General features: G+C 48.0%; 3 protein-coding genes, 2 long non-coding RNA genes and 1 pseudogene across 7 annotated transcripts; 3 read left to right on the forward strand and 3 right to left on the reverse strand.

The window, feature by feature from the left end:
- Nucleotides 1-43,519: 43,519 nt before the first annotated feature.
- Nucleotides 43,520-52,820, forward strand: LOC311603833. The gene is made up of 2 exons (XR_014781285.1): nt 43,520-43,562; nt 51,416-52,820. It is a non-coding gene; the product is annotated as an uncharacterized lncRNA (long non-coding RNA).
- On the reverse strand, nt 47,155-78,856 carry HS1BP3 (HCLS1 binding protein 3). 2 transcript variants are annotated; one of them, XM_084793033.1, is made up of 7 exons: nt 78,759-78,856; nt 74,265-74,430; nt 70,242-70,449; nt 67,445-67,667; nt 54,490-54,644; nt 53,272-53,407; nt 47,155-49,261 (listed from the first exon to the last, which is right to left on the reverse strand). In XM_084793033.1, exons 1-7 carry the CDS (start codon nt 78,788-78,790, stop codon nt 49,006-49,008), a joined length of 1,176 nt encoding a protein of 391 aa, XP_084649159.1. In that variant the 5' UTR covers nt 78,791-78,856; the 3' UTR covers nt 47,155-49,005. The 2 variants fall into 2 exon arrangements, with proteins under 2 accessions (XP_084649159.1, XP_084649160.1); XM_084793034.1 differs by lacking the exon at nt 78,759-78,856 and adding an exon at nt 78,194-78,325.
- On the forward strand, nt 54,962-59,563 carry LOC311603831. The gene is made up of 3 exons (XR_014781283.1): nt 54,962-56,345; nt 57,332-57,607; nt 59,346-59,563. It is a non-coding gene; the product is annotated as an uncharacterized lncRNA (long non-coding RNA).
- A 7,208-nt stretch (nt 78,857-86,064) lies between the features above and the next one.
- LOC311604130 (uncharacterized protein) lies at nt 86,065-99,024 on the reverse strand (the record flags this gene model as incomplete). Its single annotated transcript, XM_084793650.1, is given in 8 exon segments — nt 86,065-86,175; nt 89,985-90,032; nt 90,034-90,134; nt 91,117-91,234; nt 91,739-91,866; nt 92,461-92,758; nt 93,173-93,582; nt 99,018-99,024. Coding segments are annotated over 8 exon segments (1,221 nt in total).
- A 29-nt stretch (nt 99,025-99,053) lies between these two features.
- On the reverse strand, nt 99,054-103,075 carry LOC311604131 (glucokinase regulatory protein-like; the record flags this gene model as incomplete). Its single annotated transcript, XM_084793651.1, is given in 8 exon segments — nt 99,054-99,124; nt 99,297-99,367; nt 99,864-99,937; nt 100,292-100,351; nt 100,354-100,362; nt 101,222-101,290; nt 101,684-101,839; nt 103,028-103,075. Coding segments are annotated over 8 exon segments (558 nt in total).
- A 186-nt stretch (nt 103,076-103,261) lies between these two features.
- Nucleotides 103,262-115,742, forward strand: LOC311604132 (fibronectin type III domain-containing protein 4-like; annotated as a pseudogene). The gene is made up of 7 exons (XR_014783657.1): nt 103,262-103,409; nt 105,110-105,235; nt 105,325-105,441; nt 105,614-105,818; nt 106,232-106,321; nt 106,617-106,723; nt 115,320-115,742. The product of XR_014783657.1 is annotated as a fibronectin type III domain-containing protein 4-like (transcript).
- The last annotated feature ends 6,154 nt before the right edge of the window (nt 115,743-121,896 follow it).

Raw genomic sequence — 121,896 nt, forward strand, 5'->3', positions numbered from 1 at the left:
TCAGCACCTCACAGGCAGTGAAGCCCGTAATTATATGACATGCACTAAGGTTCTAGACAGTCTGATTCTGTGAAATAATCCATCCACAGGAGGGTGGAAAGTGGTGTGGGTCCTGGGTGGGCTGTGGAGGAAAACAAGGTGGCTGAGATCTGAGCTTGGCCTTGGAGACAGCGAGGCTTGGTGGGCCCAGCAGAGTGGGAGGAGAAATTCAGCAAGTGAGAAAGAAAGGTCAAGCTGGAGACCCAGGTGATGGAAGAACGGGAGCTGCCAAGAAGTCAGTGAGGGTGGGTGACAGGGAGGTCACAAGGGCCTTCCGTGGTGGCCAGTGGGCATGTCTGCCTTGGTCTCGGAAGCTGAAAGACGTCACAAGAAACGCTAGGCTGAGGGAACCATTTGTCTGGCTACTCCAGGACTGGCTAGAGGGTAGGCTGTAGGAAGGCCTGTACAGAATGGATGGGAAGGTGGTCTTGGGCCATGAGGCTATGGAGGATGGAGGTATGTGGGCCTGCTGCCTGACCTGCAGTGTAGAGGAATATATAGAGATGGAACAAAGGGACCACTGAGGCACAAGACAGGCACGGGTATGTTGGACAATGGACATGGCTGTTCGAGAGAAGGGAGGACTCTGCCACACACATGGAACAGTCATATACATATATATGCATGTATATATATGTATATACATATACATATACATATATATATTTCTGTAAAGTTTTCAAAAAATCAGATTGATTTGTTTGTTTTATTTCATGGGTGAGTATTTTTGCCTGCATGTATGTAACTACTTGTGTGCCTGATGCCCAGGAAGGTTAGAAAAGTGCATCAGACCCCTGTGGAATGGGAGTTATAGGTAAGTTGTGAACCACCATGTGGGTGCTGGGAGTCGAGCCTGTGCCCTTAACTACCACACCATCTCTTCAGCCCAATGTAACGTATTTCTTTCGCATCCATCCTCGAGACGGAGAGGAAGCCATGAACTGTGTAGTATCTATGACTGGCTGAGGGATTGGTATCAGTATCCTATGTTCAGCAAACACTACTTCTATAGCGTCTGTTTCCCAGCGATGGAATCAGTGTTTATTTAGTGCTCACTTTGTGCTGGATTTCTCAGGGAAAGAGCTGCTAGAACTGTGTGGACAGGAAGAACAGGGCCTGGATTGACACATGGGGCAGCCCAGGACAGGCCAAACACATGAGACTCCAAGGAGATCAAGAACTGGGGACATCACAAATTGAGGCTTGTGTAGTAATGATTCAGCATTTAAGTATGAGAAGGCCCTGAGAGTTGAGTAAGAAGAGGGTAGGGAAAGAAGACCTTCACCATTGCCTAGAGTGGTTCAGTGCCAGCCCCAAACTCAGCCCCAAAGAGAGACCAACGTCTCTGGGCCCAGCGCCTAGGAAGCTGCCCAGCCATTGGTCAGGGCTGGGCACAATCCTAGGGTTTCAGCCAAGATCTCAAGTTGATTGTTTTTCTGAGGAGAAAAGAGGGAGAAGGCATGTCTTCTAAGTGAGGCATGGAGGCCAGAGAAACAGGGAAAAAGCCCAGAGAGTCAGAGAACATGTTTCAGAGTGCCAAGTGGAGGATCTAAGTCGAGAGGGTATCCAATTCTAAGCTATTGTGTCTCAGGACAAAGCTTTGCGCCAGGGACACATGGTTAGAAACAGAAATAGAGATAACTTATTAGAAGGGGAAAGGCAAGAATGGGTTAGTGAGCTGAGGAGAGACCCCCACGGCCCAGAACCCTTTATACAATATTTCCGTAACACCCACTTTGCTCCTCTGTATTCCACTGGCTTTTCCCACAGATGCTCTGGTCCCCAGAGGAAGCCTATGTGGGGGAAGGATTTCTAGTCTTCCTCAGCAAACTGGCCTCTTGTGTGTTAACCTTATGTTTCAGTCTTGTGTCCCTACGCTGCTATACTTGGACACTTGAACTTCAGGTAGATCAAGATCCTAGAGAAACAACTCTTCCTGGTAGACTGAACACTGTAGTGTGAGGGGCTTTGTCCAAGTAAGACTCCACTCCCAGTCCTGGGCCAGGCTGACTGTGTCATAAAGCTTCCTAAGAGAGACACTGGTGTATTAGCGAAGGCAGGCAAAGACCTGTCTAGCTTTGTCCCAGGATGGCCTCTTCCCTCAGATTTCTCCACTGTGACTCTGTAACTTCCTTCACAGCTGGGCTGGGCTGTAGCCAGGAGCAATCATGGCTTTGCAGAGGCCAATAGAGTACGAAGGTGCCTGGTGTCTCATGATGACCCAGCAGGAAAGCTCTGGAAAGCTCAGCGTAGAACACTCAGAACCGTGTCACTTCCCCCCAGGTAACTTTCTGTGCCCCGGTTGTGGACCAGTGTGTAGGCAGTTCAAAGTTCCGGTACAGAGCTTCAGAACTGGGCCTCAGGAGGGTGGCTTGGTGCAGACGTGGGAACGTGTGGGAGCCAAGCTGGTCCAGCTCGAAGTTGTGTGGAACAGATGTTATCTCTCTTGCTGTGCCTTGCCCTAGGTGACGCCATATCTTAACAAAGCAGTGGTAGGCTCCAATTTAAATGCAAACAGAGGCACAGTGGTTCTGCGCCTTTGTGCACATGGACAACACTACACATACAAAATTAACCATGAAGGATAGACTGAAAACTTAGCTACACATGTAAAAGAAAACCACCTTGGAGCTTGCTGGAGTAGATCAGGGAACATATGGGTATATGGTTGTACTGAAACCATGAAAGAAAACCTAAAGCCAGGCCTGTGAACTTACTACACACAGCAGATCACTGAAAGACACAACTTTTTCTGGAAAAAAAAAAAAAGCAAAGTGATGCCAGTGGTGCCACCAAACAGTCATCCTACCATTTTGAACATGTGTCAGGAGGCTGGTGGACGGAAAACTCTCAGCTGTCTCTAAGGCTTAACTTACACAGTCTCCTGTCTGTCCGTTCATCTCATTGTCCATCCAGACCCAGGCTTGTACCTTCCTTGCTTTGAGGGCTGAATGTCATCTGTGTGGCCCTGTGGCTCAGGCTCAGCTCTGTGAGCCTCCACCTGGTTCATTCATATCCAAGCCGTGCAGTGACTCCCTTTGTCTTTATATCCGTTCTCTACCTCAGCCTCTTTGAACCCTATGGCCTATTCAACCATTTTGTAACCATGTTGTAACACACACACACACACACACACACACACACGCACACACACACACACACACACACACACACACACACACACACACACCCTTCGTGTGAAGTATAATATGTAGTCTGAGAGTTAAAACTGATTAAAACTAGAATAAAAGGATTTTTGATTGCCAATGGCCATGCTATCAAGTAAAACCAAGACTTCTCAGTAAATGGTAACTGTTGAAACCAACATAGCTTGTGGATTCATTTATTCTTCAATAGATTCTGACATTGTGGAGGGATACAAACAAATCCATCTATATTTCTGACAAGCACATTCGTGACATAATGGCTTCTCTTGACCATTACATGGTGCTCTACCTATTCTGAGAGGTAAGACAGGATATAACTATTAGAAGGCCCCTCACTTCTGTGGGTTACAAGGCAAAGGCTCACAACCTATTACTCGGAATCCAAAGTCTAGACTTTGCACACCTACTGAAAAAGCTCTCTGGAATGAGATCTTGTTGTTGAGTTTGTTGTTGTTGTTGTTGTTTTGTTTTTCTGTTGTTGCTTTTTGTTTTTATTTTTTGAGACAGGGTTTCTCTGTGTAGCCTTGGCTGTCCTAGACCCACTTTGTAGACCAGGCTGGCCTCGAACTCACATCAATCCTCCTGCCTCTGCCTCCCGAGTGCTGGGATTAAAGGCGTGCGCCACCACACCTGGCAAGATCTCCTGATAAGGATAGTTGCTAACAAATCAGAACCCCAGCTAGGACAGCTGTGGCACAATGCTTGACACACAGACAGCTAGGCCAGTTCAGAACTCTGCAGGTGTCCCCACTCACTACCTGTGTCCTGAGGAAACAGGATATTTCCAAAGAATGTGTCCAGGAGGTGAAAGAGCCCTGAAGTACAACAGAAGAGCCTCAGCGAAGATGTGGGGCATGAAAGGGAGAAGTTGACTCTGGCTCACTGAGGGCAGGCCATAAGCCACGTGCCTGGCCTATCCCATCCTCTGAAAGAAACTGAGGCTCAGGGAGGGAAAGTAAAGTTGCTCATGGCCACAAGTCATAGGTGGCCCTGCTCCATGCTGACCAGTGGGAGAACACTCAAGGACAAACAAAAGCAGTGTCCAAGTCAAAGAACTCAAGTTAAGTGCCCAGTCATATGGACAGTTGGGCCCTGTTCCCTCCCAAGCTGTCCAGACAAAGTCATGCAGGAGGCTACCCCAGCCCTCGGTTTCCTGCCCCTCACAGGGACATTCCTAACTGCACTGGGGTGGGGGGTTTGTAGTCCGGGTTTGCGGTGGTGATGACAGCTTTACTTGGGTGCAGGAAACTCCACAGGACACAGCTGAAGCTGGGTGGCCACCAGATACAGCCTGTGTCCAGAGAGAGCAAAGGGGACTTTCCCTGGCGTTCACAAACACAAGCCTTTGCCTCCTGGTACAGCACAAGCTGAAGCTCCTAGGGAGCGCCCGCACCACCCCCACCCCCCTACCCCTCCACCTCCCCTGTGTCCATCCACCACCTCCAGGAACTCTCCCAAGGCCAGGATCAACCTCTGAGCTGAATGTATGAGGAGAGTTTCCCTGAGGCTGAAGAGACAGGGCTTCCCCAGCCCCTGAGGATGAGGTCATCTTTTGTTTCAGGCTGGACTGAAAGATCCACCGGCATAATAAAGCTGAGCCAGGAGATAGCCTGCATGACTCATCCGTAGGCCAAGCACTGGGGGCTTCCGGCCCTCAGAAGACACAGACACAGAGGGTATTGTTCGCTCCGGAAGCCCGCATAGCACAGCAAGCTCAATGGGGTCATTTGTGTTTTCTCCCTAGTTCGCAATCAGTCAGAGTTCTCTCTAAGCTGCCCTGACCCAGGGGAGGAGAATCAATGTTCTTCCACTCCCCAGGGAATCTACTCCTCCCACATTGGCAAACCGAGGCCTGGCCTGAGAGGCAGAAGCTTGGCTCTTAGCCACAGGCTTAAGACTCCAAGACTCTAGGGGGCTGAGGAGAGGGATTAGAGGATAAAGGGTTTGCCAAGCAAGCAGGAGGGCCTGGGTTTGGATCCCCCAGCACCCATGGGTGCTAGGTCTGGTGGCATGCTTCCGTAATCCCAACATTGGTAGGGAGTGGGAAAACAGGAGGCTTCTGGAGGCTGCCTGGCTAGCCATTCCAGCCAGAACGGTGAGCTCCAGGCCCCTGTCTCAAAATACAAGGCAGACAGCAATAAGGGAAAATATCCAGTGTGGAACCCGGGCCTGCACAGGTGTGCATGCATGCACCTGCACCCACGCTCCTATCCACAATCTCAAGTGTCTTCGTCTTTCCAATAGCGATGACTATACGGATGGTGGATCGGAGGCAGAGAAGAACAGACAGTGACCAGCTCAGGTGCTGAAGCCTCGATGACGTCATACTACTCTTCTCACCTCCCAACCTCCAGGCAAAAAAAAGAGAAGAAAAGGGAAAAAAAAGGAATAACCCTCAGGGCAACAGAGGAAGCAGCTGATCCACTTCTCTCCAATGTACAGACTGTTACCCCGGGGCTGAAACACTCTGAACTCACACATACTGCTTACCCCAGAACTGGGCCACCCTGCAGGACACAGTACCAAGGGGACAAAGGTCAATGGTTGGAGCTGAGCACAGACATGGGCATTAGGCAGGGTGACTGAGGAGCTGGCCCATACTTTAGACAAGTTAGAGGCTGGTCTTGGGAGAGGAGGGAGAAGAAACAACAACACATTGTTTTTGTTTTTTTGTTTTTGTTTTGTTTGTTTGTTTCTCTGTGTAGCCTTGGCTGTCCTGGAACTAACTATGTACACAAGGCTGGCATTTAAACTCAGAGATCCACCTGCCTCTGCTTCCCAAGTGCTGGGATTAAAGGTGTGCACCCCCATCACCTGGCTGCTTACAACTTAAAGAGTTAAAAGAAGGGGTTGGGAGACCTGTTCAGTAGGTAAAGTGATTTGTTGTACAATCAAGAAGACCCGAGTTAAAATTCCCAGAGCCTATATAAAATACTAGGTGTGGCCTTGTGTGCTTTACCCCAGTGCTTACGCGTTGAGAGTGGGAGACAGGAGAAAATCGTAGGGGCTTGCTGGCCATTAGCGAATCTCCAGCTTCAGTGGGAGCCTCTGTCTTAAGGGAGTAAGGACAGTGCAGAGCAGGACACAATGGGTCTTCCTCGGGCCCCCTCGCATGCTCACCACACACGCAAAATGATAGCAAAAAAATTAAACAGAAATCCAAGTGACTAACAAGTTCCCAAATGGGTGGCTGACCTAACTGACTATTGGAGAAACACAAATTGAAACAATGGAATGCTATTTTAAACAAAACAAAAACAAAAACCAAACCAAACCACCCAAACAAAAAACACCTCTAAGATAATAAAACATGCAAAGTTATGGGGGGGGGAACACCATTGGGGGATGGTGTTGGGAGGATCTACCCAGGCAGACAGGAGATGGGCAAACTGGCACTTTTCATTAAAGATCAATATGTAGCTGGGCATGGTGCCGCATGCTTTTAGTTCCAGTACTTGGAAGGCAGAGGCAGGTAGATCTCTGTGTGTTCAAGGATAGGCTGGTTTACAGAGCGGAATTCCAGGGCAGTCAGGAATATACAAAGAAACCCTGTCATGAAAACAAACAAACAAACAAACAAACAGGGCCTGGAGGGATGGCTCAGAGGTTAAGAGCACTGGCTGCTCTTCCAAAGGTCCTCCTGAGTTCAATTCCTAGCAACCACATGGTGACTCACAACGATCTATAATGAGATCTGGTGTCCTCTTCTGGAGTGCAAGAGTACATGCGGATAGAACACTATATACATAATAAATAAATCTTAAAAAAAAAAAAAGAAAGAAAACAAACAAATCAACATGCGTATTCAGATGTGCAGATGTTGTGAATGGGAATTCTAGGCCACTCCAAGGATATAGATGTTTCTACCGAGGCCAAGAGCCATAGATAAGTAAGTGTCCCACACGGATGCCAGCAACAGTCTGGTGTACCACTCCTGTCCGTACCATTTCTAGCCTTCAGGTTCTCGTCACCCAGTCTAGAAACAGCCCCAGGGAAGGCACCAGAAACCAGAGTCTGCTCACTGTCCAGCTTTGGGCCAAGGCCCAAGCCCTGGACAAGACAAGCTGTTTCAAGCTCTCAAGCTCCAATCTGACCTTGGGAAGCCTTCCGCCTCCCTGCCTGTACTAGTGTTATACTATGTGACAAATGACTGCAAACTTAGCAGCTCAGGACAACACCTCTTTGTTTTCTCACACTTCCGGAGGGCTGGGAATATGGACAGAGATCATCTGGATTCTTTTGTCCAGTGTCACATGAAACTGAAGTGATTTGCTGGGCTATGATCTGGTCTGGAGGCTCACGTGGGAAAGAACGTATGGCCACACTCAGGAATTCCTCTGCAGTTATGTGATGGAAAGGGGGTTGGTTTGGGGGTGAAGTCCAGCTGGAAACTGCCTTGTAGGGGGGCTTCCCAGATTCAGCCTGTAGCTCTTCTTCAAGATGGCTTCTACTGTGCCATGCCTTCATGGAGTGGCTCCCCGTTTAGGAAGGGTCAGCTGCTCTTGCAAGGTTTCTTCCGTGTTGGGGCCAGATTCATGCAGAAGGATGTGCATTGATGACTTAATTACACAGGCAAAAATCCCTTCACCTGGCTAGAAACCTGCCCTAGGTCCTCCACTCAAGAGGATATTAATGTTGTACATATCAGGGTGAGATGTCACAAGCCATCCAACTGCCTGATGCTCTCCTGAAGGCCCAGGGCTTCATTCTACTGAGGAAGGCATGTCCTCAAGAGATAGCTTCCTCCAGGATGTGTGGGGAAGTGTGGGTGGGGATGCAGTTGGATGCTAGGCCACCAAGATGTACAGGGGCGAGAGCGGAGGAATGCAGGGAAGGCAGGTCCTGGAGGGAGGGTTGGCTGTTTCCACAGGTTAGATAAGTGAGAAGCAGAGAGAGAGAGCGCTGGCCCTGTGGACGCCTGGGAGGGCCCCTGAGGTGACACCAGAGGAGCACCTTAGCCTTCATCCTGTAGCCCTTCTCCCCTCCCTCTGTAGCATCACCCTCTCTTCATGAGGGTTTCAAAGGCCATTAAGGGTCAGCTAAGGGGTAATGGGACATACTGTACATCCTGAGGGTCAGTGGGAAGATCGTCACCGGCACACGTGATCTCAGCACGTCAGGCTTCCTACTCCACAGCTCTTCTGTGTGTGGTAGGAACAAGCAACAGCCCCTGACCCAGGCCTCCTCCACCCATGGAACTCAGGCCTGACAATGGACCTTCATGCCGGGTCAAAACTTCCAGGGCCCACAAAACTGTTCTGACCAGGGCTACTCCCAGGCCTTGGGCCCTGGACTTTCTCCACAATCTCTTCACATGAGCCACCACCACCAGGGCATCCAAGCCAGCTGCTGCAGGCAGGGAATACAGAGCAAGTACATGCCAGCTATGTGGTGGGGGCGGCGGGGTGAGGTGGGGCGGGTAGAGCAGGCCCTGACTCCCACATTGTCTCTCACAGAGGAGGAGGTGGGCTTTCCTTCCTCAGTTACAGGAAGTGTGTTCAGACACTGGGGCTCGACCTTCAGGCTAGCACCCATCATAACACCTCAGAACTGTTAGTGTTCAACCTCCACATTGTGAGGAACACAGTCTCCCTGGCAGATCTGAGGGCACCTAGTGGACAGCTCACTGCTGGGTCCTGGCCAGCCAGGCCCACATACTGCCTGTACATGTTGATAGTGAAGGAGAGGGCTTGTCCAGTCTGGCCACTCTCCCAAGTCAAGCCAGGTTGGTCCCTGTGTGGGTCTGGCATATCCATTCCTGTCGGTCCCTTGGAGTTTCTGATTTCTAGATTCAGTACCTGCCTCACAGACCTGGTCATATGGCCACTTCCTGAGCTATCAGATGAGGGGATCTCTTTTGTGATGGTATGAGATTTGCTATTAAGTTTCTTCCTACAATCCAAACCGGACAAAGCTATGTCCCCCAGAGAACCATTGGCTTAGTGTCCGGCATGGGAGTTACAGCCCTGCCGTGGCTGGCCCTTTGTTACTGGAGGGGGCTTTGGGGTAGCCCATGATGAAGTGTCCAGGTACTTTGTATCTGAACAAAGAATTGAGGGGGACACAAGTTACCAGGGAATTGGGGTTCCCTTGTACAGGATTTTAGTCTTGTCGATAAGATGATCTTTGGGGGGGGGGGGTGAAGTTCAAGACAGGGTTTCTCTGTATAGCCCTGGCTGTCCTGGATTCACTTGGTAGACCAGGCTGGCCTCAAATTCACAGTGATCCACCTGCCTCTGCTTCCCGAGTGCTGGGATTAAAGGTGTTCGGCACCACTGTCCGGCTATGATAAGATGATTTTAATATGGACTCAGAAGTGAACTTTAGCATCATTTTATCTGAATTTGAGAGAAAAACAACACTGCAGCCATGCTGTGAATCTCAGCACATTCTGGGTAGAGGGAGATGGAGAAAGGGAAGAGAGAAGGCCATGTCTTTTGAGTCAGAGTCAGCGGCGAAGGCCTACAAGCAGCTATGTGGACAGGAGGAGAGGGCGTCTTCTGAGAATAAGAGAGAAATTCCAGAGTGTCGGGGCAGGTGTTACTAGGACTCTGGTCCTTTTGCAAAGACGTGATAGAAAGAGGCAAAGAAAAAGGGCCTCTGAGCTAGAACTCAGGAGAGTGGGCAGGCTCAGTGATGACGCTCTGTCAGTAATTACCTGCAGGGAGGGGCTCCTCGGGTAAATAAGTACATTATTTCATTAAAGGATAATTATTCTTCCCATCTCAACACATCATCAGGGGTGGTCCCTCGGGCAGTTGATTGACAGGCATAGTTAGAGTAACTCTTCAGAGAGTGGATAATAGTGGGTAATACTGTAATCTCTAGAGTAGAATTGAGTGTCATGACTCCAACCCAGGGCTAGAGGAGACACTCAGCTTCTGTTCAACAAAGCCCTGGTACTTCGACATTTTCATATGGTATTTTACTTATTTATGCATTAATTTTTTTTTCTTGAGACACAGCTTACTTTGTGTAGCCCTGGCTGTGCTCTGTAGACCAGGCTGACCTTGAACTCAGAGACCTACCTGCCTCCAGAGTGCTGGGGTTAAAGGTGTGTGCCACTATGCCTGGCTTCACGTAGTATTTTAAATCTTGAGGAAGCGATGTCGTGACGCTTCCTTTCCTGCTATTAGAGTATTGCTGTGGAAATGAAGCTGGTGATCAAACCTTAGCGGCCTTCATGCCAGCTAATGCAGGTTTAGCTACCTAACACCTTGAAGGCAACCAACACATCTCAGAGACTGGGGCCTCAGAAGGTCAGGATGGTCTGACCCAGGCAAGCTTATGGGAGAGAAAGTGCTCTGAGTTCTGGATCTAGGGGCACACACCACACCCCCACTGTCTGTGCTGGACTGGCCAGGGAAGGCCTGGACTAACCATCCAATCCCTCAACTAGTTGCCACTTTGCTTTGGCCTCTGCAGACTCAGCTTGCCTGCTCCATCCACTGAGCTTGATTTTAGGACTCCTTCATCTCTGCCTCCCCTACGCCCTGCACACAGAGACTTGAGGGCTGTGTGGGGCAAAGAACAGAGCCAGGAAACAGCAATGGCACAAGGTTGTGTCCCCCCAGGAACCTGGCCAAGGCCAATCAGTGTGGTTTACAGAAGCATTGGCCCTCCCTTCTTGAGCTTCTTGCTTAGGCCAGCTGTGAGCTCACCTGTGAGTGAGGAATTCACCCCTGGGAAGGGGAATCTCCTGATTACACATTCCTGAGGCCTGAGTCACGCCTGGCTGGGTATCAAGCTCCAGGAATGTGTTTGGGTCACTGAGCTTCAGGGAAAGCAAGGACTTCTGCTTATTCTGCATCAGGTTCACCCCAAGGCCAAAGACTGAGGGCTCCTTCCAGGGAGGAGAGGCCCAGGCTGCTGTGACGCTGAAGCCACTAGGACAGTGGTTCTCAACCTGTGGGTGGTTGCATATCAGATATTTACATTAAAATTCATAATAGCAGCAAAATTACAGTTATGAAGTAGCGATGAAAATAATTCTATGGTGGGGGAGGGTCACCACACGTGAGGAACTGGACTAAAAAGTTGCAGCATTAGGAAGGCTGAGACCCGCTGTAGTAGGCTATTGACCGGCCAAAGGAGGACCAGTCCCAAGCTGCTACAGAGTTTCGGTCTTGTTTACAGCTGGCTTTAATTGCTCTCATGGTACAAGGCTGAAGAGGGAACAGGCCAAGCACGGCCTTTCCTACAGCGGCCCTGGAAAAGGAGCCATTTCCTCACTCTCTCCCGTCACAGGCTTCTGGAGGTCATGGGTTGGTGAGGCTCTGGCGGGTCCAGCTCTCCTTGGGACATGGCTGTTAAGTCTTTTTGCCCTGGCTCTATCCAGGAATCTGTTGAATGAGCCATGTTTTTCAATCTATGTCCAGTATGGGCCACTACTGTTGGGGGAACACACTACCCAATGGCTGTTATCACTGAGGACTTGTGAAAGGGCTAAGTGCCGTGCTAGGTTTTTCATAGAGTGGTGGCCACATGCTCTGGTCTGCTGGGATAGTTCTGGGAAATGAAGGTCTGAGGAAAAAGACATAGCTCTCCCTGTAAAGGAATGCGATTATTTATTCTCTGACAAACATGAGTGACCATGGCCCAGAAACGTAGATTCGGGTTGCCCCAAAGAGTGTATTCCATAGTAGAAAGCAGTTAAGTGAGCATTTATAGTCACAGAAGGAGAATAGAGCTGATGGAAAGTGTTTCCCAAATACAGTTATGAGGACTGCAGACAGGTGAGGTCACAGGAAAGTGGGGAAATCTGCACACTAGGGGTTTCCGATATCAATCTATGACATTCTTAGCTTTTGGGCTAGTGGAAGGCAGGCATCTGTTAAATTAACACGTAGCAAAGGTTTCAGCTGGTAGGTAAAAGGATGTTGGATGAGACCAGAAGTAGGCAATGACTGGTTACTGAAAGAACTTACAGGTAGTCGGAGCTTAATGCCAACCCCTAACATTCTAGCTCTGGCCAGCCAGCCCTACAGTCTTTTACACAGGTGTGGCTTTATTCTGGGAACTTCAGTGCACAGATGATTTTTCAAAGTGTCCCAGCTGGAAGGGAACCATATACCTGCCTGTGCTTTCTGGGAAGTCTTTACATTATTATGTATTCAAGCCCCAAAGCGCCTAACAAGAAGGATGTGGGTAATCTTTCCATTTTACCATGAGGGAACTGAGGCTATGTGAAGGGACTTGCCCAAGACCACCCAGTCAACCAGGGCACATCTGGAAGTGGCTGGGAACTCAGCTCTTGACTTCATAGCTCTTTGGATAAGCAGCCAAGCAAACTTCCTAAGATTCTTCACCTGATGCTTTGGAGGACCTAGAGCAGGTATCTCAAAATGCTAGAAAGATAGGGTCTTGTAGTTAGTTATCTCTCTTCCCAGTCTCGCTCCTTGGCACTTGGTTTTTGATGTTGTTGTTGTTGTTTGTTTGTTTTTGTTTTTTTGAGACAGGGTTTCTTTGTATAGCTTTGGCTGTCCTGGAACTCTGTAAATCAGGTTGGTCTCAAATTCACAGAGATCCACAGAGGCCTCTCGAGTGCTGGGACTAAAGGTGTGTGCCGCCGTCACCCACCCAGCCTGGTGCTTGTTTTTTGTTTTGCTTTTGTTTCCTTTCCTGGAAAGGCAGTCTAGGCAATAGGTACTTTGCACAGCAGCAGCGGCATGACACAAGAAACATCACCATGCCTACCATGTGGCAGGTGTTGCACAGGGTCCCATTGCTGGAGCTCCACAGCAACCCTGCCACCTGAATGTTAGGAAACTCTTGGAAGGAGATGCCTGGTACCCAGGGATACCTCTCTGTCTGGAGGTATGGAGTGCTGGATGCACTGTAGAGCTTGCCAATGGAGTCCTGTCTTGGCCCTGAAGGGTGGGGGCTCCTCTGTTCCCACAGCCGTGACATAAACGGCTTCACATGCACGAACATGTATGAACCCCCAGCCTTCTCCTATCAGGGAGCAAGGCCCACTATCCTTTGACCTGATCTTCACAACACACACTCTTCATGAAAAAGAGGCTTGGGTAGAGTTCACATGTCTTGGTTAGGAGAGCTTGGGCATCTTTTAGAGCAGAGCACAGACATCTCCAAGCAACTGTGGAAAGAGCAACTTCTGAGATGCATCCCCTGCAGTGCCCGCCCCCCACTCCTCCCCCCACCTCAACATGCTGGCCTCCAGGGAGGAGGGATTAAAGCAAGCACATTCCAGATGTTCCCGGGGAAAACATATTTAGGAAAAGGATGTTTTCTCAAAAGTTACCAAAAATAGAGAAACAAAGAAGAAGAAAAGGCAGCCTATGACCCACTTAAAAGACCCAGTAAGGACTTTCTAAGTCACACATGTGGCAGAAAAGGAAAAGGCCAATAGCTTTGGCACACCAAAAACCATGGAAAGCAAAATGAAGGTAACACACTAGTAAACCACCAATATAGGGGCTAATAAGATGCCTCAGTGGAAGCCGGGTGGTGGAGGCAGAAGCAAGTGGATCTCTGTGAGTTCAAGGTTAGCCTGGTCTGCAAGGTGAGTCCAGGACAGCCAAGGCTACACAGAGAAACCCTTGAAAAGAAAAGAAAAAAATCTGAGCTGGGCTTGGTGGCACAGGGCTGTATTCCCAGTACTCAGGAAGACAGAGGCAGGTGGATCCTGATCTACAAAGTGATTTCAGGACAGCCAGGGCTGCTACACAGAGAAACCCTGTCTCAAAACAAACAAACAAACAAACAAGTAAATAGAAATTTTAAAGAAAGAGCACTGGGGAGGTAGAGTCAGGCCAATGAGAGATCCTGCCTTAAAAAATGAGGTGGACGGCTACAGAGGAACAACAGTGAGATTGGGCCCTGACCTCCACACTTGCATGTACACACATGAACCCATACCTACATACCTAAAGCCACGTTGGACAAACAAGTAAGGTATAACATCCACACATCCTCCATACTCCTGCAGGACTAGTTCTGAGCCTGTGGCCTTAAGTATGTGAGGCAGCTGGGGGGGGGGGGAGGCGCACGCCTTTAATCCCAGTACTTGGGAGGCAGAGGTAGGTGGATTGCCATGAGTTCAAGGCCAGCCTGCTGTACAAAGTGAGTCCAGGACAGGGAAGGCTACACAGAGAAACCCTGTCTCAAAACAAAACAAAACAAAACAAAACAAAACAAAAAACCCCAAAAGCATGTGAGGCAAGCACTCTACCACACACTACAGCCCCAGACCTGAAACATGGTAAGGAAAGAAGATACTTGTTTAAAAATTGTGATTTAGTAATTATGTTTTTATTGTTGTTGCTAGTCACATGAATTAACATTCTAAGTTAACATTATTTGCCTTTCAGATATGATTTTTCTTTACTGATATTACCCTAAGTTGGAGCAGACAAGAGTCCCCTCAAAGGGAGGTACACAAGCCAGGGGCAGCCCTTCTGGAAACCATCTGAGAAACACATCAAGGAAATTTAACAACAACAAAAAAATCTTGGAATTTTCTCTGAGGAAATAACTTAGACTTTCAGACAAAAATTTATGTACAGATATGATCAATAAAAAGGATGTTGAATACCAAAAAAGTGGAAACCCAGATGTCCTAAAATACATAATTACATGTATTATAATACATCTGTGGGATTACATAGTCATTTCAAAGTATTTTTGAGGAATATTGATGGAAAGAGAAGAGAATATAAAATGTTAATTTAAAAGTAGGCTATGATTCCAACTTAGAATATGTGTATATATTATATATACGTATATATCTCACACTCATACATATATGTTTTTATAAACACAAACTCACGTGCATGCATGCACACCCCCACATGTGTGTGAGCAATTTGTTCATGTAGAAATCTGGCCCCATAGCAGAGCATAGTGGCACATACCTTTAATCCTAGCAATTGGGAGGCAGAGTCAGGCAGATAGATGTCTGTGAGTTCGAGGCCAGCCTGGTCTACATAGTGAGTTCCAAGACATCCAGAGCAATATAGTAAGACCCTGTTTCAGAAAAAACAAACAGAAAGAAAGAAAGAAAGAAAGAAAGAAAGAAAGAAAGAAAAAAGAAATTTGGCTCCATTAATCATGCCTATCTATACCGGGAAAGGAAGCAGTGTTACTTTCCTCTCTGATGTCGCTTCTTACACTGTGGGAACTCTGCCACCCCCACTCTTCTGAGGATAGTGGGGTGTCTGCAGATTCTTCAATGTTTCTGAGGTTAGACTGGAGACTGGAGGTAAAAAAAACAGCGTTAAGGAAAGGCTGTGGGCAACCAGTCCAGATAGTGGGCTGCGTGGGTCTTTCAAGATTGTGGTGGTCTCATGGCAGATCGGTAGCCCAGAGAGTATCAGGGCCAGTGTTGTGAAATAGCTCTACCATGAGGGGTACAATCCTAGGGCTCAAGGGCTGTGGAGTCTGGCCAGTGAGCTCAGTGCCTTGGCTGGGGGTGGTGGTGGTGGTGATGGTGGTGGTGGTGGTAGGCTACTGTGCCTTGAGAACAGACACTAAGCCCTGCTGACATGGCCTCTCCTGTATCCAGTGACGCAAGCCATGGGATACATCAGAGCAGGTATGGGAGGTGCTTTTAATGCTAGTTCTTGGTGCCTGAACTACAAACACGAAGGTACCCCATGCTGGTTACTGATTGAAATATCAGAACGAGCTAACGGCAAGATGGAGTTATATTATATAACTGCAGGTTTATTGGAAGCAGTTTTTGGCTGCCATGCCGAGGGAGGGAGAGAGGGAGGGAGGGAGACAAGAGAGAGAAAGGGGAGGGAGGGAGAGAGGGAGAGGGAGAAGGAGGGAGGGAGAGAAGGAGGGGGGGCATTGGATGCCCTGGAACTGGAGTTACAGATGGCTCTATGATGCCACCTATGCCTTCTCTCCTAGGAGTTGCCATGCAAATTCTTTCTTTCTTTCTTCCTTTCTTTCGATTTATTCGTTATTGTACATACATTGCTCTGTCTACACATACACCTGCAGGCCAGAAGAGGGCATCAGATCACATTATAGATGGTTGTGAGCTACCATGTGACTGCTGGGAATTGAACTCAGGACCTCTGGAAGAACAGTCAGTGCTCTTAACCTCTGAGCCATTTTTCCAGCCCCTGTGAAGAGAGCTCTTTGTCATCTCCCTGGGGAAGAGCAACACTCAAGCCAGACACTCCAAGCCCCTCCCTTGTGAGACCAGCACAAATCTTTCTTGGTATTGCTTTATCATCAGGCTACAAAAAGCCTTGCCTTCTGCTAGGACCCACCACTACCCAGAATCTGGGATCTTTAGGAGTTGGGAGCTGCCATGGTACAAAGCTGACACGTTTATTGTCAAGACTCTGTACCCATGCTACGTGCTGCCTGTCACCTCTGTCTCTTTAGATCCCCATAAAATCATTTATGAGCAGTGAACATAGTTACAAGCAGCTGTGTTGCAGGGAACACATTTCCCATCACGTCCTTGAATAGTCAAAGGGCACGGGGATCAGAAATTAACGATGAAGGAAGCTGGCTTCCCTTCTCCTACTCTGCTTACTGGAGGGTGTGCAGGTTTGCAAGGGAGCCCATGCTGTCCCAGGGTAACCCTGCCATCACAATGTCAGATCTCTCAGTTCCCTTGGAGTTCCCAGGGAGTTGTTCTGCTGAACTCAAGCCTAGAATGGGTCTCTAGGGCAGGCACGGGAAGAATGCACGCAGGCCGGGGACGTTGTAGCACTAACTATGAGGAGACAACTCTCCCTTCCCTTGCTTAATAACCCTAAAGGAAACTATTTTTAGAAGACGTAAGATCAGGGTGATCACAGCATCCCAGGCCTGAAGATAGAAGAGATGCTGCTGATGGCCACCTACTTACAAACCTTTTCCTAGTGCTGTTCTCCATGTACACTGTATCTAAGCCGGGGCAACCCATTACATCAGGGCTAGCTAAAATAAGTCCCATCTTATATATAGACTCATTTGGCCTTATTGTAGCTGCCTAGAGCACTGAGTTGATAAGAATCCTGCCAAGGTTCAATACACTTGTAATAAGAAAGACATGCAGTGGTCTATTAATGATGTCTGCTATGGGTGCAGGCAGAGAGGTGAGGGCTTGAGTGTGCTAAGGAGGGTGAGTGATGTGTGAGGAGTCTCTGGGGATATAAACTGTGGCAGTCTAGGGAAGGATTGACGGCAGAAAAGAAAGACCACAGAGGAAGTGAGAAGGCCCTAAATGAGCATCAAAAGTCCTTATTAAGTTTAGGAGACTCATAGCCGAGTGTGGTGGCACATGCCTGTAATCCCAGCACTCAGGGAGTCAGAGGAAGGCCAATCTCTGTGAGTTCCAGGCCAGCCTGATCTACAAAGCAAGTCCAGGACAGGCAAAGCTACACAGAGAAAGCCTGTCTCAAAAAACAAAACAAAACAAAAGTTTAGGAGACTCTGAGACCATGAGTGTGGGCTCTTGTCTAGAAAAACCTTCATAACTTGGGAACCTGCTTTTTCCTTAAACCTAGACTGAGGTCTCAGGACAGCTAATATTCTTGTCTTGAATTTTGTTTCCTGTGTGATTGGTGGTGGGGCCTTTGGCTTAGATCAAGAAGGCCATGTTAGCTGAGGCAGTGAGGCCGACCAAGCATCTGCTAATGCTGCCTGGGACTGAGATGTCCTGTCTTAATCCCTTCAGGTTTTCCTAACCAAGTACTAGACATGGGGAGCTATCAGCAACTGAGATTTATTTCCCATAGTTCTGCAGGCAGGGAAGTACAAGATCAAGGTACTGTTGGACCAGATTTGGTGGAGGGCCTACTCTCTGGGTCACAGCTATGACTCCAGGAGGTCAGACGTTCTCCCTGTCCTTGATAAGTGCACTAATCCCAGTTGTGACCACGGGCTGAGGCCAGTTGACCGGTTCTCACCATCTAGGAGCCTTGGGATAAGGATTTCAGTATATGAATGGGAGTGAGGTACAAGCACTGAGACTGAGGACCTCTTCAGGTCAGACACAAAGCCCCTGCCTCCCCACACCTCTTCCATAAATAGAGGAGACACTCATGAAACAGGTGCCTTGGCAGGCAGGAGAGGAGAACCCCAATTCTACCTCTTTTCCCAACTGGAAGTGTAGGTCACAGTAGCCAGCCATCTACTTTTCAGGAGGTAGCAGGGGCCTGCAGAAAGACCGCGATCCCAGGGCTGCGTGCTCCCGAGGACAGGTTCTTCTGTGTCTACACATCTGTTTCCTCCTAGACACATTTAGTTTCTTTGGCACAAGAGAGTGTTAGCACTGTCCTTAAGAGATGACTAGGGTGCAAAGCTGCCGCCCCACAAGTGATGTTTTGCTTATTTATGTTTTATTGAAAATAAAGTATTTTGCCGGTTGTGGTGGTGCATGCCTGTAATCCCAGCACTCGGGAGGCAGAGGCATGGAGATTCCTGTGAGTTTGAGGCCAGCCTGGTCTACAAAGTGAGTTTAGGACAGCCAGGGCTACACAGAGAAACCCTAGTTCAAAAACCAAAGGAGCATGCAATCAGAAACCATTATATAGAAGCAAAAGACCAGTAAGCTTAAAAAAAAAAAAAAACTTCAAAAATACCACTGAGTTTGTTTTGTGTTGGTTTGGGTCTCTGGAGGCCTATGCATACTGGAACGGCTGCTTTATGAAAGGGTGAGTCTGCCCTCGATGCCCTGTCCTGGCTCAGCTTTTCCATGTGATGATCAGAAAGGAAGTCCTCATTAGAGGCAGCCCAGAGATTCTGGACTTGGCAACAGCTGGAACAGTGGTTCTTAACCTTCCTAACTCTGCTTCCCTTTCATACAGTTCCTCATGCTGTGGTGAACCCCAACTATAAAATTATTATTTGTGGGGAGGAGGTTGAGATAGAGTTTCTCTGTGTAGCCTTGGCTGCCCTGGACTTGCTTTGTAGACCAGGCTGCCCTTAAACTCACATCGATCCACCTGCCTCTGCCTTCTGAGTGCTGGGATTATAGGTGTGGTCCGGCTTAGGCCATGTGTTTAAATCTATGTCCAGCATAGGCCATTGCTGTTGAGGAAACACTACCCCATAGCTGTCATCACTGAGGACTTGTGAAAGGGCTAAGTGGTGTGTGCCACCACGCCTGGCTCCATAAAATTATTTTGTTGCTACTTCATAACTTTAATTTTGCTACCACTATAAGTCATAATGTAAATATATGATATGCGACTCCTTTAGGGTCATGACCCCCACAGGTTGAGAACCATGGCTCTACCCAGCTTTGGGGACTCTGCCACAGCAGTCTAACCAGGATTTGTCAACAGTGACAGAGACCGTCACAGATCTGACGTCATCCACGGCACCCTGAGGAGTTACCTTCATCTTTTAGGGACCTCCACTCAGTTAAAGCAAGATTCTTGGCCTCAAATGTAGGAAATAATTTTAGTACTAGCCAGTGTGAAGCAGGGCAGGGGCTTAGTAAAGGCATTTTAAGTAGAATGCAAGCCCAGGGGCTAGGACAATGAGAGACTTTCCAGACTAAACCAGCCACACCTGAGAGCACGGGTGTGACCTGTTCTAAGAGTCACAGGTTGCATAGTATTGTCAATATAGATTTTCTGTTTGTTTGTTTTTTTGAGACAGGGTTTTTCTGTGTAGCCTTGGCTGTCCTAGACTTGCTTTATAGACCAGGCTGGCCTCAAACTTAGAGATCTGCCTGCCTCTGCCTCCCAAGTGCTGGGATTAAAGGCATGTACCACCAGGCCTGGCTGTCAATATAGTTGTTTTGTGGGTTTTCTTTTTTTGTTTGCTTGTTTGTTTTGTTTTATTGAGACAGGATTTTCCTGTGTAGTCTTGGCTGTCCTGGAACTCACTCTGTAGACCAGGCTGGCTTGAACTCAGAGGTCCACCTGTCTCTGCCTCCTGAGTGCTGGAATTAAAGGTGTGTACCACCAGGCCTGGCTTTTGTCAATATAGATTTTCAAACACAGGGGTTGAAAGAAAGAAAGGAGCCTGGGGAAAGAATAAGACAAGCCCTAGTGTGGGTATGATCTTCCTAAGGATAGTCACAAACTGCCTTAGCAGCAAACATAAATACCATTTTGGCGGCTCTCCAATTACATCTGAAAGGGTTGCTAAGAAACGCCCTCTGACTTTCTGATAAACTAGATTATGGGGCGGTTCAGGAGGTGTGTTGAATGGGATTGCAATCCGATGAGGTAAAACCAGAAGCCAACAAGGTCGCACAAGGTGTTTAGGATGTGTCCTTTTAGGGTATTTTCTGGTGAGATTCCTAAAAAATTGCAGGTATTTATAGTTAGGAAAGGAGAAAGGCCTTAACTGTTGATTGTGACTGAATTTGTGACTATCAGCAGGCAAAAGGCTTTAGCCATACTTGGTGTGAGGGACTTCTTTCTTTCTTTCTTTCTTTCTTTCTTTCTTTCTTTCTTCTTCTTCTTCTTTCTTCTTCTTCTTCTTCTTCTTCTTCTTCTTCTTCTTCTTCTTCTTCTTCTTCTTCTTCTTCTCTCTCTCTCTCTCTCTCTCTCTCTCTCTCTCTCTCTCTCTCTCTCTTTCTTGTTTAAGGCAGGGTTTCTCTGTGTAGCCTTGGCTGTTCTTGAACTAGCTCTGTAGACCTCGTTAACCTCGAACTCACAGAGATCCACTTGCCTCTGCCTCCTGGACTCTGGGATTAAAGATGTGTGTGCCACCACAGCCTGGTTCCCCCCCCCCCCCCCATGCCCTTGTAATCTTCCTCATCTTTCTCTCCTGCCTCAGCACCTCTGTCTAATTCACACAGAAATTCCCCATGTATCCCTGGCTCCTCCTCACAGCCATCATTCCTCTTTTCCTCCCCTCTTCCTCCTCCCTGCCATGGTCACTGTAGAGTCGGTTATGCACAGAAGAAGGAACAAAGTGGGAGAAGAAAGGCTTAAGCTGTGCCTGCCGCAGCCATTGACTCTGTGCCTGGTCCTCAGCTGCCTGCTGGGCTTCTCTCCCTAGGGGTGTGTAGGCCTTCCTCTGTGCCTGTACTCCATCCTCCACCTGTGCTTTAGAATCTCTGACTGCTCTGCGACATACATGCAGATGAGACAATACACTACTTCAAAGACGATGCTGGCTGACTATTCTCCAAGTCCCCTGCTGGGCAGAGGAGTGACTTTATGAGCTATGGCGCTCCTTTCAGGCTTGGCCAGGTGAGGAAACCTGTGACTCAGATACTTCCAAGTGGCAAGGAGCTGTCATTGCCTGGCTAAGGTGTAGGCACTAACATGGCACACTTATGTCTGCTTTTCCCAGGATGTACTTAATACCACTGTTCTGGAGGGTTCCTATGGTGAGCCTGGAATATGAAGCCCAGCATTCCTTTCCTTTCCTCTGGGGTCTTGAAACACTTCTACCAACCCTACACCTACTTACTGAGCTGGATCAGCTGCTAATGGTACTGAGAGCCATAACCTGAGTTCAGTTCAATCCTGGAGTCTATAGGGCAGGAAGGAGAGAACTGACTCCTGCGTTTTGTCCTCTGACCTCCTCATCCTCCTCCGCTACCCCTTCCTCCACCGCTGCTACCACCACCGTCACTACTACCAACATGCACACGTGTGCGCACACATATACATACCACACACACACACACATGACATCACACACATGACAACACACACACACACACACACACACACACACACACACACACACACCACACCCAGCTTCTGCCTGACTTTTGCATTTTGGTACTACCTACTCTGTCATCCTGAATTTGTCCCTTTCTCATGGAAAACACTTACGTCATCTCCTAAGATTCTACATAAAATCTTACTTCTTCTGGGAAGCTTCTACAATGGCCTAAATCTTTGTGTTCCCTGAATTTATATGCCTGAAGTTGGGAGGGGATTCATGTCTTTATTCAGAGGCTCCAGAGACCTCCTTGCCCCTCTCACAGTAAACAGACCCAGGAAGAAGACTCCGTCTATGGCCCAACGGTAGGCCCAGGTGTCTCGTGATGCTGTAAACATGGACTCCAGCTTTCAGAACTGCAAAGAACAAATTTCTGCTCCACACAGCCATCTGCTCTATAGCATATTTTTATCATAGTCTGGAAGGACTGAGGTGTTTATCCCCATGGAGTGGTGGTGACAGAAAGGTCACTTCTTCCCCTTCCTGCACTCTCTTTACCTCCCTAGCCTTTTTCTTTTGCACAACTTTGGTCTTCTTTCGGGTCGCAGCATCTTTTTATGTTGGCAATGCCTGTGCTGGATCTTCATGGCTTCTCCTCATGGGACCTTTGGTGGGATTTGAATCACATGGGTATGTTTTAGGACCCAGCTCAGGGCTTCCTTGAAGGCCATACAAAGAGGCTTCAGCTGGAGTCACCTGTAAACCTGGTCAGACTTGGGCTATGAGATTGAAAGTGCCCATCTCTACCCCAGACTGTTACCATAGGCTCCTGAATGTTTATGACTGGGCCTTGAATATGGAGTTTACAGTCAGCAGCAGGGCGAGGCTGTTGGCTACTGCCCGGCAAAACATAGGCATCCATCCCATGACTATGGAGCCAAAGGGTACTTCCTGGGTCCCTGTGACCCAGTGCTCAGCAGCCCACAAGGAACATGTCCTTAGCTGCTTTAGTTTTGCCCAACTTTACAGTTTCTGTTTTGGGGGCTAAGGAAGGTCTTGTGTAGATGTAGTGGCCTGGATGGATTTCCATGGGGACCGGATCCACCATTGACTTGCTTGGGCATCACAGTGCCACTAACCTCTTTTCACGGCTGCAAATGATGGAAGTTAATTTGAAAGAGAGAGAGGGTGAGAACCGAGTTGAGGGAACCTTCAGGATCCCATTGATTGCCAAGAGGGTCCCTCACCCAGGGAAGCCCTCTGGTTGCTTTTACAGGTCACAGACGTTAGGAATGTAGGTAAGAACTGAAGTAGAGGAGACAAACATTGATTAACCCAACCAAGCAGCTCCTTCAAGCCTGCTGGATATGATTTCTCTGATTCAGGACTCTAGAGGATGTACTGACACGGCAATCTATCCTAAGATTAGGAGTTGGGGGCATTTGAGGGCTGCCCAGCTTTCCCTTTCCTAGAAGGCGAATCGTTTCCTGTGTCTTCAGGATTCTCCTGGTCTTTCTATGACCATATGCTGGCCAGAGGGCTGGGTGGGGAGCAGGCTGTGTCTTTAGGTAGCTTAATGCCTAGTGCCAGGCCCAGCCTGGGAGCGGGGCAATGACCTAGCCAGGAAGTTAAGCAGCTCAGAGTCATGGGTGTGGCACTCACTTGCTGTGCCAGGAAAAACTCCATCTGTGACCTGTCTTTAAAGTCAAGAGTTCATATCGTTTGGATTCATTTCTCTGACCACCACACACTCTTTGCATTCTTAGAAATGTTGCTCTTTTTCTTTCAGGGGTATGAAGCTGGCCATCTGAATTTCTCTCTGGTAGAGAGACAGAAGGAGCAGGATGGAAGAGTCAGATGCTAGGAAAACAGGGTGGGGAAAGAGTGACCATAATGACACAGTGGGCTGTTGTGGAACTAGATATTGAGTCTGGAACCAAAGGTCTCATCACTGTTCCAAGACTTTTTGTTTGTTGGTTTGTTTGTTTGTTTGTTTGTTTGTTCCAGGGATTTCTAAGGCTTGCCGAAGGGACTGCTAAACCTAGTGAAGGGCGTCTCTGTTCATCTGTCTAAAGTCCTGGCCTCCAGTCCAGTGCAGGGCTGTTGGCATTTTGAAACCACAACTAGGGCAAGAAGATGGAAGACCTGTCAGGGCTCCAGGCTGAGTGAGGACATAGCACAGGAGCCCTACATGTCCCCGGGGCAGGGAAGGACATCCCTTGCTGGCAGTGCTGCCGACCTCAGGCAGCCAAATGGACGCCGCCCACAGCCCAATGAGCTGCCTGGACTCAGGCCCAGCTGGGGACACAGATTTGCGTCACCCCAATGATCCAGGCCACTTGAGTCAAGCAAATGAGATTTAGATGATTTAAAATAAGATTTGGACACGTTCCAAACCAGGCTTCTGTCTAGAGAGGGAGGGTGCTGGGACTGACAACAGAGGCCAACAAGTTTAGCCTTGTCTGCTTTTTCTCCCTGCCCCCCAGGAAAATGTACTTATGGACAGCTTATGCAACACACACACACACACACACACACACACACACACACACACACACACACACACAGAGAGAGAGAGAGAGAGAGAGAGAGAGAGAGAGAGAGAGAAACACACAAACACACACACACTTTTTCCCTTTAAAGATCACACTTAAGGAACTTCCAGTAAAAAACTAACTGCTTCTAAACAGATTCTAAACAAGGTCCTTTCCAGAAGTGTTAGGGGAGGGAGGGAGAGGAGAGGGAGGAAGGGGGAGGGGAGGGAGGAAGGGAAAGGGGGCATGGGGGATGGGGGTTGGGTCTTCTGGATTCAGACTATGCTTCTTAACTGCTGGTTGGTTTGGAATCAGCTAGTTTCCTGAGTCTCAGTTTCCCCATCTATACTCTCTCACTGGGAGATGACAACAAAGAGCTCCTTGTACACAGCAATGAGTAGCCTGTCTGCCCAGGTTCCCTGTGAACACCCACTGTGGGCATGAAAGAGCATTTCAGATATAGTGTCCTCTCAAATGCTTGCAGGGTATTGGACCACCAGTGTCTGGTGTGGGTATAGCTCCAGGGCTGTGGGCGATGGTGACGTCACAGCCCTTTGTACTCTCCAGACAAGTCAGCTAAGCTTCTTTTGTGGAACCAGTTACACCAGGCCCCAGAGGGCTTCCGGGTGTCCCAGCCTCAGTGCTGTCAGCCCCCATGCCGCCCTTACTGCTTGGTTTGTCACACCAGCTGCTGAGCAGCTATGGTCTGAGCCTGTCATTAAGACAGAGTTGGTCTGGTTAGGGATATTGGCCTAGTGACCCTACCCCCACCCTGCACCAATCACTATGACAACAGCCCAAATGGGCCCCAAGGGCTTAGGAATCCCACTTCCACAGAGGGCAAGGTTGGCTGAGGTCAGACAAAGAGGGATTAATAGAGCCTTGTTCTCATTAAGCCACAAAGTGCCATTATGACAAGCTACAAGGGCTCTACCAGGAGATATAGCGTGCTTTCAAGTCACAGAGAACCCAGCAAACTAAAGAGAACGTTCCCAGCATAGTCCCCAAAGTCACCATGGTGCCTAGAATCACAGAAGGATAAAAACAAATAGAAATAACCCAAATACCAAATGAATGGCCATCTTCTGAGGCCTGGTACAGCTGTCAAAGGCATAGGCTTCAAATGACAGTGTTGATTACATTCATTAAACTCTTCATGATGCACGAAAACAAGTTCATGTATCATGATGACAGTTTTGTAAAAAGTGACATATACAATAAAGTCCAAAGATCCTTTAAATTTGTTAGCAGTAGCTGAGTCTGAAAACAGAGGTGATGTATAATACCATTCTTTGTCTATATTTTCTATAATGAACATGTGCTTCTCTTGGTTTGCTCTTGTGTGTGTTTGTATGCAGGTGGAGGCCAGGTTGAAATGGGGATCTTCCTGAATTACCCCCTACCTTAGCTGTCAGATTTGTTTTATTTTTAATTCTGTGTATGTATATACGAGTATGTGTGTGTGTGTGTGTGTGTGTGTGTGTGTGTGTGTGTGGTGGTTATGTGCATGTGAGTGCAGGTGCCTGAGATCAGTGGCTTTGGATAACCCTGAAGCTGGAATTACAGCAGCTGTGAGCTGCCTGCTGGTGCTAGGAACTCAATTCTGGTCTTCTGAACGAGTAATAAACCCTCTCAACTGCTGAATCACCACTCTAGCCCCGTCCTACCTTGGTTTTTACCGGAGTCTCTCAATGAACCTAGAGCTCAGAATTTGGCTAGAGTGCCTGGTCAACACGATCCTTTTGTTCCTGTCTCCCCAGGGCCTGGGGATCACAGGAGTTTCTGGCCTTTCCCACAAGTGTTCTGGGGATTGAACCTGAGTTCTCATGCCTACTCTATAAGCATTTACGGGCTGAGCTATGTTTTTGTGTTATATTTTTTGCTTGCTTATTTATTATGTATTTATGTACTTATTTATTTTGAAGCACTGGTTGTTCTTCCAGAGGACCTGAGTTCGGTGCCCACACTTACATGGCAACTCACGGCTGTTTATAACTCGCAGGGGGTTCTAACACCCTCTTCTGCATTCAGCAGGCATCCAGGCATACATGTGGTGCACAGACGTACAAACAAAACACCCACATACAAACCAACCAACCAACAAACAAAACAACAACAACAAACGTAAATTAACTAAGAAAATAAAGTTTCAGTCTCCTGCAAAACAGACTGACAGTCTCAATATTCCACCTGTTGCTGTTCTTTTCCACTTTTTTTTTTTTTTTTTTTTTAATACATTTTTATTAATTTATACATATTACATCTCAGTTGTTAGCCCATCCCATGTATCCTCCCATCCCTCCCTTCCTCCCACTTCCCCCCCCTACTCCCCTCCCCTATGTCTGTGTCTGAGGGGGATCTCCTCCCCCTGAATATGCTCATACGGTATCAAGTCTCTCCTTGGTGACCTATTATCTTTCCTCTGAGTGCCACCAGGCATCTCCATCCAAGGGACATGATCAAATATGGGGCACCAGAGTTTGTGTGAGAGTTAGATCTTCTTCTCCACTCAACAGTGGAGAATGTCCATCGGCTAGTCCGGGTAGGGGTTCAAGGTTTTTACTGCCTATTTTTTCCTTGGCTGTTGCCACAGTTTGCGGAGGACCCCAGGGCCCAGACTCGCCTGTAGTTTTCCAGGACCCACTGGATCCTTCCATTTCCTCTTTCTCCCAGGCTTCTCACACCTAAAGATTCAATAGGATGTCCTCCCCTCTTACCCATTATTCTGGTAGGTACAGTTTTTCATGGGGACGTACACCTTGGGCTAGTGTCTCGATATAAGTGAGTATATACCATTTAGCTCTTTTTGCTTCTGTGTGAACTCACTCATTATGACAATTTCTAGTTCAATCCATTTGTCCACAAATTTTGGAAATTCCTTGTTTTTAATAGCTGAGTAGTATTCCATAGTGTAAATGTACCACAGTTTCTTTATCCATTCTTCTGTTGAGGGACACGTAGGTTGTTTCCAAGTTCTGGCTATTATGAATAAGGCAGCTATGAACATGGTTGAGCATATGTCCCTGTTGTGTGGTAGTACATCCTCTGGGTATATTCCAAGGAGTGGAATAGCTGGGTCTTGAGGAAGCCCTATTCCCATTTTTCTGAGAAAGCACCAGATAGCTTTCCAAAGTGGTTGTACTAGTTTGCATTCCCACCAGCAATGCAGGAGTGTTCCTCTTTCTCCACACCCTCGCCAGCATGAGGTGTCAGTTGAGTTATTGATCTTAGCCATTCTGATGGGTGTAAGATGGAATCTCAGTGTCGTTTTGATTTGCATTTCGACAAAGAAGCCAAATCCATTCAATGGAAAAACGACAGCATCTTCAACAAATGGTGCTGGTCTAACTGGATGTCTACATGTAGAAAAATGCAATTAGACCCCTATTTGTCACCATGCACAAAACTCAAGTCCAAGTGGATTAAAGACCTCAACTTAAAACCACAGACATTAACCCAGTTAGAGGGAAAAGTGGGGAAGAGTCTGGAACTCATAGGCACAGGAGACAACTTCCTGAACAGAACACCAACAGCCCAGGCCTTAACATCAACAATTAATAAATGGGACCTCATGAGGCTGAGAAGCTTCTGTAAGGCTGGTGACACTGTCAAGAGAACAAAGCGACAGCCTACAGACTGGGAAAAGATCATCACCGACTCTTCATCTGACAAAGGTCTAATATCCAAAATATATAAAGAACTTAAGAAAATAAACACCACCAAACCAAATAACCCAATAGAGAAATGGGGCGCAGAGCTAAACAGAGAATTCTCAACAGAGGAATATCAAATGGCTGAGAAACACTTAAAGAAATGCTCTTTTCCACTTTTTCTAGTTTGATGTGTCTCGTCTGCCATCTCCTTAGAAAACACACATGTGCCAGGCAGTGGTGGCACATGCCCTTTAATCCCAGCACTTGGTAGGCAACTCAAGCAGGTCAGAAACCTGGAGGCAGGAGCTGATGCAGAGGCCATGGAGGGATGCTTCTTGCTGACTTGTTCATCATGACTTACTCAGCCAGACCACCTGCTCAGGGATGGCCCCACCCACAGTGGGCTCGGCCCTCCCCTATCTGTCTCTAGTTAAGAAAGTGACAGCTCTCCTCAGTCATGGACCTGTTTCTATGCCCTGGACCTATGGAATCTCTGTGTATATAATTTCACTTCCTGCTCCAGATTATCTTGGGTGCATGCCTTCAATTTGCTCGGAATTCTTTGTTGTCGCTGAGGCGTGGTCTGGGGGATAGCCAGGGCTGGCCTTAAACTCACAACCCTCCTTCTTCAGCTTTGTGAGTGCTAAGGATTACAGTATGAACCACTATGCCTACCTCATAAGTCTATATTTGTGCTTCTTTGTTTCACCTGACGTTTTTAAAGTGACGTCAAGTTATCTTTGGAATGAGGTAGAGTATAATGAAAGCATGCTTTAAATGCTCGGGCTTGTTTGCAAAAGCAACAGTTCTTGGCTAGGCGCTCAAACCCCTCCAACATTTCATTCAGTAGAATTCTTTTCTTTTTAATCCAATGATTGTTTCAGTGTGAACTTATTTCTCTATGTCAAATATTACTTAAGAAACAAACAAACAAACAAACAAAAAACCTGGCAGCCAGGCACAATGGTGCACGCCTTTAATTCTAGCACTTGGGAGGCAGACGCAGGCAGATCACTGTGAGTTCGAGACCAGCCTGATATATAAAGTGAGTCTAGGACTGCCAATGCTACACAGAGAAACCCTGTCTTGAAAAACCAAACCAACCAACCAAACACCCCCAAAACAAAAAACAAACAAACAAAAGCCCATGGAAAAAAAAGGGGGGGAGATAAATGTATCAAAATTGAAAACATTTTGGACTGAGAATAAGTGACTGCTGAGTGCTGACCCCTAAGCGGGACATCATTATCACCCTCTCCAAGGATTCAAGGACCATTGTGAAAGAAGGGCAGGAAGACTCGAAGAGCCAAAGGAAGGGAAGGAGTGTTGTGGAACGCTGTCTTCCAGATGTGATGTGGGTATCACACTCAGGGACCAAAATGGCTGTAGTTACCTGCACAAGACTGAGCCGTCAGCATTCATCATGGATGGGGAAGGCCATAAAGTCCAGTCTGGTTTTTGTTTTGTTTTGTTTTGGGTTTTTTTGTTGTTGTTGTTTTAGGAGATACTACTGAGAGCTTATGGTTGTTTTGGGGTGGAGAGTAACTTTCTTTGGTGCTAAGTTGCCTTTGCTTAAGTAAGAAAGCCCCACACATGCCAGTGAAAGCAAACTTACTTAAATTTAATGAGACACACAGAAACACACACACAGAGAAACACAAAGACACACACGAGATGTAAAAATAGGAGTGGCTACCTGTGGGGAAGAATAATGAGTTCAGCAGGGGTGGCAGAAGGGTGATGGAAGCTAATTCAGGGTGAAAGTGACTAAAATATGTTATACACATGTATGAAGTTGTCAAAGAATAGTGAAAAATTGTGTGTGTATACCCAAAAATAACAAAAGGTTAAGCCTTTTGGTTTTCAAAAGACATCATGAAGAAAGGGAAAGGATAGCCCACACAAAGGGAACAAATATTTGCAAATCCTGATCAAGGATTTATATCTAAAATACACAAGGAATGCCACAACTCAACAAATCTTAATCCAATTAAAAAATGGACAAAAGACCTAGGCAGATATTTTCCCAAAGATGATGTGTAGGTGTCTAATAACGTCCACACGAGAAGACAGTCAACACCATTAGCTCCTAGGGAGATGTCAACCAAAGCCACTCCAATGATGGTGGCTAAGATCAGAAGACAGCACCAGGAGGAGACAGAAAGGAACCTTCAGGCTCCTCTGGTGGGAATATAAAATGGTACACTTCAGAAAAACGGTGTGATAGGTCCTCCAAACATTCAACATGGAGTATCTCAGGCCCCAGCAATCTCTATTCTGGGCACATGAAAAACGAAAGCACAATTTTGAATGCACACACACACACACACACACACACACACACACACACACACACACACACACTGAACGCATGCAGAGCCATCAACAGCATTATTTATAACACCCAATAGGTGAAGAATAGATAGACAAAAACGTGCAACATCCTTAGGCAGGGATGATATTTGGTCACAGAAAGGGGTAAGGCATTTACAGACACATGCTGCAAAATGAACGAACCTTGACATTGGTATGCTACCTGAAAGAAGTTGAGATTACCTAAAAGTCATGTACCAACACCATTCTGTTTGCAGACAATGTCCAGAGGCGAATAAGAACAGAAAGGGGGGGGGGTGGTATGTGAAGTACTAAGTAATGTGGAATCAACTTCTCTCCCTTCCTCCCTCCCTTCATCTCTCCTTTTCTCTTTCTTCTTGAGACAAGCTCTCTGCATGTAGCAGAGGCTGGCCTCTAGTTCATGTGCCTCGTGCCTCGGCTTCCAGAGTGTTGGTATTAGAGGTGTATGTTACCACACCTGGGCTTTCTTTCTGTGATGATGGATATTCTAAAATTGGCTGTGGTTGTTCTCTGAATGTAATAAAATCCACTGAACTGTACAGTTCACATGGGTGTGCTGTGTGGTTTGCAAATTATATCCTAATAAAGCTATTGAAAAGCACCTGGTAGCCAGGTGTGATGGCGCACACTTTTAATCCCAGCACTCAGGAGGCAGGGAAAGGCAGATCGTTGTGAGTTTGAGGCAAGCATGGTCTACAAAGTGAATCTAGGACAGCTAAGGCTACACAGAGCAACCCTGTCTCTGGGGGGGGAGGAGGAGGAGGAGGAAGAGAAGGAGAAGAAGAAGAAGAAGAAGAAGAAGAAGAAGAAGAAGAAGAAGAAGAAGAAGAAGAAGATGAAGAAGAAGAGAAAAGTACCTGGTAGCTGGGTGTGGTGGCAGACTGGTCTAAAGAGTGAGTTCCAGGACAGCCAGGGATACACAGAGAAAGCTTGTCAAAAAAAAAAAAAAAAAAAAAAAGAAGAAGAAGAAGAAGAAGGAAGGAAAGGAAAAGAGAAGAGAAGAAGAGAAGAGAAGAGAAAAGAAAAAAAGCACATGGTAGTCACTCTACTGGACCCACCTAGAAGGCTGGTGGTGCTGATGGAAATTCAGGTGTGATCCTGAGCTGGTCTGAGCTCCAGCTCAGCTGTCTGTCCAAATTGCACAAGCCCACAGAGCAACATTCTCAGACAATCACCGCATGTCCTTCCTTGGGAGACAGTGATATCTGAGGCAGTGGATCTGGAGGTGTGAGCTGTGTCCTAGAGGGCCTTCTAGGGTTTGGGTGTGTCCCCCAGTGGGGCTGGGGAGATGGCACCGTTTGTAAAATGCTTCCAGAGTAACCAGAGGGTCGGAGTCCAATCCTTAGAACTTCGAGAAGGGCTCTGGGCATGGAGCTGCATCTTATGATCCCACTGCCGGAGAGGCAGAGACTGTGAGTCCCTGGGGTTGGTTGGGCAGTCAGCAAGTTCCAGGACGGTGGGTGACGTGACAGACACTATCTCACTGTCTCAAAACCCAACCCAAACCAAAGCAACATGAATCTCACACACACACACACACACACACACACACACACACACACACACACACACACACACACACAGAGGATGGAAGGAAATCTAAGCCCCCAAATTTATGTTAATGATATTTGGAGCTTGAGCCCCTTTGGGAACTAGTTAAGACTAGGTGAGGTCACGAGGGCGGGGCCACTGTGATAATCTTACTGGCTTTATGAAGAGAGGAAGGAAACTGGACCTGGCATGCTTACTATCTCACCATGTGATGCCCTCTGTCCTTAAGGCCAGATGCCTAGCAGATGACACACCACATGTTCTTTTACTTCCCAGCCTCCAGACCCATTAGCCAAATAAACACCTTTACTCTATAAACTACTCAGTCTCAAGTACTTTGTTATAGCAACAGAAAACTGGTGAGGACAAGTCTCTCTATGGACCCTGTCCTCAGGAGATGTTACAAATACGCGGTGCATGGAGATTCCCTTTATAGGAATGAACTAACACTGGTCTTGCTAATGTTTAAATAACAATGTAGGGGCCTGAGAGATGGCTTAGAGCTTGCTGCCAAGCCTAAACTCAGTTCCCAGAAGCCACATGGTAGGAGAGAGCTGATTCTACAAGCTGCCCTCTGGCCTTCATACACACCATTGGCACACGTATGCCTCCAACCAATGTTTAAAAATCAAGCAGCAATTCACGAAGTTTGTGGGAGTGAGAGCCTCGGACAGGGAGGCAAGAGCTGCCTGGGAGCTGTTGGAAGCTACTCTGCCCCATTTCCACAGGAAGACCCGGGGATGATATGAGAGGTGGCAGTCCACACCTCAGGGACCGTAAGTGCTTGGGCCTTAGCTAGAGTGGCAGTACGTTTTGAGTCTACTCATGTGTATCCTACTTTTCTGGGGGGCCCTGAATCAGCAACTGCATTTAAAGCTTGACCAGGACCAGCCCTGCGTCTGGAGGCCTTAGTTATAAAATCAGTGAGTCAATGCCAGGCCCCTGGTGGTTGGAGATTAGAAAGCTGAGGACAGGAGGGCAGAGTGCCTGACTGTGGTGGTCTCGAGGGGACTCTAGCCAGGGTGGAAAGCATGGCTCTGGCAGGCCTTCTCCTTCACCCTCATTCCCTCTGCTTTGCTAAAAAACCATTAGATTATATTCCTAAAGCTAGCCGCCAAGGTCTATTCCCTTATTTGGCCCCCTGAGGCTGACTACCAAGGTCCAGCTATAAAAGTATTAATGTCCAGCAATCAAAAGGCCCCCTTGGCTCATCTAATTAACATGCCCAATTCAAATAAAACACATTATCCTAACTCGGGGGCTTCCCTTTTTACCTTTATAAACCACCATCTTCCTATGGGCCATGTCTGTCTCCTCTCTCTCCAGAGGCAGTCCTTTGTCCTCTTCTCCAGGACAAAGATCCTTGCCCCCTCCCTTGCTCCCTTCCCTTACTCCCTCATCCTTTATCTTCTGTCTTTGTCTCTTCTTTCCTTCCCTTTGTTCCCTCTGGGGCAAATAAATCTCCTTTGTGCTGAGAACTTGGTCTTGGGGGTGTCCTGAGCTGATATTGATCCTTTAAGGTCTCTCTGGGCCACTCGTTTGGAGGCCTTAGGGAGCTTTTCTCAACTCACTCCAGCAGGCTCAACTCTGTTCATGTTTCCGGGGCGTTCTCCCTCAGAATTCCACTGTTCAACTCCCAAGGGAGATGTTTTCCTTTCCTACACAGAGGCTCCACATATGTTATTAAGACAAAGAATGGCATGCTGGGAATCAAACCAGTTTGTCAAAGTCAGAAGTTTACATGCACCCCTCCCCCTGCCCCCCCCCATCCCTGGCCCCATCCCCCTCATTTCTGTATCCCAGCGCTATAACTCAGACTCCCTAAATGTAACCCCTCTAAATCTGAGACCACGAGCTTCCCTTTAAAGTCCCACAGGAGAAAAGGAGAAAGAAGCCACTGCTGTTCCTACTTTCCAGGCCCGAGTCTGTCTCTTAGGATGCCTGTTGTTGCCAAGAGGGATGAAGCAGATGTCTTGGCAGTAGCTTCAATCGCTTCCTGCCAAACCAGGGGAGAGAGAGCTTGTCTTTAGTCTAGCTGCAGCCAAGACAGACAAGCCCACATTAGTCACAGGAAGTGCGTGCACACTGGAGTGCATCGCAAACCTGGGAGGCCTGCAGCTCCCTGAGGCAGCCTCTCTTCAGCAGGATTTCGACACTGACTGCAGAAGTTGCTCAGCAGAAGTTGCTTTAAGTGTCCAGCCTCTACCCCCACCCTGACCTTAGACTTCCCAGGTCATCCCTTCTTTCCCATCATGCTTTACTCCATGGTGTCCTGGCTTGGCGGGGAAGGAGACCTGGTAGGAAAGTGCTCCTGAAGCACTCTAGGTTTATGCTTCTTTCAGGGTTTATGAACTGTACATAACATAACATTTATCATTCTAATAATTTCCGAGTGTCCAATTTAGTGGTATTTAGTAGGTTCACCATAAGGTGCAACCATCACCATCGCCCCCTCCCCTAGCTTAGAGCTCTCATCTCTCAGACTCTGGGTTTTCCATGCTTTATGTGATTCATATAAACAGTACTCTATAGCATGTGACCTTTCTGAATGGCTTAATTAATTCAGCTTAGAGGCCCCAGGGTTCATTGTACCTTAGCTATACTTTATGTACTTTATGGCTGAATACTATTCTATTGTATGGACATACCACATTGTCTTTATTCACCCATCAGTTGACGGGCATTTGGGTTGTTACTACTTTTAGTTTACTATAGACAGTGTTATAAATTTTTTTTTGTATGCTTCATTTATTCAGATGCCCTTTTTCAGTTATCTTGCCTGGATAACTTAGTCATGGGATTGCTTGGTCATAGAATTCTATTTAAAAATCCCGATGAATGTTTTAAGAACCACCAAACTGAGCTAGGTTTAACCTTAGCACTCAGGAGGCAGAGATGGGACCCCTGAGTTCAAGGCTAGCCTAGTCTACAGAGAAGGTTCCAGGGCAGCCAGGGCTACACAGAGAAACCCTGTCTCAGAAAAGAAAGAAAGAAAAATCACCAGACTGTTTCTTTTCCTTTTCTGGGTTGTTTTTCAAGCTCATGACAATGGACATTGATGCAAAAAAAGTTTCTCGATTTGATCAAGTTTTTTCTCCTCTGAGCTAAGTGTGCCTATCATGCATGAGGTCCTGGGTTTAATCCCCAGCACGCATAAACTAGGCACTGTGGTTCACACCTCAGTACTTGGAAGCAAGAGAATGAGACGTTTAAGGTCATGCTTGGGTACAAGGCAAGTGTAAGGCCAGCCAGGGCGATATGAAGGCCTGCCTCCAAAAGCCAGAAGAAAAAAATCAAGTTCCATAGACACGCAAGCTTGTATCTGAATTCTCAGTTCCATTCCACGCCCTGCATGTCTAGCCTTGTGCCGACACCAGACTCTTCTCGTTAGCCTAACTTCGTAGTAGGTTTTGAAGTCAGGCCATATCAGGTCTTCAACTCTGGTCTTTGTCAAGACTGCTTTGGCTGTTCAGAGTCCCTTGACAACTTCTTTTTATTTTATTCCTTTGCAACAGGGTTCCACTCTGTAGCCCAGAGTGGCCTGCAACTCGTGGACAATCTCATGTGTCTGCTTCCAAATGCCGGGGTTAGGTGTGGGGCATCACAGACCTGTTTCCATATGCACTTTAAGATGAACTTTTCTGTTTCTGTTTTAATTTATTTTTAAAGGTCACTGGGATTTAGCTATGGATGACATTGTCCTTTACATCAAATTGAAGGTTACTGCCTTCTAACAATATTAAGCCTTTAAAAAATTAGGTTTATTTGTTTGTTTTGTGTGTATAATGCTTAGCCTGAATGTGTGTACGCACACCATCTGCATGCAGTGCCTTCAGAGGCCAAAAGAGGGCACAGGAGTACTTGGGACAAGAATTAGAAATGGTTTGAGCTGCCGTATAGGTGCTGGGAATTGAGCCTGAGTCCTCTGCGAGAACAACAGTGCTCCTAATGGCTGAGCCAATCCTTTAGCCCCAGTGTTAATAGAGACTTTCAGCTCATGACTACGAGTGTCTTTTCATTCCTCTGGGTCTTTAATTTCTTTTAACTGTTCTTCGTTTATGTGCATGTATCTGTGTATATGCTGCACATGCATGTGTTATTGTAGTGTGTGTGTGTGTGTGTGTGTGTGTGTGTGTGTGTGTGTGTGTGTGTGTGTGTGTGATGTGAAAGCCCAAGGTGCTTATATTGGGACTCTTCCTCAATTGCTCTCTATTTTGTTCTTTTAGAAGCAGAGTCTCACAATAAAACCCAGAGCTCACCAATAAGGTGATTCTCTCTAGCCAGCTAGCCTAAGGATCCCTCGTCTCTGCCGCCCGCCCCCCCAGGCTGGAATCAGGGTGGGTCACCACACCCACAGAGCATTTGGGTGCCTGGGATCTTAACTCTGGCCTTAGCTGCTGACTCATCACGTTTCTAGTCTTATCAAACGATGGTTAATGGTCTTCAGTGCATAAGTCTTTAACTTTCTTGGTTAAATTCACTTCCAAGTATTTTATTTTGTGGATACTCTAACACGTGGGATTGCTTTCTTTAACTTTTCACTTTGTGTATAGGTATATGACTGATTTATACGTCCTTGTTAAATCCTTTGGCTCTGCTGAATCCATAAATTATTATCTATCATAGTTTTCTCTGTCTGAATGAATATTATTTTATGAGTGTCTGACTACATGTAAAATCATGTCATCTGCAAAAAGAACTCTTTTACTGCTTCTTTAGCCATGTGGATGCCTTTGATCTCTTCTTGCCTGATCGCTCTGGCTAGAACTTCTGGTCTTATTGCTATCCTGAATGTGTGCTTGGGGTGTGTGTGTGTGTGTGTGTGTGTGTGTGTGTGTGTGTGTGTTAGGGTTCCTATTGCTGCAACACCATGACCAAAAAGCAAATTGGAGAGGTAAGGGCTGACTTGGCTTATACTTCCAGATCACTGGAGGAAGTCAGGACAGGAACTCAAGCAGGGCTGGAACCTAGAGGCCACGGATGGGTGCTGCTTACTGGCTTGTTCTCCATGGCTTGCTCAGCCTGCTTTCTTATAGAACCCAGAACCACCAACCCAGGGATGGCACCACCCACAATGGGCTGGGCCCTCCACCATCAATTATAAATTAACAAAATGCCTTGCAGCTGGATCTCATGAAGGCATTTTTCAATTAAGGCTCCATTCTTTCAGATAACTCTAATTTGTGTCTAGTTGACACATGAAAACACCCAGTAGAGTGTGTGTGTGTGTGTCTGGGAATTAACCAAATACTCTCCTGCCTCTTGCTGTCATCCCTCTGTGGCCTTCAGGGTGGCTCCCACCCCTACTCACTGTCCTGCCTTTGCCACACATCTAGTCCCATTTCTGTCCACCACTTCTTCAGAAAATACCCATATTTACAACCAAGAATGCTTTGAGGGATCTCTGGGCCTTGGTTCCATCCAGTCAGTTGGCACGAGTTCTCCTGGGCCCTTCCCCACCACCGTGAACACCATGAACAGGGCGGTGTCATAAGTGCTGGGGGACATTTTGGGAGCCTGTAGACTTTTTTTTTCCCCAAGGTCAGGTTTGCTGAGAAAAGCTGTCTTAACCCACTTGGCAAAGGAAAAAGAAATCCCCAAAGCCCTCCAGGCTGATTTGGCAGAAGAACTGATATGGCAGTTTCAGAATTACAGGTGTTCCAGGGCACCTGACCTATGGCAGGTGGCACCTGCTGACAAGCCACAGAAAGAAAAACAAAAACTGAAAGCATGTCCCTTTCCAGTAAAAGAGGGCAGAAGCCAAGCACCCATGTGAGGGCAACGGCTTCAGACCCCATATGCTCGGTTAGAGCAAAAAGCCAGAAGGAGCCTGAGGCTTGGTACTTCCTGATTCCTGCTGGAGGCACACGGAAGGCACAGCACAGACAAATCCTCACAGGGGTCCCCAGCTCTGTCCTGGGAGGAGGCCAGAGTCTGTCCTGGTGATCTTCAGTTAGAACTGGCACAAAAAGACACCCAGAAGCACTTGACATGGTCACCACAGTGAGATATATTACGATGGGCCAAGTAATCCAGAATAAATAAGAATACAGAACCCTGGGAAATATAACCAATAAATTGGAAACCATATATTCTCTCCAAACAGGATACTATTCAATGAAACTAAAAATGAATTACAAAAGCAATACAAAGGGGAGAACCTGGGAAACAAATATAAGCCCACAAATGTTACCAGCATTTTAAATAGCTTTTAAAAATATTTTATAAGAAATAAAACTTCAAATTTATACTTGTTGAAAATCAATAAAAATGAGACTGCGAAATGATAAGACGAATAGGAGGTGGGCCAAACTGCTTTGATGGGCAGAAAACACGGGATGCTGATGAGGTGGTTTCGTAGGTAAAGTCAAACATACAAATAAATAAATATAAATATAAATGGAAAAAATAGCAACATACATATTTAAAACCCAAACTAGGTGTTATTTAAACTTTCATTTGTTTGTTTGTTTTGAGATAGGGTCTCACTATATAGCACTAGCTGTCCTGAAACTCATTAGGTAGACCATTTTATATTTATATATTTTTTGTTATATTTATTATGCATTTATGTTTTGTTTCCCAAGACAAGATTTCTCTGCGTAACAGCCCTGCCTGTCTTGGAACTCACTCTGTAGACCAGGCTGGCCTTGAACTCAGACAATCTGACTGCCTCTGCCTGGGATTAAAGAAGAGATAAGCGAGCAGTAGAAGGGCTGGGGAGGAGGCTCAGTGGGGAAACTTGTTGCTGTGCAGTATATAAATTTGGGCACGACAGGGTACACCTCTAACCCCAGTGCTGGGTCGGGTAGAGGGTAGAAACTGAAGAACGTCTGGAGCTCGTGGGCCAGCCAGCCTCCTCATACTGACGAGGCTCTGTGAGGGACCCTGACTCAAAAAGCAAGGGTGGACAATGATAGAGGGCAGACAAACAGTGTTGACCTCTGACCTCCCACAAGCATGTACACACACATATATTAACAAGTCCATATACCACATGCATATTACACACACACACACACATGGCCCTATGCCCCTTTACACACATTTTTAAAAAATGGAATTTCATTTATTTTTGTAAAGATTTATTTATTACTACGAATACAGTGCTCTGTCTGCAATGTACACCCGCAGGCCAGAAGTGGGCATCAGATCACATTCTGGATGGCTGTGAGCCACCATGTGGCTGCTGGGAATTGAACTCAGGACCTCTGGAGGAGCAGTCAGTGGCCTTGACCTCTGAGCAATCTCTCCAGCCACCCCTCCCCTCCACATTTAAAACAGAACAGTGGCATTTATTTCTCATAGATATAAGTGCTAAGAGAAAGATTAAAACAACAATAAAAAACCCTACATTGAAATCTGGATTGAGCCGGGCATGATAGCACACGCCTTTAATCCCAGCACTAGGGAGGCAGAGGCAGGTGGATCCCTGTGAGTCTAGAACAGCCAAGGGCAGCTGGACCAGCCTGGACAGCTTGGGCAGGGCCCTTGCCATAGCTTGGCATTTCTGCAAAGCTCACTCTGCTATCCCCATTCCTACATGAACCTGGCTGGGGACCCTGTCCTTGAATCCAGGCTTTCAGACTAGTTCCTTAAAGTTAGGACTCTTGAAAGTTAGGTCTAAGGGGTGTCCTCAAGGCCAACTCACATGCCAAGGCGGGGGTGGGGTGGTGGTGGAGGGAGTGGGGGGGAGGGGCGCGGGGGGTGGGGGCAGAGGTGGGGGTGGAGGTGATTTCATGCAGGGGCGACAGCGGGAGTTTGCCTCTTACTTATTAGCAACAATGGGCTCAGGCTGAAAGTAGAGGACAGGAAATGACTTGCTTAGCTTGTCCCTTGTAACCATGAGACAACGCAAGAACAAAGTGAAGCACCCACTTCTTTTTGGTCACTGTCAGCAGCAGAGTAACTCCCCCTTGGGAAGGGGAGGCCGGGACTCACCAGGCACCCTCTTCCCCCTGCTGCTCTCATAGCAGTGAGCAGTGAGCAGTCCGGGACAATGCAGGCATCATTCCTAAGCACCACACCGCAGCCCTTCCTGGATGCTGACAAGCGAAGGCCCAACACTGTCGGAACCAAAAGGCCTTCTTGGAGACCACCGGCAAGATTTGGAGCTTCACAGCCTGCTCCAGGGACCAGGGGTGACGGGTGGGGGTGGGGGTTGGTGGTGGGTGGGGTGAGGGGTGGGAGTGGGGGTTGGTGGTGGGTGGGGTGAGGGGTGGGAGTGGGGGTTGGTGGTGGGTCGGGTGGGTTGAGGGTTTCATCCCCCAGGATGGCCTGTCTTCTCAACAGCCATTTGGGCCAGGCTTTAGGGACTTACTAGGGGCTTCAGGGAGAACCTTGTACATATCCCCCCCCTCTCCCCACCCTTGCCTGCCCAGGATAACACAGGACAACTTCAAGAAGTGACAGAAAACTGGAAGTCACACACAGATAAAGCCAATTAGTGTTCAGGGCTTCCAAATTAGCTGGGGATTTTGTCCTTGTATTTCTCCAGGGGATTCTGGAGACTTCCACAGATGCTCCTCTGCGCTGCCCTTCCATGCGCTTATCTGCCGGACAAGGACCTTGACCACCACCAGGAAGATGATTGCCGAGTCTTTACCTAAATCCCAAAAGGGGCCTTGAAAGGTCAGGGGAGAACCTTACATGCACGTTATCAAGGTGAAAGAGATGACCTGAAAGACAGAGCTGAGCCATGCCAACTCAGCTGCTGAGCCCAGGGGATGGTCAGGGTACAGGGAGGCAGGGCTAACATCCAGGAGTGGCAGGTGTCTTCTGAGTTAAGAGACCTCCGCCCGGTGGTTCCTCTCTAAATTCCTGTTCTCAGGTCGAGTGTGTGTGTGTGTGCTTTATAGGTGTGTATACATACAGGTGTGTGCACACCCGTGTGAGCACGTATTTGGATGCCAGAGATCGACGTTGGATGCCCTCCTCAGTCACTCTCCACCTTATTTTTTGAGATAGCGCCGTCGCCTCTCACTAAGCCTAGGGCTCATCACTTAGGCTAAGCTTCCTGGCCTGTGAGCTGCAGGGACCTGCCCCTCCAGTGCTTGGAACTACAGGCATATACTGGCACGCTTCCCTTGGATATGTGTGTGGGAGATCCGAACTTAAGCCCTTTGTCAACCGAATCATTTCCCCAGCCCTTGTTTTTAGATAGATTTTATATTTTAGAGTGGTTTTAGGTTAGAGAAAAGTAACACAGTATAGAATTCCTATATTCTCCTGCCCCCTCAAATGCCCACTGACCCCCCACTGGGGGCACTCTGCTCCAAAAAATAACCAATGGTCCTGTATGAAAACCTAGTTTTTATTAGGCTCATTTTTGGATAAATGTATGTATGCATCCACTCCTGGGTCAGCCTGTGTGATTTCCCTGCCCTTGGCCCCATTCATCTTTCTCTTCCCTTGAACCTTTGGCAACCAGTGCTGTTTTCACTGGACCGGTGCTATTGCCCTCTCTGTGCTACTGATTCGGCATGGCCAGCTCGTCCTGTCTTTCAGATCGTCTCTTTCACTTTGTAACATGCATGTAAGGCTCTCCCCTAAACTCCCAAGGCCTCCTCAGTGCGTCTCTTTACAGTGCTGAATATGTTTCTCTGGCTGCGTATCAGTCACCATTCAGTGAAGGAAAGGCAGTGTGACTGCTTCCATGTCTGAGCAATCAGGAGTAAAGCTGCTGCTGTAAACAGTAGGCTGATGTGCGGCCCGAAATCTTTCAACTCCTCTGGGTAAATACCAGGGCGCACGATTGCTGCAGCCTCTGGGATAAGGTTGGCTCTTATGTGAACAGCTTTACAGCAACAAGGTTGAAAAGCAGTAGAAGCTCCCCATTTGAGGTGAGCAGCTCGGAGGCTCTGAGGGAAGGTTTGCAGGCGTGCTCACATTGAGACCATCTCCCCACTCTGAAATGTAAACGTTTCCTCATGGCCGCTGGCCGATTCTCTCCCCCACCTCTCGGCCCCCCAACCACTACCATCTGCTTTCTGCCCACACTACAGTTTTTCCCTTTCCAGGATTCCACACAAGCAGGATCCTGCAGTGCCTTATGGGTCTGGCTTCTTAGACTTAACGTGTTTTTGAGGTCCACCCTGCTACAGTCACTGGAACCTCTTCCTCTCCTTGCTAACTGGTGATGTACCATATATGGATACACGATAGCTTATTCATCCACTAACCCGTGGGGTATTAGGGTTCTTCCTGTGGACCGGAAACTGCTGGGAAAAACACTGCCATGAAGTATCTGCGTGTGGCGTCTGGATAAAGGGGGATGCTAGCCCTGCTACCCAGTGGCAGCAAGGCATGGAGGGAGAAAAGGGAAGACGTGGATGCAGCTGCCTCAGTCCACAGCCTCCTTCCAGCGGCACCCAGCCTGCCTGCGGCTCTGAACAAAAGGTCACGGGGCTGGGAGAGAGAGAAAGAAAGATATATTTATTTCCTCGTCTCCATGGTGCTGGGGAAAACTCCCTTGTCCGCTTTGTAGGGTGAGCTGGGATGAGGTTGCCACTCCCACTGTCCTGCGGTCATTAGAGTCTCATCAGAATGGCTGGCCTCCAGCATGTTCCATTTACCCTCCTTCCTACACACTCCATGGCCCACACCCAAACCGCGTGCCCCCGGCCTCAGTGGGTCAGATGGTTCTGTGCTGCCATTTCCCAAGGTTTCTGAGCCACAGTAAGGCAAGGGAAACCTGCCACTACCCAACCCTGCAGACCAACTCCGGGAAGCTGAGTGACAGGTATAAAATGACACACCCAAATGCGATGTGACTTGCCTCTCATTCACACCTGTGTTCCACAGTACCCCATAGCTTCCCTTTCCACCCAATGTCTGGTCCTTCCTTTTAGTCCAGGAGGCCTGGGTTCAAATCCTGGGCCACCCTGTAAAGAAGTTCACTGGAGTCATATACCAACCTGGAGCAGGAAGTGAGGCACTGTTAGGTGTCCGCTCAGCCTTGGATGCTGGGAAACAAGTGGACAAGGAATCTGTCGTCCCACTTTCTAATCTAAAAATCAGGGCCCTCTGGGACCCAGAGCACTTGTCAGGGGAAGTCAGCAAAGGGGCCATTAAACCAAAAACCAAGCCAGAAGCAAACATAGGGAGAGGTTAGGAGCCTGTGCTTCAGAGGCAGGAAACCAGTGTGGCCCAGCAGGCTCTGAGAGCGTAGCACACAGCCCTTGGGCTCTGGAAGCCTTAGGCTCTAGCTCTATGGCTTCCTTCGAGCCTTTTCTGACTTTTGCAGAGGTTGAGTGAGAGGATGATGCTCAGGAGCCAGCTGGCTGGGAAGGCTGAGCCACACAAGGACCATGCGCTGGACGGCAGCGAAGACTCCAGGACCGGTCTTCACTGCCCTGTGCTGCCCTGTAGGAAGGCAGGCAGGCATGTCGCTGTCTCCAGCATTAGCAGAGACAGCTTTGAGAGTCACTGAAGCCTCATCTGGGCAGGAGGCACAAAGAAAAGATGCCAAACTCCGGGCTCAGAGCACAGGCCAACACAGAACCGGAACCCAGAGTTACAGAACAAGAGGAGCCAGGCGTGGTGGCACAAGCCTTTAATCCCAGCACTTGGGAGGCAGAGGCAGGCGGATCGCTGTGAGTTCGAGGCCAGTCTGGTCTACAAAGCGAGTCTAGGACAGCCAAGGCTACACAGAGAAACCCTGTCTCAAAAAACCAACAAACAAACAAACCAACAGGACAAGAGGGAAGGAGGTATGTCTGCCTGGGGCCACTTATGAATGGCAAATGCTCAGGGCAGGGGGAGATGGATGTAATGGGTTGATGAGGGTCTCCCCAAATTTCAAGTCTACCTAGAAGCTGTGAAGATAGCTTTAGGGGGGTGGTGGTAGAGACGATAAATGTGATTAAGACAGAATGAAGCGTACTATATCCTAGGTTAGGCAACACCAGCCTCATGGCTAGAGTTCTTCTAAAAGGGAATTAGGGCACAGAGATGGATGTAGGAGAGACTACTGTGTGACAACAGAGACACACAGGGCACCTGTCATATGAAGCTGGAGGCAGAGACCAGAGTGACGAAGCTGTAAACTGGGGCACACCCAGGGCTGCTTAGCAGTCCGCAGGAGCCAGGGAGAGATAGGAAAGTGATTCTTGGAGACTATAAACACCCAAGCATTACGTATCTGGCTTCCAGAACTGTTAAGGGAGTTTTTTTTTGTTTGGATCCACTTTGTTAGGGAGGATCTCAGATACCCACGCGGGGACCAAAAATCGCAGCCAGGTTACACGCAACAGACTGTATGTACTGGCAAGTGGCAGAGAGAAGGGGACATTTTCGTGGTGTCTGATGTTTGGGGCAGGAGCCTAGAGAATGGAACCGAAGCTAGGTGGCTTCTGGGAGCACCATCTTTAAGGACTCATTTTCCATCTATGGGTCTATTTCCGTGCCTGGAGCAGGCCCTGCAGAGAGCAGATGAACAGGAGTGTTCGCTAGTCACACTAACTGTTCTTTCTTGTGTCCTCTGAGACCCAGAACTGTACATGGCACACTCGTGACGCCATCTCTGCTGCTCACACTGTATGCTCTGTGTCCCTTGTCTTGTTCCCAACGGCTTATGTTTGCTTTCCCAGTGCATGGCCACCAGCATGATGTGGCCCTCTCTTTATAGGACTGACCTAGTCTATGGACTTCTATTTGGTTTCCCTAGGACAACTGATGGCCTGTGGTTGATAGGACACAGTGCCACACGCACAAGACACCCACTGAGCACTGTCTGGAGATGGGGAATTGGACACAACTGGCCAGCATGGCTATAAGAATCTAGCTAACCCAGCTTCACTGAAAGAAGTATTGTAGGCTGTGCTATAATGCTGAGCTGGCAGAGAAGCATCGGGTCCCTGGAAGTCATCATCAGAGGGAAAGCCCACCCACCGAGGCATTTGCTGAGCCCATCATCTCTGTGCTAAGGGGCCGCAGCTTTTTCCTGATGTGTGATTTAAGGATTGCAGTCTCCAGCCCCTCACCAGTGGCCAGAGCCATGGAGACAAGCTAGGGGTCAGCAAGCAGGGCAGGGAAAGGTTTGGGACGTCATGTTTACTCACTGCATGATACCCAGCATGGATCCCATGGCCAGTGCTGAGACAGGGTTGCTGAAGTGAATCCACAGGCCTCTGACCGCCCCGCCTGGCCACAGCCACTTAGCAGGCAGCTTGGCCACTTAGTAGGCAGCTCAGCCTGGGCAAGAGTCCCTCTGTGGCCGGGCAATGGTGATGCACGCTTTTAATCCCAGCACTCAGGAGGCAGAGGCAGGTGAGGCCAGCCTGGTCTACAAAGTGAGTCCAGGACAGCCAAGGCTACACAGAGAAACCCTGTCTCAAAAAAATGGAAAAAAAAAAAAAGTTCCTCTGCGACCAGCTCCTGAAACTTCTTTAAGCACAGGTGAGACTCAGCTGAAGTACAATACTTTTGTTGTTGTTTTTGTTTGTTTTGCTTTTCAATACAGGGTTTCTCTGTGTAGCCTTGACTGTCCTGGACTTGCTTTGTAGACCAGGCTGGCCTCGAACTCACAGGGATCTCCATGCCTCTGCCTCCCGAATGCTGGGATTAAAGGTGTGTGCCACCACACCCAGTTGATAGTTAAATCTTCTAAAAATATGTTATTGTGGTTATGATACATGTGCATGGGTACAAACAGGTGTGCACAGAGGCAAGGAAGAGGGTGTCAGATCCCTTGGACCTGGAGTTACAGGTGATTGTGAGCAACCCAACCCGTTATGAGTTATAGGTCCCGGACTTCAATCCTTTGGAAGAGCAGCAAGCTTCCATGGCCCCAACCTCACCATGGTGCTGTGAGTCACATGAGAATTGTTCTCTGTTACTGTCATTCCTCTACCAGTCCCTGGCCACACCACCCCCCAAAGGTCCCTAGGGTAGAGAATGGGGTGGCGGTGGCTCAGAAAAACAGTCCGCAGTTCATGGGGGGCATTTAAGGCTGTAACTGAGAGCTCAGTTACTCCGAGGTGCTTGTGCATCACGCAGCCCTCAGCCTGTGTAGAAACAGCTGCACTAGGAAGTGGCCACAATCTAGGAGCTATACTGACGGTTTTGTGGTCCTTTTTCTCGGGATGTGTACATCCAGGCAGTGAGTGAACTAGAAAAGTAAATGCAGGCTGATGCTGGGCATTAAATCCACAGCGGTTCGTGGACATGAAGCCGCCCAGGTGGCAGAAGGAGACAAAGAGCTCAGGTCCCAAAGAGCAGCATGACTTGGCTGAGGTTAGTCTCCCCAGCCAGGGCTGTAGCTTCAGGGCAGATCCCTGAGCACACGGGGATGAGCAGGGATGCAGAAACAGTCCCTCCACTCAGCAGGTGGGTACTCTCCAACAGTGGCCAGGATGCCAGCCAGGCCAGGATTAGCCCTAGAACTGGGACTTTCCAGAACTCTCCCAAGCTCACGGTGTTCTAAGAAGAACAATGACGGGAGAAGGGAGCAGCGGATGCAGCCACTGGCAACACTTCCTGCCCACGGAGCCCATAATAGCCTTCAAAACAAACACACACTGCATGGGGACATTTGAGCTGCAGGCTCCTGAGGAGTCAGGCTTCAGCACAGAAGAGTGGGATGGTTCCTCCTCAGGAACATGGATTCCAGTTCAGTCTTGACTAAGGATCGAAATGAAAGTGCAGAGGGAAGAGAGGCCATGGGGTGTCTCCCACTGCTCTGTGCACAGGCCTGAGAATCCCTGGGAAGCTGTTTGCTCTGCAGTGGATGGCAGTCTGTAGGACTGTATGCTGCAGAATCTGAGACAAAGCAGCATTTGGGGTGCTGGGATTCAAGGCCAGGCTGTGTACATCCATCAGGCAGGGCACCCCTGAAATCATGACAATACCAGCCCCGTGTGCTACTTAAGATGAGGATCTGGAGGGAAGCGTCCTCCTCCTACACAGGGCTTGGCTGAGGGACTACTGGCTGGAGACTCCGGCTGGGCCTCGACTTCTGGGCCCTCTGCCTTATTTTACACAATGGGAAAGACCTTCCTTTCTCCTTGTCCTCAGCTAGGAGACAGCTGGAGGGCTGGGGCAGAGTCAGTGGACATAGAATACCTTCCCTGGAATATCCGAGAGAGAGAGAGAAAGAGAGAGAGAGAGAGAGAGAGAGAGAGAGAGAGAGAGAGAGAGAGAGAGAGAGAGAGAGAGAGAGGCAGGGAGGAGGAAAGAGAGAGAAAGCGAGAAAGCAGACATAAACTACTTTCCTTTGTTACAAAGGACAATCTCCTAGAAACACACACGCTCACCACCACTTTCCTCTCATCAGCACAGGCATGGAAAAAAAAATGACACAAATTCTGGCTTTGTCACACAGACTTTACTGGATAGCTGGGAGATACAGACTGGCTGTGTAGAGGTCACAGACCTGCGGTCAAAACAAATCATGATTGGAAAACTGCTGTTCGTGGGGCAACCACCCATGCCAGGGTATCCCAGAAGCTCCACAGCAGACAAGTCCCCACTAATGGACAGAACCACAACAGAAAACGGTAGGTCAGGTTCTGCTAGGGATCCCAGCTGGGGACTGGTTCATGGTCATCCCTACACATGCACAGCTCCTATGTCATCTTACACCCAAAGCAGGTGCAAAGTGTGCGTGTGTAAGAGAGGTAGAGAGCTCGTAGCCAAGGCACAGAGGAACGGATGTAGTGGGGAGAAAAGTCCAAAGATGCCAGGGACACAGTTGGGTGGCTCTGTACAAGACTAGGCCATGTGGTCTCTCCCCACCTACTGAACCTTCCTTTGCAATCAATGAGGAAGGGGCTTGGTGAGGGGAGTTTCTGGGCACTGGGCTGGATGCTAGGCACCAAGAGATGTGGTGTGTGTGTGTGTAGTGTGTATGTGTGTATGTGTGAAGGCCTGCTGGTGAAAGGGGAATAGAGTTGGGAGTTGGGCTATCCAGGCTCTGAGGAGACCCTCAGCCTGGCAAGGCAGAGTACTCTGGCCCTCTACCTAGAATGCCCTCTCATTCAGCCTGGGCAGATGGCCTCCTCAGAACTAGGCAGCTGACAAGGGACACGATAAGATGCCAGATAGGTCAGATTTGATCCTCCTAGCCTGATCCTGTAGCTCTTACTCCAAGGGAGGAGCTGGGGACCCCAGACACTGACAGCAGCAAACAACTGAACTGTGCCACTTGGGCACTCCTGACAGCGGCTCTCAGACCCAAACGGGCCCTTATGATGGCTCCGTGAAGCACAACTGACACAAGGAACAAGATGGGTGCATTCTGTTAAAAGCTACACGTTTCATTGAAACATAACAAAACACACCTAGCTCCTGACACAAAGAACGTACTCTAACATTCTTTGTTCCATAAAACACCATCGACTGGAAGGCACAGGACTGACTGCCCTGGTGGCGCAGTTCCTTCTCCCTTGGCTGGTGGAAGGCTAATAGTCAAGTTCAGATCCTGAGGGCAGACAAAGACTTGCAGAAGAACCCTCCGAACCTCATACCTTATGGGCCAAGCTCCGGGAGATGTTAAGATCCACCTTGTTGACAGCTGCCATTAAAGGTGCCATGGGCTGGCCAGGCCCTTCCTTAGAAAGGAAGTGGAAGACGTGGGGGGTTCTGCAAGCCCCCTATGCTCTCAAAAGGTAAGGCTGGAACTAAGTTTTTCCGCTTAGCAGTGGATGCCAAAGTAGACTCAGAAGGGACCTGGGTCACAGCATCCTGGATAGCTGGGCTTTCTGCTCAGAATGTACCTTGGGGCCCCAGCAGTCCTGCCAAGTAGAGACTCCAGAGTGGCCTGTCAGTGGGTACAAGTGGGTACAAGCCAGTGGGTACAAGTATGCAGAAGGTGTTTCTTCCCTGGGGGACAATGTCAAATGTCCTCTGATTTCACCCTCCCTCCCTTGAGATCAGGCCCTCGTTGAGCAAGACAAGCCTATATAAGTACCCTCCTTTTCATAGCTAGCTGGGCGGGGATGACGCGGCTTGGTTCCTGTGGTTTTCCCACTGCTCATTCTACAGAGAGACCTTGTCCATCCCGTAGCCCAGGAGAAAAGGAAAGGATGTGGTACCGGGACTGGGAGTCCAAGTTTTCATTTTCATTGGTGGTCCTTGCCTTGCAGGCAGAACCAACACATTCACATCCAGGCCTTCTCGCCAGGCCCGGCATAGGTGCGGGGTGGGGGTGGGGCGTCAAAAGAGGCTGGGGGAGGCTTGCGCAAGCGTGTCATGGTCCCGAATGTACTGCAAGATGTCCATTTCATCCATAGCTTGGATCTGTTGCTGCTTCTGTGGTCCAGCCCCAGTTTCCGACAGGCCCACGGAAGGGGGCACAGTCGGTTTCTTGGGCAATGCTGGCTTAGCAGGGACTGGAGGCTTGGGCTTAGTCTGGGGCTTGGGTTTAGGTTCAGATCCCAGGTTCAGAATCTGGTCCAGGTCCTCTTCAACTCTAGGGAACCAAAGAAAGCAGTCCTGGACATAACTATATCCACAAATGGAGCAAGGGCCTGGAGCATCGCCACTCCCCACGTGGGCATCAAGTAGTTACCTGCTTGCCTCAAGTCAAGGCCTCACTTTCTGTACCACCCAAAGCACTGAGAAGAAGCCCAAAGGCAGGTCTTTCTGACCCTTCACCTCCGACGCAGCCAGGGTAGAGTCAGTTCCTTGGTGGTGATGCCACTTCAAATCTGCTGGTGTCTTCAGGGGACTTCCCTCCCAGCCCTTTAGAAATAACTGCCTGCTGCCTGGTACCAGATTCCGGACCTTTGCCGGAGCACCTTAGAATCAGCATCTTATCTCTCTTTCAAATGCCGACTTCAGGGAAGGACATATATGTGTCTAACTTGACAGATAGGAAGCTATAGTCCAGGAGGCTGGGTAGCTCCATGAGAGGGCACTAGGCCATAGTCCTACCCGAATATTTGATCCAAAAGGCACACCGCGAAGCTAAATCGACTCCACTCAGAGTTACAGTAAACACAGGATGCTGAGCTGCTGTGGGATGGGGTTTGCTGGCCTCTGCATATCTCTTGAGTCACTTGAGTTCTAGACAGAGTCCTGTAAAGGCTGCAGTGGACTCAGCCAGTGCTCATCATGATTAGGTCATGCGAGACTGGAGCAATGACTCAGCAGCTAAGAGCACTGGCTGGTCTTCCACAGGACCCAGGTTCGATCCTCAACACCCACAGGGAGGTTCGTGACTACCTGTGACTCTGGTACAAGGGAATGCAATCCCTCTTCTGGCCTCTGAGAGCACTGTACACACACATGGTGTCTTGGACTTTGTAGACACCAGGCTGGCCTCCAACTGACAGCAATCCACCTGCCTCTGCCTCTCGAGTGCTAGGATGAAAGGCGTGGACCACCACGCCCAGCCAGCTTCTACTTCTTAACTAGTAGGTGGCCTCAGGCCACTCAACCACCTCTCCAGCTCCCTCAGTCTCTGCCCATATATATAGGAGGGGTGGCTTTTGCCCTCCTCACCCCACAGAGATCCTTGTAAGGACCAACTAAAACAACACGGGGGAAGTGCTTCACAAATCTAAGGGAATACTTCACACATGGACTCTGACAGCCCAGCCATTAGCTGTTCTAGAGCCACTGCCTCACTCCTCCCGCAGGGCACACAGGCAACCCAGCTGGTCAGAGAAGATCTGATGATGACAGGGGCCGAGAAGCAGCCACTGATGGCTGGGGAGGGGTGTGGCCAGAGAAGGCTGGACCGGGTTCCTAAGGAAAGGAAGAAGGAAGATGGCCCTGGCATGGATCGGCAAGATCCTGGAATGACAGAGAGCAAAAGGACTGAGGCCGATGACGCGGAGGCTCTCTGCCATGGGCAGTGTTCTTACAGCAGGACCCTGAGTAGCCCAGCAGGACTTGGGTGGGGGAGGGGGACAGACATGGCCAGAGGAGCATTTGGTCTGAACAATGCTCTGGTCCTAGAAGGCCTGAAAGAGGCCTGGGTGAGCACAGAGCATCCCCACTGCAGGGTCCCAGAGAACTGTCCACCAGAAACCGGCTGATTGGGAGCTCTGAATTGTCCTGTCTGCTTTCTGGCATGACCAGGCCTTTTAGAGCCTGCTTGAGTGGGTGGGAGAGAAGTGAGCAAAAAGTCTAGAGGGAATGGGTGGGCCAGTTTCTAGAAAGATGAGCCCCTGCAGGGAGATGTTGGGAAGTGTCAACATGTATGGGGCGACTGCTCCTGCCAGTCTCAGCTCCAATGTTGTCTCAGCTTTCTCCAGGGAGCGTTTGTTTTTTGACTCACTGGGTCAGGGGTTGCCTTCCTTGATGCCCTCTGGAGAACATCACGGGTGCCCATGAAAAGCTCAAAGGGACAGAACCATCTTCAGAGTTCTTCAGGAAAGTTAAAACAGCAGCTAAAGGCCTGAGACCGATTTCAAGCATAACCATGACTCCTTGGAAGGAGTCCCAGCCTTACCTGCTGAGGTTGGGAGGGATGTCCTGGGTAGCCAGCCACATCATGGCCAGTATTGCCATGTACAGCATACGTATAGCATAGTATAACATAGTATAGCAAATGGATGGTTACACGGGCTCCTCAGGACAGGTCTAACTAACTTAATGTCTAGCTCTTCTCTTCCAGATCCAGGTAGTATGACGTCAAGCATCGAGGGGTTGAAGTGGATCTCCTGAAGTGTTCTGTGCCCTGACGCCATAGCTCTCTCCTCCTTCTTAAGTCCTCACAGAGGACAGAACTCAGCTACAGAAGACTAACTTCAAGGCCTGGGACAGAAGCTTGGTTGAACTCTGCTTGGTTCATTCAATACCTCCAACATGGCTGCCTCAGGAGAACTGATGCTGAGGTAAGTGGCTAACAGACTGAGGGAGGAGTGAAAGCTTGTTACCAAGAGGAGTCCAATGGCTGCCTGAACAGGAACAGGAAGGCACAAAGAATAATATATTCTGGCTCCTGCTCTTAAGAAGCCAGCTTTCCACTGCCAGATGCCTGCTAATGGAGGCAGGGAAGCAAAGCCCACATTCTTTAAGGCAAGATTCCCACGGGCTTTGCAAGATGGGGAGGCACAATGAAAAGGGAGGATCCCAGGGACCAATAAAGCCATGAAATGCTGCATGGCAGTGCTTGCTTGTGCATGACAAGCCTGCTTAAAGCTGGTGTCAGCTGGCCAGGGAACCCTGTGAAAATTGCCTCGACACACCCACAGAACAGCGTTCTGTGGAACGTGGGGTGCAAAATAAGGGGGTTATAATATGCAAGGCAGGAGAGGCACCGTGTCATCCATCCCAGGGGCATATACCTTCTGTCAGACTTCTCTGTCTGTGACTCAGTTTCCTCCCCTAATCGAATAACAATGGCCCTGGCTCCTCCCAGCCAGCAGGATGTCAGGAGCGAGGACACATGATAAGAGAGTGAACAGATGCCAGGGGCCTCTGGGAGATGTAAATACAAGACGCCATCGGGGTGACTCAGGCTTGGCGGGCACTTAGAGGGCTGTGTAATAGCCTGGGGCTGCTAACGAGGGGTGCCGATGACAGCCTCCAAGGACCATGGGCCTCAGTGCTATATAAACTGTTCCTGGAGAGAGGCAGTGCTGCTTCATGGGTATCACCAAACCCACGCTGCATCCTAGTGGCATGGATGGGGGGGGGGGGGAAGGGGGGAAGGGGGGGGAGGAAGGAGGGACAACACAGTGGAAGCAACTGGAAAGCAGGCTGTTGCACCAAAAGTCAGGGAGAACCCACAGCCCGAGGCAGGAAGGCAGGTCTCTTAGCTTCCTCTCCAGGGGCTCAGGGCTTCCACTGGAGCAGAGAGGTGGTGACAGGGGCTGAAAGGAGTGGTGGCCTTGGGCAAGTGATCTTTCCTATACTATTTTCTGTAATTGCAGAGAATAGTACCCATCTTAGAGGCTGTGTGAAGGGTAAATAAGATTATCTGTGGTGAAGCAAATCTTGCTGGACGCACAGCAAGCTCTAAGGAAATAGCCAGCACCCCATCCCCACCCCCCAGATACACACAACATCTGACATCAGCCTTCATGTAACAGATTAGTCCTGGCTTTCCCTACTCTGATAGGACCCTCCTGGTGGACCGGCCATCGCTCTGTAGCACATTTGTGCTTTGTTCTCTCTGAGCATGTCGTAGTATGTCAAGGGTCCATTTTATTTGTTCCCACACGCCCACTTCTGCCAATTATACTTGCTCGTGAATTATATAAGTTAGTTATTCTTTTAACGACACTATTAAAATAGAAATGTGAAAAGGAGTGTAGCTCTCTGTGGAACCTGAGGGGCTGCCCTGGTTGCTGACAAGCCTTCCCCAAGCAAATCCTCACCCCCTTTTAGCCGTGGGTAGCCACTCATGACTGCAGGACTTGGCCAGGCCTGGGTCTCTCCTCTCTTGTGGGCTGAAGCTGGTAAAAAAAAAAAAACACTTTTGCACTTGAGTAAGAGCTAATAAATTCTTCCTGGAGACCACAGTACCTGAACAGCTCCTTGGAAGCAACCTGATGTTCTGGGTTGGCTGTGGGCCCTCCGCATTCGTGGGCAGCCGGCAGCAGTAAAGGGTCACCCAGGGTGACAGCCCCACCAAGATCAGGGTCGTCAAATAGCCTCAGGGCTGTGGGAAGAAGTAACAGATGGTAAAAGAAGTGCTGGCCTTGGCCTGGTTCTGCTCCAGTCCTCGGGGACAACTTCTTAGGACACTGCGCCAGGCCTCCGAAGTTCTGGTAGGACTGGGCCCTTGAGCTTGCCCACAGGTACTAATGAGCAGGTAGGTACTGAGGGGTACCCACCAGCCGCAGATCTTGTCAAGGCTGTGAATGGGGAGCAGGGATGTCAGCCATGACTTGCCCATAGGACCCATCTTCAGTAAGCCCAGGCATTCCCAACCTCGCCCCACTGAGCCTCTCACAGCTGCCCTTTGGGAGTGTCAGTGTTGTCTTTCCTTGAAGCATCTTTCCCCAGTGGAGCTAGCTAGGCCTCCTGGCCTTTTGGGACCTACCCCTGCACTCCCCACTGAGGATGCCTGCTCTCCTATGGGAACCTGGGCTTCCGCTCAGTCCTGAAAGGGACTTGCGTTGTGCTAAATTTTCGGGCTATGCTATCTGTCTTCATCTCCCCACGGGCTCTGAGATTCTATGGCTGGAGATGCGAGCTGGACCTTCCCTTGCTGGATGCTCACCAAGCACTGGAGGAATCAGTAAGTTATCATCAATTCTCTCCCCTGGGGAGGACCTGGGCAGGCATGAGGAAAGGTCAGAGGCATCTATGGAGATGTGCCAAAGCTGCTGAGCATTCCCTCTGAATCCTGCAGCATGCCTTGCAGGGGAGTCTATGTGGGTGGCATACCGTCATTAAGATTAAAAAATGCATGCACAGAGTCCCATGCGTGCCCAAGGTAGGCCAGCATCTGCTTCTATTAAACAGTTCCAGGGAGCTCCAGTGCCCATGTGGCTGCAGATGTAATTAAGGAACTAGGTCTTTAAGCAGCTAAGAAAACGGTCACTCGCTTCCTCTATAGGGCATTCAGAGTTAAGTGTGTAATCCACGAATGTTCCAGCCTGTGGGGACACCAGGTGTGAGGGACACCAGCCGCAAACCTCTGCATTCCATCTAAACAGAGCAAGGATGAGACACCGACAGCCACCAAGCTTTAGGCTAACACCAGGAGCAAACACCAGGGACACCACTGGTACTTACAGTCCTGTGTGGTCTCCAGCAGTCTCTGGGGGGACACTTTCTTGCCTGGGCTGAAGAGCTCTGCGTCCAGGTCTACCTCCTCATCAAAGATGGTGAGCCTAGGGGTAGGCTTGGGTCTCGTGGCCACTTCTCGGTGTTTCTTGGGCTTCTTGGAGCTGGAGGTAAAACACAAGGATTCCCATGAGTACATAGGTGGCCTACTGGTCACTCCCAGGCTCATGGTGCAGCTGTGGCCTTCCAGATGCTAAGGGCCATAGAAACAGTTCAGGAGAGGACTATAGACAGGCCTGGGGGAGGCGGGGCAATCCAATCATAGCAATCCCAGCAGGGAAAGCAACCTCAGTGGTTCCCAAATCCCCAACTGATAGATCCTCCTGGCCTAAGGGAGTTGCAGAGACTAGAGGAGGGAGGCGGGAGGGGCCAGTGTTGAGCATGTGCCAGGAATGAGCTTTCCTATGACCTGATGCCTGGACTGAAGGGTTTGCGTACTGTGCTCAGGTGTGATGGGCACTGGGAGGGGCAAGAAGAAGGGCGGGGCTATCTGGACCAGACGCTGATGGCCAGACAGCTCCTAACCCAGACGGTCTACTCAGGTGTCCATGGGTCTGAGAACACGCTTTTCTTCTGAAGGTGGGGGTACCAAACAGAGACCTCAGAAAGCTGCTCTCCACAGCCATGTGGACATGGGGTAGATGTGCTCTGGGGCTCAAAGGTCAAGGGACAGGAGAGCAGGAAGAAGCCGGTATTAGTGACTTTTCTCTGTGACAAAACACTTAACAACAACAACAACAACAACCAAACAACTTGAGGAAGGCAGGGATTACTTGGGTCACGGTTTGAGGGTACAGTCCACCATGGCGGCTGGGAGTGAAGGTGACGGGCCAGAATGACAGGAGGATGAGGCAGCTGGTCACAATGCAGCCATTGACAAGAAGCCAAGAGAGACAAATGTGCTTTGCTTGCTTTATCCCTTTTATGAAGTCCGGGACACCACAGCATGCCATGGTGCTGCCCAGGGTTAGGGTTGGTTTCCCAACTTCAGCTAATCCAATCCAGAAAACCTGTTACAGACCTGACTAGAGGCTCGTCTTCTGGCTAATTCCAGATCTTGTCACACTGACAATATTAACCATAACACAGCCCAAGTCTTGGTTGCACTGTGCATGCCCATCTTCTCTCTCAGTAGTGGGCCTGTGGCCCTTCTATCGATCGCTCTGGGCCCCCAGGATAGCCTACTTCTTTGTCGAGTTCTTCTGGAAGCAGCCGGCTTGGCTTTGCCACACCTGCTCACTAATCGCTGAGCTCTTGCCCTGGGATGCTTGCAATAGGAAACTGGGGTTGGGGTTGGGGGTCCTGGGAGGCTTCTGGGGTGTGCTACAGTTTTACAGGAAACCTTCATGTTGCTAGATCACATGATCTGGGTTGCCTCTGTGACAGTGCTTACAGATCACAGGCTTGGTTTTATTTTAACAAATTGACCTCATGCTGGGGTCGGGGAGGGGCATGGGGGTGGTGGTGGGGTCTGCCACTCACATTAGACATTTTAAGATTCCTACAAACAGCAAGGTTTTTTCTTATTTCTTTTTTCTTTTTTACTGGAAACTGGGACTGCTTTTGCCTGACTGCCTGGCAGCCAGTTCCACTGGACTGAGGTCATCTCTGAGCTCATGTTGGCAACACTGTGGCAAACTGCACAGAGGCTGGCCTTTGCCAAAAACTGTAACACAGACTATCCAGTGGCAGATAAAAATAGCAGTTTCCCTGGGACTGCAAGGTTGAGGACTTTAAAATGACTATTCCCACGGTTTGGATGTAGATGAATATGCTGGCTAGATTTTATGTCAACTGGACACAAGGTAAGGTCATCTGGGAAGAAGGAATATCTATTTTGTTTTTATTTTATTTTATTTATTTTTTATTTTTTATTTTTTATTTTTTATTTTTTTTGTTATTTTGAGACAGAGTTTCTCTGTGAAGCCCTGGCTATCCTGGAACTCACTTTGTAGACCAGGCTGGCCTTGAACTCAGAGATCCACCTGCCTCAGCCTCCCAAGTGCAGGGATTAAAGGTGTGTGCCGCTGCTGCCACCAACCACCCAGCTGGAAGAAGGAATCTTAGGTGAGAAAATACCACCATGTAGCTGGTGGGTAGGCAAGTCTGTAGGGCATTTTCTTAATTGAAGACTGATGTGGGAGAGGGCCCAGCGCCCTGGCACAGTGGGAGTTACCACCACTGGGGGTCGGGGGTGGGGGTGGAAGGTGGTCACAGATTGTATAAGAAAGCAGGAGGCGCAGGCTACAGAGATCAAGCTTGTAGGCCTGGCAGCAACATTCCTCCATGGCTTCCACATGAGCTCCTGCCTTGAGCTCCTGCCCTGGTTTTCCTGGATGATGGATGGACCGCAAGTCATAAGACGAAATACACCCTTTCCTCCCCAACTTGATGTTGCTCATTGTGTCTTAGCACAGCAAGAGAAAGCTAAGCCACCAGCTTAGCTTGCAGCCATAGCTGAGAGCAGAGAAGCCATGGAAGCCAGGAAGCTGTGGATGGCCATTCCCTAAACAGCTCCTGGTGCTCCCCGTTATGGCCCTGTGGGGAGACATTGGCCAGACGGGGAAAGTGACCATAGCAAGGATAGCCACAGTCCAGAGTCCCTGTGCCAATATGCCCGGAGGGCCCTGGAAGCTGTGTGCGTGTCTTTTTGTGTAATGTAACCATCAATTGTGTTTGGGAGCCCCTGGAGCAGCCCTGGGGGTGGGGGGAGGAAGAGAACTGTGGGCTCTGTTTCACCACCAGTTTATCCCTTGATCACCTATTACAACATCCTTTGCTTGGTCCCTAGCCCTGGATCCAGTGGGCACCGCCACAGTGACTGGCAGAGAATCCCATTTACACCTGCGCTAGCACCTGGCCCAGCAGCATCAGGAAGGCAGGCGTGAGACGGCTCCTAACCATTCTGGTAGCTTTGTCCTCTGTGTCTTGTACTACATGCACGCTACCCGGTCAAAAGGCCCAGGGGGCAGGGAGCAGAGTTTCCTGTGGATCAAGAAGAGCAGGAGGCAAAAAGCAGGGAGAGCCTGAAGAACAAGAGAAGCGTGAGGAAACAGGCAGAAGCCAGGTGAGTCTTCAACCACTTCCCTACTTCTGTTCAGTCTGGCCTTGACAGCACACATGAGGCTAGACCACCCTTCTGGGCAAGTTTCCTTCTCAAACTGGACTCACACCTTTGCCCTCCTCAGTGGTATCTGATTTTTCCCCCCAAACTTAAATAAAGCAGCTGTTGAGCTCCGGAGGGCTCTGTCAGGCACTGTCTGTACTTTACCCCACCCTGCCGAGCTGGCCTGCCCTCCAATTCTTTGCACCTCCCAAGGGAAGACAAGGGACATCAGGGGATATGGAGCTTTGGGATCTGGGAGCCCCAGAGTCTTGTCTGATTGGCTCTAAAACTGCAGAAAGGTGTTCAGCAAATACTGGAAGGGAAAACGCAGGCAGGCATGCTGGCATTTGTCCTCTGTGTAACTGGACAGTCATCAGATAGAAGGAAGACAGATTAGCTGACTGGAAGTGGGGAAGGAGAAATAGACAGACAGACAGACAGACAGACAGACAGACAGGGTTCTAACACATCTCTAATTCAGACTGCTTCTACTTGTCCCAGGAGGAGCCAGGGAGCCAGGGTCACAGCGTGTGTCTCCCTGCTCATGTTTACAGAGTTCTTTCTCTATTCCTTCACTGCTCTCCCAACAATAGCCTCTTGCCAGCCTAGTGAGCTGCAAGCAGCCTGTGCAGAGTGCCCCTAGGACTGGGCGGCGCTCACCAGGCACCTCCCACACAAAGGAGCCTGCGTTAGGTGATGCAGACAGACCACCAGCCTGAGACAGGCAACGGTTCCCAGAGGCTGTGAGCTGAGCAGTCAGTCACAGACACTACTCATTCCATGTAGGAAAAGCCAGCCTGTCACAGCTGGAGTCACTGAGGGCTCAGGGAGGGATCCTTGGAGGAGGTAATGGAAGCAGGCAGCTGGCCTAGTGGGCTGAGGGTAGAAGCGCGTCTTTGGCTCTTTGGCTCTTTGGCTCTTTGGCACCAGCTGCCAGTCACCCTGCACGAGCCCAGCTGTGGTGACGGCGAGCAGAGGGAAGAGAAAGCCGTCCCTCATGGAACTTGCTCATTGATCATGGTCTGGCTTGAGCAGCATGAGAGGCAGGTGAGGTCAGGGTAAGTGCTAGAGGAAACCATTACAAGAACTGTAAGTGCTGGACAGATGGGGGTCAAGTCACTTCATCCAGAATTTGAGTCACTGGGACTTGGAGTGTCCTCCTCCTATGCTTCCCTAGGCCAATGCCACCACCCAGCTGTCCACAGACACACAGCTCACCCTCGGCACTGACAGGAGGCAAAGCCACTTACTGATAGAAGATTCATTCTTCTCTCATTGCCAGGGAAAGGGCAGGGTTTGCAGCCCCTGACTTGCTGGCAAACCTGTACAGATCTTAAGGGCTCCCTAAAGAGGCATCTCTGCCCAGCATAGGCTGTGGGAGGTAGACAGGGCCCCCCACCCCATGGCCACAGGCATGTGTAAGCATGTTCATGCTGGTGTACAGACTGCAGTTCTCCTGCTGCGTGCCTGACAGGAGACAGATGCACAGTTGGGCCATGTTCTGAGGCGGCCGTGCAGCACACACAGGGAGATGCGGCAGCTGCTGCCGACAGCTCCAAGAGCTCTGCCTGGCCAAGAACTGTCTCACTCCCCATGGCTCAGGCACTTCTGGTGACAGTGATTGACACATGAGAGCAGCCTCCACTTTGGCCACCCAGAGGCCTCATGGAGCCAGTCCAGATTCATCCACCTCCCGCAGCAACCAGTGATGGGCACCAGCTGCCCTGGACCTGAGAGCCAGGGCCTAACAGAGAAGGTCTCCAGACACAGCCAGCCTGCCTGGGTCTGTCTGGACAGAAGGCTGGAGGCCACAACCAAGACACAGACCACCTTCCAAGCCAGGGCGATGCTTCACCAAATACGGCAACAATGATACAACTTTCCTGCTTCTAAAAATAAAGCATTTTTTTTTCTGTATCTTCACCTTAGATTTGGCTGTTTATTTCAATTGTAGAACATTCCTAGGGTGCCACTAAACAATCTTTTTTCTATATGTACAGGTGCATGTGTGAGCACGCCTGTGTATGTGTGTGGAAGATAAAATACAACCTCAGCTGTCGTGCCCCTGGCACTGTCCACCTTGGTTTTTGTTTGTTGGTTTTTGAGTCAGGGTCTCTGGTTGGTCTGGAGCTCAGTGAGTAGGGTAGGATAGCCGGCCAGTGCACTCCAGGGCTCTACCTGTCTCCAGCACTCCAGTCTCGGGACTATAAGCATATGCCAGCACTTTGGGCTTTTTATATGTGGGTTCTGGGCTTATTTGGGCAATCGTCCTAGTCCATAAAAGTCTTTCTGAACTTTATCCCTGGACAGCTTTACCTGTAGCGCTCCACACATAGCTTCCCTGGAGCAGCAATTGCCAGGAAAGAGAGGGTCATGCTGCCTCTTGGAATACGCTGGAACTTCAGGGAACGACTGGATGTGCACAGGTGGCCACGGCTTGGCCACACCTGGGTTGGCCTCACCGCCTCTTGGTGAATTTTCTTAATCTGGCAAATGGGAATTAGGAGGAAGAGCTACAAAGAAATCACCCTGCAGCCTGCGTGCAGGCAGCTCTGGGCAAGGCTAGGGTCTTGACGCTGTTTGATGCTGCCCAGTTTATGATTATGGGCTTAACAAGGAAACAGGCCCAGGTGTGAAGAACCACCCTGGAGAGGCCTAACTGCTGTGGATCCCAGCGGCAGCAACCGAAGCCTCTCTAAACTTCTCCGAGTGAAGCTCTACCCCGGGGACCAGGACCTCTGTAGCAACTCCCTCTTCTTAGATTATGGTGACAACATTTCATTTTCCCTGCCCTCACACCCACCAAATAGTGTCACCTGCGGGGGCAGGTGGTAGTGACCCTTTGCTCTAAGGTGAATACCCAGCTCTGGTCATGCTGTCATTATTCCAGGAGATAACAATATACACAGGGGACAGGGGACGGGAGGGGGGGTGGGGGGGGCAGGTTATATAGACGCTCTGACCAGAGCCTGCCGCAAACAGCTCAGGAAGCCAAACCGTAGCCCTTTGCAGATGCCAGTCCCCAGTGGCCAAGCATGATCAATACCTGCCAGGTTGCTTAATTGTCACCTTCACTTCCAATTTAGTGGGACCAATCGGAGAGAGCCAGGCAAACACACACCCTTCACGATCCTCTAAGGGTTCTCTAAGGCCCAGGACATCCGGCTTTGAGATGCTCAAGATGACAGACCCCCCAGTGACGGTCCAGCCCTACCGTCTCTTTTGTCTGTGAGGCTTCTCACACACACCCCCCCCCCCGCCCCCACCTGGCTACTGCTGAGTGAGCAAGAGGCCTTTGTTCCCTCTTACTTGAGTTGTCTTTTCTTCCGTCCCCATCAGCTTCCCACCGTATTCTAGTGGCTGGCATGGCTGAGGAAGTTGACCGCCACTGTTGAAGAGCTGTCCGTCATCACCCATGTCATCCAAGCAGAGAGCAAGTGGACAAAAATGGAAACATCGGGGGTGGGGTGGGGTGGGGGAGGGTGGTAGCACACGCCATTAGTCCCAGTACTCGGGAGGCAGAGGCAGGAAGATCTCTGAGTTTGAGGACGGCCTGGGCTACAGAGTGAGTTCTAGGACAACCGGGGAAACACAGAGAAACCCTGTCTCAAAAAGCAAGCAAAGAAACAAACAAGAAGCTGGAGAAGTCCAGACCTGACACAAGTAGTGGTCTCAGCTGGGCAAGATGGGAAAGTTCCTGAACCACCCCCCTGGTCACTGAAACACCTACTGTCCAGATGCTCGCTGCTAACTCACAAATGCTCCTCAACTCTATGACCCAGAACACGGAGTCAAACCTCCCATTGAACACAGACTGCGATGAACATTTGATGTTGGGGGCAGCTTCAGGCAGGAGTGTGGTAGGCTCGGCCTCCAGTGACTCTGTCCCTGAGGAACCAGGTAAGCATCAGTTCTATTGTGAGCTCTGCCTAACAAAACCTTTCTTGCCACGGGCAGAGCTGTGGGAGGCAAGCCTGCCTCCTCCAGCTGTGGGGTGCACCTGGCAGGAGGTGCAATCCCGGCTTGCACTTCTTTAAGCCGTTCCCTGGTGCTGAGATTTGCATGCCAATGGGAGGTAGGCACACTGCCTGCTAGAATTCTTCTGATGCTCTCTGAAGGCCTCAGGAGGAGTACAAACCAGTTACAGCAGTTTACCAAGAGCTTTCCTTTCCTCCTCTTTGACTCTTCGAGCCTATACCCTTTGGAGCTTTGATGGGAATGGTAAAAGTTCCTGGACGTCTGGACAACCCTCGCTCCACCCAACTGGAGGCCCCTTTGCGTTTGCATTTGAAACCCTAACCGGTTCACAAGTGAAGAGGCCACAGCTCTTCAGCAAACTGCCCGCGGCCTGCTTCAGAGCTGGGGAGTGTGGAATCCGACTCTGGGGGTGGCCATACATCTTGGAGCTGCAGCTTTCTCACTGGCTTTCGAACTTCGCTACAAGAGGTCCAGGTTCTTTAAAAGCTATCTAGGACCACTTTAGAAGACAAAGATCTAGTTCCCATGCCTGTCGGGATGGAGACAATTCTACTTGGGTCTGTTTTTGACATTAAGAGTCTGTGTAAAGCTTCCCTCTTGAAAAGAATCCTTCGCTATTGGGGGGGGGGGCGGGTAGGTAGGAACTACTGTGCTAGCATCAGTGTAGTCCCCGGGTCCCTTTATTAAGGCTGGGCTGGGAGCACTGAGAGCCTGGTGGGAAGAGCTATAGCAGGGAATAACTGTGCCCCTTGGTAAGGGTGGCTCAATGTTTTGACTCTGCCTCCCTCTTGGCTTCCGGGCCAGCCAGGACCTGGGACCATGGAGGTTCTCCTGAGGGGTCCCCGCTGGGGTATCTGGTCCTCGGAGAAGCTCTCCAGTGGGAGACAGGCAGCAGAGAGAGTCAAAGGGAGAGGGTGGCTGGGGGATGCCCTGTCCACCCTTGCCCTGTGCACTATGGGAGAGGGTGGCTGGGGGACTCCCTGTCCACCTCTGCCCTCTGCGCTATGTAGGGCATCTCTCAGATGTCTGCATACTCCAGTGCCTGGGCGGCTGCAACATGAATAAGCACGACAGACACAGGGCTCATTAGACAGGGTCTGGGGTTCCACGCAGGGCTGAGCGGGGCCTGGGAGTCTATATCCCCACCTGGTTCTAGGCCGAAACACAGCCCCCAACTGCTCTCTGTTGTAAAAAAGTAGCCAGCAAACGCCTCATCTCCCGGCTCAAAGTGCCCCAAACAGGAGTGATGGCAGTGTTATTTATTTAGCAAGAAGCACCAAGGAAGGCCATTTCCGGGTTGCTTGGAGACAGGAAGCAGGCAAGGCTGAAGCCATCTCCTCCCCAGAGCTCCTACTATGGATTCTAGATGCTCGGTGTGCAAATCTAGGAGGACCAACAGGGGCTCTACGGACATTCAAAGATTGAAGGATCATCCCAGAGCAGAAATTTCATCCAAATACAAAAAACAAACAAACAAACAAAAACAAAAACAAAAAAAGCAATCATTATTATTACACTCAACAAAAGCAGTTATTTCAAGGGGGAAAAAATGAAGCAAAATCTACATGAAAATAATGATGAAACAGTATCCAAGGAAAGGTCTTCTCCACTTGAGTCCTGGGCCCTCCCCTTGGAGAGTTTGAGAGGCCACTTCACAGACAGGCAGGGACAGGAGCCAGCTGCGTCCCCTGTCACTAGCAAGCAGGCTGGAGAAGAAGTGGCAGGCAGTGGTGTTTTGATGGGCAGGGTGGAAGAGAAGGGGGACCTCTGACAGGGCAAAGGCGCACCCCCAAGGAGCCTTTATCAGCCAGAGGCCCCTGCAGAGCCGGCAGGGACCTAGCTTTGGCCTGTAACTTAGGCGAAAAGTTAGCACTGTACCCGTGAATTCCATGAGTTCCTGCCTGCGATAGCAGAAGTCCATGGAAAGCACCACAGTGACCACACACTGGGACCTGACAGTGCCACTTACATTGCCTGGGCCCGACGGGCTTGCTCAGAGTCTGGGGTGATACAGCATTGATCTGGAGGGGGACCTAACAAAGACACCAGACGGTGGAAATCACAGATCTGAGATAATCCCATTGTTAAAGGAGACGCGGAGCTTGTAAAATGTCTGTGCTCCTGGGGAAAACACTTCTTCCTGTTCTTCCAATTGCTCCCAACAACCAACCAGGGTCCTTTTTTTTTTTTTCCGTCACAGTGAAAAATGTTCCTAGCACAAGGCACAATTTTCTCAGATCCACAAAGATGCTAAAATAGAATTAAATAGGAAAGTATGTATGACAGAGAAAGGCACCCGAGACAGAACACTAATTGGAAAAGCAGAGTGTGAAACAGTATGTACACTATGTCTAGAGCCCAGACAGGGTCAGAGAAAAACCCCAAAACTAAGGAGCGATGCTGTTTGAATGGGCTAGGGTGTAGGCTTTTCTCTGTGCCCTAACCGGCTACCGAGGCTGACTTTTCCCTACTCAGAGGCAGGTTGAAGAGACAAAGAAAAGCCACCAGGCCAGTCAGGCTTCAGCTTTGTGCCAACTGCTCCCACCCTTGAAGACAGTTCTGAAATGGAGCCTGAGCGCCTCCCTGTGGCCACAGCAGGGAATGTGTGCGGCTGAGCACAAGAAAGGCTGCTGCTCCAGATGGGTGGGGAGTTAGGCCTGGAGCTGAGCTTGGGAGAGGGGGTTTGTGTGTGTGTGTGTGTGTGTGTGTGTGTGTGTGTGTGTGTGTGTGTGTGTGTGTGTGTGTGTGTGTGTGTGTGTGTGTGTGTGTGTGTAGGGGGGGAAGTAGAGTGAGTGGGTGGTACTGTGTGTGCAGAGGAGCAGAGAGAGGAATCTAGAATATAAACCTCCCGTGGATAACAAGAATACTCCACCAAAGGGTGAGGTGGGCAACCCTCATGTCCCTGAGTGGGAAACCTGACCTCGAGTGTCTGTCACATACCAGGTGCCCTGGTTAATTTTTTTTGGTCAACTTAACACAAGGTAGAGATCCTTATGAGGATCCTCAGCTGAGCAAATGCTTCCATCAGATTGCCTTCATGGAAGTCTGTAGGGCATTTTCTTGATTAATGGCTGAGGAGGGAGAGCCCAGTGCCAGCTCTGGGTAGGTGGGCCTGGGTTATATAAGACAGCAAACTGAAGGCTGGTGGTAGAGGCAGAGGTAGGTGGGTCTCTGAGTTTGAGGCCAGCCTGGTCTACAGAGTGAGGTCCAGTTACAACCAAGGTTACATACACAGAGAAACACTGTTTTGAAAAACAAACAAACAAACAAACAAACAAACAACAACAACAAAAAAGCAAAAGCAAATGGAGCAAGCCAGGAGATCCAGTCTAGTGAGCAGCATTCCTTGTAGCCTCTGCTTCCATCTTTGTCTCTCTTCCCTCAGTGATGGACTGTGACCTGGAAGTGTAGGTCAAGGAAACCCTCTCTTCCCCAAGTTGGTTTTGGCCATGGTCTTTATCACAGCAATAGAAACCGAACTAGAACGCCAGACTTTGACCACGTCCCTGCTCCGTGAGTATTTGATTTCCCTCCCCTAGCTCTTGCCACATCGCCAAAAGATGACTGCAGGTGACCTCAAGCCCTGTTCTGCCATTTGGGGCTGTATGAATGACCTCAAGCCACCTGACGCTAGACTTCAGTGTCCTACCGCAGAAAACAAGAGCGGTGCCAGTGTCAGCCTCCCAGGCGTCCCAGAAAGCAGCTTTGCACGTTATGAATCTTCTCACAAATGAAGCAGTGTAGGAGCCATCAGCGCCCAGTGCAATTATGGGGTTTCCTATGTTCTTGAACCTCGCCTGGTCTCACATGAAGCCTACACACGTGTGTCCCGACATACAACAACATTTACCGCGGGTCACAGGCGATTTCAGAAGTGCCGTCTCAGAGGTAACATGAGCTCCCGCAAGCAAATGCCAATTAGCTCAGTTCCTGGCATTGAAAAAAAAGCTCTCAAAAAAAACATTACTTATTATTCCTGACAGAGCCGATAATACCAACTGGTGTCACATGGGTCCTTAAAAGAAAATCTGGCAGGCAGGGGAGACCTCTTGGTGTAAGTTTCCCGGAATCCTGGAGCCAGGGCCCCCCCAAGAGCACAAAGCTCGCTGCAGGTGGTCCTAGGCTGGCTGTCATGCAGCCTAACACCCCACCCCCCAACTCTGCTACTAGAGTAAGAAATCCACCGCAGCACTTGCCAACCCCAAGAGCATTTTCCTACCCAAAAAAGGAGCCACTTCGATAACCAAGTTGTTCAGCCAAAGGCTGGTGCGGCCTCAAATGTCCATTTCAGTTTGGCACTGCTTGTGGTTGCTGAGAACGACAGATGGCGTGAGTTCAAACAGCGCCTTATCCTTAACAAAATAAAGCCCTGGCAGGGCCCTAGGGCTGGGAGAGGCTGATAAGGAGTAGGCACTATAGGATCCTTTCCCATGTCACCCTGGTATCCTTACTGCCTGTCCCTGGGGACCCGACCCCTTGCACTGGCTGGAAGCTACTGAGAGGACACTGATTCCCCTGGGCCTGCTGCTGTCTCTGAGCCTGGACACCTTTGCCCATTGTGAGGCCTCACCTCCTCTGTGGTGGTCTCTCAGCCCTGCAGCCCACGGCTCACGTGTCACACTTGGGGAGGAAGTCCCATGCTGGGTGTAGCAGCATTTTGGGGACCTCATTCTGTATGTTGTCACACTGACGGTGCCTCCAATCCTTTTGGTGGCTCTAGTTTCAGGCAGGCCTCCCTCTGTCTGTATACTGAGGATGGCAGTAAATTCCTCAAGACCTATTTATTTGTCCCAGAGTCGAGAAGGGATGACCTGGCCCGTGGTCAGGTTCTGTTTAAAGCGGAGTCTATGATGACGGCTAGTGTTAACGTCTCTGCATCCTAGCTAATCATCCCCAGAGCCCTGGTCAAGAGCCCATTTACTTGGGGGAAAACTGAAGAAAGAGGCAACTTGCCAGGGAGCCTTGGCTACTGACGGCTGGAGCTGGGATTCAGGCCCCAGCAGTAAGCCCTCAGACTCTGTGCCAATCCGGGCACCATTCTTTACCCTCAGCTGCTGCAAGCAAGGGAAGGAACAGATGAGGCACAGTATGTGAAGTACAGAGTATTATGCCCAGCACAGAAAACATTAGTTGCTCTTTGCTTGAGCCAAGAAGGGAAAAAAAAAATTCTGGGATGGCTGAGTAGCAGGTTTCCATTAGGGAAGTGATTAGGTACTCAGCCCACGTCCACGGGAGGGCGTGTGGCAGAAGGTGTCTGGCTCTGCACCTCCTCCTCCGGCCTGGGCACTGCCCCCATGGCCAGCACAGGGTGGTCCATGTAGCCAGGGCTCAGGAGCAGCGCACTGATTGGCTAAATGCATCAGAGAGGAGTAAACCTAGCTGGTCTGCCCCTTCATCTTCTACTGGGGTGTGTGTGTGTGCACGTGAAGGGACAGTGTCCTGTCACTCCAGTCAGCACCTGCTGGTGCTTACACCCGTATGTTCACGGAGGCCTTCAACAGCCCTGGAGGAGCCGAGGTCAATCCTGCCTTACAGCGGGTGAGGCATGCTCAGGGGCAAACAAGTCACATTGCCACCCACTCTATAAGAAGGAGAACCCAGGTCCAAGTGCCGGCAGATCGGGTCCAGCAGCCTGTACCACTGAGCTATCGTGGGAAGAGCTCTGTGGAGTTAGCCACGGATGGGAGAAATGACAAGGGAGTGTGGGTGAGTCTAAGCCCAGCCAAAAAGAAAGGTGATACTGAGGTGGAGCACACCAGGTTAAGGCCCCATGGCCCAGACTCCTTGGAACAAACGACATGGGAAGAAGTGGAGACCTACCGCATGATGCCCAGGGGGTCCAGTACCTCTTCCTCCTCCTCCTCCTCTTCTTCTAAGGATTTCTCCACATCTTTGTTGCTCAGGCCCTGTGTGGGCGGCTGCATTTCATCCTGCTGCTCAAAGAAGTCAAAAGCCTCATCGTTGTCCCCTGGCTGGCTGGCTGTGTCATCCACGACAGAGGGATCTCTGGTGGCAAGGCCTGTAGCCCCCAGGGATCTGGTGCCTGGGCAAGAAAAAGAAAACAAGAACTTGATGTCCACTTTCTCCCTCCCGCTTCCCCCCCCCCCCGCCCCCCGGCCCCGAGACAGGGTTTCTCTGTGTAGCTTTGGCTGTCCTAGACTCGCTTTGTAGACTAGGCTGGCCTCGAACTCACAGCGATCCGCCTGACTCTGCCTCCTGAGTCCCTGAGTGCTGGGATTAAAGGCAGGTGCCACCACTGCCTGGCTTGATGTCCACTTTCAAGGAGACATTGTGATGCCCACCCTTCTAAGCCAGGTCCTGAGGCTGAGGGCTTCTTGAAACCTCCTGGAACCAAATTCTGCTTCAACCCGAGTGGTGAGTTTGTGCTGTCCCCCTAAGTGATTGGCTGGTGTTGCCCAGCCATGGGGGAATGCCAGGACAAGCCAAAGGCAGGGGTTTCAGAATTTCTGTGGCTCAGTGTTTCATGAACTTTTCTCAGGGAGACATGGACAAATCCCTGCTCATCCTAGCTAGAGCGCCACCTGCAGAGCAAAAGGAGGAGTCCACCCACGTCTGCTTAATGTGCTGAGTTTAACTGGGGCCACATGGAGGAGCATGGGCTGCTTATAAGCAGTTATACCATGTAAGAAAAGCATCCCTCCTAACAACTCTTCTTGTCTGTCTATCTTTCCATCTGTCCGTCTGTACACCCATCCACCCATCAATCATCTGTCCATCCATCCATTAATCATCTGTCCATCCAAACACCCACCTCTCATTTGTCTGCCCATCTGCCCATCTATCAATCTGCCATCTGTCTGTCTGTCCATCTGTCCATCCATCCATCTATCCATGAGTCTGTCTGTCCCTCTCTCTGCCCTATCTGTGCCATGAGGAGGGGTGGGGCCTTAGGAGTCTCTCCACCCCCACGAAGGAAGGTTAGTGATCACAGCTGCTAAGATCTCAAGAGAGCAACAGCTGTGTTGTGCTCGAGGACAGCACGCCACAACACCCAGGGTTATCTGTATCACAGAAAAGGCCCCGCCCACGACCAGCAGCCTAGTGGTAAAGTACACTTGCCAGGCTTGAACTGGACTATTTCAGAATGTTTTGCAATAGTAAGTCCCCATAAGGGCCTCTGCCAGCCTAACCATAAACAGACAACTCCAAGGGCCTGTATTATCAGATCACCACCTGGATGAGTGCAATGAGAACGTGGAAGGTTCCAGAACAACCTGGGAATCGCCCCAGGACAACTGGGCTTACATCAGTGCTTCTCAAAGCATGGTCCAGAGACAGGTGTTTGTGACAAGTTAAGTTCAGACAGGGGAAGCAAGCCCCCAGAAATGTCCCTAGAGGCTTGGCATCATCGCAGCCTCCGAGCTTGCAGTATTTGTGAACGTATCTGTCTGTGAGAGGCTGGGAATAAATAGCTAGTGTTCTCCCCCATGGACAGTTTGAGAAGCGTGGGTTTGGACCGTTTCTTCATCTCTATGCAAGCAGTGGTGACTGGGTGGTTATCCTCTAAAATAGTCACTGAAAAAATAAAAATCACTCAGCTGGGTGTGGTGGTGCACACCTTTAATCCCAGCACTTGGGGGGCAGAGGCAGGTGGATCTCTGTGAGTCTGAGGCCAGCATGGTTTATGTATTGAGTTCCAATATAGCCAGGGCTATAGAGAGTCTTTGCCTCAAATGAATGAATGAATGAATGAATGAGTGAGTGAGTGAGTAAATATTACTCAGTAGTTAAAACCTTAAGTGCTCTTCGCCCTTCACCCTCACATTTGGTTTATGAGAATTATGCCCCACCCTGTAGAACTGGGGACCCACGGGATTAGAAAAGAGCAAAGTTAAACGACTGACTGGAAGAGGGAGAAGGTGAGGGGACAGACAGGCACCACCCACAGGGGCAGCCTGGCCCTATCATTCAGGACACGATGGGCAGATGCTTCCCCCAGGGATTTAAGTAGACAGGAGTGCTAGAGGGAGGTGGTGCTTTCATCGCTGATGACAGGCTCTGTTTGAAACACTTCACATGCGTTAGTTCATACAACCCCGCCCCCACGATTTTCATCAGTAAACCCCTTTTCTTATAGGGAACACTGGGGAAAGAGAGAATGGGGTGAGGGGTGGGTGTGGCTTCCTGATGCTATACAGAAGAGCTTGAGGTCCTAGTGTTGGGTATATGGGTGCCAGGTCACAGCCACACTCTGTATGTGGGGGATGGGCTGAGCGTGATGGGCCAGCAGCCTGGGTGTGGAAGTACAGTGTTCCCTGAATGTCACAGGCCGCCAGGTCTGGTAGGCAGGAGGCAGGCGGAATTGTGTCCACATAAATGTGTAAGTGAAGGGGCATATGTGACGAGGATGGCCAGGAAGGCCATGGTGAGGTCACCTACTCTGTGACTGCCGACCTGGCATCCGGGTCAGTCCCTTGAGGGCTGGGTCTCCTGCTCACTATACAGCCTAGGAGGTCATTGAGGCCCAACCCTCTCAACAGCCTTGCTCAAGCTTGCAGGCCATGGAGGGTGGCGATGCGCCTGCCATTGAGTCACAGTGGCGATGTGGGGTCTGGGCTGCAGAGACCTCAGGGACATGGGACAATGCCTTCCGTACCTAAGAAGTCTAGCAGCTCTGGGCTGCCTGCCAAGTGGGCATCCTTGGAGACACAGCGCAGAATGTCATCAAACGTGGCTCTCCTTTCCCGGATGTCAGACTCCCCGACAAACAGGACCTTCCTAGGCAGCGGGGGCAAGCTGGCTGCTGGGTACCGACTGCACAGTTTCTGGTAAAACTCCTCGATCTCGCTGTATTTTTTGGAGACCTGAAATGACAGGAGCACGTGGTTTCCTGAGAGAAGAGCCAAGGGTGAGAGGCTTCCTAACACCGACCAGGTGGGTGTCTGGAGTAGACCTGCCTGCTAACCCTCTGCGCACCTCCCAGTCTCACTTTCTGGTCCTCAGGGACGTCTCGGAGTCGTAAGGAAGAATGAACTAACAGAGTGGCCTAAGGTGCTGCTGCAGGTTTGTACAAAGGCCTTTGACACAGGGACCTGAACCTGGCCTGCAAATGGCCACCGCCTCCCTGTACTCTGAGCTTTCCGAAGCCTAGCAGAGTGAGTTTGGCACTTGGCAGGTGCCAGGCCATCTTGTGACAGCTCTGTGAGTCACTTTTTCCCAGCACGGGCATCTTGGTCATTCTCTGCCTTGAACAGGCCTTCTGGTGGGGCCCGTCCTGACATGTGGCAAAGGCGAGCCATGTCGGCAGGCGTCATAGAAGTCCCCAGCTGGACCCTGTGCAGTGAGCAGCCTTAGGCCTGTGGGTCTGGGGACACTGCTGGGATCTGTACAATGCCTATGGGCTGAGACAGGAGTCAGTTGCCTTAGGCCCCAGCATTCACCAACACCCTGGGTTTATCTCAGTCCTGGACTCCTCGGTGCTTCTCTGGAGCCGAGGCCCATCTCCTCAGAGGATGAGGGCTCCCCCAGGCCTGGCTGCACCATTATGTGTATGTGGACTGGCATGAGGATGGACTGTGGGTGCCCCCATCATTGGGGCTCAGGAAGGCCTGGTGGTTGCTTGTTAGGGTGTAGGTTACATCTCGCTGATCAGCACACCGCTGTTTTAAGGTCCTAGACACCAGCAGGAGGCTGTACAGTCGGGAAAGGAAGCTGCTGCCCATTGTTTAGTTGAGCACAAGCGCCTGGTTCTGGAACATTCCTGGAATGAACTCTAAAGGAAAAGGTGAGGAAGACCCCTCCCCCCCCCCCCCCCCCCAAACTCCCGGAGAGCACCAGTTACTCAGCTTCCATAAAGTAAGGCAGCTGCAGCCAGGCCACAGTAAGGCACGAGCGCCCCCTGCTGGCCTACCTGCTCCATGCAGGCTCAGGCCACAGACCCACAAAGCAGGCAAGGGAGGGAGATTTAAGGCCAGGCTCCTGCACCATCCAGGCCTCTCATCCATTTGTGTTCTAGCCAGAACAGCAGGCAGCTGCCAGAAAACATGATAAGAGCAACAGGGAGCTGAAGTGGGAACGCAAAAAAAAAAAAAAGCAAACAACAACAACAACAACAAAAAAAACCAGGTACCTCTGTGTGGCAGGCACTGTGGAGCACTGGGCCGACAGTCGACAGTAATGCTGTCTGCCCTCTGATATATGTCTGTGCAGTGAGGAGACATGGGGTGTCTGCCAGATCTCAGATATAGTGCTCCTCCCTGGGAGCTGGCTTTACCTCATGGCTAGCAGCTAAATACTTGCTTTTATTGAGAAGTATATATCTTTTTTTTTTTTAAGTATATATCCCTTTAAGGAATAGACACAAAATGCTCACTAATTCTTTTAGCTAACTCATAAAATTCCAGGGGGGATTTCAGACTTGGGAGCATTAACTCTGGACTGCACCCTGGATACCACACAGTGTGTTGGGGAGCAAATAAGTTTTCCTTTGCCCTTTCGGGTACTTCAAGGTCTGCAAGGCACCATGTATGTGCATGCCTATGCTCTGAACACATCTCAGCATGCTCTCCAAAAGGCATGGGCATCCACAGAATAGCACTGGTGTGGCATGTGGAAGTGTCACAGGTGACCTATCCTTCACCCTGCTCTGACATCAGCCCTTTGTGCGGGACGGAGCAAGCTGCCCTGGACCCCAAGGGCTCCCTCAGACCCTAGCATCACTCCGTTTTTGTTTGTCTGGGTTTTTTTTCCCCCTCCTCCTGTCTCTGAAGATGCATTGAGCTCAGGTCATCTGAGGGAGGTCACACTACCAGGAGCTGCACATGGCCCCTCAGAGCAGATCCACTCTCAGAACACAGCGGACCCAGAGCCATCAGCTGATGTGCCTCCTGCATTCAGCCAAGAGCTGGTCCAAAGGGGGCAGTCGGATGAAAAATAGCATTGTTCTGGAATGTCCCGTAGAGAAAGATTTGTCATATATATTCTCCTTAGAGTTTGGTCCCTCACTGTCACGGAGCTGTGTATTCATCATTTTCCCTTTGCTTTGGCTGCTCACAGTCATGGAACCAAGAAGACTCTGGGTCATTTTCTGATCCTAAGATTCCCAGGTGTGTCTTTCCTGCTCATCAGGCCTGGACCCCTTCCATAAGGGACCAAAGGATAAATTAATGTGTGAACACATCACGCCTCTTTTGAAATTCCTCGTTCCTTTAGCTTCTATACCTTCAACCACCCAGGCTCGCCCTTCTGCCTTGATGATAGACTCAGCTGTTGCTGGCCGGCTGGTGCCTTAGGATCCCCTCCTGAGCTCGGCTCCCTGCTTTCTACCTCTGCTCTCTGTCTGGGTACCTTCATTAACTCCCAGCTCTTTTTTGTTTTGTTTTGTTTTTCGAGACAGGGTTTCCCTGTGTAGCCTTGGCTGACCTAGACTTACTTTGTAGACCAGGCTGGTCTCAAACTCACCTGGATCCACCTGCCTCTGCCTCCCGAGTGCTGGGATCAAAGGTGTGCGCCACCACACCTGGCTGCACTTCCAGGTCTTAACATGGCCTCTAAGCTGATGTCTGAACACCTGAGGCTCAGGCCTGGCCCACTCATATGCTAGGCTTCCTGTGTCCATGCAGTGGGTGAATTCTGCATGCCCACCAGCAGCCTCTAACCTGCCCCTCCTCAGTGCTGCCGACCTTGGCCAATGGAAGCTGCACACTGTAAGCATCTCCCTCTCTCCTTGCCCCGCCCACTGTTCCTGCTGGCTCCTAGCCTGGTGGCCCACTGTATTGTCCTCAGAACCGGGCTCCCTCTCTCCTGATCCCAATGCTTTGCTGCCACTAAGACTCTTTGGTTAAAGGCAGATGGGACTGTCACTTCCCTGCTTAAAACTACTTGGCTGCAAGATAAGTCCAGGTACGACCTTGTCCTGTTTGTCATCTGCCTTTGTCATCTCCCATGCTATCCCAAGACCATATTGAACTGCTCAGAGGCTCCTAATTCCCAGCCCCATGTCCCAGTCCCTCTTTCTGGGGCCCTCCTTCCTCCTCCCTGCTGCTTAACACTATCTATTCTTTTCTTTGAGGCAGGGTCTCTCTGTGTAGCCCTGGCTGTTCTGGAACTCACTGTGTAGACCATGTTGGCCTTGAACTCAGAGATCCACCTGCCTCTGCCTCCTGGTGCTGGGATTAAAGGCGTGCGCTACCACCATCCAGCAATACCATCTACTCTTGAAACTGCTGTCACCTCTTCCAAGAAGTTTCCAGAATCTTTGTTTTGTTTTTCGAGACAGAGTTTCTCTGTGTAGCCCTAGCTGACCTGGACTTGCTTTATGGACCAGGCTGGCCTTGAACTCACAAAGGTTTGCCTGCCTCTGCCTCCCCCAAGTGCTGGGATTACAGGTGTGTGCCACCACAGCACTCTAGTTTCCAGAATCTTATCTCTAAGGTGTATTAGGCTGTTCCTTCTACACAGTCTCAGTCTACCATGTGCTCCTGTAACTACCTGTGCCTCTTTACAAATCTGCCTCCCTGTGGACTCTAAGCACACGTCTGTTCTGGTGTTCCAGTCGTCCCACACAGTCTAACACTCCACACCCTGGGTGCATGTCATACAGAGAAGGGTCAGTACGCTGAGAGGCAGACATCTCTGCCTGGACACCCTCAGAGTATCTCGGCTGGGGTCCCCTGCTCACCAAGAACTGGACAACATCTTCAGGCCGGTGCTTGGCTGACTTGAACACAGGCAACCGGGTCACTACCAGGATCTGGTATTCCACATGGCCGGACATCATCTTACCCCGCACCTCCTGGTGCTGCGGCACAGTCAGGTCGAGGCCTGTGTGGACATTCTGAACTTGCCTGGAAGGGGTGAAGGGAGGCAGGTAGAGATCAGGCTCAAGTCAGCAGGCTTCCCCCCCAACGAGAAGATGCAGGCGAGAGGTCAGTGGGGCTCAGTCACTGGGTGCTGGGTCATTCAGCTATGTGTCCTTGTCAGTCTGTCCCTACATTTTGGGGGATGTGGGGGGTGTGTGGACTAAGAAAGGAGCCTGAGTCGGTGAGGACAGAGCAGGAAAGAAGCCGCGCAGGGAATGTGGACAGACGTATTTCCTCAGTTCCAAAGAGGGAAAGGGAGTAGCCAAGAGAGCTGGCCCAGCTAGGGAACTGGACTGACACCCAAGGCTGCAGGGAAACAGTATCTTCCTTTTCTGGATACCCTTAGGGGACAGATACCCCTGCCTGGCTACAGTCTGAACATCCTCTCTGGGCTGAAAATACAAGGACGTGCTGGCTAACCAACCTATTGCTCTCAGAGAGCTATGAATGCCCACCAGAGCCCATGGGGTGTTTTTAATGCAGCGTGCACGCATGCACACACACACACATGCATGCCTGGGAACAAAGTCTGGGGCAGCCTACTAAAAGCATGACATATGCTTTTCTGTGTGGGCCCAGTGCCTGTACAGACCCGTACACATGGGGAACACTCTCATCCCATACGAGGCGCATCAGCGAGCATGGATCCCTTTGCAGGCTCCAGCTGACTGTCTCTGGAGAAGCATCACAAGGCACCACAGGGCAGAGACATGCTGCAGGATGAGATACACTAAGCCAGGCCACTTCTTTACCAGTGGCCAAATGACCATTTGTGTTCTCTGACACTGAATGAAGACCATGTGCCGCTGTCATAAGGACAGGAGGGAGGAGGGAAACTAGACCCTAAGGTATTGGGGGAAGCATCTGGTTCTCCTAGCAGGTGGAATCCATGAAGTTACCACAACTGCTCAGCCCCACCTAAAAGACAGGAAAAAAGGCCCCAACAGGAAATAGCTTATCTTCACTGTCAGAGCTCCGGGGAGCAATCCCAGGCAGCCTCTGGCATCTGTGATAGAGAAGCCAGGCATCTTTTCCTTAGGATTGTTAAGGCAATGAAGCCGAGGTTAGTGGGAAGGGACAACATGGAGGCAGCTGTTCACCCTGAATGGCAGGAGACGGGAGAGCATCATCAAGCTTCAATTGGAACCCCCCATGGACTCTTCTCCCTGGAGGTGTCACACAGCCAACCGCACCAGGAACTGACCTCACATATCCTATCCCTGTCCCCTGTGGTATTAACACTAGCAGTCGAGTGTATGCATTGGTCACGAATCTCTACATCTGAGGTTTGGCTCCCTTGTCTTCACGTCTAGGGCTGAGCTGCCTTAGAAAAGCCCTGTTTGGTGCTTCCTTTGCCTCTGAGCCCAGGCAAATTATACTTCCTCGTTCCTCCTGGATTTTCACAGTTATGCCTTCCCGTCCCTCTCCGAAACTCCTGATCACTGACTTTAGGCAAGAGCAGTAAGCACGGGAACACTACCTCATCCGGCTATGGAGTTCGCAAGATGTGGTCCCTAGATGGCGGAAGCATCACTCGGGAACTTAACGATATGCCTGGCTCACTGAATCTGAAGCCCGAGACCTTAAATACCGCAAGCTTTGCATGCTATCTTATTTCACCTACAGCTGTTCAACTCTGCCTTCAGACACAAAAGGAAAGCAGCTACGGATAACTCCTGCAAGGCCGGGGTGCGTTCCTATACAACTGGAACCTCAAAAGCTCGTAGTTGGCAGGCTATGGCTCACGGGCAGCATACACTCACCTATGTCCTAAGCCAAGCCGCTCAATTGTGATGTGGCCACAGGTCCCTTAAGGATTCTATTAGCTCTATTCTCACAGCTCACCCTCATGTGGCTCCCGCTGCCCTGCAGAGGCCTCATCCAGACTCAAGGCCATAGTACCCCGGGCCAAGGCCGGCCCCGTTCCTACCTACAGTCCAGACTCTTCCTTCCAAAACCATCCCACCTCTTAGTAACCTAGCATCTCCATGTGACTGTCAATCATGTGTTTTTTAAAATTGAAGTGCAACTTCTTTTTAAAAAAATATTTATTTATCTATTTATTACATATACGGTGCACATTAGATCACATTATAGATGGTTGTGAGCCACCATGTGGTTGCTAGGAATTGAACTCAGGACCTCTGGAAGAGCAGTCAGTGCTCTTAACCGCTGAGTCAGCTCTCCTGCCCCTCAATCGTGTTTTACAATGAACAGGTCTGACTCCCCTGTTCCACCTGCTCCCTGTCCCAGGAAGCAGTAAGCTCAGGCAGAATAGCCCTATAGCTGATCTCCACACCTTCCCCTCCCCCACAACCTCGCCACTTGCAGACCTCAAAGCTCAGCATTCAGAACACACAGAGAGCCTACATCAGCCTCAGCCCCTCCTCCCCTCAGCGGGGCCACTCCGCTCCTGCCTCACAGTGCCTGCGGAACACGGGCACATCAGCCATAGGGTCTCTGTATGCCTACACACACACACACACACACACACACACACACACACACACACACGGCCACGCAGCCTATGCTTTCTTCCCGTCACACTCAGAATGAAGCCTCATGACCTTTCTCCACTGCGGGCCTCTCCAGGCCGCCTCACACTCTCCATGCCCTCTGCGTCGGCACACTGGCCTTTGGACTGTGGCTCTTTCTGTCTTCTCTGCTGAGCACACATTTCAATATTTCCTTTCTGTAGTTCTTTCCCTTGGGGAAAGAGCCTGTTCACTCACCTGACCTCCGCATCACTTCACCTCCCTTCTCAGCATTTACTGTCCTTAACATAGCTTGCATTTTCCTACTACGCAACCTATTTCCACCAAAGCCTCATTATTGCATCCTGAGGGTGCACCTGAACCAGAGTCGGGGCAAGGTAGTGCCCACCTGCAATCCCAGCAGGCAATCCCTAGGAGGCAGAGGCAGGTGGATCTCTGTTAGTTTGAAGGCAGCCTGGTCTACAAACAGAGTCCAGGACAGCTATGGCTACACAGAGAAACCCTGTCTCAAAAAAAAAAAAAAAGTATCTGGCACAGAAGAGATCCCCAACCCGCGGCACCCCTCCCAAGACACCAGCTGGCTGGATATATGAGTAAAGCTTGGGAAATGCCTAGCAGGAAGAGGCTGGAAACAACAGTTGATCCTGGGTGCAGGGCCACCTCAGGGATTGCTAAGGTGGCAGCACTCCTTGAAGGCAAGCTCCCTGAGTTTGCTGTGACTATCAGAATGATGGACATGGCATGGCTCCTCTGCCCTCACCATCAGCAGCACGCTGTTACCACCCGTGGGCATGCTAGCACTGAAGGAAGCCACTGCTCCATTTCCTAGGTACCAGCACTAAATTCACAAGCAGGGGTCTGCTTGGTGTGGCCTACAGGGACACTTACTGCTAGTGTTGCTCATACCTGCCTGTATGGGCCCTCCATCTACAGAAAGGGAAACTGAGGCTCAGTGGAAGAAGACAACTCGCGGGGTGGTAGGGACATCTCTTCTATTGCAGATGTGACCTGCAACCACACCAAGGAGGAGAGCAAGTAGCTCCCAACACCAGACAGGAAACTGGGAATACAACTGAACTTATGGGTAATGCATCCATTTACACAATAAACTGGCATCTGAGCTAGAGTTCCTGTTGCGGGGACAAAGTGGTGTTTGCGAATATCCTTGAAGCTCATCACTTTAGAGTTACTTAAACAGCAGGGTGGGGGGTGGGATGGTGGGGGGGGGGGGAAGAGTAGGGCCACACCCCTACCAGATTTTCCAGTCTCTTTTCCAGGCTCCACCCCAGCTGTGTTCCTCTGGTGTGGCCTTGGGGGGACGCTGACTGCCGCTGACCCCTTTGCTGAAGCTCCTGAGTGGCCTTCAGCGACAACTGCCAGGGTCTCCACTCTACCTGGTTTGCGGTCAACAGCAGCAGTGTGTTCCCGTGGCAACTGGAACTTGCTGCCCCCTCCCTCCCGTAGTACAAGTCACTCTGGTGTGGGTATCCCCTACAGGGCCAGCTTGTTTGATTCACCTCGTCTTTAGTGCTTAGCAGCTTAGCATCTGGTACACACAGAGCTAGTGGTTTCGGGGACCGAAAGAAGTGATCCCCATGTACAGACCCTGTCCCAGCCAGCGCTAGCTATCTCGCCAGTCCCAGGCCTTCCTGGAGTCCTGGTAGAGTGCTCGGTCCTCTAGGGGGCCTCAGTTTCCTCGTCTGTAAAACAGGGACTCTTGATGGCGCGCCACCACGTCCGCAGGGTAGTGGGGTTGCAGCGGATAAACCGCCAGGCAGCTGAGATATCTGGGACACACAGGTCGGGGATCTGGCTCACCTGGAGGTGACGAGCACCGCCGGGGACTGCATGTCGGCTGCGGGAGGGAGGGTGGTCACGCGATCGGCGTCTTGGGCGTCGCTGAGTGCCCGCCCCGCCCAAATCGGCCGCTGCAGCACCTCCCCGGCCCTGGCCCGCCCCCTGGTGGCAACGGCCGTGCACATCGCAGCCTCCGTAGCTTCAGAATAGTGAGGGGCTTGTGTTGCTGTCTCTTTAGGTCCCCCATAGCTATAAATCTGACACCGATGCCTTTTAATCCCAGTACCTGCTTAGCCACGGAACAATTCCAGGCAGTTGCTAGTCCTCAAACCTCTCTCTTACGGCTAGCTGCAAAGGCATCCTCTCCTCTCCCTTGAACCCGTTTTCACTTAATGCTAATCACACCGTCGAGAGTCTTTCTCTCTGTCCCTTCATGCTTTGGGGCTGTGCAGTGAAACAGCAGCCCCCAGTATCAGATGTTCAGACCTACCGACTCTCTTTCTGGCTCTCTCCCTAAGGTTTCCTGTCCCTTTCACCATCGGCTCTCTCTTCTCACGGCATGTACTCTGGTGGAAGGTAGAACCTTGGTGAAGGCTGTGGTCTGGCTTGCTTGTGATGGCACTGAGGAGGAGGTCCTGGGCGTTTCCCTCTGTATGCTGCTGCCTGAGTGGACCCACTGGGAATAGACTCACCTCTCTACCCCGTTGTCTGTCTCCTGCCAGTGGCCCAGGAGATTGGAACCAGGGCCAGGTGACAGGTACAAACTGCTGTCCTGAGTCCCTTGCTTTCCCCAGTGACAAATAGCTACAGATGCTGGGCCACACCAGAAGTACTAAAGTATCAAAGGTACATATTATGCCCTCTCCTTTGTGTGTGTATGTGTGTGTGCGCACGCGCATATATGGCAGTCAGAGAACAACTTTGTGGAGTCCGTTCTCTCCTTCCACCTTTACAGGGTTGTGAGGATTGAAATCGGGTCTTTGGGTTTGCATGAGGCTGGTTTGACTGTTGAGTCACCTTGCGGGCTCTCTGGCCATGCCATCTAGGTACCATCTCAGGCCACTCAAGTCATTGTCCTCTGTGCTTCAGTGAAGTAATCCCACAGCTAATCTTAGAAGTTTGACAAACGACTTTGCAAGCCTTGCCTTGTGAAATGTACTTTTATGCACTTTGTTGGCAGTGTTTTGGATTTGTCTAGAGACAAGGTAACAATAATAGAGATTTCAAAATGTTAAACTTTATTGTTGCTGCTGTTGGTGTGTGTGTATGTGTGTGTGTGTGTGTGTGTGTGTGTGTGTGTGTGTGTGTGTGTGTGTGTGTGCACGCGCAAAAGCATGGGCAGTTAACATTGCACTTGTGAGTCAAGGACAACTCTCAGGAATTGGTTTTTCTCCTCTACCCTGGATTCTGGGCTGGGGACAGACATAGGTGTTCAGGCTTTCATGGAACATGCTTTAATGAGCCCGATCACAGGCTTTAACCCAGAGAGATGACCTCCCCTCCTGCCCCATCCTAAGCCACCCTCGTCTTTCCCCGCCCTTCCCTCCCATCTCCTTTCTTCTTTTTCCTGCCCATTGCAGAAAGAAATGGAGTCCGAGAGGGCTTTATAAAGGAGCAGGGTGCTGGAGAAACGAGAAGAGGTGAACTGGGACAGGAGGAATGTCAGGTAGAAGCCTGGGGGACCAGGAAGGACTGAGGAGCGCCTGAGCAGAGGAAGCCTGACCTGGACACCGATGCTGACCACCAGAGGACATCCTGGACAGCTAAGCTGTGGGCAGTGTGTGACGATGCTCAGAACTGCAGAGGACTCCAGAATGGGGGAAAGGGTGAAGGCTGCTGAGGGCAGGTGTGAGAACCCCGGAGCAGAGGAGTCAAGATGCTGTGTATGGCTGAGCTCTGCTCTCAGGCTGCTTGCTTGACATACACAAGGGCCTGAGGCTCATGCTCAGCCCTGTGTAAACCATCCGTGGTTGGAAGCCCAGCGCTCAGGAGGTCTGAAGGAAGGAGAATGAGAAGTTCAAGGTCATTCGTTCCACAGCGAATTTGAGGCCAAGTTAGCTTGGGGTACACGAGATCTTACCCCTCAAATAAATAAATAAATAAATAAATAAACAAGCAATACAAATTTGAAAAGCCAGGTGCAGTGGCACATGCCTGCAATCCCAGCACTTGGGAGGCAGAGGCAGGTGGGTCTCTGTGAGTTCAAGACCAACCTTGTCTACAAAGCAAGTCGAAGACAGCCAAGGCTACACAGAGAAACTCTGTCCAGAAAAACCAAAAATGAAAGAAAGAAAGAAAGAAAGAAAGAAAGAAAGAAAATGAGAAGATGAAGCTAGAGTTTGGCTCCTGTGAGTGTTTGGATAGTGGTCTTTATTATGGCCGGACATTTGGAAGAGCCCTGAAGTGGTAAAATGATGAGTCCGTTTTGGACAAGAGAGGTTTCAGGACCTGGAGACCTAAGATTTGGATGCGGGGTTCTGAGTGGGAAGGAGACATTTTTTCCAGGCCACACCCTTCCCCATGAGAGGGGGAAATAAAGACTCTAAAGGGGACAAAAAGTGAAAATTATTTACATTTATATAAATATATACATATACACAAACATATATGTATATATGTGTGTGTGTGTGTTTATGTAACACATAGACATACAAATGCATAGGGGAAAAACAGGCCAGCAAGATGGCTCAGCAGGTAAAGGTGCCTGGTGCCAAATATGACAGAACCCATGTGGTGCAAGGAAAGAAGTGACTTCTGCAAGTTATCCTTTGTCCTTCACCCCTGCGTGCACACATGCACACATGCAAATGCGCGCACGCACACACACACACACACACACACACACACACACAGACATGCACATGCACACATCAAACACATACAAATAAATAAAATGTTGAGAAGTCAACTATTTCCTTGGAAAAAGAAAAGACAGACATAAAGCAAAACTTTCATGTTTTACTCTGTATAACTAGGTACTGTATAAATCATTTACATTGTGAGTTACCTGTGTAAAACGTAGTCTCCTTGAAAAAGAATCCATATGCGCTCTTGGGCCTAGACAGAGTTGGTTACTGTGTGCTGTCTCCCTTTGTGCGGCTTTACTAGTTAGTACATAGCAGAGACCTCCAGCACACCACTGCCGCAATTTCCTTACAGTACAAAGTCAGCACATGTGTGTATATGGTATGTGTGTGTTCATGATATGGAGGATGATTTGTGAAGTCTTCAGGATTAGGGTGTGCTGGTGTGGGAAAATGTTGACAGGAAGTTTTTTTCCCCCTTCCGAGTGGGATGGTCAAGAATGTGTGGATCAGCTGCTAAGAATGAGGAGTTTCTGGGGTGGAAACCGCAAAGTAAGACCAAACTGTTCTGTCGCAGGGGGAGTTGGCTAACCATCCATGCCTGACCTATGCCTTGGCCTGGGCAACCAACAGCATCGTGGCTGCTGGCTGTGACTGGAGGATTGTGGCCTACGGGAAGAAAGGCCATGTGCTACAGACATTTGACTATAGCCCTCAGGAGCGGGAATTCACCACAGCTGCAGCGAGTCCTGGAGGCCAATCTGTGGTGCTGGGAAGTCATGACAGGTAGGTCCCCCGCCTGCTGCAGCTTCTGTCTTCTCTTTCTGGGAACTCTCTGTGCCGGGCATGTTGTTCTGAACCACAGCGGGAGCCTGTTGAAAGGGATTCTCAGATTGTTACCTGTTGGTACGCTGGCAGCTTCAAAATGCAGTGTGGTGCTCAGCCTGGAAGCCCACAGCAGAATTCACCCCCTTCTCCATGTTCCTGCTGCCTCTTTGAGACTTTGAGATCATCCTTCTGTACCCTAGTTGTTGCTTCTATTTTGAGGGGTCCTTGAGAGGAAGGCTTTTCCTCTCCAATGCCTACGCTGTCATCTGGTGTGTGATGTATAGCCACTGTTTGGTGAGCCAATACAGAACGAAATGGCAGATAAGCAGCCAGGTGCAGGTCCCCTCTCTGTCAGTCCTCCGTGTCTCTCAGTCCTGTGTGCCTCCTGATGCTCCTTTCTTCTCTGACTCCTGTATTTTCTTCTTTCCTCCTCCTGTATTCCTGGCAGTTCATTTCTCTCGTTTGTCCTGCTTTCTCTACTTCCATCCTTTTGTGTTGCTTTGATTTTTGAGATAGGGTCTCACTCTGTAGCCCTGACAAGCCTGGAACTCACTAGATAGACCAGGCTGGCCTTAAACTTGCAGTGATCCTCCTGCCTCTGCTCCTGAGTGTGTGATTACAGGTGTGCAGCATCACACTGGCATCCTTCATCTTCCTGTTTCCTTTTGCACCTTCTTATCCTCTCCAGCTGGTCTGTCTCGCTGCTCTGTTGTTTTGCTTCTGCTTCCCTTTCGGACAGAATGAGCCTGGCTTCTTTTAGCTGCCAGCTTATTTTCACTCTTTTGCTCAGCCTCCATTTCTTCTAAAAGCCACATACCTTTCTAGGCTGCGGGTGTTCAACTGGAGTCCTCGAAGAAGCATCTGGGAAGAGGCCAAGCCCAAAGAGATTGCCAACTTATACACCATCACTGCCTTGGCCTGGAAGCGGGATGGCTCACGACTCTGTGCGGTGTGTTATCAGGGTCCCCTGTCTGTACTGGTGGTTGCCTCCAAACTAGACGAAAATACTCACTGTGCCACGGCACTCTGCTGTGGCACCAGAGAGGCCCAAATTGCCTTGTGACTGCAAATAGAAGTCTGCTGCTAGAGGCAAGAAGGGGAAACATACACTTGTTGGAGGCCCCAAGGGACAGAGCTGTCCAGGCCAGCCTGACTTCTCCTTCCTTGTCCACATGTGGTGCCTGTGAGTCCTAGGGTCTCCACCTGTTTTGTTCTGATGGGTCCAAATCCCTCCCACCCATTTGCTGGCCACTGGTCTCTAGACTGGGACACCAGGGATTGAGGTCTTGAGGGTATCTGATACCTGCGCCCCAACCCCCCAGTGACCTGTGGGTTGCCTCTCATGCTGCCCCTTCCCCTAGGGCACACTCTGTAGTGGAGTGGAACAGTTTGATTGATGCCTCTGAAGGAGTATTTGCAAGAACAAGTTTGATGTATGCTCAGCCAGATGAGCAGCTGATGGCCCTTCATGCTGGGACCAATCACTAATGGCTCATTCATCTTTGTAACATTTCCCCACCCGCTGGCCGCAACCATACTCTCAAATGTGATGTCATTGCCTACCTGCCATGAGGGTGTGGCCCTGCCCAGTATATAAAAGGACAAACCTACCTTGCCCCTCCCTTGTTTACTCTTTTACCCGGCTACTCTCTTCCCCTCTCTCTCTTTCCTCTCTTACCCCCTTATTCCCTTTCCCTCTCTTCCTCTCTTTTGCCACCCTGTCTCTCTCTCTTTCTGGGCTCACCTCTCCCCCTTTCCTTCTCTCCATCCTATGCTCATTTAATAAACCTCATATAATCTAACATCTGGCACTGTCTTATTCTCATACATAAAATTGGTGCACATGGCTCAGATACGAAACCTAGAGGACCCTTCCGTTGACTTCATAGTAGAATCCCATCTTCCTTTACTGTCCATAACTGGCTGGAACTCAGACTAACCTAGCCACACTTGGCCCAGGCCACCTGTGAGGAAGCCTTCCCACCCAGCTTTTCAAGACTGCCACTGAGGTAAACGGATGCTCTCTTTGTCTCGGTTCCCCAGCCCTCGGGAGCCTAACCTTGTCCCCCAGAGCACTCAGGGACTGGGCTTCCTGTCCCTGCTGCCTGTGCACTGGGATGGTCTGGGAGCTGAGCCTAGCTGCTGCACTGCTACATGACATGGTTCATTAGAGGCGGGTGGGAACAGATTGCACTCCACGGTGCTGCTCAGGGTGGGCAGCCAGGTTGCCTTCTGCATGCTGTGCCTGCTACATGGCCAGCTTGTGCATCTGCGCTGTTCCAAAGAGGCCTGAACCATTTCTGGGGTGTTTCAAGACTCTGTTGGTTCTCTGTTGCCAGTTTAAATTTAACACTAAATTCCTTCTAAAATGTTCTTACACGTGGCCTGGCCACATGACTGATAGCTTCCTGATGCTGCCCTGGCCCTTTCCCCTTTCCCACCCCTTTCCCACCAAAGGTCTATCAGAGATTCACTTTGCCTGTGCAGTCTCTACTCCTTAGGTCATGTCTGCCCACAGACTGGCCAGGGGAAGGCCAGGAGTGGAGTCAATCTCCTACATACAGTGACTGGCTCCAGGCCGCTGACCAGGACTCACAGCTGTGTTAACTTGGCTAATTGTGTGCTGAGAGAGTCAAATATGCCTGGCTCTCAGCTTAAAAACAAAAAACAAAAAACAAAAAACAGCTTTCTTTATCTAAAACTATATTTTTGAACTCTTAAAAGTAAAATTGTCTCTGATTTCCTTTTTATGCTGAAAAAAAATCACACAATCATTTATTTGGTGTAATGTTTGGGCCTTATTTAAAACTTAACCTCTGTTTATCTCCTTTTAGATAAAGAAACTAACAAGTGTCATTTTATTGTACCTGGTTCAAAATGTTTCTTATTTCAAGGTTATAACGATCTATTCAAATTAACAAGATAAATGCTGTTTTTCCCACTGGGACACCTGGTCAAGCTGATGTTGTATAATGTTTTACTGTATTAACATTCATTTGTTTACAATGTTAAAATTTAAATGACTGCCTTAAAACATGTTTAGCCTAAAATTCTAAATGTGATGTTATTGATCATACAAGAAACTGTTTTATTCTCTCTTTATGGACTGTGTTTATGTTTTTTTTGTGTGTGTGTGTGTGTGTGTGTATGTGTTTGTGTCTGTTTTTAATGTTCCAACTTAACAGAGATAAAACCTAAACCCCTAGCTTTAATCATTAATATCTTATAAATGATCAAGTCCCTTAACATATTCAAAAATGTATTTTTAGCCATGCTAAGAACCAATATGATTAATTATATTTCAATATCAAACATAAATGAGATCATAACATTCTATTTTATGTTTACAAAGTATAATTTAGAGCAGATAACTAGAAACAAAGATCACTTAACTCAAATATGCTAACCCTCAAACTTGTCAGAGATCTGCTGAATATGGCATTTTTTTTGGGTTTTGTTTTGTTTTGTTTTTGTGTGTGTGTGGCATTTTTACATGTGTAAATTTATTATAATACAGAGATTCCCAGATCATAACAGTAGTTACCCAAGGTCTCAGAAGATTTTGGCACAACGGCAGGTAACTTCAACCCTGGATTGTGGTTTCTGGCCACTGAGCAAAACAGCTCCCAATGTCTTGCTCTCTGCTATGGCTTAGCCTGACTGTGGACAAATTGGATACCTGGAGAGTCATTGTCTCATGTTGGTGGATACAAGGTAAGGTCAATCTCTTCTATGCTCACTTTCCACAGAAACAGCCTCTTGTCCTCTGTACCTGATGCCAGATTGTCTCGGCCCCTGCTGCCATGCTGCCAGAGGACACAACTGGGACAAATGTCTATTGGGATATGACTAACTAGTAATCTCTGTCATTTTTATTAATACATAGATTCTTTTAGGTTACAATTTATCCTTCTCAGGTCTCTGATCACATTGATGGCTAAGCTGATGTTAACTTGATAACTAGAAAACAAACAATTAGCTCCTTAGCCCAAAGTAATCTACCATGTTAGTTCATTGGTCAACTCATTAGCTAGTTAGAACTACTGAATACTAGATCTCTTACTTTAAAAGGACAAACAGGTTTGTCTTACTCACAGACCTCAGGATAAAGATAAACAGGCTTTAGATACTTTCCCACTTCTCTTCATATGCAGGAGACCAAGCCTTAAACCTACCTCATTCTTAGAGCTACTGTCAAGTCTAGATACAGTCTACCTTGTTACCATTCTTTCAGCTAAAGCACTGTGACTACTTACAGCAATTTCATCCATATCTTAAAGCTTCCAAAAAGACATTTTTATGTTAGAAGGTCTAAGAAGGTGTTTTACAAGTATTGGAGGGTGCAAGAAGGTGTTTTAAGGTTGATACATGCAAGTTATAAATTTTAGAAGGCCTAAAAAGGTGTTTTATGAATGCTAGAAGGTCTAGGAAAATGTTTCTAGTTGGTAAAGGCCAAGTTATGTTAAAAGGTCTAAAATGTGTTTTAAGTTGGTAAATACAAGTTGGGAAGTTTAAAATATATAAAAGATGTTTCATTCATCCTGTTACTATGCTGTTGTTGTATTAACTGTTCAGAATGTTGACACTGATCAGTGGAGCTCTATTTATTAATCTTTTAATCATTCCACTACACAAGATTTTAAATTTCTTTTTTTTTTTAAATGTCTCTCATTGTGCTTAAATTATATACTTCCAGTCTTCTGAATAGAGGGATGATGTGTACTGATGCTAAAGTGAGCTTTTACCATCCTGCTTTACAGGAGATGTCTCTCCTTCCCATGTTAACTGTTTTACAGGTGTCAGAAAGTTCCATAAGGCTTCTACCTTTCCTAAGCTCACAGTACTTTAAACGCAAAGTTCTTTTCCCAGGCCTCTACGATGCTGTATATATGCTGCCTTTTCCTACAATGTGTTCATGTCTAACAATGTATTTCACTGCAGATTTCAAACAACGATGATAACAACGTCTAAAATTCATCTCCCTTTATGAACTTAATTCTTGTAAGCTACAGGAAATCCATCTCTCAGGTCACATGGAATCCAGGCAAGTACTGTCAATCAACAGTCTAAGTTTCTCACCTATCTCTGAAGGTGAGATTCCTGCCCCCTGTCACTGGTTTTGGAATTTTCCACTTCCTAACTACCTGATTGCCACCTTTCTGTACCCAACTCCAGCTGACACCTCCGGTCTACATGGCTGTGGCTGTTTCTTCTCGCTAACATACAACTAGGACTTTTTTCCCCCCACTGGGTGAAACCATCAACACAGCTCTTTCTCTCACTATTCTTTTTTGGAGATGCCCTAATGGATTACTGACCTCACAGCCCCATGAAAAGTCCATTCGCCACTTCTCCAGGCTCCTCTGGGATGCCTTCTGAGAATTTCAAATTTCTATGCCCACATTAAGAGCTTTTAAACTTACATGACTCTGCAACCTAACTTGGACAGATTCAAATTTAACTCTTTTAATTATTGCCAACAGTAGAGTAAAATGGAAGGAAGTTCCCACGTTCAAACTTTTCTTTCGTCTCCCCAATTTTTCAAACATTGTCTCTTTCCTTCTTTTATGTTTTGTTTTGTTTTTTTTGTTTCTCAAGACAGGGTTTCTCTGTGTAGCCTTGGCTGTCCTGGACTCACATTGTAGACCAGGCTGGCCTCGAACTCACAGGGATCCACCTGCCTCTGCCTCCCGAGTGCTGGGATTAAAGGTGTGCACCACCACCTCCTGGTGTCCCTTTCCTTCTTTTCAAGCCTTTTCTCTTTGCTCTCCAAAGAGTTTCAAATGTACACCTAAAGGGACATTTTCTCCCTAAACTAATAGTGTTGTCTTCTGCCCACATATATGTTCCAGTATCCTGCAAGAGTTTCTTACATCCAGGACATTGTCAAGCAGCTACCCACAATTGCTCCTGTCTATCCTCACAGACAGTGTCAGCAGGACCTGCATTGCCCCTCCTAGCCTAGCTGCAAATGTTCTCAGACCCTGGACAGCAAATGCAACAGCCTGCTCTTCTGGAACCTGGCCAACATTTCAGCTTTTTAACCCCCTATTGCCACCCTACTGTCAGCAGGAAGTAGTTAAGACAATTACTTTGCCCCTTATCCATTTACAAAAGGTTGGAAAGGTGTGCTCTAGGCCCGGGACAAACAGCTCCAGGTGCTCCCAGCACTCCTTGGTCCCAGGTTTCAGCACCAATGTAATGATTTTAAAAATAAGAAATAAGACGATAGGTATAATGAGATATTAAGGTATAATATGGTACCAGGAAGCAGATATTATATTATAGAGTTTATTAAATGAGCATGGGGGGAGAAGGGCAGGAGGGGTAAGAGAGAGAGAGAGAGAGAGAGAGAGAGAGAGAGAGAGAGAGAGAGAGAGAGAGAGAGAGAATGTAAAATAGGGGTAAAAGAGGGAGGGACATGGCAGGTTTGTACTTTTATATAGCCCTGGGCAGGGACACCCCATGGCAGGTAGGCAATGATATCACAGGTAGGCAGACTGAAGCAGAATCCCAACAATGTGTCCTCTCACCTTGAAGAGACTTTGATGGGAGGGACTGCGATGATTCCTGTCAGAGAGACTTCTGAGGGTTCTGCCAGAGGGACTGCTGTGCTTCTCTGAGAGGCACTGTAATGATTGTAATGTCCCTTCTCAGAGACATTTCAGCGAGTTCTCTCAGAGAGGCTGCGCTGGGTTCTTTCAGGCTTATTACATAGGGCTCTCTCCCTGAAGAAGCCATGATGTTCCCCATCCTGTGCATGCTTCTCTTTAACTCTGAGGATTCTCTTCAACAAGGAGTCAGGCACTACTCTCTCTTGGGCCTGAAATTTGGTCCCTACATTAGAACAGTTCCTAGACTCTGGGCTGGAGATGTCATCACTGTAGTTTTTCTTTGCTCTGCTATTGACATTAGCCTGGATAGGGACGTCTCTTTCAGAGACTGCGGCCTTCTGCAACTGCAGAGGTCTGGGTTGGAGAGTGCTCACTTATTCTGCCTGTTGAGCTTGTGTGCATTGGTCACTTGTTCCCTGCAATTTGTCTTCTTGCTTAGGGGTTGAATCTGTCGTCCCATGATTGACAACTGGTTTGCTGGCTCCTCTTAGGCAGTAATCCTTGGCTTTTTGTTTGGGATGCAAATTTTTGCTTGAGCACAAATTGTCTGGCTTCTCTCCAGAAATAGTCACAATTCTATGTGTTGGTAAAACTGCCAAGGATGTCACACCATTTGACTGAGACCTCAAAGTATACATGGGGTGTGCAGCTTGCTGCCATGACCCAAGTAGGTTTAACAAAAATGGGTTCTCTTAAAACTTTGCCTCTATCACTAAGTTAGATGATTTCACACCTTTAAAAGGTGTTCTAAGGTTCAACAGATCAGATTTTGTACATGGAGCTGCTGAGCCAGGGGTCAACTCAAAGGACTCCATGCTTTACAACTGCAGCCCTGAACTGGGCTTCCCAGACTTTACGCACTGAAGTTTTAACTCAGGATTGAACTCAGAAGAATTTATAACTTGAAATTGTAGACCAGAGTTAATACCTTGAACATTTATTCCTGGAGTCAATTTAAAAGACTTTATACCCTGCAAATGTGGCCCAAGTGTACCTTTCACCAAATTTGTACATTGCAATTTTAATTCTGGACTCAATTCAGAAAAAAATCACACATTGTACCTGTGGCCCAGGGTTGTATCCTAAAGGTGCTACACCCAGATTGTTTGACCCTGGAGTTAATTCAGACTTCAAATCTCGCAAGCAATGCCCTTGAAGTTTTGGAGCTTGTAAATGTGGCCCAGAATTGTATCTAGTAGAATTTACAGACTGAGATTCTCGCTTTAGAGTATGTGCAGAATTATTCATATCTTGCAAATGTGTTTTAGTACTGCACCAAACAAGATTTACACACTGAATTTGTGACTCTGGAAAGGTTGCACCTTGAAAAAGTGGCCCAAGATTATACCTTTTAGAGTTTACACCCCAAGGGTTGTGTTTGTCCTGGAGTGCAGGCAGAAGTCACACCTTGCACATGGATTTAGGATCGTCCCCAGTAAAATTTACACATTGAATTTGTGGTTCGAGAATTGATGTCCAATGATCTTGCACTTTGCAAATGTGCTTCAGGATTGCACTCAGCAGGATTTGCACACTGAGGACTTGGCCATGGGGACGTGCAAAAGAATTCACCCACTGTGGACTTGACCCTGGGGTGCATGCATAGGAAATTACATCTTGGAAATGTGGCTCAGAGTTTCACCCAGTAGAATCTATACAACGCAATTTTGATCCTGAAACACATGTGGAAGAATTCATTCCATGCAAATGTGATGCAGGAGTGCACAAAGAATTTATACATTGATGGTTTGGCTCTGGAATGCTTGCAGAAGAGTTTATAGCTTGCAAATATGACCCAGGTATACACCCACTGGAATTTATATATTGAGAATTTGTATTGGGATACATGCAGAATTCACATTTTCCAAGTGTGGCCCAAGGCAGAACACCTTAGATTTTATACCTTGAATGTCTGGACCAGAGTGGAACATAGATGAGTCTACATTCTCCATCCCAGTGTCAGATGACAGAACATTTTCACAGTGACTCCAGTCACAGGACTTCCTACCTTGCAATCTAGACTCATGCTTGACTTCCAGAGATGACTTATCTAGAAGCGTCGTCTCTGTACACACCTGAGGAGGTTTCATCTCTTGCTGCTGTAGCCCAGGTCCAGCTCAGAGGACGTCACACCTTGCAACGTTTGCTCTGAGTTGAATCGTACCGATTGAAGCTTTGTACATAATTCTGATGCCTTGATATGTTGCAAATGTGGCTCATCATTGAACACTATCGACTTTATACTCTGAAGCTGTTGCTTTTGACCTAGTGTGTGAGATTTCCCATCTCACTCCTGCTTTCCAGCATTGAGTTCAGAAGGTTCCACACTATAAATTGGTGGGTTCGAGGGCAACTCAGAGAATCCCACAACCTGCAGTTCTGCACCACGATCAACCTCCTCATCCTTCGCTGTTTGTTGGTTTGTGGGCTCAGCGCTCACACCGTTCAACTCTGATGCAGGGTTGAGTGCCTCAGGGGTCATATCTTGAGGTGTAATTCTGGTGTTAACATGGGTGGTACCCTGCCCTGTAACTGAGAGGGTAACTCGAGCTGCAGAGGTTTCCTATCACATGCCTTATCAATGGCCTATCAAGACCATTAAAAGATTTTTACATCTTGCCACAGTGGCTGAAGCACAAAGCCCACGGGTCTCTCTTTTTGAAACGTGTCCCCTGAAGTCACTTGAGAAGGCTTTATACCTGTAAGTGTGGGCCAGGACTGACCTCTATTGATCTTGAAGTTTTGTTCCCAGAACCGACTTGGAATAGTTCTCATCCTGCAGCTGAGGGCCTGAGTTTAACCTCACAGATTCCCCATTTGGGGCCTTTGGCTCTGGCGTTAACTCCAGTGTTGTACTTTGTAACTTTGGGCCTAGACTAAACTCTACAGATTCCATATCTTGGAGCTTTTTTCCTGAACCAACTCAGATGGATTTTTATTGTGTCTGTGGTCCAAAACTGAAGTTCACTGACATTACACCTTGGGATTTTACCTATGCTACCACTTTAGAAGACTTTATACACTTGTAAAGTGTTGTCCCATAGCATCTACACCTTGAAGTTTTATACCCATGATCAGCTCAGGGTATTTCAACTCTTGCAAATGGGGCGTGATTTTGTGCCTAAAACCAACTTCTTTGGGGTGAAATTGGGTTTTCACCTTGTAACTTTGGACTAGGTTTGACTTCTACTGATTTCACCCCATGAACACTCTTCTCTGTAAAGGCTTCAGATGCCAGACCTTGTAAGTGTGGTCTACCCATAGATTTGACATCCTGAACCTTCATGCCCATGACCGTCCTCGAAGACTTCAGATCTTGTAACTGTGGGCCTGATCCGCAGTCCTCTGTCTGCAGCTCTTGAGGCTTTGTCCTCAGCACAGAATCAGATTTTATACCTTGTGACTGTGGCCCAAGTTTAGAGTCTAGTTTGACACTCCGAATTTTGGCCCTCATGATTAAGTCAATAAAAGGCCTACCTTTCAGTGGTGAGCTGTGACTTAGCTTAGCACATTCCATATTTTGGGACTTTGTTTGAGGTGTCAAGTCAGAACATTTTGCACTTTGCCACTGGGGCCCAGAATTGGTCTCAGGTTTCATACTTCGAGGCTTTGCCTGAAGTGCCAACTCAGAGAGTTTTACACTTTTCAACTCTGTGATTTTATTGGTTTGTGATTGTGGCCCTTGGCTAAACACCCCACATTTGACTTCTGATAAAGATGTCACATCTTGAAGCTGTGTTCCTGGGGGTGACCCTAGGGGTTTTACTTCCTGTGGCTGTATTCCAGGGGTCAATTCAGGAGAATTCCTATCTTCTAAATGAAACCTGGGTTTGAATGGTGCTGATTTTATATTGCTGATCTTTGACCTGAAGGCTGGGTCACATGCTTTCATACTTCTAAACTGTTGTTCAGATTTAAAAATCAATCATTTTGAACCTGTGAGATGAATATTCCTGGGTTAGCACAGAAGGTTGTTTACCTTGTATCTTGGGCCTTGTAGTCAATTCATCAGATGCCGTCTCATCTCTTAGTTGTACTGAGGGCTTTAACTCTTTTGCTGTGATGCTTTCAGATTGTAACCAGAATTCAGCGTCGATTTCTTAACTTGGCAGTCTTAACTGGTAACCACTGAACAGACTTCATATTATCAATCTGTGGCCCATGCTGTAATGGCACAGTTTTCACACACTGAGACTGTGGCTCTGAGGTTGATACACAGTTTTCCCCCTTTGTAGCTCTGGTCCTGGGTTAAATTCCATAGATTTTTTTTCCCTTGAAGGTTTGGCTCCAGAGTCACGGCAGGTGTCTCCCCACCTCTGAACAGTATGGATGGTTTCTGGTCTGTACACTTGACACCTTGAGACGGTGAGCCACAATTTAATCCTACAAGCTTTGTACCATGGAGCTCAGGTCCGGGTATCCACTGAACAGATCTTACACTTTCAACCCGTGGCTCCTCGGTTACCTCCACAGTTTTGAGACCTTGAGGCTGTGGCTCTGAAGTTAAGTTGAAAGTTTTTGGATTCTGAAGCCCTATCGCTAGTGAAGAGGTTTTTACTTGCGACAACTGTGGCTCAAGATGAAATGCCACAGATTTTTCTCCTCAAACTTTTGGCCTGTCAGTCAATTCAGATGACCTCACACCTCTCCATTGTGTATATGGCTCCAGTTCTGCAGGTCTGACGTCTTGAGACGGTGACCTCAAGTTCGACCCTCTGCATTTTCCACTTTGAAATTCAGATACTGGTATCCATTGAATAGACTTTGTGCTTCCAGTCTGTGATTCTGTATTTAGTACCATGGTTTTCACCCCTGGCCTCTGTGGCTGGATCGTTGACTCCAAGGCTTTCACCTGGTGTACCTGTGATCCTGGAGTCAACTGGCAAGGTTTCACACTTGGCACCTGCGATCCATATTGGTGCTCGCCAGCTTGTACACTATGCACAGCTGGTTCAGGAGCCAATTCAAGTGACGTATCTTTGAATTGCACCTTAGAGTTGATCTCTACGGGTTTTACATATGCAGGTTTAGGTTCCTGATCTGACTTTATAGACAACGTATCTTCCAACTCAAACTGTTCAGTTGGTTGAAAATTCCACCTTTCCACACAGGTGAGTTTATCATCATCTGGCCACCCTGTCCAGGCTCAAGCATTAAACCGATGGGTCCCATCCCTTGCCACTGTTGTGTTGAGGCTAGATCTACAAATTCCACTCCTTGGATCCCTTGTATTTTAGCTACAGTCTCAGCAGGTTTTAGACTATGCTGTTTCAAACATGAGGTAACCACATGTTTCCTATCTCAAATCTGTGGTCATGAAGTCAGTTCCGTGGGCTTTATGCCTTGCAGTTGAGGCCCTTGAAAGCTCTCCATAGGCTTCTCTTGAAACAGCACCCCTGGTACAGAGGTCACAGGATGCTTCCCTTGCTTCTTTGGTTCAAGTTTCAAGCCCATGGCATTTGCATCTTGAGCCTGTATGTCACTGACCAACCCCACAGTTTTCAAGTCTTGAATTCTTTTTCATTTTTTAAAACGTTATTTTATTTATTGTATATGAGTGCTTTATCTGCAGAAGAGGGTATCAGATCACATTACAGATGGTTGTGAGCCAACATGTGGCTGCTGGGAATTGAACTCAGGACCTCTGAAAGAGCAGGCCACAGTGCTCTTAACCACCGAGCCATCTCTCCAGCCCTAGACTCATCTTTCCTGGTTTTACAGCTTGATGCTTATGCAGTGTATCCATCTTCAGTGATTCCTTCACTTGGTATTGTGGCTTTGGAGCTATTTTTACTGACTCTATGATACATGGACATAATTTATTAATCATCCTCATGGCGTCTATGACATGAAGCAATGCTTCAGGAGTTACCTTGATGTCATTTGTGACTTGATTCAGTCTTGAGGCCACACTCATTGATTCCATCGTCTGATGCTGAGGACTTGTTACTTCCATTGATTCAGTTACTTGGTTTGATGACTGAGGGCTCATACTCACTGTTCTGCTTAGACTGGTGAATTCGGGGAAACTCCCACAGATTGGATCACCCCTGAGTGTGCTTCTAGGATGATTCCCATTGAATACATAACCTGAAGCAATGCCAGTGGTGTGACCTTTATGCTGTCCTTGGCTGAACATGGCATCTTTGGAGTCAGCACCATATTAGGTACTTGTGCCTTTTGTGGCTGTATCCTTTTTTTTTTTTTTCTGGAAGACCTATGACCCTCTGTTCTATACTCTGTTCTAACACATGCTTTGGATCCTTTTTCAGTAAAATGGTTTCTTCCTGAATTGTGTTAACTCCTACATTTTCTGGGAGATGGAGTGCCCATTGATATAACTAGAGGGTTATAATCTCAGATTGTGACTGCTTGTTTGAGGTAAGTGGCCGTGACATGTTTACTTCTGTCCTACTTAATTCAGGATTCATCCCAGTGTTCACATGAACATGGAATGATGGAACACCAGGGGATCTGTGGGTATTTTTCTCAGCGCTCTGAGGAACGAGTGTAGGTAACAGTCTTGGGGCTCTCTTGTTCAGAGACCGCTGGTGCATCTGTCAGATGACTGAGCATTTCCCAGGATTTCTTCACAGGCAGAGGCACTAGTTGTTCCCACAAAGTAGAAACCTTCTGAGACATATGCCTTTCCAGTTCTCCTCTGACTGAAGGAGAGAGTTGGAGTGGAGATTAAACTAGGTGTCCCAGGCTCGCATGACCCCTGATCTGATATTCAGAGATTCTTTCTCTTATCTTTTGTTTTCTCTTCTTGATTGCAAGGATGTAGGCATTCCAAAATAGAGATAATAAAAGAGCTTTGAGCTTGTAAGGGAGGAAGAACTGCCAAATCCTGAAAGAAAAAATGTAATTTCTTAGTATCTGTCAGCTGAAAAGTAGTCTGGGGTGTGCCTTGTTTCCCGGACACAGAGGGTTCCCTTGGCGGGGAAACAGGTCCACTATTGCTCTGGAATTGCCAAGTTGTTCCTTCAGAAAGGATGGGGAGATGAGACAGGCTCAAGCTGTTGTTGGAGGACCCAGAGGATGTGCTGTACTCACTAGAACGCTTTCCCTTTTTACAGTAGCAGCCAGGCGGGACAACCTCCTGAGCCACAAAGTCAGAGACAGAGGAAGAAGATGCATAGTGGGACTCATGTAAACTCAGTTCCCTAAGTGTCAACCTGAAAAAACAAGACAAATGTTTCCGTTTTCTTAGGAACCAGTAACAGAAAATTAGGAAGAAGATAGGGAGTGGTCATTTCAAATCCAAAATATGCTTGGTCTAAGGGAGATGTGAGGGAGATAAGGAGTTGTGTTCACAAACAATTATTTATGTGAAGAATTCCCCCATCAGGAGCAAGGTAGATGAGTCAGTCAGTGAAGTGCATGCCACACAAATAGAAAAGCTGAGGTCCATCCCTAAAGCCCACATGATAATGAAAGGCCAGGGTGCCCTGGTGCCCTGGAAACAGAGACAAGTGCATCCATGGGCTCTCTGGCTAGCCATGGCCAATCAGTGAATCCACATGAGAGACTCTCAGTAAGCAAGGTGGATGGCTCCCAAGAAATTACATCCTAGTTTTACACACACACACACACACACACACACACACATACACACACACACACACTTTTTAATATGGTAAATGTTGTAATAGAAAGATATCAGTGAACACAGAAGACCTTGATTAATTTCCTCCATAAGTTACCATTTGTGCTAGAGGTCAAAGTTTCATAAGATTTCTGGTGAAAAAGAAGACTGTAAGCAAGTGAGACTGTCACTGAGAGTGGCAAATTGTGATTTTTTATTGTGGTGTAGTCACTGGAGAAGACTGGACAGACATGGTTTAAGCCAACAGAAAGTTTTTACTAGCTGTCCATGAACTACACTGGGTGTTTGGGATCCCAGTTGTAGCCTCAAGCTTTTACCAGGATGAGATTTTAAGAACAAAACAAAACAAAACAAAACAAAAACAAAAAACAAAAATCATGTTCTGGGTCAACATACTTCATTTAACAAGAACAGTTATCCAGAAGCAGAACTACAGAAGCCAAAAAGCGAGGTTAGTATATGTTGAGGTTTTCGCAGAATTTTCCAGATGTTGATGATGAATCAGGCCCTTGTCTTAGTCGTGGCAGGAGCTGCTGTCTATGTGCTGAGTTCTACAGCCTGAATGGCACTTCCATCATGGAGTCACTTATGCTAAGGTCGGGGGCCCTTTTACAATTTTCAGGTGCACTTTTGCTGAGCTGTGGGAGATGGAGCTGGGAAGGTGAGAAGCAGACTGACACTTGAAGACAGGGTTTCAGTTCTGTTTGGTAAGTCCTGCTTAGCACATAGCAAACTCCTGGGATTTTGCAATGATGCCCTGGGTCAGTTTAAGTGTATCAATGATGTTTGTCACCATTAAAAATGTTATTCCTTCTCTTTGAACCAAGGCATCCATGTCTCAGAATGTATCCAAAGAGCTTAAATGAGTGAGGACATCCATGATTTAATAACCCAGTCCAATTATCTCTGGCTGTAGTAGTAGTTTTGACAGTTTTAAAAATTTTTTATGCTTAGTCGTGTACTATTTAGTAATTTATATCCATGATGGGCCATTAATTAAAGATAAAAAGCAAAGGAAAACTGATGTAGAAGTATCACTTAGCCTGCCTGCCCACTGTCTTTCTGTATATTTGTCCGCACAGGTCTGTGACACATGTAGACCCTGTGGAGACTGGTACGCAGAAGGACCACCCCATCGCAGGCTGCTGCTTAGGAAGCCTGGTTACCTCCACCTTGTACTGTGGACATCTGGAAAAAACACAGGCAAAGGCCAGATAATGAGAGGCTTGGGGCACACGTCCATGGCTTACTCAGCTCTTGTTTTATGGGCATTTTACTAGGTATGCAGAGTCTTGTCTTTATCTTCTGTTGGTCAGTGCTGCCTTCCCACAGAAACCCCTACTTTCTCTCCTTTCTTTAGAACATAGATTCATCACTTTTTGGCCTTTTGGCAAAGATCAAGTGTAAAACATGGATTCAAGGGCTCCTAAGCCTATATTTCATGAATTACTATTTATAAGGCCTCAAAAAATTTCCTTTAATTTTACAGGTTCAGGTTGAATTGATTAGCACCTCAAGAAACAACAACAACAACAACAACAACAACAAAACACACACCCTTGCAAAAAAAACCAAACCAAACCCAAAACCAACAACCAAACAAAACCTCCAACAACAACTAACTAAAAAGCAACAGTGAGAATTCAGAGGCTATCTTGAGGTCCTAAGTCATTTCAGTGTCAGACCATAAAATTTGGGTTAGCAACAGTGTTGGGACAAAGAAATGTCCCATATATAGTATCTGTTTGAAACTAAGACCTCATTTTAAAAAACAAGATTTTCAAAGTGCCACACGTTCAGATGAAACATGGTAACAAGTTGCTGATACAGAGAGACAATTGGTCTCACTAGACTCAACATTAGAGCCATGGAGAACAGTCAGTCCTGCCCACTGGAGATAAATACAGTTCCACAGACTTTCTCCAAGGGCACCAAGAGAGCCCTTCTTTTACATCAGTGATTATGAACCTGTGGGTCTCGACCCCATGAAGGTCTGTGGACCATCACAGGGGTCACCTAAGACCACCGGAAAACACATTTATGTTATCATTCACAATGGTAGCAAACAGGTATGAAGTAGAAGCTAAAATAATTTTATGGTTGGAGGTCACCACAACATGATGAACTGTAGTAAAGGGTTGCAGCATTAGGAAGGTTGAGAACCACTGTTCTTCATGAGTCACGTGTGTCATGTGCCTCAGTACGTACACACAGATTTCACAGGTGTATCTTTAATGTTCTCTAAAACTGCAACCTTATGTCAAGATGCTCTCAACAGAACATGTGCCTAGTGACAACCCTCCAACCAATGAGCTTCAGATGCATGAATTTTGACTGTATTTCAAAAACTAAAACAAAACAAACACACATAATGTACTTTTAAAAATGCACAGCATTTTTACTTCAGTGAAAACTCTAAATATACCTTCCATGCCATTCTAGTTCCACCCTCTCCCTTCACTCATCCTGTCCTCACACTTATAGAAAGTTCCACAGACATGCCTATGACAATCACTCTCTTCTTCCCAGCAGCTGTCTAGGAATGGAGGAGGTGTGTGTTAGTATCTCCAAGGGCACATACAAATCTAGTGTGTGAGAAATTCAGGACCAAAGGAGGATCCAGGCTTTGGTGGAAGGTTCGGGTTTTTCTAACTGCATGAAGAGGAATGTTTAGTGTCTCTAGGAGAGTGATAACAGAAAACACAGACCTTCTTCAGCTCCTCAATCCCGTGTAGGGCGCTATCTTCTGTCCATTCCCGAGAGGCCACGGCAGACCTAAGAGTGCAAACTCAATCAAGGTCAGCGGCACTGGCTAAGAAGCAGATACTTACAAAGTTGGCACCTACTGTTTATCAGGCGCCATGATAGACATACCACAGATTAAAAAAAACAAACCTCAAATACCTGCAAGTGATAGGTAGGCAATAAACATCTTCGAAGGGTCCAGATACAACGCAATAAGGATTGGTGGAAACTAAGGCAGGTTCAATATAGTCTCTGACTAAACACATTCAAAATCAGTTTCTAAAAAACTGGCCATCTGGGCTGGAGAGATGGCTCAGCAGTTAAGAACACTGACTGCTCTTCCAGAGGTCCTGAGTTCAATTCTCAGCAACCACATGGTGGCTCACAACCATCTATAATGTGATCTGGTGCCCTCTTCTGGTGGACAGGTGTGCATGCAGGCATAACACTGTATATATAATAATAAATAGATCTTAAAAACAAAACAAAACAAAACAGGCCACCTGCACAGGTCAAGGGAACTTACCTGTCACCCCCTGCAATGAGGTACATGTAAAGAGGCTTTTGTCCTAGACTTTTCATCAGCTGCTTAATAGAGACCTGTCTGGGAGAAATGGGTATGAAGAGGGAATAAAAAGTGGATAGAACAGATTCTTAATTCCTAGAGGATTGGGGGAGCACAATGATCTTCATAAGTAGTGCTCAACTCTAACTTAGTTGGAGCCTGCCACTAAAAAAAGGAACTTGGAGACCATTGATGAGTGATGCATGACGTGTGGGGATGTTAACAAGAGAGTGGTGGGGCTCCAATGGGGCCAGAGAAAATGGTTGCCATACTGGACTCTACGTTTTAGAGAGGAAGTGGGGAGAGACTATATCGATGGAGAGGACTTATCTCAGGTGAGCTTTACGGCCCAGAAGGAGAAGGGAGAAACAGGGAGTTGAGGTACTCACAGGCATGAGGAATGCCATCTGGCCAGAGGTCCCCCCTTCACTCAGCACTACCAGGCCCCTTCCTCTGGATCCTGAGGACGGACAGAGGCCCGGCTCAGGAGAGAGAAAATTTTCCTCCTTTTTCAATAATAGAAGCAAAAGGAACAATGATTTGGAGAAAGATGCTCTTGCCTCTCCTCTCTTACTAAACTGGTCACTAAAATTCAAACTTATTCCAGAATGGAATTGAAAGCAGCTTTGTCAATTAAATAAAAATAAATAATCAAAGCAGCAGCAGCCAGCAATCATCAGCCGGTACATTTGAGCAAGCTACTGTGACCATCCTTTCTTTATTTTCTGGTCTGGAAAAAGAAAAAAACTAAACTATCACAAAGAAAGCCTGTTTCAAAAAACAAAACAAACAAACAAACAAACAAAAAACAAAACCCCCAAAAATCAAATAATAAAGGATAATAATGCCTACTTCACAGGCTTTTGTGAAGGTGCTGCGTGTGAAAGTGCATTTCTGGGGCTGGAGGATGGCTGAGCAGTTAAGACACCGGCTGCCCTTGCAGAGCTCCCAGGTTTGATTGACAACACCCACATGGCAGTCACAACCATCTGTGACTATAGTTCCAGATGATCTAACACAGTCTTCTGCCTTCCATGGGCACCAGGTACACATGTGGTCCACAGACATGCATGCAGGCAAAACAGCCATACACACAAAAAATAATATTTAAGAAGAAGATGCATAGCTGATGGTAAAGCATTGTTCATCTAGTAGCTATTGTAACTATTATTGATGACTAAGGTAGCAATAAATATCCAAAGAGAAGACCAAGCGAGTAAAGAATTGAGGTTTATGAAAAATGAGAGCTGGAGGCCCAGGAAAGAGGAAGTTAGAGGGAGCAGAAGTGTTTTGATGAGAACCAGGTGGAGTGTTTGTACCTTCAGAACTTCCTGGACTTTGCCAGCCACTTGCAACATGGTGGTCAGAACTGACTCGCTGTACAGTCTCTGCAGAGAGTGGGCAGGAGTCAGTTTGAAGAAAAGGAGGATAGAGGTAGGAGGAAGGCAGTGAGATGGCTCAGTGGGCAAAAGGGTCGTGGCCAAGCCTGAGGATCTGAGTTCAAGCCCTGGGCCCCACGTGGTGAAAGGGCAGACGGATTCCAGAGGGAATCAGTCCTCTGACTTCCACACATTTCCCCAAGGAACAAATCTTTCTACCTCACAAAATCAATAAATATATAAATGAAAAAAATTGGGAATGGGGGAAAAAAAGAAAAACAGAGGATAGTGGATTGGCATGGAGGAGAGGGCTCAATGTTTCCAGTATCAGGAAGGGAGAGGTTGAGATGTGGCTGGCTTGGCATCTCTGTTTGCAGTGTCCGAGGCTCGATTCTGGGTCACATGGTAGGTGGGCATGACTTGCCCCTCCTCCTGGACTATCTCAGCATCACACTGTCCCAGCAGGTGAACAATTTTCTCTGCATCTGCTTTGTCCAAGTTCCGGGTCAGCGGGTTGAACTTCTCTGTGATGGGCACAGCTGCCTCATACCCTGACAACTAGAGAGAAGGGGGCACAAGTGGGGAGGGTCAGGAAGCCAAAGTCTGTTTTATGCCTGCTGGACTGGAGGTAGGAATGGCAGTAGGAAGGAAAAAATAGGCAGTAAAAACCTTGAACCCCTACCCGGACTAGCCGATGGACATTCTCCACTGTTGAGTGGAGAAGGAGATCTAACTTTCACACAAACTCTGGTGCCCCATATTTGAACATGTCCCTTGGACGGAGATGCCTGGTGGCACTCAGAGGAAAGATAATAGGTCACCAAGGAGAGACTTGATACCATATGAGCATATTCAGGGGGAGGAGGTCCCCCTCAGACACAGACTTAGGGGAGGGGAGGGGAGTAGTAGGGGGGAAGTGGGAGGAAGGGAGGAATGGAAGGATACATGGGATGGGCTAACAACTGAGATGTAATATGTATAAATTAATAAAAATGTATTAAAAAAAAAAAAAAAGGAATGGCAGTAGGGACAGCAATCGGCTTGGAGTCACATACTTTACACACACACACACACACACACACACACACACACACACACACACACACGTGCGCCCATACACCCACACATACTCACACATACCATTCACATACCAAGAACTCAGTCTTCCTGTGATGTTCTGAGCCTATTAGGGAAGGAAGATAGCAAGGAAAGATAAGAAAAAGGTGTCTGTCTGTCCTCGAATGTGTGCCTGTAATGCCAGCATTTGGAAAGTGACAGCAGGAGGATCAGGAGTTCAAGGGTATCCTAAGATACATAGCAAGTGCGAGGCCAGCCTGGGCTAGATCCTGTCTCAAAAGACAAAAAAAAAAAAAAAAAAAAAAAAAAAAGAAGAAGAAGAAGAAGAAGAAGAAGAAGAGAGAGAGAGAGAGAGAGAGAGAGAGAGAGAGAGAGAGAGAGAGAGAGAGAAAAGCGGGGAGAAGTCCAGAGCTGAAGCCAGTCCAGATTTAAAACTACTTTAGGAATTGGTGCAGAAGGCTAAAATTGGGAAAGGGCCTCACCTCCCATCACATGCTGGTATAGTTTGTGTCTGGCGTGGTCCCACACTGTGGACACTCTGTCCCACCTGCCTCTGCAGTCACATAAATTGTTCTGGTGACAATAACTTTGCTTCCAGTTGTCACAGTCTTATCTGAGCCATGGAGATGACTAACCTAAGACCCCTGCCCCTCTGAGCACCACCCCTACACCTTTCTCTTCAACACCCTTTCCTGTCACTGGTTCCCCAGCCCTCATGGAGCTCCCGAGGGTCCTCTTTGCATACACTCTGCTGGCCAGCCTCCGCTTTGTCCTTGGGGAGCAGGACCAGAAGTTCCCTGCTCTTGCCCTTCAGGTGCAGTGCCCTCTGGAAGGCAGGGAGCCTGGATGTGCACAACACCCAGGTCAGAAAGAATCCCTGAGCAAGAGAGCTCTGGAGCCGAAATGCCCCTGAAAGCCAGAGACCAGGGTCAGAAGAAGTCAGAGGACCCGGGTCATGAGTTGATCACGTGTCAGCATGCAGTCCTTCCCTGCCCCAGTGGCCCATTTTATCCTCTCAGAGAGAAAAGCTACAGAAGCTTCTGGGCCCCGGGTGTGCATACACTGAACTGAGTATCACAGAGGAAAATTCACAGAAATAGAAATACTGCAAGAACAACCAGGACCGAAGAGCCTGCCCTAAATACAGGCAGCATCTATTTCTCCCGACCCATTCACTTTCCCCCACATGTTAGGTATTATTGGATACAGCAACACTTAGAAGTCATTGTTGACAGCCTCATTTTTAGATGAGGAAACAGGTTCAGACAAGTGGTTGGTTGTTTAGGATCACACAGATTTCATACTCACCTAAAATGTGAAATGGTTTAAGGACTTACATGTTTACTGAAGGAATGCAACAACTAACAAATTAATACTGCAGTAGCAGAAGGTTTTCAAAGACCCTTGTCCAGTGTTTGACATTTGATGTTCCAAGTGTTTCCACATTTGATACCCTAACAACTGTTTCTGGTTTCTATGCTTTACAGGTAGGAAACCTGAGGCACAGGTTAATGGCGTTCTCTAAAACGAATGAGTTACACACACACACACACACACACACACACACACACACACACACACACACGGGGCGGGGACCGAGGGAGGGAGGAAGGGAGAGAGACAGAGACAGAGAGACAGACAGACAGAGACAGACAGAGACAGACAGACAGAGATCTGCTTTTTAGTTGTTCGCATAAAGCCAGCACTCTTTTTAAGTCCTCTCCAGTTCTTAGAATGCCAGGCACATAGAAGATGATGATCAGTAAATATTTGCTGAATAAATGAAAGAATCAATGGGAAAGAATGGAATCAAATCAGATCACGAGTGGGAAAGAGACTTAAAAGCTGATGCAGTCTCCAAGAGACTGTTAAAACAATTATCTCCATCACTCGGTCTCCTCTCCTCTTAGGCCCCTCCTGCATGTGAAGATAGAAGCCTCCTCCCAACTTGGCTAATTTCAAGCGGGGAAGGAGAGGCTCTCTCAGGTGCCAGAGACCCTCTCGCACCTGGGCCTGTTTGGTTCCCTACCAGTTCAACTGTTAGAGGAGAGAGAGTGAACAGACCCAGTAGGCCGCCATTGGGAGGATCGTGGGAGGAGTCCCCAGAAAACAGGGCTTCGGGAGAGTGCGAGTGGGGCGATTACAGCACAGAGAAACCCGCTGGGGCCCGGCAGGGGTGGGGAAGTGAGGTGGGGAGTGGGAAGGCGGGGAAGGGGGGAGGGGGGCGGGCCCGAGCAACCCAGTCAGGCTGCAGCGGAACCGCAGAGCAGTGGCTGGCTGGCCCTAATGGCCACATCCTGCTGCAGGAGGCCAGCTTCAGCCATTACACTGTCCACTGGAATCGCAGGCTAGCTTACAGGTCTTGCCGGCAACGCCCCCTGCTCAGAGACAGACCAAGGGCGGCCCTTGGAAACATGCTGGAGGCCCCCCGCAGAACCCCGGCCAGCGGCTACTCCGCCTCTGCCCTCTCTGCCTGCAGCTAGCCCTGCGATGCTCACCTAGGCGAGCCCGCGTCTGGACCGGGTAGAGTCAGCGCCAGTCCAGCGATGGGCCACCCTCTGGGCACTGAACAGCCTGCTCCCCCCTCCCCCTAGGCCTGGAGGTGGGTGTGGGCTGATCAGACAGCGGGGTCAGGGCTGGGGGTCATGCGGAGGGGGGAATGGTGTGAGGGCCCCAGGAATTTAGGAGAGCTGCTTCATCCTGCTTGCTTTCTGGGCTGCTCCTGACCCCCTAAACTCCTGCCTCCTTTAGGATCCCTGCCTGGATGTGTGCCCAGCAAACTCGTGGAAACCATGGCTTCTTTGATATCTCTTTCTCCATATCTGAGTCCCAAGTTCCTCGTGTTGGTCAGCTGTGATCTGGGTTTTGTGCAAGCAGGTGAACGAAGAAGATGCCCACAGCAAGGGTCTGTCAGAGCCAGTGTGGGGGTGAAACCTCTTAACCTGTTAACACCCTAGCTTCCCTAGACCGGACCTCCCTTCTCCTGTGAATGTGGTGGTCACTCATCTCAGAGCCAACTCGGCCACAGTGTCCTGGGACGTCCCAGAAGGCAACATCGTCATGGCTACTCCATTTCCCAGCAAGTATGAATCACTCTGTTTCCTCAACCTGTGCCCTTGGCTCTCTGAACACCCCTCCAGTTACCTCCACACTGCTCCTTTGGAGTATTTGGGTGTCATAGACTCTCTCCCGAGTTAAGCCTGGTGGCGAGGGACTGGGGCTAGGTTACCCTCCTTTCTCTGCATCTTCTTGCAGCGACAGAATAGCCCTGGGCAGCGTGTAATTAGGGAGGTGAACACCACCACCAGGGCCTGTGCCCTTTGGGGCCTGGCTGAAGACAGTGACTACACGGTGCAGGTCAGGAGCATCGGCCTCCGAGGAGAGAGCCCCCCAGGGCCCCGTGTGCACTTCCGCACTCTCAAGGGTTCTGACAGGCTGCCTTCCAACAGCTCCAGCCCAGGTGAGAGCCTGTCTTAGTCATTTTTAACCTGGGGTTTAACCCCTTGTTTACTTGCCTTAGGCTAACCACAGTCTAGCTCAGATGAATAGAAGGATGATTTAACTCGTTCTACTGCCAGGGAAGGAGAGAAAAGCAGGTGGGCAGGGACCAGCTATAGACACTGGTAAGGAATCCTTGGGGGTGGGGGGAGGGCTTATTAGCTTCCATTCACCCAAACTCACATCACACCTGCCACAGCCTGCACTGAGCAAGTCCTATCATCAGCCGTTGATCTCTAAAGGCTGCCCACCAAAGCTATCCCACACCTCCAGGCTGGTGAACCCAGCCTGACTCCCATCCCCACCATCTCCTTCTGTATGTGACAGAGCTCTCCAATGGGTCCCTTGTAACCCAGAGGTCGGCTCTCTTCTCAGGTGACATTACAGTGGAGGGTCTGGACAGAGAGCAGCCTTTGCAGACAGGGGAAGCCGTTATCATTGTGGTGGTACTGCTCATGTGGGCTGGTGAGTACTGGACGGGCAGCCAGGGACTCCTCGAGTCTGTGATGGTGGGAACTGGTGAAGGTATTTGTCAGGAGAAAAGGGAGAGAAAAGCAGTGGGGGGGGGGGGCGGAGGGTGGGGGAGAGTTATCAGGACAAGTTTGAGAAAGAGAAGGCTACTACAAGCCCAGAGAGGAGGGTTGCATGGGCACCAGGAACTCAAGGCTTTTCTAGAAGTTGTGTGAATATCTCACTACCTCACAAGGCTTCAAGTGGGTTCCATCAAGATCAAGGCTCAGACGGTATTGTTGTGTTTCAGTTGTAATCGGGCTATTCTGCCGCCAGTATGACATCATCAAGGATGACTCCAACAACAACCCCAAGAAGGGAAAGGGGCCTGGACAGAGTCCTCAGGGTGTGGGAAGGGTGATTTGAGTCCATAGGAATATTCAGTGAAAGGCAGATGAACAGGCAGAAAGGGGGAGGGGAGCAAAAGGAAACTTCTGGGATGCACAGATGGCAGGGTGGCTCCTTCCTGGAATTCAAGGTTTGGATCATTTTCTTTTACAGAAAAAGTCTCCATCCATCAACACCATAGATGTTTGAGTGAAAGAAGAACCAGGACCAGAGGACAGACACACTAATAGCGTGGGGGTGGGGGTGGGGTCAGGGGAAGCCTAAGATGGTGGCCTCCGTGAGACTCCCATAAGGCAGTGCACTCCCAGAATCTCAGGCTGGTACCCATCCTCTTTCCTGTGAGCAGGGCCAGAAGGTAGGACTGGCAGACTCTGTAACCCTGGACCTGGCAGTGGATATTAAATGGAACATTTCCTCCTGTTTCAATTATTTTAACTGTATGGCCTAAGAAGCCAATAACTGGTACAATGAGACTGTAGTGTATTTTAAAGCTGCCCAACGCTGGGCAGAATCTAAACTACTACTAATCTACTAGTAAACTAAAATAAACTACTCTAATTCTATATCCTCATAACTTACATATATCCCCATCACTTGCCAATATGATCCTCCTCTGGCAGCTTCTCTCCACCGTCAACTGTCAACTCTCTCCTCCCTCCCACTTGGAAGCCCTGCTTCCTCTTCCTGTCCTTCTGCCCAGCTGATTGGTTAAACAGTACTTTATTGACAGCTACTACATCCATTCAAGGCATTCCTCCATAATTACCCCTTTTTGTCTAATAAAAAGCTCCCCTTTACCCATACATTTATATTATTACACCAATATACAACACACACACATACACGTATACAATAAACTATATTCAGCAAGAAGAAGCACGAAACAATCAGAAATTATATTGTTACACTGATAGTGTTTTGCTGTCTTCAACTCCATCAGAGACTTGAAAAGGAATAAAATTAATTACCTGCATAAACAAGAAGTGCAGGTTGGCAGCTTCCCAAATGAAGAATCGATAGAGACACTTTGCTGCCTGAACAGTCAGTCACTCAAAACTTTCTAACACGTTGGTGCATCATCTTCAGCCTTCTGGTCCAGTATATCTGACAGACATATTTGTGAAGCAGGGACTACTGAGGACTTACTTACTCTGTCTTGGCAGAGTTCGGCCATCAACTCAACCTGCATCCAAGCTTGTCCATTTCAGGAAGAATTCTGTCTGTGGCAGAAAATGAGGATATTTTTGGCCAGTGGCTTGTTTGCCAAATTTGAAGCCATCTCCATAAGGAGGAGTTAACCTGTCTCATTTTCAAAGAATCCTCAAAACAATAAAATATCTTTAAATGCCATATTCTGTGGGTCTCTTAGGTTTTTGAAGACCTTTTCTAAATAGTTTACCTTATCTATTTATTGAATCATATCTATCTATTAAACCTAGGATGTATATTCTTGTGATAAAAAATAGAGTAGTAATTGACATGAACATGAGTTGATCAACTAAAATTTAACTTGTATTACTAGTTATCCTAAACAGCCTATAATACCATTTAAAAAATATTGGAAATAAACCCTGTATAATATTTGAGTTGTATGGGTATAGTAGGGTGGAAATATGTATGTATATGTGTATGTATGTATGTATGTATACATAATGTGTGTAAAGAATAATCTTAAATTTGAATTTTACACCAATGTGTCAAAATTAAAATTAACCTTATGAGTAACAATTAAGGCCTTAAGTTGAAGAGTAAATTCAATAATCTACTTTTTGTCCAATTATCCCTATATATTTCTATATTCCTTCTTATTTCTTTTAAACCCCTACCTTCATACCTAAGAAAGAAAAAGGAAAAGAGAGAAATCCCTGAGTCCAATCTCCTTTTTCTCTTTGAATAAGACCAATAGTAACATAACTATCTCCCAATGAAAATAAACATCCATAGCCCAAGAAAACAGCCAAAACCTTACCTAATCCCCCTTAAGGGAAATGGACATCATTCTCTTTTTAAGGCTTATTCTGGCTGATTTTGGATGAATAACACCTATGTAGAGGCCCAAATAAAATTGGGAAAATGGTTAAACAAGCTAGAGAGAACATTGTGGTCCAGTCTCTAAATGTTGAGAAATTCCAGGCTTAATAAAAGTTCTCTGTGGGATGGTCTGAGATGCTGGACCAATTGGAATCACGAGCTTTCTTCAAAGCTGTCCTGGGAGTTATTCTGCTCTGATGAGGAAAAGCAACCAAAGCATGTGTGCCTGGAACATGAAGGATGCATGATGTCAGTGTCTCAGCACGCTGGAGGATGAATCCTGTCAGGTCTGATTCAGTGTCAGTGTCCAATTCATTTGTTCTGAAAATATATAATTTCTCACAAGCATTATATAGTTTTAAAACTATAAATGCATGAGGTGTGCAGGATGCGCAGAACAACCAAGGCTGGTTCTCTGCTCTTTGTATGAGCATAAGAAAGACCTCTGTAAATCTTCATTCGTGCCATACAAAGAATGGCATGTAATAATATGTCATGGGCATTCCGTAACTAATAAGAAACATTGGCTGTGCGTAGACATTCTTGTCTCAGCCAGTCTCAGAGTTATTCTCATGTGAAGGGATTAGCAATACAGGTTACCTGCTTGTTCTGTAGATTGAATTCATGTAAGTATAGACTGACTTAAGTTAGCAGTCTCCCTTTCATCCAGGTCTGTTTCATTTTGACCTCTTTCAAAGAGGAAGTATAATATTACCATTATCAAATAACATACAATCATTATCTAATTGAAATAAAAACAAGATTGTATATTTCTAAGTGTCCTTTCCTAGGCTCTATGGCACCTGATGTATAGGCCAGGTTGCTACCTGTTTGCTGAGAAATGTATTTTGTTTTAGAGACAAGCTGGTTGCCCTGAGCAAAAGAAAAGGTATTAAACTTTAAATAGACTTTATATAAACTCTTATTAAATTTAGAGTTTATGCATACCCTAGGCATCTTGTCCCTGGGTTCTAACATTTGTTGCAGGTGTCTTTCCCTACTCTCCATAGGGATGGACGCTTCTACCTTTTAAGCATATCAATTGTAGCCTTTGAGTTTCTGGGACCTAACTAGGCTGATGTGTACTTTGTCACCTGTAAGTCCTCTGTGTCTCTTTGCATCAGGCATGACTGCCACCTGTCTTCTGTGAAAGTGACTCATTCTTAGAGGGATAAGCTGGCTGCCAGAGCAGGGACACCTCAGCTCAGTCAGTATATAAAAGCTTTCTGACATGGGAGGCATGCTGCTTGCATGTCTGTCTCCCTGCCCAACCTTGAGTCCTTACATAGACCAACAGAAGATATCTCTTAGGCCAATTACCCGTTGGCACCAGTTATTCCACGGAAACTCCACTTTTAAGGAGATTGGCTGGCCTTTATTAGAGCAGTGACATCATTTGTCCTTATGTAAACCTAAGACTGATGTGTATCCATCCTTTAGATCAGTAAGGACATATAATCCATTGTTAAGAAAAAGGAACTTACATAGTAAATTTAAGGAATTTTTTTTTCATTTTAAATTCTAGGCTGTCTTTGCAAGTAACTTCTCTTATCAGCAGGTGGTCATACCTGACTTACTGTGGAGACCAGGCTGGTCTAGAACTCACAGAGACCCACTATCTGTGTTTCCATGGTGTTAGGATTAAGGGTGTGTGTAAGATTTTCAGGGGTCTTCCTCTGTCATATCTATTTTTTTTTATCAGTTTTGATGGAACCCATAATGTCTCCTTTCCTGTATGAACACATACAAAACCTCTGCCCCATTGTTACACATTTCCTGTTCTCCATTCTGAGGTAAGATGTCCTTGAAATAGACAGGCTGATCTAATTCAGCAGATTTTTCTAAAATCCTATGTCTCCCTGCAGCCATTTATTTTTTTTGTTCATTAGCATTCAAGAAATTCAAAGTTAATAAGGCATTATTTAATCTATCTCTGGGGGTCTTTGATACCCCTCTATGTTTGATAAGCATTTCCTTTAAAGTACAATTGGATCTTTCAATGACTGCTTGTCCTGTAGTAGTATGTGGTATACCTGTAACATGTTTTATGTTATAATATGTAAAAAATGTTTCATTTTATTAGAGACATATGATGGAGTATTGCCAGTCTTAATTTGTTTAGGTATACCCATAATCACCATGAGGTCTAATAAATGTGAATTAACAGAATCAGCTTTTTCAGACCTTAAAGCTATTGCCCATTGAAATCCTGAATATGTGTCTCTAGTATGGTGCACATACTTTAGTTTACAAAACTCTGTAAAGTGAAATATATACATTTGCCAAATTTCATTTCTTTGACTACCTGTAGGGTTACTTCCTGCAGGTAATGGAGTTTTGATTATATAAAGAACAAGTAGGGCATTTTCTCACAATTTCCTTGGCTTGTTGCCAAGTGATAGAAAATTCCTTTTTTTAAACCTTTGCTATTAACATGGTGGTTTTATGAAACTCTTAAGCTTCTAACACACTTCCTATCAATAGTTGATCAACTTCATCATTACCTTGTGCTAGAGGTCTGGGTGATACCTTATATGAGTTATATAAAATGGATGGTTTCTATTTCTGATCACTTGTTGTAATTGAATAAACAGTGAAGTTAAATCAGAATCATCATGAGTTAGGTCAGCTGTTTCTATATTCAAAACAACTTTTTCAGCATACTGAGAGTCAGTAACTATACTAAGAGAGTGTTCAAATTCTGATAACATCAGCAGAATTGCATATAATTCTGATTTTTGAACTGAATCATAAGGGCTCTCAGCTACCTTACTTATATTTTCTGACTTATAACATGCTCTTTTTGATTTACTGGCATCAGTGTAAAATGTGGGAGCACCAGAAATTGGAATCCTCTTTACCATATGAAGAAGAACCCAGTTAGTTCTTTTTATGAATTAAAGTCACTTGCTTTTGGGGTATCTCCTGTTAATTTCTCCCAAAAATTCACGAAAGCTCTCTGCCAATGGTCATTGTCTGCCTATAATGAGACAATCTTAGCATCAGTAAAAGGCACCACAATCTCAGCTGGATCTATTCTGGCTAACAGGCAAAGTCTCATTTTCCCCTTTACCATCAATTCAGAAACCTTTTCTATGTAGTTTTTAAATTTTTTACTTTGTTTGTGTGGTAAAATTATCTATTCTAAGATAGAATCTTGCCTCTGCATAAGAATTCCTGTGGGAGAATGAGTAGAAGGCAAGATAACTAAAATACAGGCCTTCTTTGGATCAAGGTGGTCTATATGTGAATCTTATGATTTCCTTTCAACCAGAGCTAATTCCTTTTCATTTTCAGATGATAACTTTCTTAAGCTATTTAAGTCCTTATCACCTTGTAAAGTTTGAAAAAATAGTACTTAGTTCTTGTGTAGTCAAACCAATTGTAGACCAAAGCCAGTTAATATCTTCCAGCAATTTTTGAATATCATAAGAGTTCTTAATTGGTCTTTTCTGATTTGTACTTCTTGTGGTTTAATTTTCTGTAGGCATATTTTCTATCCTAGATAATCAACAGAATCTCCTCTTTGTCTTTTTTGGGGAGCAATCTGTAATCCCCAACAAGGCAAGGTTCTATTTATTTAATAAAAAAATCTGTTCTAATATACTTGCATCTGAATCAACCAATAAGATATCATCCATATAATGGTAAATTATGGATTGAGGAAATTTCTAATGAATTATCTCCAGTGGCTGTTGCACAAAATATTGACACAAGGTAAGACTGTTCAACATTCCTTGTGTTAAAACTTTCCAATGATATCTTTTTACCATGCAGCTTCCTTTAAAAGTAAGTACTGAGAAGGCAAAACTCTCTCTATCATGTGTATGTAAAGGAATTGTGAAAGAGCAATCCTTTAGATCAATCACTATAATAGGCCACTCCTTAGGTAACAAGGAAGGCAATGGAATTCTGGATTGTAAAGTTCTCATTGGCTGAATAATTTTATTAATTTCTCTGAGATCTGTCAATATCCTCCATTTGCCAGATTTCTTTTTGATGACAAATACAGGAGAATTCCAAGGGCTGTTGGACTCTTCTATATGTTGAGCCTCCAGCTGTTCTTGGACTAGCTTTTCTAGTGCCTGTAATTTTTCTTTAGTCATAGACCATTGTCCAATCCAAATCGGTTGGTCAGTCAACTACTTTAGTAGCAAGGCTGTAGGTGTTTTATCAGCAGTGGTTTCCCAATATAAATTAGAAGAGTCAGCCCTTGCTGTATCTTGTTTATGGGCAGCCTTGACAGACTGTAACTGTCTTTTATAACCCCTTTTAATACTTAAAATTTTTTAAATCAGGAGCATCACCTGTTTTCTGGCTTGTCTTTGATATTGGAAGGATGTTAATCAGGGTTTTCCATTGTTGTAACAGATCTCTTCCCTATAAATTTATGGCTATATCAGCTACTTATGGCCTTAATTTTTCTGTTTGACCTTCTGGCCCTGTACATTTAAGCTATCTGACACTTTGCTTTATTTGAGATAATGTTCCAATCCCTAGGAACTGTGTAGATACTTTTTGAAGTGGCCAAACTGGATGCCAGGTATCTTGGGAAATTATAGTACATCTGCGTCAGTATTCAGGATTTACTCAACCTCAATGCCATCTAAATGTATTTTAACTTTGACCTCTTATCATTTATAGTAGTTTGCCAAAATATTTGTTTTTAGTATCCTCAGCACCTTTTAGGATCATTTTTATCTTCATTAAATGGGTTTTATAAGTCTTCAGTAACCCTGTTTGTCTTACCAGACCTTGAATTTTCTTGTTGTCCTTTACTATAATCCTTTTTTGGTGAACAGGAAATGAATGGTTCATGTTGGTTTTTGTGGGGCTTGAGTGTATCCTCTTAGTCAGTTTTCCAAAATTAGGGAATTGCCTTGAGTATCTTTGGATGACCTACATTCATGAGCCATATGACCATTCCTTTCACATCCTTTACATTTTTATAGGAAATCTTTTCTCTGAATTATTGCCACTGTAGAATAATTTATCTTTAGGAATGGTTTGTCCACTATCCTTTAGGAAATGATTTAAATTTTCACAGCCATAGCAGTAAGCATTTTATGTTTTGGTGTCTCCTGTATTTTTTTGCTGAACTGTAAATGAATCATGAGTATTTATTTCTATGTCTGCAGTAATTTTAATCCATTCATGAAGAGGTGCAGATCTTGCCGTCAAGGGTCTAATGGCCTTTTTCGCATTCAGTATTAGCATTCTTAAAACCTAGAAATGAAAGTAGAATTTCTCTAGTGTTTTGGTCTGCTATGGTTCTATTCAGAGCTTTAGTTAGTCTCTGTAAAAAGTCAGTGAAAGATTCATTTGAACCTTGGGTTATTTTTGTAAATAATTCTGTTTGTTCCTCTTGTTCAACCTTGTCCCAAGCATTCATGGCTATTATTTGGCATTGTTCTAAGACAGCATCATCAAGAGCAATCTGTACTATTAGTTCAGAATATGGGCCTTCACCTAGTAACTGATCCTTGACAACATTAACACCTCTAGTCTATTGTGCTGCTCCATAAGAGAGGCCTCATCTTTCCACCATGCCAGCCACTGTTACTGGGGACCCGGCTCTAAGATGGCAGTTAATAAATCTTTCCAATCTTTTGGAGCTATGTGATTCCATGTGGCCCAGTTATTAAGTATCTGCTTGACATATGGTGAGTGTAAACAACCTGCTTATTGCCTTCATAAAACTTTTTTGCTTTTTGGTTTTTGGTTTTTTTCGAGACAGGGTCTCTCTGTGTATCCTTGGCTGTCCTGGACTCGATTTGTAGACCAGGCTAACCTTGAACTCACAGCAATCTGCCTGTCTCTGCCTCCGGAGTGCTGGGACTAAAGGCATGCACCACCACGCCCAGCTACTAAACCCTTTTAAATCTTGTGCATCTATAGGTTGCCAATCAAAACTCTGATAACCTTGTGGATTTTTCTCATCTCCCTTATCAAGGCTGGGAGAATCACTTTTGGTTTTTAAACAAATAATGACTGTCCTATAGTCTTGCTACAAAGTTGTGTTGTATGTTCTGGCCTTTTTTCTTCTGGTTCTATGTCAATATTATTATTTTTATCTATAAGTCTTTCTAACTTCTCTTCTAAGGTTTGTTTCCATATTTCATACTTTTCATTTTTCTTTGTCTCCGATACCCTAGCATTTCCCTCAATCCAATCTATATTTTTTTGGTAATTTTTTTCTCTACAGCCTTTTCCTTTGAAGAATTCTATAAAGCAAGAATGATGAAAATAAAAATAGTAGTCATAATCAGTAACATGATCTCTCTCTCTCTCTCTCTCTCTCTCTCTCTCTCTCTCTCTCTCTCCTATTTGTATAACAGCATCATTTCAAAGAGTATTTAACAAACCTCCAAAACTTTGTGTTATTTTGTCTTTCATCTTTATATGTCCTTCCCTCCCTTTTGGGAGCTTATTTCCACCACCAAATTATGACAAAGTATGCTATCCCAAGGATGTGGATACATTAAATTCCAATTGGTCCTGCATAAATTCCAAAAGCTCCTGATTCCAACTGGTCCAGCATTTTCAGACTGTCTCACACAGGACTTTTATTAAGCCTGGAATTTTTCATCATCCTCCCATCCTGAAGGTCCAGGAGAGAGTCACTTATTCAACCCTATTCCACTATGTCCCAAATAGGGGCCCCATTTCACCTGCATCAGGACTACTGTCACCCACTAGCTGCCCCACAGCTTGCCTCTGGGCCTCAGAGAGGGGTGTTTCCATCTGTATCATCCTCCTCTAGTGAGCAAGAAGAATCATCTGGGCCATGCCACACTGCACTATTCTAGTGTCTTCCACGGAGCCTCCAGTGCTCCCCCCTCACCTGGCAGCCCCTCCAGCTGCTGGTGACCTCACCCTTGAGACCTGTGGTCAATAAAGGTTCTTGAACAAACGGAACTAGCTGTATGGTATGCTGAAGACAGCTCTACACCTTGTCAACTCGCCAAGGGCCCCTCACATCAGTCACCACCAACCTAAAAGGTGATGCCAATGTGTTCATCTTAGCTGGGTGGGGAAAGACAAAGAGGAAGGGAAAAGCTAGAAGCCTCCTTTCCTTTGTCGAATGAGAAGAGAGGAAATGAGAAGTCACACAAGTCTTTGTACCATGGAAACCAGGACATGTCACATAAAAGAGCCAGTAGATTTTTAAAAAAAATCTTTGTTCATGACCTTGTGCATACTAGGTAAATGCTGTACCCTGAGTTATATAGCCAATCCCTTTCCATTCTTTTGATTCCACCATTCACTCTGGGGAAGTGGTCAGAAGGGCTGAGCAAGTGTCTTGGGGGCTAACAGAGCAGCTACCACGAATGTGTTCCTTGGTGCCATTGTCCTCACCCTGTGCACACCAGTGCCTCTTCTTTCTTTTCTTTTTCATCTATGTCTCTGTTCATCCAAAGTTAATAACCTATAAATGAGTTTATATTTATACTCTGTAACATATCCAGAGGATTCTAGAAATAAGCTGAGGGCTTTGGATGCCCCTATCAAAAATTATAACTTGGGTTCTGGAACCTGTTTGTTACCTGTGAAACATGGGACCTGTCCCCTACTCTTTCTTAATTTTCTAGAGGGATGCAGGAGCAGGGAGAGAAATATTCATTGCCATTAGCAACTGCTGTGTATGCAATGCTTTGGAACCCAGCATATGCCTGAAGATCTGCTATGCTTTTAGGGGGGTATAGTTTCAACCTTGGACCATTTAGGGGTCTATGTATATATTCTTTTCTGCATTTCATTCAATCTCTCTGATATGATGCAAGACATTACACCATAAATTCTTGAAAGGATCTCAGTCAGACAAAGAAGATAATATCTTTTTTGCTTAGGCAGTCCCCAAACCCAGGTGTCAGACCTCTGTCTCCTGCGCTGACCCATAAAGACATCTATGTGGATTTCGGCAACCAGCCTTGAACTCACCGTTTACCCAATGACCAAACCGGGTGCCTCCCCCTTTCCTAGCCAGTGCTATCAACACATTCCTCAAAGCCTGGATCATTTCCTGAGACTATGACAGGGTAGAGAAGTTGGGCATGGAGACAGCGATCTGAGAAGAGTTGAGTCGTCTTATGGGAAATAAAAGGTTATTAAGTTTGGGGTGAATCCCGGTTCCACCACTTACTAGCTATTTTAACTTCGGAGAGGGACCCCTTTAATGTGCTTCCTTCTGTGTAAAATGGGGCTGTACCGCTACCCACTAAAAACATGGTGCCTATCAGCATTGAGTGGCCTCGCGCAAGTCACATACCTTTTGGGTGAGGCGGAGGTTTCAGCTGGGTGAATTGTCTTTCTCCTCTGGTAGCACCTGCTTTACTTTCCTCCAGAGTTTAAGCAACTAAAGCGCACCTGACAGCCCAGCAGTGAGAAAACCTAAGTTTAAGGTGAAGTAAGGTCCAGACAGGGACGAAGACATACAATGATTGAGCTTTCCTTTAGGTTCACATGCAGCTCTGGGATTGGTTAAGGAGAGAATTGACATTTCCTCTTTATGGTCCCACCCTAGGACTCACTGAGCTTGCGCACGTCCTGTTTGCACTATCGTGTACCCACTACGTGATCTTATGACGTGATCCCACTCAAGTCGCCTGTGCCAGCTGCTGCTTGGCAGGTTGTCCAGGTAACCGCGGAAGTCGTCTGGTTCAGCAAGCACGTGAGACTGATGTGCAGTTGAAGCACCTGAGGACCTTGCTGAACCCTCAGGTGAGGAATCTTGTGCCTCTCCCATTCCCTGGCCACCCAGCATTAAAACAAACAAACAAACAAACAAACAAAAAACAAGTGGAGAAACAGAAGTTTTTACTTTTGAGCGCCTACTTTGTGCAGAAGATTGTGAAAGATCTTTGAGTAGGCGACATGCACCGCTATCAACCATAAGCTTCCATTACATCATGTGCACTAGTTGAGTGCCAGGTCCCAAGCTTAGGCTCTAAGGGATCAAATCCACCCGCATTGTGTCAGAGGCTCTTTCTGGAGGGGGAGGCGTTTATATAGACACCGATCATAACTTTACACAGGATGAAATAAGCGCTTTAGATATAAGCCCTGTGGACGGCTGAATCTCCTGCATTGTGAAAGTGTGGATTCCGAAGAGGCTGGGCAAGGAGGGGAGAAGCCCAGAAACATAACGAAAAGTGGGTTTGGGAGTGAAGAGAACGGAATTCAGGTCAGCTTCAACACTGACGTGGCCAAACAGTACCTCTGGCTTTAACCCTCGTCATGCGCAGTCCTGTCGCTAGCTTCCTCGTTCGGGAAAGAAAGGTAGAAGTGAGACCAACTCTAAGAGACTTAGGAGAAAGTAAAATAAGGTTCTACACATGAAAGAACTCCACCATAAACGTAAGGAAACTACTTCTTTATGTATTTTGGTTTTTCGAGACAGGGTTTCTCTGTGTAGCCTTGGCTGTCCTGGACTCACTTTGTAGACCAGGCTGTCCTCGAACTCACAGCAATCCACCTGCCTCTACCTGCCTGAGTGCTGGTACTAAAGGTGTGCATCACTGTGCCCAGCAAGGAAAACAATTAAAGTGTAAAGCTGTGTGAAGAATGACAGACTACAAGAAGAACACTCGGAAGCCAGGCGTGGTGGCGCATGCCTTTAATCCCAGCACTCAGGAGGCAGAGGCAGGCAGATCACTGTGAGTTCGAGGCCAGCCTGGTCTACAAAGTGAGTCCAGGACAGCCAAGGCTACACAGAGAAACCCTGTCTCGGGAAAAAAAAAGAAAAGAAAAGAACACTCGGAATTGAAAGGACAGGCTAACACAACGCAAATAAGGTTAGCTATAGAGGAACCGACTCCTCGAGGCCTGAGAAACTAAATTAGGATCCCAGCATCTGCTTCCAGGTCATGCACACCTGCACTTCCAGTGCTGGGGAGGCAGCCCGGTGGTCCCTAGACATCTCGCCCTAGAACTCCAGGTTAGCCACACTCATGAGCTCTGGGTTCAATGAGAGACCCTGTCTTAAAAAAAAAAAGGTTCAGAATGTTTGGGAAAGACACTTGATGTTGACCTCTGACCTCTACATGCACACACAGGCACATGTACACCCCCCCACACACACACACCTACATACAAAACGAGTGTGCCCTTGGCAGGAGATGCTGCTAGTGATAGAGCACACACTGAGCATGTGTGAGCTCTTACGGTCGTCCCTAGCACTACAAAAACAAGTCTCTTACCTGTCATGGTGCTGATGCCTGTGAATCTCAGAACGTGGGAGGCTGAGGCAGGAGGATTGCTGTGAGCCCCAAGCCAGCTTGACTTGTAAGACCTTCTTTTTAAAAAAAAAAAAAAAAAAAAAGGATAGCCAGGCATGGTGGCCCATGCCTTTAGTCCCAACACTCAGGAGCAGAGGCGGGCAGGTTTCTGGAAGTTTCATGCCAGTCTGCTCTACAAACTGAGTTCTAGAACTGCATAGAGACAGGCTAACAACATCATCTATGGCTATAAGATTGGAGAAGATTGGTGAGGACAGAGATGAGGGGTGGGTGGCCCACAAAAGAAGTGTTAGTTATGTATGAGTAATGCCTCCCTGAGATGGTGGTGGTGGTGGTGGTGGTGGTGGTGTGTGTGTGTGTGTGTGTGTGTATTGAGGGATTGGTGTCAAGGTCAGGTTGGGAAGTAGAGACTTTCTAGAGTCTGTTTCTGTTATGTCCGTGCCTTCTCCTGCCCTACGTCCCTACAGTTCCATCCCTGGAGGGATGAGGGATGAAAGGATGAGTGTAAAGCCAGCAGAAGCTCCTGAGAGCCAGTGTGATGCTGTCTTTGATGGAGCTCCAGGGTTTCTTGGGTACCCACGCACACCTCCATCAGTGTTAGGAGCCGCAATCGCCATTACAAGATGGCGCAGGTTTCCTGCTTCCTGGTTCTTCACGGCTGTCTGGCCTTGAGTGCGCCTGCGTGTGGCGCGAAACCATTCGCTAATGCGCTTGCGCAAAGCGTGTTTTACTACATGCTAATTAGGCACTTTGAGTGAGCCAATGAGGACTCGGCACGCCTCCCAAAACAGCATATAAGCAGCGGGTTTTGGGGGACTCGGGGTCCTTCGCATCTGCCATCAAAAAGAGCTGATCAATAAATGCTGTCAGAAGAATCTTGAGTGTGGCGTGCTCCTTATCGGCGAGGCTGCGCGCCGCACATCAGACCTCCCATAGAGGGATAGGAAACAGCAGTGGGCCAGGAAAGGGTTCTGGTCTTGCCTCCTTCCATCACCATCCTTGGGGGCAGGGATTTAAGTATGCTTCCTTTCCTTCTGTTTGACAGGGGTGACAATAAAGTCATCTGCAACAAGGTCATCCAGATGGCAAAGTTTCTTGTTCTAAGTTTGCCTTTCTGCCTTTACTCTTCAGCTGCTCTGGGAAAGGGATCCTCTCGGGTCACGCAGACGGCACCATCGTCAGATATTTCTTTGATGATGAGGGCTCTGGAGAGCCACAGGTATGAATAGAGCACACTGTGGGGGTGGGGTGGACATTCCAGGAGCCTCCCGGGGGGAGCTGCATGTGTGAGCACCATGACTGAGCTGGGGGAGAAGGCTGGAAGAGTGGGGTCTTGGAGGGAGGCATTCGGATGCCGCCACACAGAGACTGTGTTTAGGAGGCTGGAGGGTACTGTTTATAGGGAGGAGTGGGTGGAAGGGACCTTGAGAGCCCTGGAGCGATGTCTTGAGAGAAAGCAGAGACCAAGCATGAGGTCCCTGCTACCAATATCTTGTGAGCTAATGAGCTGTGCTTCCTGGTGACTTGGGCTCGTCCTGTGCACTACAGGAGGCTGAGCACACCTGGTGCCTTTCAAGAATACCACAGGATTCCTGCAAAAGTGACCAGCCTCCTTGATAGCAATTCCATTTTCTGCTCTCTCAGGTCCCACAGGCTCCAGAGCATAATTGTATACAATGCTTGGAATGTAGGGTCTAAATCTGATATTGTGTGCTTCCTGCTCAACTCCTCCATGGCTGAGGCAGTGGTAACAGACACTATGCTGCAGAAGACTCCCCCCCTCCTCCACCATCCCACTTCCCCCCTCTTCCAGTCACACTCTGGGAGGGCCACTCCATGTGCACTTCTCCCAGAAGAGGCAGGCCTCCAGGGTTGTGCAGACTGTCAGAGACACTCAGAGTCTGCAGGGGGATGTCTGAACACTGGCCCAGAACATCCTAGCATCCCCTTTGTTTCTATTGGGTTGTTTGAGGGAGGAGCTGGTCTTTACCTCTATCCCTTAATTGATGCTCCAGGGATCTGCTCATCTTCATGCGCTAAAGTGGGAGGGACCACCATCTTGCAGGTCATCCAGCCAGTGCCCCCCAGCATAGCGCAGGCTGCAGCGGAGGATTCAGTTTTGTCCAGTGGTGCTCGCTGAGCACTTGAGGATACTTGGGGATTTCAATGGGGCTGTGGGCTGTGGGGACATTAGGACACCCTGGAGATGGAAAGCACACGAGCGACAGCCTAGGGTAGGGTGGGGTGTACAAAGAACTCTTCCAGGAGGAGCTGCTACCAGACCTGAGTAATGAAAAAGTGGACATTCTTGTTCTGGCTTTCTCCAGGAAGAAGTGAGTGTAACAGAATCACCACAGTGCTGCGAGCGGCTGAAGCAAACGAGTGAGCTGAAATGTTAAGCAGGCACCGGAGATCAAAAGCCACCAATTGCCTGCCTTCTGCTTTGCCTGTCATATTCCCTTGTGGCTCAAAGTGGCCATGTGGCTTACTTCTGGAATACAGACAGAAGTCTCTGCACACTTCCAGAGGACCAGGGTTCTATTCCCAGCACCCACATCAAGCCCCATAGCTGCCCGCAACTCTAGCTCCAGAGGATCTGATATCTGATGCCCTCTTCTTTTCTCTGAAGACACACACACACACACACACACACACACACACACACACACACACACACACAGAGAGAGAGAGAGAGAGAGAGAGAGAGAGAGAGAGAGAGATATCATTCATTCATACATACATACACACAAATAATAAAAAGCACATGTTTGTTTTTGAGACAGAGTTTTTCCATGTAGCCCTGGCTGTCCTGGAACTTGCTTTGTAGACCAGGCTAGCCTCAAACCAATAGAGGTCCTCCTGCCTCTGCCTCCCAAGTGCTGGGGTTAGAGGCTTGTTCCATCACTCCTGGTT

Source organism: Acomys minous, assembly GCF_964271855.1.
Source record: "Acomys minous genome assembly, chromosome: 8".
NCBI lineage: Eukaryota > Metazoa > Chordata > Mammalia > Rodentia > Muridae > Acomys > Acomys minous.

Excerpts from the sequence above, each read along its gene's own strand:
- HS1BP3 (XM_084793033.1), bottom strand. The coding sequence starts at position 78,790 with ATGCAGTCCCCGGCGGTGCTCGTCACCTCCAG. Across the intron at positions 74,431-78,758 it reads GCGGTGCTCGTCACCTCCAG|GCAAGTTCAGAATGTCCACA; the intron begins GTGAGCCAGATC and ends CACCCCTTCCAG. Across the intron at positions 49,262-53,271 it reads GCTTCCAAGGAGCTGTTCAG|AGTTGAAGAGGACCTGGACC; the intron begins GTACTGTGGTCT and ends TTGGTTCCCTAG.